Source organism: Cricetulus griseus (genome assembly GCF_003668045.3).
Source record: "Cricetulus griseus strain 17A/GY chromosome 1 unlocalized genomic scaffold, alternate assembly CriGri-PICRH-1.0 chr1_1, whole genome shotgun sequence".
Lineage (NCBI taxonomy): Eukaryota > Metazoa > Chordata > Mammalia > Rodentia > Cricetidae > Cricetulus > Cricetulus griseus.
In genome coordinates, this window is record NW_023276807.1 from 50,638,990 (window position 1) to 50,783,168 (window position 144,179).

The following is a 144,179-nucleotide window of genomic DNA, read 5'->3' on the forward strand; positions in this document are numbered from 1 at the left end:
ATGCCCTCCCTGAAGTAGCACTCACCACCCACAGTCCAGTCCCCTCTACCAGACTTTATTTTCCCCCAGACACTTTCACTAGCTGTGTATCTGATTATGTTTATCAGCTGCCCGCCCTCCCCACACACACACATCAACTACAGATCATGAACCCCTTCATAGTGGATGCTCTTTTTCACTACGGTGTCTCCACAATCCAGAACAGTGATTGACAGGCAGGTAACAAACTCATCAAATTCTTGTCAAATGGATAGTATCCATTCTGTTTCCTGTAGGATTCTTCCTTCTTTTTCTTCCTTGGCCTGGCAGAATTTAAAGGAGCAGGAGATCTGTGTATTCCAGCCTTGAGCACAGGAAGGCTATGGAGGAGGGAATGTAACTGGGGCAGATCCAGCAAAGAAACCACAAGAGAAACAGGTCAGCACAAGACACAAGCTGTCCCCCACCCCCATAGAGTGAAATTCAGAAAGACTGAAGGTCTTACCCAGGTGGCAGCAATACTAAGTGGCAGAGATGGAAGTACAAATTAAATCTCCCTAGCTGTGTCCTGGTGGCATTTCCTTCTAAACTACACTGGTGGGGGATAATGACTTGTTAAATTTTTTCCCAGCTTATTTTGTTCCATGGTGTTAATTGGTGAATCCATTTCAAGCCTAACCCTTTGATGTTTCCCCATGTTTTTCAATAACTCACATAAAGAGGAAGAAGGTGTGCTTATATAATTAGCATGGGACACAAATCAGAGAGGAGATAGTATAATGAATGACAGATCATGATCAAAAAGATACTGATGAGCCAGAGCAATGCGCCAAAGATGAGAAGAAACTTAGTGGGAATCCAAAGACTGTAACTAGAGTCACCCAGGAAAAAGGAAATAGAGTACAACAACAATGATGATGAAAACTACACAGATGCTCAGGAATACCATGGAAGGTCTATGAAAGCACCCAAGCTTGGGTCTCTGTCCTGGAATTCTGATTCAGTAGCTTCAGACTGCCTATGAATTGTCATGGATGTAACAAGGCACCTGCAAACATGGGTGGTAGACTACACTAATAGAACATACATTCTAAAATAAAGGTTACCATTCATTCCAATGTATGCTGAACAAACTAAATACTCATGCATACATTCATATTATGCCCATTAAGACTCAAGCACTGGGTTGTACAGTTAAAAGATAAGCATAGCTCTATACTCAACAGAGCTCATAGTCTCTTAGGAGAAGGCCATTCTGTGTAAGTAGTATTCCAGGCTTCATAAGTTTCTTTTACCTCAAATTCCTCTTCCTAGAATCCCCAGGAAGACATATAATTAATTGTCCAGAACTCACTCTGGTTCTTTAACACTTCCTGAAAGCAAAGCAGAAACATATCTTCAGTCCAAGAAGCCAGACTCTCTGACTGTGGAAGTTTGAAAGAGAATGGCTCCCAAAGGGAGTGGCACTATTAGAAGCTGTGGCCTTGTTTGAGTAGGTGTGGTAGTAGTATTGGAGGAAGTGCATCACTGTGGGGATTGGCTTTGAGGTCTCTTTTGCTCAAGCTTCCCTCAGTGTCACAGTCTACTTCCTGTTGCCTGCAAGATGTAGCACTCTTAGCTCCAGCACCACATCTGTCTGCATGCTGCCATGCTCCCCATCACGATGATAATGGGCTGAACCTCTGAAACTGTAAGCCACCCCAGTTAATGCTTTCTTTATAAAAGTTGTCATGGTCATGGTGTTTTTTTCCCAGCAATTGAAAACCCTAACTAAGACACTGACCAATGGATTTAGTATGAATTGTACAGGGAATTCCCTGCAGCTAGTCTTACATCTTTACAGTGCTGTGTGCTACTGATGAAATAAAATAGAAAATTACCATCTGGGGGTTCTACAGAGATGGCTCAGTTTGTAAGAGCACTTGAAGCACAAGCATGAGCACTTGACTTTGGATCCCAGCATCCACATAAAAGGCCAGGAATGGTTGTATGCATGCCTATAACCCCAACACTGTGGGGATGGAGACAGGAGGTTCACTGGGGCTTACTGGCTACCAGACATCTCTGCATCCAATGAGAGGCTTTTGTCTCAAATGAATAAAATGGAAAGTGACAGATAAGGACACCCAACAAACTCTTCTGGTCTTCCCTGCAGTACCTATGCCCCCCCCACGCACACACATGCACATATACTATACACAGATACACCACACACACATACACACACACACACACACACACACACACACACACACACACACACACACAAATAAAACAAAATGCCTAACTTTGCATGGAGTAGCTCATAGCAAATCTGCCAGCTTATGCTGCCAAAAGTTACCCCTCTTGTAATTCATACTCATATAGTCAGCCTGGCCAAGTCAGATTGGCTTCCTGAACCAGTACTAGCCCTTTTCTACCTCTAGACCTGAAGCTAGGGGCCATTTGATGTCATCCTTGCTTGTCCTTATAGTAATTCCCTCTCAGGGATACCACTCCCTTGTCTAAGTCAGCTCCATCTACTGGGCAGGTTCTTCTACTCTTGGCCTTCAGTAGTGGGGATCAGAGCTGCTGTCTACCCTCTAAAAGAACTGCTTCAATCTCAAAAGGAAAGAGCTGGCTCTGGAGAGTCGGTCTCTGTATCCAGCATCAACTGCTCAAGTTTGGTTCCTTTCCCAGACAAAAAGCCTGTTAAGGCAGAAGGCTGAAACTCATTCTGGGTGTCAAGTTTTTACAGGATCATGAACAAGCTAGAGTTTGTCCAAAACACACTGGATATGAAAAACAATGGTAGAAAGAAGTAAACAAGTTCAGCCTGGTCCTTCCTGGAGCTGTGATTTCCTCAATTTTACAGAAAAGTAAGTACTAATGTAGACTGAAGACGCAGCCTGCCTAGACTGGCTGAAGTGCAGATTTAGGTTGGGAAGCCAAGATGAAAGGGATAACCAAACCTATCAAAACCTAAGAATATCTGGGTTGGTTTTGGTAGATCCCACTGAAGTTTCTGCACAGAGCAGAAACCTGCTCGGAACTGACTATGGCCCCTAGCCTGCTGACTGAATGTATGGGGGTGGGCAGGGATTAAAGAGTGGGAAAGCTGTTCTGATGCTACTGGCATCATCCATGTATCAGACAGGAAGCTTCTGACCAACAGAGTGGTGTGGGGGAAAGAGAGGGAAGGGTAGATGAAAGAGAAATAACTGGGGTGGAGTTCAGAGGACTCAGCAATGAAATGGTCAGGAAACGAAACCAGAAACAGAGACATCTGACTGAAGTTTCTAGTTCACACCAAAGACGTGGGAGCAAGGGGTTATAGTCTGCCTCTGGGATGTGCCTCAACTTTTAAGTGCATGTTCCCTAACTGGTGGTGACTGTTTAACACTTGGGCCAGATAGCTAAGCTGAGAAAGCCTTGGACTGAAGAAGGGATCGTGGGGCCTACCTGGAAGAAGTAAGTCACTAGTGGAAGGCCTCTGAAGGTGTTACCCAGCTCCTAGTTCCTGTCAGGTTCCTTGCTTCCCGGCCCTTGATGATGTGAGCAGCCTTTGCCACATACTCGACTCTGCCAAGTCATCCCCACCACGATAGGCTGAAACCCTCTGAGACCATGAGCCAAAATAAACCCTTCCTCCCTTAAGTTGTTTCTGTTGAGTGTGCTGCTCAACATGATGCAGAAGGAACTCATGCACAAGGTAATGTCATTATCAGAAATTTTTTAATTGGGAAAGATATTTGTGTCAGAGGAAAGAGGGAAAAAAAGGACACTTGAGACAAATGCCTAAGGAACATTTGTTCCATTTGGACATTATGGGATGAGACAGAGGTCCAAATGGACAACCATCTGGAAATGTCTAGGAAACAAGGAAGGAGAGAGAAAGCTCTCCACTGGTGCAGTGACCTGTGCAGCATGGGTCCTGGAACCCTGGCTCAAGGCAGAGAGGGAATAAAGAAAAGACAGACCATGGACACACATATAATGAAGTTGAGATCGGGTGGGGTTTCCTAACTGCTGCTACTGGAAACCTCAATGTGTTTATTACATACAGCAAGGGGGCCGGGCTAGCTGGCCCCAGTAGGAAATCTCTATAGTCACAAGCTGTCAACATCCAGGAGAAGGAAGTGCAGTTGCACACTGATCAGTCGTTCATCCACACTCATACTCAGACTCCCAAGGAAAGCTTCACCATTCCTCTTGAGCTTGTTCCATCCACTTTGCCAATTTTCCATGGGCCAAATGGTCTTAGAGTCTCCAACAAGCTGTGCCCATGTGTCAAAATACATGTTCACTCAGGACTCTGCTACTCAACCCTCCCTCGGATTCCTACACTTTGGAAGGGGTGGGGACTAAAATAGAAAAGCAGTTGATCACTTGTGATTTAGGGTGAAACCACGTTGGTAAAGACGTGGAGACAGAAGATGAGCTACAAGGACTTGCTAAGGAGCTAGCCAATACAAGGACGCAGGAAAGGTGAGAGATTAGTAAAGTCCTTTAATTCTGATATCAGAACTCCCGTCAACTTGCTGTAAACAGAAAATGTTAAGGAAGTATGAAGTAAATACTTGGATCTCCTCCATCCTCCAGCCAAACACCATGGACATCTTGAGGTTACCTCTTGTCTTAGTTAGGGTTCTATTGCTATGAAGAGATGCCATGACCACGGCAACATTTAATTAGGGCTGGCTTACAGTTCAGAGGTTTAGTCCATTACCCTCATGGCAGGAAGCATGGTGATTTGCAAGCAGACATGATGCTAAAGAGGTAGCTACATCCAGACCCTAATACCAAAAGAAAAGAAAGCAACACTGGGCCTGGCTTCAGCGTCTGAAACTTCAAGCCCATCCCCCAATGACACACTTCCTCCAACAAGGCCACACCCACCAATAGTCCCACTCCCTTTGGACCTATAGGATCATTTTCCTTTAGACATTTTTCTACATATATATTAGAGATATTTGCTTTTGGTAGCTGCAAGTTTCCTTTTAATGGTCTCAAATAACTTTGGTTTGGAAAGTTTCTCAGTGCTACTTTTAATTTTTGGAGCAATAGTCCTATTTTTTGCCCAAACCAAAGTTCACATCAACTGCTAGACTTCTAGCATTCTTTGAAATCTTCACTGTTAAAAAGAACCATCTTTCCCGCTGATAAAAAGGACATGGGCAGGAAGCTAACTCCAGACTTTTGAGGGGGCAGAGAAGGATGATTTGCTGGCTTTGGTGAGACTTTTGTATAGAAGATGCCTGGATGTGTTTGAGGACAGAACCAAGAGAAAATCGACAGACAGCACTAAAAAGGTTTTAGACTTTGGAGGCCGTGTGGGGTTAAAGCAAGTGGTGCCCTGAGCCTCTGTGAAGCCACAGACAGCCCAGTGAGCACTCTACACAATCAGCTTATTACATAAGACCAAGCGTGGCTCTTCCTCCGCCTTCGCTTTTTGGAGACTTGATTTCCTGTCAGGAAACAAGGTGTCGCCAAGAGAGCTGTCTTCACAGAGCTGCCTTCAGGGCTAATGAGATCACGACTTCTGAGCTCCTCTGAGAAGCAGGCTACCTAGATTCGGGACAAATATTGCTCTAATCCTTTTTGAAGAAGAGCCACGTGGCTTCCTGGCTTCCTGTAGGATCATCAGTCCTGACTCCAGGGGCTCTGGACTGTTTCCGTCTCCTTCATTTTCCATCCCTCCCAAGGGCCTCCGTGTCTATTCCTGCATCTCCCATACCAGTCTTCGATTGGTCCCCTCAGGAGCAGTTACAATCCAAACTGACACGGAAATCTCCAAATGACACAGTCCTGGAGCTGGCACTTGAGCAATCATAGTGGGTGTGCCTCACAGATTCCTCGTGAGGGCTGCCTGAGGTTTTATTTGTTTTTGTCTGTCTAAGCATCATCATCATCATCTCCTCCAATAGATACACTTTTGGTATCTTTGTTCTTGAAAAGAACGCCCAAGCAGTGCATTACTAGAAGCAAACGAAAAGGCAGGAGTCTCCAGGGGCTACACATCAGCATCCCTTTGCATTTTAGAGCCTCGGGGAGCATCGTGCCAGGGACTCGGTGAAGCGTCATTCATTAAGCCATGTGTACTGGTGCACTGTCAGTTTCCCTGAGACAATGCTAGGGAAAAGTAAAGAAAGGATGGAGTTATTCTGCAGCCAGGAGTGCCCTCTAGTGTTCAGTTGGAGGCCTGCACGCCAGCTACAGCCCATGAGCCAAACGAACGCCATAGGAGGCTCTGTGATTACAGGAAGGAATGACTCTCTCTAGCAGATTGTGTTTTCCTGCTCGTTTCACACAGAGTGATCTGTTCCTTTGAAAGTATTTAGGGGGATAGTTTTCCTTAAAGGAAGATTCAGTCATCTTTACACTACCCAAAAGCAGCTAAGACCTGTGTTTAACCATGGAATAGACTTACCATTTTACATCATTAAAGTAATATCAATGATACTAAAGTTGTAGAAAACTTCTAGACATAATGTTGCAGTCCTGTGATTTGGAGGCTATGGTCCGAAGTGGAAGAGTTCAAGGCCAGCCTGGTTATATAGAAAGATCCCCATGGGGGATGGGGGACTGATAAACACACACTTTGTTGGCATCATTATAACTGAGAAGCAACATGATAATATAATTGGGTTATCATGAAGCAGCTTCAACTCTGGCTGTGTATTGTGTGGACATGTGTAAACACCAACCAGGCAGGAAGATGTAACAATGACAGTTGTGTTACGGGGGGGAATGATCAGGTTTGGGGGGAGGTTTTATATGCTGCTGTTGTTTTTGTCTCAAATTGCTTGTTAATACATATCTTTTTTAATATTTTATTTAAATTAGAAACAAGGTTGTTTTACATGCCAATCCCTGTTTACATGCCCTCCCTGATGACACATATCTAGATTGGAAAAAAGTTTTCATGTCTATAAGACCCTCCCAAAGTCAAGCTAAGCAATCAAGTGACTCAGTTTCTGACTTGAGGCCGAATGATCATTTCAACACTTTTATTTCTAATGCTAAGAGTTCTATTCATCAGGAATAAGACACAATAAGTGTACACTAAAGAAAACTTATCATTAGCACCATGGCTTATATGAATATTAGATGAATCATATGTGTCATAGAGTAGCTCAGGTCATGCTAGCAAGAACCTGTATCAGAAGCTCACATCACAATGGAACAAGAAGCAGAAGGCAAGACTGGAACAGGAGGACTTTCAAAGGCTTGACTCTAGTGACCTACTTCTAGCAGTTACAGCCCACCTCCTATCAGTTCTACGGTTCCTCAAAATAGTGCCACCAGCTAAGGGACAAACATTCAAATTGTGAGGGGGACACTGACTCAAAGCATAGCCACGCGTTTAAGGAAATGTTAGTAACATCCAGGGGATGATTTGCTACAGATAAGAATTCTAAGTAGATTGTAATCCCTTCCTGAAATTTTGGGTTAAGCCGCCAGAGTAGGCATAGGACATCGTGTACATGATCATGCAATCTAAAATTAATGTTGGAGCTATCTGAATGTCTCCAAATACATGGAGGTCATTGGATGTCTTAGAAACAGCCAGGCTATTCAAAGGCAGGACAAAGAAACATTTAAGTTTGTCCTTGCATCGGGCCATGCTATGGTTCAGGGACAAATAAATCAATCTTGCAAAGTAATATTAATGTTCTCAAGTGACTTCCTGGTTGAAATATGTGTGAAAATCAATTTAAGAGTAGAAAGACAAGGAAAATGGAGAAAAGTCACATGAACAAGAAGACTTCCTATGGATAAACATATTCTAAAACAGATAAAGCCCTGGGGAAATATTAATAGTTCAGCGTCTAAGAATATATATTCCATCAGCTAACAAAAGCACAGTAGTTGAGGCAGTCATCATACAGAGAGAGTTAAGTATCCAAGTCAGAGTTCCCTTTAACTTCACGGTATAAAATCAATGAATCAATGTGGGTTACTTAGGAGGGTGGAAAGGCTTTGTTTTCTTTTGCAGAAATAAATTCTGCAGTTTTCAGAGCCAGTCTCCCTTGTTTGAAGCTGATGCTCATACCTTCCAATCTAGACTCTTCATCCTCATTCCTTCCCCTGGTATCTAGGCCATGGAGAAGAGACTCACAGACAAGTCCACTCGAGTCCTATGCAAGGGCTCAGACCCTTGCAAATTGTTTTTACTGCTCTTCAATGACCTCTGAAAGTTTGCCTGTGTCCTAATTATGTGGGGTGCAGATAAATGGGGTGGACCTCTGGTTCCTTTTTCTTTTTCTTTTTTTTTAACAGAAAGAGAAATGGCACCCAGTCCACAGGAAGAAATAAATTAGCTAGACCTGTTGGAGGAAACTACAAAGATCAGTCTGAAATTAGCAGGAAGAAAGAAAGCTACAAAGCACAGCTGTGGGGGTGGAGATGTAGCCTAGTGGTAGAGCATATGCCTTCACACAGCTGAGGGAGTGGGCAGGCAGACCAGTGGTAGAGCATGTGCCTTCATGCTCAAGACCTTGGGTCTGACCCCAGCACCACAAAGATAAAAAAAAAAGCAGGTTTATAAAGCAGTTATTTGCATAACTGGAACCTCAAAAGTCAGCAAATGATCCAAAATATAATGAACTACATATGTTCACTGCTAATTGGCCTAACAGCCTTCCTACTTTCTTTTGGCAATGACTGATAAGAAAAATAAAAATGTATCCCATCATCCTTGTACCCACCCATCCCAAAAAAACAACTATAATGTTAGTCCTTCCAGAATAACTGGTTCTATCATGGAGAGTGGAAGGCCCAAGGAGCAGCTTTGGGAATTTATGTTTTTAACAAAGAGCAACCATGAAGAATTTGATTTGTGTTAAGGGGTTGAGTTGGACTTCTTTGTAGCGTTGACTTGTTGTTCCTCCTACTGGTCCATGGACAAACTGTTATAATACCATATCCTCTCCCTGGGGCACCCAGCAAATCAGATAGAAGTTACAAAGACTAGGAAATGGTGAAAGAACATTCTCCCAGGGTCCCTCAAAGTTGCCCTATAGTAGAAAAATATCTGCACAGGGTGCTGCTAAACTGCATGCTTGTTAAGAGTTATCCTGGAATAAACAACAAACAAACCAAAAATAAAAATAAAAAAGAGGTAAATAGTTACTTCTACAAATCCAGGTGAGTGACCCAAGCTCTCTTGAGTTATTCTTCAGGGATAAGAGCCCAGGTTCCTTCCATCTTGTTGCTCTCCCAAGCAGAACTGTGACTTTTGGCCCAAGGTGGCAATAACTGCCTTCCAGGTAGCAAGATGAAGAAAGGTTTCTAATGCACTGCCCAATATTTTCACCTATAATCCCTTTGGCCAGCCTTTAATGATAGGGATATACTCAACTGTGACATGAATTATGAAATACTGTGTTTACTCTAGACAGCCATAGCTGAGCTTGAAACCAGAATTGTATTGCCACAGAAGAAAACAAATACTTGAAGACACTAACAGCCAATCTCCTTCACCTTACCATGCCCCAGGTGGAGCGTGGAGGAGAAAGTTGGGAACAAATATATAGCTATATTTACTGCATCAGTGCCCATGCCTGCTGCCCCACATCTCCCATTGCTATCCACACATTTCATCCAACTAAATGTGACTCCTAGTACTCTATCTGCCATAAGCAGAGGGGACAATAATACTGTAATATCACATTCTTTCAGCAATAGCCTGGCAGTGGTGGTGCATGCCTTTAATCCCAGCACTCAGGACGCAGAGGCAGGCAGATCTCTGTAAGTTCGAGGTCAGCATGGTCTACAGAGCTAGTTCCAGGACAGCCTTCAAAGCCACAGAGAAACCCTGCCTTGAACCTCCCCTGCCCCCAAAAAAGAACCTGAGCACCTAGCAGCCCTTTGGCTAATTTCCCCCAAGAGCTGAAGTTGTCACTGCTTCCCCATTTTCCTGTCTTCCTCTCCTTTGGATTTGGTTGGGTCTACAGGACACCCCAAGCCAAATAGTCCCGGACATGAAAGGCAAGACAAGTCACACGGATTACATGTTAGGGACTCCAGTGACCTGCACCCATCACTTTCAGGCCCCCTTTCTCCATACTACTTCTTTAGCCTGGGTCCTTACAGACCTTTTGACTGGTGCAAAATACCTATGATGCAAACTTCGAGGGAGAAAGAGTCCTGTATACCTGATGCTTCTCAGACACAAAGAGATGTATACAAATGCATCTAGAGTAATCCAGCCTGACCTCACCACCTGCTACCATGTCTTCCCAAGACCAGCAGCCACTCAGCTCCTCCCAAATCTCTGAGCTATGTCAAACCTTGAACTTACCAATATAAGCGCTGGGTTTTTGCTTGCTTTGGCTTGGTTTTTTGTTTTGTTTTGTTTTGAGTGCTTTGTTTTGTTTTTGTTGTCTTTTAAACAAGGCCTTGCTGTGTAGTCCCAGGCTGGCTTTGAATTCCTGATCCTTCTTCCTCAGCTTCCTGAATGCTAGGGTTATAGGCCTGTACCACCACACCTAATACAGCTTGCTATGTAAACCTCAGAGATGGATGGCATGAATATATCCCAGATGCCACATAAAATAAGTGGATTATACATTGCCTTCCAGAAACTTACAATCAAATTACAGAGGCAAGAAGGTGGCACGTGGGCCACTAAGGAAATGAGAGTGGTGTGTGACAGTGAGGAATCCAATAATTCAGACTGGAAGTCAGAGTTCTTTAGCAGAGGCCACCAAAGAACATTAAAAACACAGATCCCTGGGCTTCACTCCCAGATAGATTTATTACTAGGTGTGGAATAGGCAGTGAGCTTTTAAGGAAGAATTCCTAGGTGATTTTTGATGGTAGGAGGCAAAAGACAAAACCCAAAGAAATAGCACAAGTTCTATGGTTTATTTAAAGCTTTCTCTGCAGGAAACTACAACCCAAAGTATAGAAGACTGTTTTCCACACCACCAGAGGTTCCATCACTAAAAACAAGGCTATCATAATGGTACAAACAAGTGCTTTGAATTCCCTACGTTGGTTTTTCATGTCCGAAAAGCAACTGAAATTGGAAGGACAACAGGCAATTTCATAGGTCACAAATGGAAGGGTTTGGTTGACATGAGAGATCACTGGAGGGCATTTAATTTCTTGTTCTCTTCATCAGTCTGGCTTAGCCAGGGGTTTGATCCAGAAACTTGTATTTTCCAGGTCAAACCTCCTGCCCTGACTCTGCCAGAAGTGCCAGTGAAAGCCGGCGATTGCTCTCAGAACACTGATGGCTCCCTATACACTCTTGCCAGTTTCACCTGCTAGGAAAGGGCAGGGTCAGATTCAGTAACAGAAGAGGGTGACATTTTCCAAACCTCTTCATTTTACAAGTAGAGAGGCAGAGACTCAAAACTACAGGCACAGAGCTCTGGCCTACTCTGGAAGTAAGATTGAAAAGGCCCCCCGGCACCACCACCATCACCACCCCGCCCCCAGCCAGAATCACAGTCACACCTAAAATGCCAGCAAGGCCGAATTTGGCTGGCATACAGAAACAGCAGCCCAGTGATGCTTGGGTGTGTCTGGGCAGTCAACCTTAGGCAGTGGCAGGACCAGGAGGTAGAATGGCCTTCAGAGTGCAGTACCAGAGGCGTGGGCCACAAGGAAGAAGGAGGCTCTTCCGCTGACTCACTGTTCTCTCCACTCTACCCCGCTCCACACCTACCATTTTCCTGGTTTGGGTACCAACCTTAGCAACTCGCTCCAACAGATAACAACAACTGCCCACTCGGCAAACCCAGTCAAGGAACAATACACATCTAGCATTTTCTATGCTGCCTTTTGCTGGAGCCAGGATTTCGGCAAGAGAGGAAAGGACACATCGGGGTGAGTTGCCTTCTGGCAACACGACCACCCATTAAGCCCATGTTTGTACTGGTTTCCTCAAGCGCCAGCCCCAGCCCCATGGCAAAGCACTTGGAAACAGGCGGCAAGCGCCGAAGCTGGCAGATGCTCCGTGCTCACAGCAGAGGGAACGCACTCTCCTTGCAGGTTTCTTGGCACCTTCTGGCCCTTCCTGAGCCAGCATCTCCCTGAAGCCTCTTTCCTGGACCTACATCCAGCCCCTTCTGTAGTATCATCTAGGGTCTGTCACTCATCCCACAAGGGCTCACGGGAAGCTTGTTCTAGGTCACTCAAGCTTCGGCCTACTTACTCCTCTCTGTCTTAGTCAGTGTTCTATATTTGTGAAGAGACACCATGACCATTACAACTCTTATAAAGGAAACCTTTAAATTGGGGCTTGCTTACAGTTTCAGAAGTTCAGTCCATTGTCATCACGGCAGACAGAACAGCTGCATGCAAGCTGACATGGTAGCTGAGAGTGCTACATCCATAGCTGAGGGCAGCAGGGAGAGAGAGAGCCACTAGGCCTGGCTTGGACTTTCTGAAGCTCACCCCCAGTGGCACACTTCCTCCAACAAGGCCACATCTCCTAACTCTTTGAAACAGAGTCACTCCCTGGTGACCAAACTTTCAAACCTATGAGCCCATGAGGGCCATTCTTGTTCAAATCATCACAATCTACAAGATCACAAGCCCTATAAAGTGAAGGCAGAGGCCTGGGCAGGAAAAGCCTACAAAGGAAATCATCATGGCTGGGCAGTGGGTTCCTCTGAGAAGCCAGTCTCCAGACGGAGCCCCTTTTTGTCCCTTCCAGGAGGCCAAAGTAATGTCTCTTCCCATAATTCTCCACACACTCACATCTGCAAGTTTGTTGTCCTGATTTGTTGGTTTGGTTTGGTTTGGTTTCTGAGTGTTTGTGCGGAAGTGCATACCCACTATATTAAATGTCAATCACTAGAACTCTCTATGTATAGAGTCACATGACTGACCTCAAGCCACCTAGATTCAAATTTGAGAAATGAAGCAGCCTCAGTGAGTAAAGATGCCAGCTACCAAGCCTGACCATCTGAGTTGATCCCTGGGGTTCACATGGTGAAAGAAGAAAACTAACTTTCCTGACAGGCATTTTCCCATATGCATAAGCGGGTCACTAAATGAATTAGTGTAATTTTAATTTTTCTAAATAAAGCAGACAACTATAGGTAATACCTGCGCATATGTTTCATGCGGTTCCATGAGACTGAAAATATAATGCCCCCCTTTATGTTTTAGTCAAACTAAATCCCATGAGACCTTCCTTTCTGTATTTGATAAAAAGGGAATATAAGAAACTTCTTTATCTGAGAAACAGCTGCTGTGCTTCTGCGTCCTGTTTCTCATTACACAATGGCTGTCTTTGGGACCACAGACCTGGCTATAGCCCATCAAAGGGAATGTGCCTTAGTATCCCCATTAAATAAATGGATACATGACTGGACTATTTGAGTACAGGTTTATGGTTCAGTGAAAGCAGAATGCCAAAGAATATGGGAGAAAGAAGATGTGTCCAAACATTTGAAGTGGCTTTGTTTAAAGCTGAGGAGAATGGAAACTTAATGTGCAAAAGAAGGAACCTACAAACGCAAGCCACACTCAAAAGGAAACTGTGGACGTGGGTTTTCACAGACAGCCTAGAGCCATCTGGTGGAGAGTGTTGAAAGCAGCCAAGAATAATGAGAATCTGTGAAAATCTGCTTGGCAAATCACATTGCAAAAGTGGTGACTGGGAGATACTGTTTATCTTTACTTATGAAGAAATTGAAATTCAACAAAATCAAATGACTTCCTTTAGATGAAAGAGTGAAGTGTAGTCAATATTAAATTGGTCACCTCCAGATATGATTTAAATCCAATATGAACCAAAATGTGGAGAACTGATTTTGAAGAGCCTTAGCTATAAGGCTATAATAGCAATAAGCTATTACTCTGTTCCTAAACTTTTACCTTTTGCCTTTTCTTGAACCCAGGAATATATAGATCAAGGCACATGTTTTGTTTTGTGATACGATTTCATGTAACTCAGTCTGACCTCAAAAATCACCATGTAGCTAAGAACCTTGAACTTCTAATCCTCCTGCCTCAGCCTCCAAAATTCTAGGACTAAGCACATGTACCACTATGCTAGTCTATACAATGCTGGAGATCAAAACCAGAGCCTAATGCATGCTAAGCAAGCACTCCGAGCTACAGACATAGCCCATGATCCCTGGGGCTTGGTTGGTGCCCCCAGAGACAAAGATGGGATTCCTACTATCTGTCACAGCCTTGTTGCCCAGCCTAAAGGCCATTCAGTGGAAATACTGTGACCACAATCTTTCTTGAGTTACTGCTGCATTGTTAACACCACCCCTTTATCATTGATAGTAACAATAAAATTTCAAATAATCTGCTCTTTAGTCAAAGAGTCAACAAGAGTGTTCTACCTCAAATGTATAAGAATTATACATATTTGCCTTGTTCTGGTCTAGTTTAGCAAGTGATGTCATTGGGCTTGAAATTTGTAGAATGGATTTGCTGAAGGCATGCTTTTATGCTGGTGTGAGTCTAAGCTAGCTCTTGACATAAGCAGAGTATGCAGGCTACTATACAGACAGAAGTATCTATTCCAGCAAAGGTACTCTTCTCCAAGCCCAATCTCAAAAGTTAGACATGCATGACCAAAGGGCAGGCAGACAGGGAAAAGTGAAAGCACACAGGATTATCAGAAGCAACTGATGACAGCCTGGTCTAGGCTGAAAAGGATCCTGCTTTAAAATGTTAAACAGCTTACAGAGCAGCCAATCCCTGCAGCTGTGAGGACAGGAAGGGCACTCAGCGGCACTGTGGATTTCTAGGGAACTACCTTTGCCAATGAATGCTCAGTCCTTAGGCTCCTTGAGAACAACCATTAAAATGTTTTCTCAAGGAGACAGCCTTCTATTGTCAAGCTATAAAACCAGTTCCACCATATACTACTAGTTACTTCTGTGTGGTTACCAGAAACAATGAGCGGACACCTATCCAGATTCCCTTGCAGCTAGTGAAATGTGTCTGATCCAGTCAGCACAAAACATTAGAAGAGAAGTACTTTCCTTTCTAGAGAGAAAAGCCCATTACAAATATCCTACAAGGGTTCCTTTCTTACTTCTTTCGCTGTCTCTGGGGATCTAGAATATGACAGAGCCACAGATTTCAATTTTAAAAAGCCTGAGCCCCTGGGTCAGCATATGGAACATCGATCCACCAGGACATCTCACGTCAGACTCTGACATGAGTGACAGGTATGTACATTGCTTGCACCTGTGTGTTAAGAAAGTAAGAATGATTTGCTGCAGCTGCTGTCACTCACTTTAAGGTGACCACAGCCCATGTAGCTCATTTACAAATTAAATGTTATATACAGAGTCTAATTGGAAGAAGCTAGATAATATGGTAAACCCTAGCTGCAAGGGAGCTGTTATGCTCACTGCCCCCAAAACAGGCTGTTTGACAACTAACTATATTACAAAATATGTAAATTATAAATTTGTCAGTGATGTAGACAAATGATGCTGTCATATCACATTGGTGAAACAAAAAAATCACTACATCCATTTTGGAGAATAAAGTCGGACAACAAATAATTAAAGATGTGCACTGAGACTCGATGCAGTTAAGTCTGTGTCTAAACTTCTTGGCAATGGGGTTTTTCACCCTAATGTCTAAATATCCAGAAGTGACTAACATCCGTTTCACACATAGCCCATTGATCAGAACTGGTCAAGCCAACCACCTGACTGCAGAACAATACTAGTCCCTCGTGTCCAGAAGGGGTGCAAAAATCAGATCTAGACGTCTTTAGCACACTTTTTCAAAGAATTTCAATGTTGAAGACTTTCTCATATGACAGACTCATTAGACCTTCTCAGAATGCAGAGACTTGTCATCAAAGGACTGTAAGACTTTTTAGTTAAGACGGAAGCCAGAGCTGTTGACAAGGAAATTTTTGTAGAGCTAAATTAGGAAAGGCAGCAAGTAAATTGTAGAAAGATCAAAGTGATTCATCCCTTTCACAGTGTTCAGACTCAGATGTCCATGGTGACATCCATCCACCTCTTATACCTAATAGAAAACCATTTCTCAACAACTCTTGATCAACAGTATTGTGGATTGCTGTTCACTGATTATGATCCATCACAGACAGACATCTTAATATCTGCATGTTGGAAAGTAGCCAACAGGTAAATAGTCATACATATGTAATCACCCAGACTGCCCAAATTCAGGCAAGCCTGCACTGTTGAATCCACACAATCTCCTGTACAACCGAAGTTACTACTGGGGCTGGAGGGATAGATAGCTCAGTGGTTAAGAACAGTTGCTCTTCAAGAGGACCTGAGTTCAGTTCCCAACACCATTTCATGTGACTCAAGTTCCATGGGACCTGATGCCCTCTTCTGGCCTCTGCAGGCACCTGCACAAATGTGGTACACATAAACTCATGCAGGCATACACATACACATAAATAAAAAAATAATTTTTAAAAGGGGCTAGTGCTTACACCTCAACTACAATGCAAATTAAGTACATCTTTCACATTATATATCCTCCCAGAGCATCTAGCTTAGTACCTGGCACCCATATAAGTGTTAAAAGTTTGTTAAAGGAACATGTCAGTGACTCCATCTAGATAACTATATGCACACTGTTGCTATCTGGCCTGCAAACGAAATATTCCATGATAAACGTGGAGCCATCAAGTCACTCCCAGAGATAGATGGTTGTATATGTACAAGGAATTCTTGTCAAAATGCCAAGGGGAGGTGGAGGAGGAGGATGGGAAGTGTCCCAGCTAGCATGGCTCTATACATCCTACTGCCAAAGGAAGTGAGGAGGCAGAAACATATCTCTGAGAGCCAACTCGGTGAATTCGGAAGCTGGGAGGTTTCACTCCATCTCTCTGCATAAATAATTGAGGCACAGCATCCATTCTATCCACGTTCCTGTTCTGTCACCTTTAATAAACGAGACAGAGGAGACCAGGAGTTCTGATTAGCTCCTCTGGCATAGAGAATGGAAGAAATTATTCTACCAAATAGTTATTAGGATTCAACCTACTTCCTCCTCTCTTAGAAATTAAGGGATAGACCCACGCAAAGATGGGATCAGAACCTTCTCAAATGAAGCATAATATACATCCCTGGGTATGAAGCAAAACCATCTTCATCTTTGGAGGAAGCCAGCCTTGAAAAACCTTTTCACTGAATGCTGAGAACGGGTCACAGCACAGTGAAAGGTATGCTAAATGGTGTCTAGCCTGGGGAAATGACATCCAGAAAACAGTATTTCCAGAACAAAACAGGCAGAAAGGACCCCGAGGTTAAATGAGTTCAATTCAGATGACCCTTCCTCAAAGTTTGAGGCTACTTTTCTTCCGCCTTCTTCTCACACCCACCCCATCCAGTGTGCTACTTTTAGGTCCTCCTTCTTCTGAATTTTAGAATGTATACCTATTCATTCTCCTTCAAAGAATAATCAACTGAAAGCAATTCATTATTATTATAGTGACCTCCTGTTGGTGTTTGGATCTGAACTGTCCCCCAGTGGCAGCAAGTTGGGGCTTTTCCGGAATGACTGCATCATAAAAGACACTGACTTCATCCAAGGATTAATCTATTGATGAGGTCATCTGTATTATGGGAATTTAGGAAAGAGGCCTTGTTGAAGGGAGGATGAGGCCATCTTTTGTCCCCCGCCCTTCCTCTCTGCTTCCTGACACCACAAGGCAAGCAACTACTTCACCCCCACAACCTAACCATGATTGAATGATTCACCTCAGGCCCCAAACCACAGAGCCATTATCATCTGAAACCATGAGCCAGGATGACCTTTCCTCCTTCAATGAAGCCAAGCCAGTAAAATACTTACATAGGTGAAACATACCCACCCATCGCCAAACAGAAGGCTAGAGCCTTGGTTGCCATCCCTTCCTTCATTCCCCTCAGGACATGTGGAACATTGCTAGTTCTTTTTAGCCCATCAACTAGGGCTCCAAGAGGTTAAATAAAGTATGAGAATTCATAAAGCCAAGGAGATAAGAAGCTAATAAAGACATTCAATTGTATGACAACTAAAACATTTTAGGTATACAAATCAATAAAAAAAAAGAAAAAGAACTAAGCTGCATTTCTGTTTTCACTATGCCAGGTACCCAGTTCATCCTCCTTAAGGGCCTGAGAAATTGCCTACTGCTGTTCACATGCATGTTTGGTTTCCTAAAATGAGTCTGTGTTTTTTGTGACATCCACTAAAAAGATGGGATAATGGTGCCCAATTTTTTTTTTCTTAATAACCTTGAGGGTAGTAGCAGAAAACACAACTGGTCAAAGCATACAACAATTGAGGTCAGGTGCTTAGGGGCTGGGGTTCTTATCGCTCTTCTAAAGGATCCATGTTCAATTCCCAGAACCCACATTAGGCATCTCACATCTGCCTGTAACTCCTTTCCAGAAGATCTGATGTCCCAGGCCTCCACTGGCACCTGCATGGCACGTGGTGCACATAAACTCTAACAGGCACACTCACACACACACACAAATAAAACAAATAAATATTTTTAAAGAAATTAGGGGGTTGCAAAATAGACCTCCTTACTTATGGTTTTTATTTTCCATAGTTTCAATTGCCCATGGTTAACTGTGATCTAAAAATGTTAAGTGGAATTTTCTAGAAATAAACAGTTTATAAATTTTAGGTAACTTTCATTACTGAAGCACATTGCTTTGTGGTATTATTTTTGCTAATAGATCCCAATGCCTAATATATAAACATCTATCACAGATATAGTGTATATAAACATCAATGCCAGAAGCAATTTTAGGCACTAACTAAACAAGATATTGGAGCATATCCCCTATAGGTGAGGGAAGACTGTTGTAGTCCCTCTGCTTTTAAAAATATTACAAGGTCTCTAAAGTAAACTGTTTAGGGCTTTACTTTGCATAGTTTAGTTGTTTGTTATTTGGGTATTTTGAGACAGTCTTGCTATATGAGTGAAACTCATTATTTAGATTCTATGCAGCCTGGAACTCACTGTATGGATTATGGCAATCCTCCCTCCTCTCTAGTGCTGGTTTTATAGATGTGTGTGCCACACCAGTTCATTAAAATGTTTAAAAAAGAAAGACATCGAGTTGAACCAAAAGGTTTAGAGACTATCTGATGGCGGGAGGTCCTTCTGTGTATATGTTTGTCTTATTGGTTAATAAATAAAGCACTGTTGCCAATAGGGAAGCAAGATAGGCGGGACTAGGAGAGAGGAGGATTCTGGGAAATGTAGGAAAGAGAGGAGTCACAATGTGATCCCAGGGAAGAGAGGATGCATGCCGCTGGCATCCTCGATAAGTCTTTATAAAATATATAGATTAATAGTTATGGTTGATACTTAAGACAGAGCTAGCAAATAAGAAATCCTAGTCATTGGCCAGCAACATTGTAATTAATACAAGACTCTGTGTGTTATTTGGGGACCCTAACGTGGCGGCGGAACTCAGGCGGCTGGGGGAAAGAGTTATCATTACAAGTACCTTCCTAAGTTTCACTGAAAGAAACCCCAGTAACAACAATGGCACACACACACACACACACACACACACACACACACACACACACACAGGTCTGAACACTTCTTTAAGTGTGTAGATCATCTAAGATGAACTTAACTTCCCCATTACTGCCATAAATCCTAATTTCTCGAGATTCAAAGTTTAACAGCATTCAGCCAATGTTGGCCCTTCTTTGTCAGGAGAAGATCCCAGCTGACCCCTTTGAGTGAGCTTATTAATCTCGGAAATAAACCTGTCACTGACTTTTGCAAAATGTCCACCTGCCTCTGACATGTTATCTATGTACCAGAGTGAGTAAGGAATTTACTATGTATGGAAAGTTTTGTCCTTCTGCCTCTTTGGGTAACTAACACTTGTGAATGATTTCTGGAGCTTTAAACTGAGCTGAGGACTCCTGTAGAATGACCCTCAGGAGTCACTTGTCCTGCCCTCTCTAGCCTGGGCATGAGCTATGACTGAAATTGCAGCAATTAGACCCTCACCTCCCAGGAGTATTTATCTAAAGTGGAACGGCTGCAGGACAGAATTAGCTGTTGGAACTTATCCAGTCTAGGAGCTGCATTGGTTTGTGAGCCTCCTCTTCAGTTTGATTAGCTTCTCTGATATCAATTTGCTCAAGTGCAGCTACAGGATATGACAAGCAAGGTGGTTTAAAACACAAGCGTAAAATAAAGTTAACTTTTTTCACAGTGCAGGAAGCTGGCAGTCCACGATCAGGAGGTCTCAGGGTTGATATTTCCTAAGAACCCTCCCCTTGACCTGCAGGTGGCTGGGCCACCTTCTCTTTGTGCCACCTGGAAGTCTCCGTGTGAGTGCTGAACTTTTGGTGTCACTTTCTCTTCTATGGGACACCAATGATTGCATTAGCACCCTGCCTGCATTTGACTTGAATCGTCTTGATACAGATACTATCTCAGGAACAGTTGTGTGTGCACCTGCAGTCCCAGACACTCAGGCAACTGAGGCCGGATGTTCCTGGAGCTCTGGAGTTCAAGGCCATCCTGAGCAATGTAGCAATGACCCAATTTTAAATGGCGGGGGGGGGGGGAAGGAGGGGGGGTGTACCAGTCAGTGGTACCACACACCTTTAATCCTAGCACTTAGGAGGCAGAGGCAGAAACAGATGTGTCTCTATGAGTTCTAGGCCAGCCTGTTCTACAGAGAGAGTTTCAGGATCTCCAAGGATACACACAGAAACCCTGTCTCAACAACAACAACAACATGTCTCTCCCAAGGCTGGAGAGATGGCTCAGCAGTTAAGAGCACTAGCTATTCTTCCAGAGGATCCAGATTCAATTCCCAGCACCCACATGGCAGCTCATGACTGTCTAACTCCAGTTCCAGGGCTTCTGACACCCTCACACAGACATACATGCAGGGAAAACACAAATGAATCATAAAATTAAAAACGAAAGAAAAAAGGAGAGTAGTACCATTTCCAGTACAATCATTTTCAAATTAGGACTCTAATATATCAATTTGGGTAAGACTTGAATTATAAAAGCTCTGAGGACATGACTTCATAGTAGAGAGCATCCCCCACCCCAGCATGTGGGAAACCCTGAGCTCAACCTCCAGCCCTGAAAAACTGAAAAATAAGATTATTCTCCTTCTAGAACAGCCTCCTCTTTCATGCAGTCCACAGCCTCCCGTTTTCTACCTGGCCAGTTCTCACTTCTGCTTCAGAAGCCTCTCCTGGAAAGCCTTCACTCATTCCAATGCCTTCCCTCTGTCTGAATCTCTCTCTGTGATGGTCTTTCAAAAGAAGTTGTTAGAATGACAGGTCTGTGTGGCACTGCAAAGTCACAGATGAGGTAGTAGGAGCTAGAAAAGCCTGTCCTTCCTTCCCAACACCACAGTGACTGCCTGTTGTTGCAGGTTACTCTACTCGTAAATCCCTTGCGGGAGGAGGTGAGAAGAACAACACCAAAGACTCAGCCACAGGAAGTCAGTGAGTACTGAGTGAGCAGCAGAGCATGCTGCAGGAAGTTAGACCTACCTTTATCCCCCTTTATAAGGTCCTATTGGCTCAGGCAGCTGACTCTGTTGCATGTCCTTTCCTCATTGGTGTCTCTAGGTCAGGTGTCTCTCTGTCAGCAGTCTGTGAGGCATTGAGGCACACATGCTCATCCAGGCTGGCCTGGGGAGGTAGAGTGTTGGGTAGGCTGGCCACAGTCTCTCCTACAGCCTGTCATCCTAAACCAAACTCATCCTAAACCCACATCCTCAGATTATTTTCCTAGGAACTTGTCCTGAGTTTTCCTGTGACATGATGAGGAACAGTATACGATCAGGACTTGGGGACACTCACTGTGTGTCCTGTGTCTCATTTTGATGTCCCCCTATGTGACTGTGCTAGAGCCCTGCTGTGCCACTAGTTTAACAGACCCTTTCAACCTCCTTCTCCCTCATCAACTCTACTGTATGGGTTAGAAAAGCTACCCATTCCTTTTCTTGGTTCTCAAAGTTCCTATGAGTGAAAGATTCCTATGGCAAATCTTCATTGGATCCAGAACAGCCAAAAAAAATATTTAAAATGAGGAAAGAAGTAGGATAGAGCACACTCCCCAGTCTCAACACTTTGTGCAAAGCCGCAATTATCAAAAGAGTGTAACATTGCATAAGACAAATGCTGATCAGGCTGGAGCGATGGCTCGGTTTTTAAGAATGCTTGCTATACAACCACAAGGACCTGAGTTCGAGTCCCAGAACCCACATACCAAGCCAGGCATATTCTTACTGTACCTATGCTTCACTGCTAGAGGGGTGGGGACAGATATGGGGTGGGGGCCGTCCCTGGGACTTGCTGGCTGCCAGTCTAGCCAAAAAACACAACCTGAAGATTTAGAGAGCCAGCCTAAAAGAAATAAAGCATAAAGGGTCTGGTCAGTGGTTCTCAATCTTCCTAATGCTTCGACCATTTCACACAGTACCCCATGTGGTGGTGACCCCCAACCATAAAATTATTTACATTGCTTCTTCATAACTGTAATCTTGCTGTTAGGAATTGTAAACATGTGATATGCAACCCCTGTGAAAGGGTCATTAGACCCCAAATGTGTCATGACCCAAGGTTTAGAACCATTGTGCTAGAGGAAGACATTCAATACCCTCCCCCTGCCCCCGTGTTCACCATACATACTAATATACACATACAAACACGTACACACACAGATCAGTGAAACATGATTTAGGGCTTCAATTGGCCTTGCCCAATACCAGAGTGTTACATAGTTACCCCTAAGCCCATTTGTTGATCTGGATCTCACCATCCTCTTTCCTTTATCTCCAGCATTACTTTTGTTTGTTGACCTCATTGAGGAAGAATTTGGAAGAGAGACATAACTGATTGCAATCAAAATCTCTGACAAGTTTGGAGACATCTCCCTCTCCTTGTTGTCCTCTGAGTCAAAAGTTAGGCACTCTGTCAATGGCAGAGCATTAACAGGAATGAAATTCTGCCCAGCTGAGAAATGAAGGAAACAAGGTTCAAAGCCTATATGAAGTGCTGCACAATGTAATTATGCCTTGACAGGTCCAAGCTCAAGCGTCTCCCATTACCAGTTGAAATGCCACTGATTTTCTATTTCGCCTGTATCATAAACCTGAGCAGGAGAGATTACCTAACTGACTATCTCAAAAGGAGAGAGAATTCAAAGAGTCCATTGGGATCTGAGGCTTACATGTGGGAGGGCTCACCTCCAGAGAACCACCACCGTTGTCATCAGTGAATCATACCTTCACACTCCAGGAGAAAGGGGCAGAAATTGAACTAAATTCCAACTGTGGTGTCACAAGGTTATGCATCAACCTCCCCCTCCCCACCCCTAGGCAGCAGCTGTGTTTGGCAGGGGAAACTTCCTCTAATTAGGTTTTGCTCCCTGCGGGCCGTCCAGCAAGCCCTTTCTTTTCTCCGTAGTTATTAATCAGCTATCCGGTATTAACAAGATCAAATCTGGAAGTATGCAAATCCTGTCTCTACCCTTCTTCCTAATCAATCACTAAGCAGGCCACCTTACTAGCTAGCTCCCTAATGAGGGTCTCGGTGACTAGCTAACAAGTTCTCCTGGTTCCTGTCCTTAATGATCACTTGAGAAATAGGATACTTCCGTTACAGAGGCACCAACCATTGGAAATGTTGAAACCTTAACTTTTCTGCGGCTTTCTGGTAAAATCTTATCTAAGTTAGGCAATGTTAAAAATGGGTAATTGAACGTCTATCATACTGAAGAAATGCCCAGCTAGTGTGGGCTTCACTTGAGAACAAATTCAAGAGTTGGAGGTTTTCTTTCTCTGGAGACTTAAGTCCCTATCAGTGTTTCTAGTGTGAATAATTCAGCCTTCTCTACACTTGGGGAAGGAAGGAGTCTAACAGGAAGGAAGGGCAGGGAGGAGAAAGGTGAAGGAGTGCTAAAATATGTGATTTTTTCTTTTTTTTAATTGAAAATACATTTTTTCATACAATATATTCTGGTCATAGTTTCCTCTCCCTCATCTCATCCTATATCCTCCCCATTCCCCACCCATCCATGTCTTCTTTCTCTCTTTTTAAAAAACAAACAGGCAAATAAAAAAATCTGAATAAAACAAACAAAAAAGAAAAAGCATTAAAAAAACCACACACAGAGAGAGAAGCACAAACAAATCCCACACACACAAACCCCATAGAAACACAAAATTTGACACCATAATATATAAGCATAAGGTCAGCAAGGTATAAAATGTCCAAGCAAAGCATTATGAGGTATCTCCAAAATATCTCCAAAGATGCCATTGAGTTTACTTCATGTTGTCCATCTACTGCTGGACAAGGGTCTGCCCTTAAGTTTGGTTTGTATACTGGGACTCCATTGGAGAAAACTAATTTTTCCAATATAAGAGGTTGTCAATTAGAGGTAGCTTCTGAACTAGGGATGGGGGCTCCCATCCAGGTTCTCTCTCTGTGCTGGGACCCCATCTGGCTTAGACATATACAGGCTCTGTGCATGCCACCACAGTCTCTGTGAATTCATGTGTGCATTAGTCCTGTTGTGTCTGGAAGACACTGTTTCCCTAGTATCACCCATCCCACTGGCTCTTACAATCTTTCCACCTCCTCTTCTGCAGGGTTCCCTGAGCCCTGAGGGTTCCCTGAGCGTTTGATGGAGACATCCCACTTAAGACTGAGTGCTCCAAGGTCTCTCACTCTCTACACATTGTCCAGTTGTGGGTCTCTATATTAGCTCCTATCTCCTGCAGGAGGAAGCTCTTAGACCTGATCTATGGGTATAGCAGAATGTCATGAGAAGCCATTTTCTTGGTACCTTCTTTTAGTCAAGCAATAGTACATGGTTTTCTCCTAGGTCCATGGCCTATCTGGTCTCAGGTTCTGGAACTGTTAAAGATACCCTTTTCTTCCCTGAGACCTCAATATGTTCATAAAACATGTTTCATATCTCTTGTGTATGTATGACATTAGTCTCAGCATCTAAAACCAGTTCTGGTGGCCCAAAATTTAAGGTCTGCTGCTTCTGCAGGGGACATAACAACACACAGTTAAAGCAAGTGATTTACTATTGTGGTTAGACAACACAATAAGCACTATTACCAATCTGTTTATTATGATGCTTTGGGAGTGCCTGGGTTCGAAAGAAGTGTCCCTCATCTCAGTGAGGATATCCTACTTACAGAGACTTTATGAAATGCTGTGGTTTTGAATAACCATAGAAGTAATTTCTCCCATTCATGTCATCATCTTGTCTACCTAAACAGAGTATGTAGTCAACTATTGTATAAAAAGGAAAGTGATATGTGATCAGTTGGCCATTCATTCATTCAGGATAGATTTGCCAAAGGCCTACCATAAGACAAGAACCATTTGAGTAGTGTGACTATAGAACAATACAGACAAAAATAAACAATTAAACACTCTGCCCTTATGCATCTTATATGCCAGTACAATGAAGTGGGAATAACAATAACAGAGTGAATTGTATACTGTTCATAGGTAATGTTATCAGAAAAAATGCAATAGGGTGAAAACTAGAATTTTTAATAGAATGTTTTATTCATTCCTTGACAATTTTATACATATAAACAATGCATCTTTATCATATGCCTTTCCTAACTACCCCCACCCACTCCTCCCAGGAATCTATACTATTTTTTAACCCTCCTCAGATACTCCCATATCACCCCACTTCCTCTAGGAACCTCGAACTCTCCCTGCCACATACCCCAGGCACTCCCAACACGTCCTCTGCCCCCCTTCATAGCTTGCTGACTGGTCATGTTGACTCGATCTCATGCTGGTAACCATAGCTGCAGTGAGATCACGATTACCATGGTCATGCCCGAAAGCAGCATTTCACACCTCTCCTCCCCATCCTCCTGCTCATACATCCTTTCTGCCCCTCTTCCCTGATGCCCCCTGAGCGTTGACAGTGATGTCCCATTTAGCATGGAATGCTTAGTGAGCTAGCTACCTGTTGGCCAAGCTGAGGAAAGGTGGGGCAGCCTTATGCTGCAGCACAGTATGGCGTACCCTAATTCATGCAAGTTGTCAGAGGACACCTCACTGAAGTGACCAATGATGGCTTAAATGTAAGCAGCAACAGCAGAAGAGTGCAGAAGGCCCCCAAATCCAGCTGATATTTGGAAAATAATCGGGTCCCAATGGCTGAAAATGTGACACCAGGGCGTAGGGAGCGGGCTCTGTCAATAAAGCGCTTATTTCACAGCATGAAGACCTGAGTCCAGATCCCCAGAACCCTGTAAAAGTCAAACACAATTACACTCACCTTTAATCCCAAGGCTGGGGAAGTAGAGACAGGAGGAGCCCTAGACTTGACTGCCAGCTCATCTAGCCAAATAGATAAGCCCCAGATACAGTAGGAGATCCTGCCTCAAAAACTAAAGTGGAAAGCAATTGAGGATAACACCCAGTGTCAACCTCTGGCCTCCAGAAACGGGCACATACCACAAACACACATGAACATACACACACATGAGCACACACACATACAAGGTTAAACCTATTAACATATCAAAGGGTGTTTATGTAAAAAGTACATAACTCAAGAAGAAATAACATTTTTCAAAACAGCCTGGGGAAAAAAATAATCTACCTAGTAGGTCTAAACTTCATAACCTGATCTGTATTTAAAGTTTAAGAGATAAATAAATAAATGTAGTTAAAGTGATTACATTGTCCTGCTGCAGGGAGGGCTCCTACAGTAATGGATCACTGCTGCCCTCTAGTGTCACAAGCAAACATGAGTTTAGAAACCAGAATGACAGTCATCTCTGATGGGCTCCCTATAACAAGACAATCTTGAGAAGATGCGAGAGATGGGACTTACATTGGGTTTGGAAGATCTAGCAGCTGAGGAAGCAAAGTTTCCACTAAGGAACACTGTCACTGTGTCCCGCTGTTGTCCTCTAGCCAGTTTGAGTTTTCCATGCTACTAAACAAATGGGTGAAGAAAGGGTTTGTGGCATTGGCCAGGGTAATTCATCCTAATTACTCTGGGGAAATACAGCTGCTTGTCCTTAGTCATAACAAAGACAATAGCATCTCCTTGGAGAGTCCTTCAGGTCTACGTATAACCAACCTAATATTTGCTCTTTTCTATTACAAGAGTCCTGGTGGTTTCTCTGCACCTGCCCATACCTTTTTAGCAAATAGTTCCTTAATTAAATCCTTAAACTTATTCTGCTTTTAGCTGGGTGTGATGGTAATGCCTTTAATCCCAGGACTCAAAGTCAGAGAAAGGCAGATCCATCAGTTCGAGGACAGCCTGGTCTACAGAGCAAATTTCAGGGCAGCCAGGACTACACAGAGAAACAAAATTATTCTGTCTTGAAAAACAAAATTATTCTGCTTTGACTGTGCCATCTATTTCTTGCTGCACCCCTATTTGATATTTCAGATACCAGAGGCACAGCCTTGTACAAAATAGAAAAACAAATCCTCCTCTCATATAACAATTGAATGAGAAGCACCAAAATTAAACAAGGAAAACGAGGGAGAGATAAGAACTATCTGGGAAGGTGACAGATGACAATGGTAGGAGACCTTACCCAATGTGATACTTTGACTGACACTACAGCCTGCAAATGTTAAAGAGCCTTCTCTAACTGTGGGCCCATGTGGAGTCAATAAGTAGACAAGGGTAGCAGTCTTTAAGAAATAAGTTGCCTTCAAAGTCCTACCAAGGATTATACCTGTTGTTTTTGGAGAGGGTGGTATGCAAGAGCTGTGTCCCTGTCTCAGGAAGCAACAGTCAGTGCTGTCACACATCGTATAGCATTGCATCACATTTCTCCCCTCCCTGACGTTTTAACCCATTCTGTCTGCAGACTTGCTCCTGTCCTAGTGTTACAACTTCAATCTCTAGAAGCGGAGGGCGGTCGGGATGGCGTTAGAGAACCAGCTTTGTTCACAGTGTATCCTCTGCAGTGGATTACTTAAATATGAAAGCTCGGCCTATAGTTTAGACTTGTCCCACTAGTTCTTATAACTTAAATTAACCCATTTATATTAATACTCCACACTACTGGACTCCTGGAAATTCTGCTTGGTAGAAGGTCCTCGAATTTTTGTCGGATTTATTTCTCACCCTCTAACATACAAAGGACCTTACCAATACACTTGGAGTATGTTGTGGAATAATCTTTTTGTACACTGTGAAGATGTGTCTTTGCCAAGGCACCTTCTGATTGGTTTAGTAAAGAGCTGAATGGCCAATAGCTAGGCAGGAAAAGGCTAGGCGGGATTTCTGGGCAGAGAAAGGAGTCAAGGTGTGGCGAGACTCCAGAGGACATGGAGAGGAAACAGGAGGTGCAAGATGGGAGAGGTTAAAAGCCATGAGGCAAAACGTAGATTAATATAATCTACGTGGGCTAATTTAAGTTATAAGAACTAGTGGGACAAGTCTAAACTATAGGCCGAGCTTTCATATTTAAGTCTCCGCGCCTTTTTTTTTTTTTTGTGAGGTGACGGCCCAAAGAAAAGTCCTTCTACAGGAGTGCACGCAAGTATTGTTCACCGGGTGCAATCAGCTTGATATCATCGGTGTTGTGAACTGGCTTGAAGTCAAGAGGAAAGTTGTCCACAAAGTGTGACTAACAGCATCATAACACAGGGCTATAACACAGGGCTAAGGCAAGAAAGTGAAGGTGTACTGCTGACCTTGCCAGCTGCAAGCTGCCTCTGGGGATCTGTTCTAAGGCTGCATGTCAGGCCCTTACCCTGTTAATTTATTAAAGCAATGAAACCACACTTGCAATTGGAGTCTCCATCTGAATAAACTTACAACTAATATTCTCACAGATCTGCTTTCTGCACAGGCCAAATGGTGAATTAAGTGAGGATGTGGGCTGAATCCCAACCCTGCATCCTTCAAGCCTTTGGAGGTGTCACTCATCTCTGCAATCCCTCCAGAAACGGGGTGTTGCTTTCAACTTAAGAATATATGGTCTTACATTTGTGGTGGCTTCAAGTCTGAGATAGACATGAGCAGGGTCATGCTTCTTCTGATGGTGCTGGGGAAGAATCTGCCCCAGGCCTATCTCTAAGCTCCTGGTAGCTTGCTGGTACCTTGGTTTGTGACAACCTAATTCCAATCTTTGCATGATTTTCTCTTTGCATGTATATGTGTGTCTATTTCACCCATTTTATGACATGAGTTGTAATGGATTAATTGCCAACTTGAGTGGAATGAAAACTATCTGGGTTAGTAAAACATACCTTGGTGGTGTCTGGGTTAAGTCCTTGATAGATTCAAAATATGATGGCATTATTGGGAGATGGTTAAAGATAAAAGGTGGGTGCCTATTAGAGAAAGGCCACTGAAGATGTATCCTTGAGGACTTTATCTTGCCCTGGCTTTCCTATATTGTTTTTCTGCCTCTTGGTCACCATATGAATTCTTTTGCTCTGCCATGCGCTCCCTGTCCTCTAATACCAAGAGGCAAAAATCTTCCCTTCTTGAGTTGTCAGGTACTGTCACAGAAATAGGAAGGCTAACAAACTAGTCACTAGTAGCTCATAACTCCATGCTGACTTAATTGCATTTACTATGACTCTTTCTAAGACCATGACTTGAGTTTTGCATTTTGTGTTCATCATCTTCATCACTCCAAGCCTGTCCCTTATACTCATCACTTCTAACATGCATATTGCCATCTTTCTTGTAATTGCAGTTCATTGCCCCCCTCCCATAATGCAGCATCCATATAATAGCCCCTGCTGAGATACCTGAGGCAGTTCTTGGACAGTTCTAGTGACTTCTACTTGGTTTTTCCTATCCTAAGAGCCCCCATTCCACAAGTCAGGGAACCTATGTGGTGATTCCTCCAGTTTCTCCATGTCTAATCAGGAATTACAGATGAGGAAAACACAGGATAGATGCCCTGTGATGGATGACGACTGAGATGGCTCAGAACCGAAACTTCATCAGTTACCTAACTTCAACAAGCTCCTACTCTGTGGTAAGCACATTACAATGGTGGTCAGGAATTCATGTCGGTTCAGAGTGGTATTCAGCAATCCTCTAACAATCTGGCTGTTTCTTTCCTAAGTGTTGACACTCACCTTAGTCAACAGCTATGGATCCCTCTGGAACACTAGGAGACAAACAGGATAAATGCTTAGCAGGATAGGAGGCTCCTTATTCAAGCAGATCATTGTGGTTTGCATATGCTGTATTAAAGAACTGTCCCAATCCAGCAGGGCTCAGAGGTGAGTGATTGGCTCATAAGGGCTCTGACCTCACCAGTAATTTAATCCCTGATGATTGGGGTAAGAAAACACTGCTGAGAGGAGGTAGGAAACAAGAGGTTGGGCTGCTGTAGAAGAGACTGAAATGTTCTCTTTAGTCCCTAGTTTCAGCCAAACTGTAAACACCATTTACTTTGCCAGTTCCTGTCTCCATTTTCTGGTAAAGCAGCAACAGACTAGAGATTTCGACAAAACCACCGTATCAAATTCCTAGTCAAGGAAACACAACTTCTGCACAGAGTCCATTCCTCTGGGTGGAAGGAAGAAAAAAACAGAAGGGAGCATACCTACTTGTGCTGCTTGTGTACAAAGAACAAGAACACCTGGTTTTCAAATTTATTGACATATTGATATAAGGCTGAAACAGACTGTTACAATGACATCTAATGGCTCAAGGCTCTACAGAGAACTGCATGCTTTTGCTACTGAAGACTGCTGCTGTGAAGCGACTGGATGGTTCCACCTGAAAACTCAAACTAGTGATTTCAAGCCTTTCTGTGAGCACAGTCACTTTCTACCCTCTCCTGTAAAAGGCCAGGACCACTACCTGATGCTCACAACCACAGGAGGGGTCTGAGATCTGTCAGTCAAGTGTCTGGAACATAAATCAGTGTGATTAGTGGTCCAGTGCTGGGCTTGAGTGTCTGAAGACTAGCAAACACCAAATGTTTTAATACCAAATAGAGGATTACTGTTTCTATGAGGGAATGAGCCTCGGCTCAAGCTGCCTGTGCTCAGTCTCTGGGAGAGGGATCCTACATTCTTAATGCTCCCTCTGGCATCACAGGCTTTAGAAACAAGCAGAGTAATTTCAGCATCCCACAGTAGCCATCACTTTGAACTGCACGTTACACTAACATACAAAATGTAAGTATTTTGTCACATATCAACTCTTGACCACAAACAACAGGACATGAAAAGCTATACAAGGACAAAGCATCACACAACTTTTGGATATTCCCATTATCCAGATGTTAAAGAGATGGTGATAACAAGTCAGAAACTTTGCATCCAATGTTTGCCTCCAACTTTCTATTTTACCGTCTTCTGGTGCCACCATATCCTAGGATGAGAAAAATAAAGTCTACATTAGTTTTTCAAAATATGTGAAAATTGCTTATAACATTGCACAAGTTCTACTTGTTCCTTGTTAGGAAACAAGAAAGAAGCTATGAAGGCAGGCTACAATGCATCATGAGGTAGAACAGGATGTTGTGAGACAAGGCACATCTCCCTAGTCATCAAGTCTCATAACCTCACACATACTTGCTATCAGCAAACCAAACAAGAGTGCCAATGTAAGCTAGCATGCAAGCAATATGCCAACATGCAAATAATAACCATAAATATGCAGGTCTAAGCTTTAAAAATGCAGAGAGGACAATGCACCATAAGCCATGTCCTGGTGACCTCTCACAACTCAAACTCAGGGATAAACAGAAGAAATGGAGGCATGAATTTTTAATGTTTTTAATGTGTGGCTTGAATACCACCCATCCATCACCCCACACACACCAGAACAAACAGGCTATCTATAGCTGATGGGGAATGTACTGTGTATGTTTATCTTATTGTTAAATAAAATGCTGTTTAGCCAATGAGACAGCAAGTTAGACGGGACTAGGAGTCAAAGAGGATTCTGGGAAATGTAGTAGAGAAGTGGTGATCCAGGCAGGAAGTGACATAGCAAGGAGACTCATATTTAAGCGAAGGAGAAACAGGAAGGGTCCCTTTTCCCCTTGCTCCTCCAGCAGCACAATGTGATCCACCAGCAAGGAAGGACGCCAATAAAGCGTCCAATAAGATGAGTCTTATAAAATATATAGATTTATGATAATTGAGACTGAGCTAACAGATGAGGAATCCTAATCATTGGCGAAGCAGCTTTGAACCTAATACAAGTTTCTGTGCATTCATTTGGGCCTAACTCGGGCAGGCGGCTGGCATAAAGCGCACATGTGGCAGTGGGGCTCAGCAGCTTTAGGCATTAAGATTTATCGTAACATATAGCTTACAACATCGCTGAGCTTATCTGTTAGTGAATGGAGTGTATGTACCTCTGTTGCTGAAATACAGCTGCCCCTCCTTATCTGTGGTTTCCACATCCATAGACTCAACCAAATAAAGTTTGAATAATTTTTTGAAAGATGCACCTGTAGTACACACATACATTCCGTTTTCCTTGTCATGCCCTAAACATCACAGTATAACAACCACATACATGATGTGTACACTGTCTGAGGACCATAGGTGGTTCAGAGATGATGTAGAACACCTAGGAGGGCATGTTGCACTAATGATATGCAAATACTATGTCATCATTATGTGGGGAACTAAGCATCCACAGGTTTTGTTATGCCTGGGGATCCTGGAAGCAATACCACCACCATCTCCATCTGCAGGAATGGCTGTATGTGAGAGTACACTTGCTGGGCCCTAGGGATGTCTACGTTCAAGTTTAGTAGGTGAAGTGACTATGTCATTTACATCCAAACCAGCATTAAGAATTCTACTCTTACATTTCTAAACAACTTCATGAATTATTCATTGCTGTGTCTTCCTTCTGAAGAAAGTCAAGCAATCCAGGGAGATCTGCAAATGCCTGTTTCCCACCACCTCCAGCAGCTAGTGGGTCTCTTTGTTTTTTTACATTCTATCTTTGCTTTCTAAGAAACATCCTCTTCACTCTTTAAAACAAATATTATAATCACACTGTTGACATTTTTTAAAGTCTAACTCAATATGTTTTTGTAATTCTCTTGAATTTGAAAGGCCAGAATTCTTTAAACATTGAAGGCTCTGGTTTAGAGATTAAAGGGTTCTGGAGTTAAACACTTATAGACACTAACATCCAGGAAGGCTTAATTTTCAAGCCACTTTTAGGAAATATTTAAAGAGGGAAGAAGGAATTTGAATTTGGTTTCAGTCTCAGTTAACTGTGTTGCTAAGATGTTTGGTGGGCACACTAAATGAAGTCATGACTGCTCACACACATGTGTGCACACTGAATAAAGCCATGATTCTCACACACAGGTGTGAGCACAAGAAATGAAGTCATGATGCTCACACACTGCTCTGAGCTCCTTCTGCAGAGTACTTCTCTGTACTCATCAGCACTTCTGTATTTACCTGATGCTGTTCTGGTTCTTGAGTCTGCATTCAAGCTGGAGGATGCAGAATAGCTCCCTGCACCTCCACCCAGTGGTGAGTAGGCACGACTATTCCAGGTGCCAGGGTAGGATGGAGGGTAAGATGGGTAGTACCATGAGTCTGAGAAGGGGGTCGCCGCCCTTAAAGACACAAAGGTGAGTTAGGCATCTTTACTTCCCTGTTCCTAAGTCATCAGAAAAATGTCATCTTTATCAAGTCTTTTTTTTTTTTTTTTTTTTTTTGGTTTTTCGAGACAGGGTTTCTCTGTGTAGCTTTGGAGCCTATCCTGGCACTCACTCTGGAGACCAGGCTGGCCTTGAACTCACAGAGATCCCCTGCCTCTGCCTCCAGAGTGCTGGGATTAAAGGCATGCACCACCAATGCCCAGCTTATCAAGTATTTTTTACCATGCACAAATTTTATGTCTACTTCTGCCACTTACAGCAACTGCTGTGGGAAAAGAAAGTGGCAGGAAGTAAATAAGCCTTCTTCCTGAATTCCCAACTAAGGTCTGAGCTCGGAGTTCTGTGAAACTCACAACATTCCAAGAGCAGACCAAGCTCTTGTCCAAGCCCCCTCTATCACTTTCCCAGCCAGACTGCCAACTGTCCCTTCCCACTGCTGTGCCCTCCTCTGTCTTCTTCGCATGTGCTCAGATGTCAGGCAGATAGTCTCTTTCCTGTCTCCTAGGATAGCATAGTAAAGAAGACAATAAAGGGAAATAATAGGAATAATTTTGACCAAAGCAAACCACAAGCCCTGTACCTTCCCCTCTATGCAAAAACAATATTTAATAGGGCAAGAGCACCATCATTTGTTTCCCTTACAAAACCAAATTCAAAGCATGCAATGCCTTGTAAGCGAATCAAAGGCACCCTGGAGGAACTAAGGGCAAACGTGCTGAGTGCAAAGCTTACCTATTGCTGCCGAACAAATATCCTAACAGTCCTCCAGCACCCAGGCCAGTCCAGAACCCTGGGCCTGAATTGTCACAGCCTTGTCCTGTGAAAGCACTCCCAAAGCCAGTGTTCTGTGGTCCTTAAAATAAAATATACATTATTAGATTAAAACAAAATATACATTATTTGACTAAGTGCCTTCATAGACACATGATGTTTCATTATTCCATGTGTACAGTACTACTTACTAGTAATGTTTGGCCCTCAACCTGTGAACAAGCTGGATTCAAAGGGAGTATTTATAAAATATTGGCTTATAACTCAGGAGCACATTCCCACAGGCAGAGAGAGACTGAGATGGAGAGCTTTAGGATTTGCAAGGATGATCTTCCTGCAGGATTATCTATCTCCCTTGCTCAAGTTCAGCTTCTAGATAACCCCCCCCCCCTTTCAGATTCCTCCTTTCTATGCTGTGAAGCTCTGTAAGAACTCAGGTGAGAACAGTGCCTGAATCTCTAATGGAAAAAGGCAGCTTGACATTTATCAATTATGACATCAGACCACAAGCATCATCTTCCACTTAGAGGAAACTGTAAACATGGAGATGCACCTAGGAAAGTATGCCAATTTTACATAGACCTACGGAACAATGAGCTTGCTTTCTGTCCCCTCCATGTAACCACTGCCACTTCAGTAAACCATCTGAGCACCTCAGACAGCTTGTGACAACTCCTGACAATCACTGTGTGTTATCTGAGATAAACAGTATTCAGACTTCCTATACTTTAATTCTATTCCATGACCATGAATACCCAAGGAAATCAGAAGAGGGCATGGGATACTCCTGAGACTAGATTTTTTTGTTTTGTTTTTTATAACAGTTGTAAGCTGCTACATAGGTACTGGGAATCGAACCCAAGTCTTTTGCAAGAGCAGTAAGTGCTCTTAACCACTGAGCCATCTCTCCAGCCCTCCATATCCTTTTATTATAAAATGGCTCTTTGAATCCTCTGCTCAATTGTAGATACTACACTTACTTATTTGAGGGACTATACAGCACCACAGCATACATGTACAGATGTAAGACAACAACCTGCACGTGCCAATTCTCTCCTTCCAGCACCTGGTCCCGAAGATCAAACACAAGTCACCAGGCTCGGCGGCAAGCACCTTACTCACTGAGCATCTAACCAAATCTCTCTGCCCAGTCTTAGTGATTTGTCTTTTCTCAGATTTATGGATGTCTTTGTAGTCTAGATACAAGTCTTTTGTCAGCAGTATGTATTACAAATTCTTGTCTTTTTGGTTGTGAGCCTCACTATTAGCAGGTCATCTCTCCAGCCCACGCTTTACGAATACCTTATCCAAATCTGTGGCCTGCCCTTTTTCTTAGCAGTGTTTTCTGATAAACAGGCATTCTTAATTTAAGTAAAGTTTAGTGTACTTATCTTTCCTTTTATATTAGAAGTTTTTGTGCTATTAGTCTTTATCTAGCCACATGTAGTGGTGCATGCCTACTATCACAGCACTTGGGGGGCAGAGGAAGGAGACTGCTATGAGTTTGAGGCCAGCCTGGTCTACAGAGCTAATAACAGGACAGACAGGGCTACATAGTGAGACTCTGTCTCAAGCACACACACAAAGAAAAACATACCTACATTCTATTTCATTCTAGTAAGTCTCGTGTGTGTGTGTGTGTGTGTGTGTGTGTGTGTGTGTGTGTGTGTGTGTGTAGTATGAAGTAGAAGTCAAAATAATGCTTATTAACAAATCTGAGTTTTCCACTTAAAATGATGATCTACAATTTACCAGGCAACTTTGGTAACAGTGACCATAACACACTATTAGAAGCAGAGCAGCAGTCAGTGACCTGGCTCAGCTGGGAAAGTGCTGTGCAACAGTGACAATTTCCAGTTCAACCCCAATAAAGGTGGAAGGGAATGACCGTCTATGGTTATCCTCTGACCTCCACATCCACACCATGACACCATGGTATAGACACACACACACACACACACACACACACACACACACACACACACACACACGCACATATACAATGATACACATTTTTAAATTTTTCTTTAGAAAAAAGAAGGGCTGGAAAAGTAGCTCAATTACTAAGAGCACCTGCTACTCTTCCAGAGGATCCAAGTTTGGTTTCTAGCATGTATACCAAATAGCTAAATAAAACCACTTGTACCTCCAGTCCCAGGGGACCTAACACCCACTTCTGGCCTCCACAAGCACCCACCCATGTACAAAGACACATTTTTTTTGTTTTTTTACCTTATTGCAAAGAGATTTTTTTTTAACCCAGTAAATAGACAAATATTTTGTTTCCAGATGCAATTAGTCTTTTCTTCAGAAACATGCACAAGACTCATCTGCTCACATGCAACCCACTTACTTACTGCCTTGATCAGGGAAACATACCTGTGAACTCAGACTTAAACCCAGGCTGAGGCGCTCCTGCAGCATAGCTAGACCTCTGATAGCGCTGGGAATATGGAGGGTACTCAGAATATGGTGGAAGAGAAGCCTGACCATCACTGAGGAACAGTTTATAAACCACATAGGCAACAGCAAGTAGTACCCCAATGGTAACCAGCCCGCTAATGCCACAGGAATCTGAGGAGTACAACTTGTGATAATAATCAGAGAAGCCCTGGTGTTTTGCAGACTCCTTCATTTTCTTCAGGCCTAGTTCTGTGTAATCCAAGTGATACTCCAGGCCGCAGGAACCCCTGAGGACATACTGGTCTTCTGAGGACTCATAGCCTTCACAGCTCACCACCGTTTTTCCAAATTGGTATGCAATATCCAAATCAGTCTTACATTCCCACTGTGAAATAGAGAAACAGGCTCTAAGAACCAAAAGATTCTTTACCTTCAATATGTATCACAGCTGTCAAAAAAAACTGCAAAATGGAGCAAAAGAATGATTCACTAAATCCAAGACAGTAAGTATGTATGGAGGAGACATACTTACTTACACAAGACAGTGGTTCTACTAGCAACCTACTTAAGCTGGATGGGGGTACATGAGCATTCACTTTGTGGTTTTTTCCTTATTCCCAGATATACATTACATATTCTTCTGTACAAGTTAGGTATTCCATATTTTATAAGCCTGAGGCAAATTTTCAAATAATCACCTGCTTGCCACCATTGTCAAAGGTATTTCCTCTACAGTTAGATTCTCCAGATAGTAAAATCAAAGAATCAGCATCAGGGAAGAGACCCTAACTGGTTATCCAATACAAGTTATCAGCTCTAAAGATATACATGCTTGCAAAACTGAGTAGACTCAGCACACTGTGTTTACATATTATGTACATTATATATTACCATACATATGATAATAATTAAGAGGAGGCCATGAATTTAAGGGGAGTGTGAGAGGAGTTAAAGAGAGGAAAGGGAAGGGGGAAATGATACAAATCCAGAAATATAAATTTTTAAATCAGCATCAGATATGTAAGATCTAACAGCTGCATACAGCGGATCACCTTTTGCAAAACAAAACTTTCCATACAGATTTTGTAACAATCATGTACTGACAGGGTCTAATCCTACATAATTTTCTTTAGCTTTTTAAAGATATACTTAGAAAACTACAAAAAGAATCCATATTAGCTTAAATTTTACGGTGGTGGGGGGGAAGAGGATGGGACAGAGACACCCACAGACAGAGAGGAAGCAGGTATTCTTAGCCAGACATGATGGCCCAGATTTATAATGTCATCGATGTGGAGTGCTGAGATAGAAGCCTCAAATCCAAGGCCAGTCTAGGCTGCACACCAAGTTCCAGATCTGCCAGGGAACACAGTAAGATCTCACCTCAAAATAAACAAACTGAGAATGGAGTGTAGCTCAGGAGCTGAGTGTGGACAACATCCAGGGTTTGAGCTCCAGCACCACCAAAAACTAAGCAAACAAGCAAGTTAGGTTTAAAGTCTTTAATTTTTGCTGAATAGATAAAATATTTCCCTCACAAATGTTAGAGATACAAACTAGGACAGGTTCTACCACCTTTCTGGCAGGTTTCGTTCAAATCATGTTTCTCTTTCAACTTCAGCTACATTGTTTTACTGTTTATAAAACTGCCTTGCTGAGGTGTGATTCACAGAAGATTCTCACAGCAGCATTTTTATTAAGTTCATACACTTGTACCACCTTTGCTATTACTAACAGCTTTAAAATCTAATGATCACCCCCAAGGAAACCTCAAACTATGGGCAGCCGCCCACTTCCCCTTCCCAGCATCCCACCCTAACTGAACTGCTTTTCCTCCCCCTGTAAGGAAATCAGACATATAGGTCTCTGTAACTGTCATCTTTGCTTTAGTGTAACACTTTCAAGGTTCATGCTTGCTACAGCATCAATCAGCACTTTGTTCCTTTTAATGGCTGAAAAACACTGCACCTTATGAATCAACTACACTGTATTATTTATTAATTTTAGCTTTGGGGATTTCCTGTTTTAGCTATCTGAATATTCCTGTAAATATTTGTATAGTTTTTGGGAAGAAACATGCCTTCATTTCTCTAAAGATATATTCCTAAGAGTGGAATGATTGGGGCATTTTTCTTTTTTCTATTATTATTATTATTATTATTATTATTATTATTATTATTATTACTTGCTTCTGCTTTGTTTCATTTGGGGGAGGGTTGAGGCAAGGAAGCTCTGGCTGTCCTGGAACTCATTATGTAGACCATGCTGGCCTTGACCTCAGAGCTGTGCCTACCTTTGCCTTCTGAGCACTGGGATTAAAGAGGTGCACCACCATACCCAGCTCTGGGGCATCTTTCTTTATGAGTTCTTTAAAGCCCAGATGTTGTTTGTTTATATAATATGCAATTTTTCTCTTTGTTGTTGTTGTTACTATACTAAGTATTAATTTTATCTAGAAAAAGATAACCGATTTTGCTGGCTTAAGTAAACAGAACAAACTGAATCTACAACAGTATATACCAGAGCAGTCTCTGAGTACTGAATTTCACTTTAAATCACTGCTAATAAACATGAGCCAACACATGAGAGGCTCCACTTCATGCCTTCCTTTCTAACACAGCACCTGTACCCCCTCTGAGTCTTCACCAGGCCCTCCACCAGACATAGCTCTTCCCCCACTTTGTTGGTATGTACACAATCCAAGTATTTATTTTTTCTCTCTCTCCGACTAGATAAGTGTCTTGCTATCCTAGTCACATGGCATATGACACATTTAATATATGCTTAAAGGGCTCTACACAAAATTAGCACCCACATCCCCACTATGTAATAGTAATTTAGAATAGATGTGAGATGTCTGCATTAGCCAGGAGATTCTAATTAAGTAATAAAGGGGGGCTAGGGGGGAAAGGGCCAGTATCACCAGCAAACACGAGCTTGGGCCAGGCATGGTGGCACATGCCTTTAATCCCAGCACTTAGGAGGGAGAAGCAGGGAGACTACTGTGAGTTTGAGGCCAGTCTGGTCTACAGAGCCAGTTCCAGGCCACCAGGCCTACACAGTGAGACCCTCTCTCAAAAACAAAATAAAAGAACTCTGAAATACATAGGCCATAAAGGTTTTATCAAGCAAGAATATTAGTTTTTCCAAAATAATGATGTCTCAATAAACAGCTTATTGTATTAAAGTTTGCTGTGTATGGATTTCCTCCGAGATAAAACCTCCACCTTGGAGGGAGGCTCATTAAGACGAGGGCTATTGTTGTAACTAGAGGTAACAACCCATCCTGCAGGGACACTCATTAAGCTCTGAACAGAAACAGCTAGGCCTCTCCTGGTGAAGTGTATATAAGCAGTGAGGACTGCTAAGAGTCACTCTCCCACCAGCCCAGCTGCCTGTAGGTTGTGTGGTGAACTCCAGACTTCCAGACTTCATGAGCTGTGACCCATGCTGGGGTGGCTTCTGATGATGTAGCTGTCTGTGAGTCATTTCTGCTCCTGTTAAGTAACCTGTCACCCAAAACCCTGTAGGAATAGTGTCACACAACAGAACTCCATGAAAACTGTTGTTGTAGTACAAGCTATTACCTGTACATCATAGCCATCCCAGCCTTTGTTCTGGCACTGTATCACTTTGGGAGTGTAGGCATCGCAACCAGCTGTGCCTCCAACACACTTCAACTGGGGAATAGGGTCCAGTCTCCGGGAGGTGGTGTAGCGGTCATGGTGAAGGGTTAGAGCTTTCACATCTCGAAGCAGTATTCTGTCTGAAATAAGAACACACATTAGCCCACAGAATGGGAAAAGATTTTCACCAACCCCATATCCGACAGAGGGCTGATCTCCAAAATTTACAAAGAACTCACAAAGCTAGTTTCCAGAACACCAAATAATCCAATTAAAAAATGGAGTACAGAACTAAATAGACAGTTCTCAATAGAGGAATCTAAAATGGCCGAAAGACACTTAAGAAAGTGTTCAACATCCTTAGCCATCAGGGAAATGCAAATCAAAACAACTCTGAGATACCATCTTACTCCTGTCAGAATGGCTAAAATCAAAAACACCAATGACAGCTTATGCTGGCGAGGATGTGGAGAACGGGGAACAATTCTCCACTACTGGTGACAGTGCCAACTTGTACAGCCAATTTGGAAATCAGTATGGTGATTCCTCAGGAAAATGGGAATCATTCTACCACAAGATCCAGCAATTCCACTCTTAGGCATATACCCAAAAGAAGCACATTCATACAACAAGGACATCTGTTCAACGATGTTCACAGCAGCATTATTTGTAATAGCCAGAACCTAGAAGCATCCTAGATGCCCCTCAACTGAAGAATGGATACAGAAAATGTGGTACATTTACACAATGGAGTACTACTCAGTGGAAAAAAACAATGGAATCTTAAAATTTGCAGACAAATGGATGGAACTAGAAGAAACCATTCTGACCAAGGTAACCCAGTCACAAAAAAACAAACATGATATGCACTCACTCATATATGGATTTTACACATAGAGCAAAGGATTACCAGCCTACAATCCACAACGCCAGAGAAGCTAGGAAACAAGGAGGACTCTAAGAGAGACATACATGGTCCCCGGGAGAAGAGGAAAGGGACAAGATCTTGTGAGCAAATTGGGAGCATGGGGGGAGGGGAGAGGGAGCTAGGAGAATGAGAAGGGGAGAAGAGGAGGGGTGAGGAGGACATAAGGGAGCAGGAAGGTTGTGTAGGGGGAAGAATAGAGGAGAGCAAAATAAGAGATACCATAAGAGAGGGAACCATTATAGGTTTAAAGAGAAATCAGGCATTAGGGAAATGTCCAGAGATCTAGAAGGATGACACCAACTAACAATCCAAGCAACATTATCTTCTCCTGATAATGAGATTGATGACTAACTTATATGCCATCCTATAGCCTTCATCCAGCAGCTGGTGGAAGCAGGAGTAGACACCCACAGCTAAACACTGAACTGAACTGGAATCCAGTTGTAGAGAGGGAGGAGTGATGAGCAAAGGGGTCCAGACGAGGCTGGTGAAACCCATAGAAACAACTGACCTGAACAAGGGAGAGCTCTTGGTCCCCAGACTGATAGCTGAGAAACCAGCATGGGACTGATCCAGACCCCATGAACATGGGTGTCAGTGAGGAGACCTCGGAAATCTATGGGACCTCTTGTAGATCAGTACTTAGCCCTAGCATAGGAATGGACTTTGGGAGCCCATTCCACATAGAGGGATACCACCTCACACTAGACACACGGGGGGGGGGGGGGGGGACCCTAGGCTCTATCCCAAAGGATATGCAAACTCTGAAGACCCCCCCATGAAAGGCCTCACCCTCCCTGGGGAGCAGAAATGGTATGGGATAGGTAGGATGTTAGTGGGGGACAGGGGAGGAGGGGAGGGAGAGGAAACTGGTATTGACATGTAAAACAAACTTGTTTCTAATTTAGATAAAAATATGGATGAAAAAAAAAGTTTATCCTGGTAGCAAGAAACAGCTGGAAAATGTGGAAAATGGAGTTTGGGATGTGGAATAATCCTGAGTACTAAATATTGTACCAAAAAAAAAAAAAAAAGAAAAAACACATCAAAGGGAGGAAGGACCTCAGTGTCTTTCTTGGCTTGTGAGGTAAGAAAGGACTCAAAGCCATCCTAACAGCATCCAGGCCTTTCACACAAAACTCAGATGACCCACATTTAAACCTCTCCTCATTTTAAGCTGGGTGTTGCTTCATCATAAATGCTACATAATTTTTGCTAACTCAGAAAAGTAGAATATAAAACTACTATATAACATTCATAGTTAAAAATGGCAAAAATACACAAAAAGGTCTCTAAAATACAGTCAATAACTAAATGTCTACCTGCTAGTAATGGGGATAGAATCTAACCTAGTTTTTTCCGTTATAATTAGACTGGAATCTCTTTCTTCTTCAGTTTTATTTTTTACATTCATTCACTGTGTGGGCAGTTGTGCACCTGTACAGAGCAACAAATGTGCATGTGCCTGGGCATGTGTGGGGGTCAGAGCACAACTCCAGTGAGTCATGTGCTCCTTCCACTACATAGGTTCTGGTATGGAACCCAAACCCATCACACTTGGCAGCACAATGCACTGAGCCATCCTGCCAGCCTCTTAGTATTACTACTAGGATGATGATGATGATAATGATGATGATGATGATGATTTTATACAGGATTGCATAAAACCATTTCCAAGCACTTAAATAATGTACTTTGGGCATGTCCCCCCATACCCAACCCCCTTTCCCACCTCTCCCCCATCCTGTTAATACCCTTGATTCCCCAGACCGTTACACTTCCACTTTCAGTGATCAGTACACATATACTATGTTTCTTTAGTGTCTAGGACCCTCAGAAAGTAAAAATCCATGCAGTAAGTCTGGATTATCTCCAGTTATATCCACTGTCCTGCAAAAGACATAGCTTTATGACTCCAAAAAAAATTGCACTGTGTATATAAACCTTTTTCCTTACCCATTCATCTGTTGCTAGACACCCAGGTCAGCTCCACAGCTTAGTTACTGTAAACTGATGTGCAGGCCCTCTTGTGTAGTGGGTTGATTTGGAGCATTGGGGGTAAATATCAAGAAGTAGTAGACCTGGAAAGTGGTGGTGCACTCAGGAGGCAGAGGCAGGAGAATCTCTATGAGTTCGAGGTCTGGTCTAACAGCCTGGTCTACAGATCAAGCTCCAGGACAGCCAAGGATACCCAGAGAAACCCTGTCTTGAAAAAACTCAAAAATGAAGCAGTAGAGTTGGATTTGTTTTAACAGTTGTTAGGTTTTTATTTTGCTTTGTTTTGAGGTGGTTCCATACTTCTCTCTTGTTCTTACAGTGTACCCTGTACTATGAAGCATGTGTAAAATAAGAACTTGTGTATCAAACCAAACAAATGGCAAAAACATTTTTCACAAAATGGAGATTACAAAGTGTTCAGCTTTACACAAATCTTGAGAAAAGGTAAAAGTTCCTACATGCTAATGTTCACACACATTCTTGTTGACATATGCACTTAATAGTGAGAAAGCATGCAGAGGGATAATCAATCAAATACAGACTTCAGATGAGTATCTCGAGGAGGGAGGAAAAACACTGGCTCTGTCAGAAATAACCTTTATGCTCCAATGTCAGTATGTGATGTGTGGCGTTCATCAAAGAGTAACAGAGCAACAGGGGTACTAGGAGCCTGTCCCATAGGTTGTGGCTGGCATCTGCTTTACCTCAGAACTCAGAGAGTTGGGAAGTTGCAGGCACTTGATCGGAAAAGGGCTCAATCTCAAACCCCATAATATTCATCAGAAAACAGATGTTTTGGAAGAGGGCTGTACCAGAAGACCACAAACCTGCCTCTCTGTAGTACTAGCCCATAGGAAAATGAATTTCTCATCATCGGGGACTTTAAACCACTGTCTTAGCCAAATCATCACACCAGCCATTTTCCCATTTCTCTGTGCAGGCATCCTTTTACGAAAAAAAATATAGTTTTAAAATGTTTTTCTTTCACTAATTTCTTTAATCTATTACAGAGTAAGGGTTATGTTGCCCATAGTTCCATTCGAATGTTACCTTTTCCTTCCCTCAACCCCATACAGGGTTTCTCTGTGTAGCTCTGGCTGTCCTGAAACTAGCTCTGTAGAGCTGGTTGGCCTCAAATTCAGAGATCCACCTGCCTCTGCCTCCCAAGTGCTGGGATTAAAGGCGTGCAGCAGCACCACCACCACCTGGCACACTTTTTCCTTTTAAAAGCCAATTCTACTTTCTCCAGCTCCTCCTTTTCTGTGATAACCACGATTACCAGACTGAAAAACACCCTCTGTATATAAATCACAAAACTCTCAAAACATAAAAATAAAGGCAGTGCATTCAACTTCTGAAATACTATTATTTGTTCTCATCTCTAATACAAATTATACTGTATTTTAAAAACAAATATTGGATCAAATCTTGAAAACTACAGAAATGAGAAATCATGATACCCAGTGAATATCAAAATTTGCTCACTGCTAAAGTGGTAACCAATGATTTCCCTACTTTAAAAAGTTATTAAAATTTAACATGCAGCTTGATTTCCCAACAGGAATATAGCCATACACAGCCCCAGCTGTTAAGGGAAAGCTGCACTTCACGCTTTATAATGCTAGCTAATAATTAAAACTGACAGAATTAGAAAAACTTTCACTTTCATTTTCTAGCCCTTAGGAGACAAATTCAGACAAGGAGTAATTAGTGGTAACTCTGGTACAGTGCCAAGATCATTACACGAATCGCTCTCCTATCCGAGTGAGGAAAGAGTAACTTCACAAGAAAGATAAGGCCCCTTAATGCAGAGATTAACCAAGATGTAGAAAACAAAATAAACAGCTCTCTCTGACACAACCCCCAAGACCATTTACTATCACTCCAATGCTTATCCTTGGCTAAAAAGGAGTTTGAGGCCAGCCTGGTCTACATAAGGCCTTGTCTCGAAAAATTAAAAGAAAAAGAAAAAAAAACCATATAGACCTTTTCTCAAGTAAACAAATAATTGAGCTTAATCCGATCCCAAAGGTGCAATTCAGAGGAAGTTTTGATCAGACGGCTTCAGCTAATTTCTGGAGTTCATATTTCAAGAATCCTTATTAACAAATGTTTGACTTAAACCTAATCAAAAGGTGCCATATTATTCTTCATGAATTTTCATTACATGGTGTTAATAAGGCCAGCTGCAAACACAATGCTTGAGCTAACAGCAGAAATAAGGGGAAACAATGGTCTTTAATAATGGAAGTAACATAACTATGGTGCAGCTAGAAGAAAATTCATCTGCAACCACACATAAACTTAATTCAATGTGGGATAAAGATCTAAAATCCAAACACTTCAGAAGTCCAGGCAGGAGCTAACCTGAGCTACATATGAAATAGTGTCTCCAAAAAAAGAAGAAAAATCTAAAATTTCCAAGAACTATATTAAAGTTTGCTATACTAAATCCAAATTACTACCTCATACATTAAAAACTAAAACAATGAAAATGTGCCACGATTTTAAAGGTTACACTATACGTAAGCTAACTAAGAGGAATAACATGAATTTACCATAGGATGCTTGAATGATGCAAAGAATACTGAACTAAATTGGGGGGGGGGGGGCAGTTTCAAGACAGGGTTTCTCTGTGGCTTTGCAGGCTGTCCTGGAAGTACTCTTGTAGACCAGGCTGGTCTCGAACTCAACAGAGATCCACCTGCCTCTGCTTCCCAAGTGCTGGGATTAAAGACGTGCGCTACCACCACCCAGCACCACTGAACTAAACTGACATCGACAACTTAATATGACTTTGGCCAAGGCAATAAATTTGTCTGTTCATAAGTTTCATCACCTGTCTTTAAATTTATTATAATCCTTAGGTATAACTTATTAAAATTGCCTGGCAGAATATTTGATGCACAGGAGGTGATGGAATATGAGAAACAGTAGCAAGACTATTTTAAGAACTATACACACAGGAGTATAATCACCATAGCCCCCAGAGCAGCATTCTCTAGAAAGCCTTCAGGTCTACCAAGAAAATGCTCACTTATACCCGCCCACTTGTTACACCAGGCAAAGCAAACACAGAATCCCCTGAGCTCCAGACTCATAATCCAAAATCTTTTCTCAGGTGTCAGGCTTAAGAGAAATGAAATCATGGCCCCTGAACTCAGTTCTCCCCACACTTCCCGGCATCTCAGAAAACTAACTGACTCTTGCACCATCCTAATCTTTTTTCTCTTTTTTAAGGACAAGGTTTCTGTGTATAGCCCTAGCTATCCTAGAACTTGCTCTGTAGACTAGGCTGACCTCAATCTTAGAAGTCCACCTGCCTCCGCCTCCCTGTACTGGGATTAAAGGTATGTGCCACCATCACCACTAATCCCTATCTTTATCTCCCCCACTGATACCCCATCAGAATACCCAACTTCAAAACAGTTGAGATAATCTTTGGAACCTACTAGAGACACATTTTCACTTCCATCCCACCCATTTTTCACGCTGTTTTCCAAAGGTTAACCCACATGAACTTTTGAAAATGTAAATCGTTATTATTTAACACCTCCCTCCTTTGGGTTTCCCAAAAATGTCACTTCACTTTCCCAAAATGTGACTTCTTCCCTGATCCATGTATTTTTTTAAGTCGCCACTTCTGCCCGCAAACCCCACCCTCATTGTTTTACCACTGTCCATAACTCATTTCACCACAGGACAAGCTATATACATGTTTACAGTCTACTCCTCCTCAACAGATGTAAATTCCTTGGGAAAAGACACTGTTCTTCAGCTATACTTTCTGCATTCAAGGGTACAAGTAGCTTGGAAGAAATATCAAGGAAAAAAACTGAAAAAATTTTAAGTAATCTTAGAATGGTGTCCTCCCGCTCCCCAGACATATTACTGAGTGGTCTATATTATCTAAAGACAAAGTAAACAAAAAGTAAATTGGGGAATTGCTTAATTGATATTCCAACCAGATACCTTCATAAGACAGTTCCTAAAAATTTCAAAGTGAAGTTGACAGCAATCAAGTTAATACTGCAAAATATTTTTGTGCTTTCTGTTCCAGAACGATAAGTTTTACAGCAAAAGTAGACTAAGAACAACCAGGAAGTGGTTCACCATTAATTTAAATGTGGTTGGGTTTTTTTTTTCTTCTAATTCCCCTGAGTCTACATCTATAAACTTCCCTGGGTTTTAAATGAATTCTAATCAGGTCTCTCATTTTCACACAACCTTCTAGGATTATTTAAGCAAGGTGTACAGGTATTTTATAACCACCGTGGCTTAACTCTGGACAACAAAGCATCCTTCTCAAATTAGAGGTTACTCGGTGTGAAAGGAGGACCAACTGCACTGACTGAATTCAGCACGCTTGAGGAAAAAATGTTACAAAAATAAACCTGTTGCTTACATTCAAAACCCAAGCATACTCTGCCGTTGCTTTGTTTTCCATGGCTGACAGCTTTCCTCTCCAAATCAAAAATGTCACTTTAATTAATGGATAGTTTATTTCTATATTTATATAGATATAGCGCCCCCTCCCTAATAGTCAATTCTCATATATCATCACCTAAAAGTTAAGAAAATGCACTAACTAGAAAAAACAGCGGGAATCCTGTTTACAAAACCAATACAATACAGAATTCCCAAGTTTGTGGTCCTGGCCCCTAAGCATGACTCAGAAACAGCAGGTGGCATGGTAACAATGAGCCATAGCAACAGGCAGCCATGACAACAGTGAGCGATGATGACATCGAATAGCAATGATAACAAGACGCGCAGGTGGGGGTCAAACATGTCATCAGGACTCAGGGATGCGGCCTAGGGTCCGAGAAAGCGGATAATCTTGGGAGTCCAGGGACCTGGAGAAGGGAACTTTTAAAAAAACAGGATCCTGCGCCCTGCCCACTCCTAGGGGTCCTCAAAGGAAAAAAAAAAAAAAAAAAAATCAAAGGAGCCAGGAAGGGTACAGAATAGCAAAGGAGCCAGGAGAGGACAGACGGGAGGAAACCGATCAAAAGGGCGGCGATGAAGGGGACGGACACCCATCCACAGGGCGGCACTCACCAGGGTCGTTCCAGCACAGGGCAGGGCCGGCCACCAGCAGGAATGACAGCAGGCGCAACAGCAGGCAGCGTGCGGCTCCCGGGCGGCCGACAGCGGCCACGGCCATGGCGCTGGGTGAAGACGGTGCTTGGCGGCCCGAGACCCGCTGCGGAAGTGCTCCCGCCGCTGCGCAGCGACACCGGGAACTCACCACCGAGAGCAAAGCTACTGACTGCAGCGCAACGCCGCGAGACAGCACTGCGACCTGCGCCACTCTGACGTCACTACCGCTGCGGCACGTAGGCGCCCGTGATTGGCGGCGTCCTGCCCCGCCTCCAGGGCTCCGCCTCTTTGAGGGCGGGACCGGACAGGGAGCTGTCGCGTGGGTGGAGTCTAGGTTCAGACTCCATCAGGAGTGTCGTGTCTGGCTGGCGACAATGTTCTGGAAGGTTCCTAGTGTGAAGCTACCACAGTTTAAAGGCTAAAAATTTTCTAGAAGGGAAATCAAGGAAGTAGTTTGGTAATACGTGTATCCAAACCTCTCCAAAGGACGTTATTTTGCGGGTTGAGTACCTAACACCGTCCTGCTTAGGACTGGTGTTCTAGTACTCTGTCCTAAATAGGAATCAGGTGACAGGTACCAAGGGAATGACGTGACTTCCGAGCTCGGAACCTTTGCACGGTTCCTAAAACATGAAAGCCTTTAGAATGTACAAGAAGCAAAAAGGAGGCAATAATGAATGAGTAGATAACCACCCATACAAAAACGTTTCTCTGCGCTTTGAATCCTGCGAGTCTATGAGTTTTTTGGATGTGTTCATTCGTTCAATAAATATAAATTGAATGCCTAATATAATAAAATATAAAATAAAACAGTCACTGTTTTAGCCTTGGGAAATAGCAAGGGCCTTGTATTCAAGAAACTTAGGATGACGTAGCACAGGACAAACGGAAAATAATAGGTAGTGGTAAATTTGTTATCAAAAATATAAGATAATAAGCACCAGGAGGCAAATTCAGGAAGAGCGGGGCTCAGGAAATGACTTTGAAGCTTGAGATGTGAACGATAAGAACTTGCCTAAAAGAGAAAAAAAAAAAAAAAAAACAGGAGCCTGACCTATCCTGGGGCACGGTGGATTAATCCCCATCCACCTACCCACCCCGCTCTGGCTATGTTTTGGGGAGCAGTCAATTATCCACTCAGCCTTTTTATGCTGAGCATCTAACACATATAGCAGTACCGACCAGGCGGGTACTGTAGTGTAGATACCGCGGAGAATTTGTAGATTGTAAATAGGAGGCATGAGATAGACAAGCAAAGCCAGTAAGGCAAAGTAAATTTCTGGGGATTTGAAAAACATGGGAAGCTTTGAATGGAACCCAGCAACTTTAAACTGCGCAAAGATAATAGGGAATTCGGTCCTTAATTCGTTGAATTTGAGCTGTGTTAATTATCCAAGCAGGAAGGGGAAGTAGACAAAAGATAGCCACTCCCAAAGTTCAAAGCCAATGTATCTGGCTGTTATGTTATTAATATGAAGATGGTATTTAATGCCACAGAAAGAGACAGGTAGTCATAAAATTTAGACAAGGCAAAGAAGGGAGGAAGACCCAAGTTATGGGAATGCTGCTGTTTCTAACTTCAGTAGAAGATCCTAGACAGGATCTGAAAAATAATAACTGGTAAAGAGAGAAAGGAAGGGGAGCATCGAAGCAACTCAATAGATAAAAGCCATGGCCACGAAGTCTTAAGATTGATCCCTCACACCCATATGGGCTGGTTGGCTTTTTTGTCAACTTGACACAAGCTAGAGTCATCTGGGAAGAGGGAACCTCATCTGATTGGCCTGGAGGCAAAACTATAGGAACATTTCCTTGATCAATAATTGATGTGGGGGCTGGAGAGATGGCTCAGAGGTTAAGAGCACTGAATGCTCTTCCAGAGGACCTGAGTCCAATTCCCAGCAACCACATAGTGGCTCATGACCATCTATAATGACATCTGGTGCCCTCTTCTGGTGTGCAGGCATATATGGAGGCAGAATGTTATATACATAATAAATAAATAAAATCTTTAAAAAAATAATTGATGTGGGAGGGCCCAGTTCACTGGATGGGGGCGGGGATACAACTGGAGCAGGTGGTTCTAGGTGGTATACGAAAGCAGGTTGAGCAAGCCATGGAGAGCAAGCCAGTAAGCAGTGTGCCTCCACAGTCTCTGCTTTGGTTCCTGCCTTCAGACTCCTGCCTTCAGTTTCTACCCCAACAGAGAGAGAGAGAGAGAGAGAGAGAGAGAGAGAGAGAGAGAGAGAGAGAGAATAAAAAGTATAAAGGAAGAAAACAAAAAAAGAGAAGTATTAGTATCAATATGATAGGTGGAAGAGAAAATGGTCAACAGCAACCACTATTGCTGGAAAATGCAAGCAAGAGTAAAAGTGACTTTGGGGTTTTGCAATGTAGAATCACCTAATTACTTTTACAAGAAAACTTCTGCTACTTGAGCCTCCATTATGTGCCATTTCTAGTTCTAGACTGTGATTTTAAAACATGAAAAGGTACCCTAATTTATATTCTAATGGGAAACTAGCCAAATAAATAATGGGTGCCCTAAAAAAGACAGCAGCTGATGTGATGGGCGTTGCCATAATAAAGAGAATTGTTAGATAAGATCCTCTCAGAAGCCAAGAGGAGCAGTGATCTAAAACATGAGGCTACTTGTGTGTGGGGGGGGTTATTTCCTCCTCTCTATTTTCACAGTGGAGAACATTTCTGTGGCCTGATGTGTTCTGGAATAATTTGTCTATGCAGCAAAGAGTTCTCAATTGGACATCACTCTGACATCCTAAAAGTCATTTCAATTCTGATACGTCTGCTGGGAGACAGATCTTATCAGTTCAGGGCTAAGTATATCCAGGTACCCCATACATCAGGTGCCAGTCTCAAATCCCATACAGTGACAGGCGATTCTCACTCACCAGGTGTAAATCAACCATTTCTCTGACACACATACACCCAATGAAGTTTATCTGGAACGTGCATCAGAATAAAATGAAGAAAAGCTATATGGAGGAGGGGACATGGGTAGGAAGAATAAATAAACCAACATTAATCAATTGACCAAAAGGACCTTGTGGCATTTAGGAGTTCACTATACTATTGTCAGTACTTCTCATATACAGCATTTAAATTTTCCCATAATAAGAGTTGTTTAAACAAGGACTAAAAATTTCTCTGTGCTTTGTCTGAGTTGGTCTGTAAGAATTAGAATGCCCAGTGATAAAAAAGGTAATAGATACATCTTTTAAAGAATACATGTGGGGCTGGAGAGATGGCTCAGAAGTTAAGAGCACTGACTGCTCTTCCAGAGGTCCTGAGTTCAATTCCCAGCAACCACATGGTGGCTCACAACCATCCGTTATGAGATCTGGTGCCTTCTTCTGGTGTGCAGATATACATGGAAGCAGAATGTTGCATACATAATAATTAAATAAAATTAAAAAAAGAATACATGTGAAAGCTTTCTTGCATGTATGATCGTACACCACATATGTGCCTGGTGTACTCGGAGGCCAAAAGATGGATCTCCTGCATCTAGAGTTACAAAATGGTTGGAAGCCACTGTGTGGGTGTCAGGGACTGGACCAAATCCTTTGCAAGAGCAGCAAGAGCTCTTAACCACTGAGACATCTTGTCCAGCCCCAGTCAAACATATCCTAAGGAATTAGATGCACAGCAGTTACCCAATAAAGAAGTCTCTCATCTTACCCATCTCTGAGGATTAATTTGGGAGGTTAGGAAGTCATAAAAGGTAACGAGTTTTCACTACTATGTGATACGCTTAAAGAACACTTAAACATGAAACATTAGTGAACATAAAGGATTTGTCTGGAAAACTGCAGATAGCTCCCTTTGGGGACAATGATTTTCAAGCCATAGTTTGAATGGCAATTGCTCAAGATGCATCTTAACATTTTAGGTTTCTGGGCTTTGTCCACAAAAGTTTCTAATTCAGATCATGTAGTAGAACCCGAAAGTTTAAAAAGCATCCTGAAAGTCAGGCGGTGGTGGCACATGCCTTTGGTCCCAGCACTCGGGAGGGAGATCTCTGTGAGTTCGAGGCCAGTCTGGTCTACAAGAGCTAGTTCTAGGACAGCCTCCAAAGCCACAGAGAATCCCTGTCTCAAAAAAAAAAAAAAAAAAAAAAAAGCATCCTGAAGAATTCTGTCATAGGCGATCTTTGAATGCAACATTTGAAAACACCATTTTTAAGGTCTCAAGTTTCCGGTCCCTAAGCAGTATCATGAAACCAAATGAGTCATTTGAGTGATGAGTGGTGACTTGGTTTGTTTTTTGTTTTATTTTTGTTTAGTCCATTGTTTTTTGTTCCTTAGACATTATCAGGAGACCCAAATAGACCTTTAAGTGATTATTGCAGTGTGTTTTGCTTTGTTTGCATTTTTGCTACAAAGACTGAATTCCCTGGGAAAGTTAAAGAGGGCAATGCCCTTTAATTCAGTGACTATGGGAGCAAATATATATAGAAGCCTCTGACCAGATAAGCAATCTGACTTTCCCTTTGATGTCATTAAAGACAGCTAATGCTCAGTACATTTGTATTCCAAATAAATTAGGGAATACCATTTAAGTGCAGGAGCTTCTGGAAGCTACCTCACAAAGCACTTTCCAAATGCATTTCCTCAGGACCAAGCTACAAGCCTTCAAGATGAACCTATTACTTTCCAATCACAGTCATCACCACTGACCAACAACATACACACAACCATTCCTGCTTTTGAAGATGGAATGCCAAGAACAAAAGGAGAGCAGGTGTAGTGGTGACAGTTGAAATGCGATCATTGACTTCTCCACAATTTTGTGTCTGGAGTACACAATGCCAGGAATATAGATGAGTACCTTTGGTCTTTCCAAAATGTGGAAATGTCAGAATTTATTGAATAATAATAAATCACAAAGTTTAGTGATCTCTTTTTTTTAAATAATTTAGTGTTTTATGTGTATTGGTGTTTTGACTGTATGCGTGTCTATGTGAGGGTGTCAGATCTCCTGGAACTGGAGTTACAGTTGTGAGCCACCATATAAGCTCTGGGAATTGAACATAGGTCCTCAGGAAGAGCAACCAGTGCTCTTAACCACTCAGCTATCTCTCCAACCAAAGTTTAGCGATTTCAGCGGCAGTAATTTGCCATAAAATCTGCCTACCTTGTTGTCTTGGGCTAAGTGAATTCAAGTTCTTTATCCCACTCTTAATTACTAATATTAACTCAAAAAAAAAAAAACTTCAGCATACAGCCATACACTTACATGTCTCTATACATATACATAGGTTACAGCATGAATACATGTTAGAGACTGAAGCAGAGCTCATAAGGTTTCAGGAGTGGACTAAGTTTGTAAAACTAAGACCTGGCACCAGACCAGTGCCAATGGAAGTCAGGTTTGAGAAAGAAGCTGCAGAAAATCAGCCTTGGTGTGAACAAGCCCACTGGATCCAGAGCAGTTAAATGGAGGATCAGGTCCAGATCCCAACCAATTACTAGACAGGCAGCCAGTGGAGTAGGCTGGGTCAACAGTGGGGAACAGTCAGGAAGTCCTTGGTCCTTGACATGCGCACCAGGTATCCTATGACAGTTGTTCTACAGCCAAGGCATCGCGGTGTTAAGTATACAACACTTTATGGGGTTCAGGCAAGAGTTACACTCTTTCCACAATCTTTTCTGTCCCATAAATTCCTGGACCTGGTTTCCCTGATATGACTTTAATATGCCCTGCCTCCTAGTTTCAATTCTCATTAATAAACTTACAGGGTGACTCCCTTTCACTCTGAGCAGGTACAAATTCTAGAAGTTCTTAGACAGGGACTACACAATCTGGAGCAATCCATTGGCTCCTCCTCTCTCCAACTTTCCAAGCTCCCTACTCCATTTGTAGGCAAAGTGCACCCCCCCACACACACACACACTCCACATACCCCCAAGACACACACAAACAAACCAACCTCTAGTGTCCATTAAGAGAAGGCTGCAGACCAAACCAAAGGATTACCCTTTCCTATTTCCTAAATATTCCTAGGATCAAGGTTTCCTCTGCCTTCTTAATTAGTTTCAAGGCTGAGACTGGCATAGCAGCCCTAAGGCAGATCTAAAGGGGACACTGTATTTCACTGGCCTAGAAGGCTCCAAAGAAGGGAAAACCCAATCGCTAGATCTGGGAGCCAAAGGGCATTTTAACGAAGGGCAATACACAGTGGGGAAGTGACTAGATGAAAGAAGTGTGGGCTTTCGGAGGGAAACTAATAAAGGCTATTTTTGTAACATTTCTGCAGACTCCAATCGGTGCTGCTTATAGAGACAGCTGCCTCTTCTCAGAAGTGAAAATATTTACAAATGGGAAAAATTGTGTTGCAAATATCTTTTTATGTCACACGGGGAAGTTCCTGTTACCTTTACAAGGAGAATCTTATGCTCTTATTTTGTACAGAAAAGAGCGCGGACAATTCATCCATGTTTTGTTTTTGGTTTGTTTTTTATATTTTGGAGTGGAGATTCTTCTTACTAGCGATTATCTTCGTTGCAATTTTATTCTTTTTTTTTTTTTTTTTTTTTTTGAGTACTCTCCCTTTTTAGTCCACAAACAACCCGACAGCAGAAACTACACCTGCTTTTGCTCATCCCAAAGCCTACTCCGGTTCCCCAGCATATATGTGGGAAACTTGCAAATATATAGCGGATTTCTGCGGGGCCCCATCCCTTTTGTCACCAAGGAGAGAGCGATCCTCACAGACTCCCAAGAAGATAATGCAACTCTACTATCCATGACTCGGCCCGCTGCACCCAAATAGGGAGGGGGGAAGGTCTCATCAGAGCCCCGATCTGTGTAGGAACCCAAGGAGAGATGCAGAGACCACCCATCTCCCGAGTCACAGACTGGCTGGTGGAGGGAGGAAGGCGCTCGCGGTGCAGAACCTGAAGTGCTCCGGCAAAGACATCGGCCGCGTCTTCACGAGCTCCCCACGCGCCCTTCCCAAGACCGCGGGGACTTCGGGCGGGAGCCATCCTCCCGGGTCGGATGGGAACCACAGACCAGCCCAGGACGTCGCAGCCGGCACCCGCAGCTCCGGAGGAAGGCGGGCCCCGGACCGGCCCCGCGCGCCCCCCACGCCCCCGCGCGAGCGCGAGCCGCCGGCGGAAGTGCTGCGTCGTGCACTTCCGGGTGTTGTCTGGCCGCCGTCGCGCGTCTTGGGTCTCCCGGCCACCGCCCGGGTCGTGGAGGCAGGAGCGACGTCACCGCCATGGCGGGCATCAAAGGTGGGCCTGGGGCGCGGGCCGCGGGGACGGGGACCGCGGGGATAAGGAGGGACGGCGTGGGGTCGACCCAGCCTCGGCTCCTCAAGCCGTCGCGCTCCGCCCCTGGACCAGAGCCGGGCAGCCGGGCCACTGAAGCGTTGTGAGCGAGTTTGCACCCAGAGACATTGAGGGCTGCCATCCGGAGGGATGCCCGTCCCCGCACATCAGTCAGTGTAGTTTCCCACCCGAGGCACGAGCGCAGTCCTCTCCCAAGCCTGGGCTCTGCATCCACTCTCGGGATCCCGGTGCACCATCTTTCCCTTGCCTCTAAATCGGATGCATCGGATTTTCGGGGTTTGTACAGTGCAGCAAAGCCCGGATGCTAACCCAAAGTGCTCCCGCTTCCTTTCCACCCACAGTTGCAGGTTGACACTTTTTTAAGTTGTGATTTTTTTTTTTTTTTTTAAGATAAGGTAACTAACACCTTGATAAAAGATTGCTTGTTTGTTGCATTCTTTGGAGAGACGGAATGTTGCTCGGTAGTTTTGCCCCTGGGGTAAGAAGGAAAGTTTTCGGTTTACTTATCAGCGGATCACTTTGGTTTCTTGACCTGCTTTGTAGAAGAGACAGCCAAGCAGGAAGTAAACAGTTGGATAGTTATGCCTCCCACCTCGCTGGAAAGGGCGACTTTGGTTGAGCTTTTTTCCAGGGTCACATTCTTTTCCGGCGTCTTGTTTATTCTCGGTGCCTGAAAAACGTTTCGTTTCCCATATAGAACCCTGTCATCTGAGTTACTAGGATACTTTCAGATCTCTTTTTGAACAATAATAGACCCTTTCAAATCCTAATGTGAACGGAAGTTACTGTGAAATGCTGCAGTTTTTAGGATGTTGCCTGTGCCTCTTCCTCATTTCTTCAATGTCATTAATGGGGGAGTCTTAACAAGAAAATAGATTTATGATTCTTCAAATGTGGGTAATGTTAATCTAGTGACAATGACTCCAACGGAATTTTACTTACTTCTTAAAGATTTCAGTGGGTTTTAAAGTTATGATTGTTCATCGAGATATTTCTTCCTGTTGATTTATATATTGCCTTTATATCAAGAAGTGTAGCTGTAGAAACCATTACATATTTCTTAATCGGATTGCCTGTTACTTTGTGGTAAATTATACTTTCTGCTAACTCCCAGACTGAGAAACTTGACCCCGTCACCTATGTCTTTGCAGTCACAGAGCCATCATCATCTTGTCTCTATAGAGAATTTTTGCTAGGTAATTGGGCTGTTCCATCCCTGGCCTGGAGGCTTTGGGAGTAGAAACCACACTCCTGTTTCATCTTTCAAATGTTGCATCACTCAATTACTGTGTGAATTCTTACCGTACTGGTGCGTCACTTAAGACGCCATTTATATAAAATAAGCCACCTAGTTGCCAATGTCATAAGTCTGAGGAAACATGACTGGTTTGGGGAGCACTCTTATCATCTTTTATCTGTAATGACTTAAGAGATGAGGTGTCGAGGACTGGAGAAATGGCTCAGAGGTTAAGAGCACTGGCAGCTCTTCCAGGGGTCCTGAGTTCAATTCCCAGCAACCACATGGTGGCTCACAGCCATCTATATAGTGAGATCTGGTTCCCTCTTCTGGCATGTAGGCATACATATAGACAGAACATTATATACATAATAAATAAATCTTTTTAAAAAAAGAGAGATGAGGTGTCACATGCAGTTGCCTTTGAGCATCTTCTAAATATTGAGTATATTTGAATGCATAGAAATATGACCCTAGGGTATCTCGATTCCCCCAAACAGTTCCATGGGGCTTGATTTTTCATATGTGAGTGTTCAAAAGGAATTGGATCTTGTATAAATAAATGTATCAGTAATTTTATGGGCTGGAGAGATGGCTCAGTGGTTAAGAGTGCTTACTGCTCTAACAGAAGAGCCAGTTCAGATCCCAGCACCCCCCACACACACACATACCCAATAGCTCACAAAAACCTGTAACTCCAGCTCAGTAGGCACCTCACTGACACACATATAAATACACACACCCATACTAAAATATTTTTAAATTATTTATTTTAATTTAGTTTAAAATATTTTCAATTAATTTTTATAGTATCCGTAGTAGAAGCTTGTGTTTTAAATGTGTTTCAGTGCTGGAACCTTATTTTTGGGTTTCTTGATTTTTTTTTTTAAATCTTTAAAGTTAACATTTGTTATTTGAAGGTTTTTGTTGTCGTTTTGGTTTTGTTTTGTTTTGTTTTGAGACATTATGTAGTCCAGGCTGACCTGGAACCCACAGTCAACACCTCAGCCTTCTTACTAGGGTCACGGGCATGTGCCACCACACTTGTTACACATGCAGGGGATCCAGGTTGGGTTCCCAGCGTCCTCATGACTGCTAATAACTGTAACTTCAACTGCAGGCATCCAACACTCTCTTCTGGTCTCTTCCTGCACCAAACACACACACACACACACACACACACACACACACATGTATACTTGAACTTTTGTTTGTTTATTTTGCTTTGGTTTTTCAAGACAGGGTTTCTCTGTGTAGCCCTGGCTGTCTTGGAACTAGCTGTATAGATGAGACTGGCCTTGAACTCAAAGATCTACCTGCCTCTGCCTCCAAGTGCTGAAATTAAAGGTGTGCATTACCACCACCAGCTAAAAAGTAAATTTTTAAAAAGAATTTAGATATGTGTTTTTTGTCACAGAGTAGCACTAACCTCAAACACATTAAGGTCTTGGCTTCCTCTTGCTCAGCTGAGGGCAAACACACTTTTTAAAGAAGAAAGACTTTTTTTTTTCCTGCCTGACTTACAGTGTTTGCCTCCTGTAGAGGGACAGTTGTTGACTGCAGACAAGTCTTTCATCTACTTCTAATTTATTTCAATGTGGGAAACAAAATATCAGACTTACAAAGTTTCACATCATAAGACACAAGTAACAGTGATTTCTGTGGGGGAAAAACATTTCTGGACTCTAACTTTGGTTCTGAGCACCCAAACTATTAGGAAATAGAACTAAGCATGAATGATACCTTTGCTTTTCCTTTCCTTACAGCATCTTGATGTGTAGGCCACACTGGCCCAGGACTAGTCATGTAGCACAGGGTCCCCTGAACACCTGCTCCTGCCTCACCCTGCTGAGTGCTAAATATGGATCGCCACACCTAACTTTAGATTTTGTTTTATTTGTTGTTTTTGGGTGGGGGCGTTGGTGTTGATGGTGGTCGTGATGTTGGTGGTGGTTTGTCAACTAACTGGTTAGTTGGTGTAGCCCAAGCTAGCCTGAAGCTTGCTATTTAGTCCATTGATCCACTTGAGTTCTGATGTTTGCTTCTTCCAGTAGAACAGGTGACTTCTGGGTAAATTCAATGTCTTCTGTACAGATGTACAGTGGTGAACTTAGCTGACTGTTGACTGCATTTCAGAGAGTAGAGGTGTTTTTCTTCAGAATGTCTTTTGTAATAGTATCTTCAGTGTTTAGGGACTTGGTTGCCTTTTCCATACAGACTTTCTCGTCTATAGAAAGAAGAACTGAGTTAGATAAGTTATTGACGTAACATGTTAGTGGTAAGTAGAGGCCAGAACACAGTGCTGTTGGGCCCCTCCTTCCCCTGTTCTGTGTTCCACGGGACTGCATTCATTCTGCAGTTGTTATTGAGTTTTAAAGTTGGAGCATGAGTGTCAGAAACATAAGAGGAACAATTGAGAAGGAAAGATGAATAGGAGTCCATTTGGATTGCAGCACTCACTGTACACCAGCTACTACACAAAATCCTGAGGATACAGAGATAAATAAAACAGAAATTCATCCTTAAAGGATTCCCATTTTTGCAAGAGACTATAAGTAATGCCCATGGACACATAATTAAGAAAGTGAAAATACATAGGTGAGTAGACTCAGCAGCCATAAAATTGATGCAGACTCATTGTTTGCTTGTTTGTTGATTTATTGATTTTTGAGGTAAGGTTTCAAGTAGCCCAGGCTGACCCTAAACTCTGACTCAGCATATAATTAAAGTTGGCCGTAAACTCCTGTTTCCACCTTCCAAGTGCCTGGGATTACCAGAGTGCACCACCACATCCGGTCATTGTTGATTATTTTATGGGTTAGCCAGATGCCTCATCAGCATGTATACACAGATAACATAGTCAATAAAATGTGATGATTTTAAAAGCCTGCCTGATTCTCCCTCTAGAATGTATATGCCATGAAAGTAAAAGCTTTGTTTGTTTTCCCCCTCATTGTTGTGCCTTCAGTGGCAGGGACAATGTGGCCCAAATTGAGTGCTCAGTGTATTTGTTGTATGAGTAAATAAGTGTTATTTATTCATGCAGCAGTCCTTGGATGTTGAATCCAGAACCTCGTTTACACCCGGCAAGCACTGTACCACTGAGCTAGTCCCTAGCCCCCTCCATAAATCAATAAGTAATAAACACAGTAGCAGAGTTGGCATAGCTGAGGCAGAGATGCTGGAGATGAGAGCTGAAGGGAAAGCAGTAGTAAACTACAAGAGACACAGAGTGGGGTGGGAACACGGGCTGTAGGGGCTAAAGGGAGCCAGTGAGGTCCTTGCTATATGCTTTATGTCAGTCACTTTCCTGAATGAATGAACACTCTGAGGTGGGATGCTAAAATGCCCAGAAGCATTGTAGGTGAAGTAACCGCTGGTTTCCAGAATAGGAAGTAGTGGTACAAGAAGCCAGGAGGACATTACTGCCTGTAGACAGGTCCACGAGGGACAAAAGGGAAACAGTGTTCTCCTGTAGTTACTGCATTCCCTGTAAACCTGGAGTGCTGTGTTTGCTGTTTAAAACACAAACATATCCTTGACTTTTCCCCACTGTCACTGGAAATATAAAATATAGTGATGTTAATAACTAAGTACACTGTGTTCACGGTGACCTGAATCACCTTCTATTCAGCATTGCAGCTGACACCAGTTGGCCAAGACAGTGTCAGCGGCCATCTTGTCGGTAGTATTAGGGAGTGTCTGACCCCTCGCCACTAATTTTTGTAGGTATGCTGTAGTTTTCTACTTGGTAAATTTTAGATTTTCACTTACCTTTTGGATTTTAACTTTTCTGTTAAGGTTAGACAGTACCAGTTTTTTAAAAGTTACTTCCTGGGCCTGTGAAATGATTTAACACTTAAGAAAGAATGCTTGCCCCTAAACCTGATGGCCCGAGTTCAGTCCTCAGAGCCCCAGAATGGTGGAAGGAGAGAACAGCTCCTTCAAGTCACCCTCTGACCTCCACAAGGACACACACTAAATAAATAAAGCTAAAAAAGAAATTAATAAGTCTTACCAAGTCATTTTCTTAGCCATTGGGGATGCAGAAATGCAGTCTATGTAGAAATTAAATAGATCACTTTTCTCTTGGTTGAAATCTAGGTTGTTGATTATATATAATAAAGTCATTTCTCACTTTAGTGTATAGCAGCCGTGTGTGGGGAGCTTGAGAGGTATATCTGACTACAGAGCACATCCTCTCCCTGTGGTAAGACTGTGGGACCACCTCCTCATCAGGCTGTCCTGTTACCCTACACATTTCCTAGGATTTGGAAACTCAGAACTATGCTTCTGTAACCTATTTAAAGACTAACAAAATTGGGGCTGGAGAGATGGCTCAGCAGTTAGGAGCACTGATTACTCTTCCAGGGGTCCTGAGTTCAATTCCCAGCACCCACATGGCCACTCACAACTGTCTGTAACTCCTGTTCCAGGGAATCCAACACCCTTAGAGATATGTGTGCAGACAAAACACATACAAATGTGTATAAAATGAAAATAAATATATTACTTGAAAAACTTGAAGTTAGGTATTTTTTTTTAAAGAGTAACAAAATTAATTGATTGCACTAATTAACTATAGGCAGGTTGTTACTATGAAGTCTATCTAGTAAATCTCTGGCATTTCCTTAAAAAAATAACAAGGTAGGCGTGGTGGCATATACCTTTAATCCCAACACTTGAGAGGCAGAGGCAGGTAAGTTTGAGGCCAGCCTGATCTACATAGCAAAGTCTGCCAGGACTACACAGTGAGACCCTGTCTAAAAATAATTAAAAAGAAAAATACACATCATCATAAATTACACATACCCTCGGACAGCTTTTCTTTCAGTTTCTTGCTTTTTGTCTATTTTAATGAGGTTTTTCCCTCCCTCCCCTCCTCCTTCCTTCCTTATTGTTTGTGATGCCTATGGAGGTCAGAGGACAACTTTATAAACTTGGTTTTCCCCTTTCACTTCTCGTGTGGCAAGTGTTTCACTCACATGTGGATTAAATAGAATGTTTGTGCTGGAGGAGGAGTGGGTGGAAGGACTTAACTCTATGTGCCTTAATAGTCCTGAGCAATGGAACTGGTCGTTGGGGTGTATACTATGTGTTAGCAGTAGGGCTAAACTGATGTACCGGCTAAGGATTCCTTGTTGGGAGTTTTTGGAAGCAAATGTGTTTCCGCTTGTGGATTACCTCTGATTTGGGAATATTTGGATGTATATAGTGGAGTATTTGGGGGACAAGGTGCTTGTTTGAGATAGGTATTCCTGACTGTCCAGGAACTCACTATGTAGACCAGAGTTCCACCTGCCCCTACCTCCCTAGAGACAGGATTAAAGACCTGAGTTAGCTGGCCTTCCTGGCATTCCAGAGTCAGAGCCTTTCAAAGGGTTGGGGAGGATGCTCATCCTCTACACTTTTGTTTTGAGGATGCTGTAGAAGCTCATTCTGAAACTATAATTTGGCAGTTTGAAGACAGTTCACATTTTGTTTTGGTTTTTGAGATCGGTTCTTACTCTGTAGTTCAAGTGGACCTTTTTAGCTTATAGTAATCCTCCTGCCTCAGTCCCGGGAGTGCTGAGATTACCATGTATGAGCCACTCCTCCCACTATGGGATGGTTCACTTTTAACAGTTCGAATTTAGAGGGGAGGGTGGAGTGTTTCACTTCTGGGATTCATGTAGCGCTCAGACTGGCGTAGGCATGAACAAAGGCAGCACTCATGTTTGTGGCTTAACTGACTGAGCTCTCTGGGGCTTCTGTTTGTTTTGCAGCTCTAATTAGCTTGTCATTTGGAGGAGCAATTGGCCTGATGTTTTTGATGCTTGGATGCGCGCTTCCAATATACAAGTACGTAATTTTTCCCCCTCTTTGAGTATTTAAAGGTAAAATTCTCCTGTTTTTAAAGTTTTTAACATCTTTGTTTTCTACAGGTAATGCAGGAAAATGTTTATTTACCAAACAATCCTTTTCTAAAAATCACCACTTGAAGTTTATTTGTAAAGATACTAGAATGCCAATGCAGAGAGATTTTTGGCTATGATCTGCTTCTGAAATGGCCTGGTGACAGCAACCCGTCCCTACTGCCCATCAATAATACTCCAACAAAATCTAAAACATCTTATTACAGAAAATACCATAGGCAACTTCTGAACACAACTGACTAAAGACATAATGTAGGTGATTTCTTTCCCTAGAACAGAAAGAACTTTCTATTGAGACATTGTCTCATTACTGGCCTCACTCAGAGTCTGTCTGCCCCAGCCTCCCACTTCACCATGCCCAGTTTAGAAAACTTTTAAAATTAGTAATATTTAAGTAACTTAGTTCTAAAGATACAAAGGAGAAGAAGTGAACCATACACATGGAGAGAGGATTGTGTCTCTCACAAGTACATGAAAACATACTAAGTCCCACTCAACACTACTTGAAATCTCCTGGTGAAGGTAAAGAAAGTGGGCAGACAGGCACTGCTAGGTGCCAGCGGGGACTGAGTCTGACAGGGGTTTAGGAAGTGAGTAGCTGCCATTTCTTGGAACTAGTTTGCCTGTGTCTTGTAGTTCATGGAACTGGCCCTCTTCTTCTTAGAAATCTTCATACAAATCCACTCGAAAATGTTTGCAAAGATATCTGTAGTTGGGTAAGAATATTGCTCTTCACAGTCGCCATGTCTGTAATAGCAGAAATGGAAACCTGGTGACATCCCAAATGCCCATCCAAAGCTAAATTATGGGATGAGAGAAATAGTGTAGTAGACAAAGCACTTGCGGCAGGAATATGAGGACCTGAGTTCAAATCCCCAGAACCCATGAAATAGCTGAGTGTGGTAGCACATGCTTATACTCCCAGTGTTCCTCTGATGAGATGCAAAGTGAAGACAGGAGACTCTCTAAGCTTTGCAGGCCAGGATAACCTGGTATAGACACCAGCAAACAACCTGTCTCAAACAGTGCAGTAGGTAAGAACTGACACCCAAGATTGTTCTCTGATATCCACACACACACACACACACACTTAAAATAGAAAGGCTGAAGAACACAGTTCAGTTAGCAAAGTGCCTGTTGTATAAGCATGAGGACTGCTTGCCAAACCCCAAACCCAGGTGCAAAAGCAGAGTATGGTGTTCCGTGTTTGTAAGCCCAGTGCTAGGAGGTAGAGACAGCCTAGCCTATTTGGTAAGCCCCAGATCAGTGAGAGACCCTGTGTCAAATAAAAGTGGACAGTGCCTGAGGAGGAACAATGTCCAAGATTGTTCCTTGACCTTCATACCAGTACCCATACACACACACACACACACACACACACACACTACACCTATACAAACATATATATACCAAAAAAACAAATTGAATTATTGTGGATTCTTGAATGACAATATTATTAAGGAATGAGGTAGGACTGTAATGCTGTTGTATAGAGTTCTACCTTGGTTACATTTGCATGAATTGTGGAAGGTCCACAAGAAGCTCCTTAGAAAGATTAAAAAAAGAAAAGAAAAAAAGAAGGGGATTAGATAGCTTCTGGTTTTAAACTTTTTTGTATTTCTATGTTGTTTGAATTTTTCTTAAATATATATTCCACTTAAAAAATGTTTTGCTCTCGTTTCCCACATATATGCTGGGGAACCGGAGTAGGCTTTGGGATGAGCAAATGCTGTTGGGTTGTTTGTGGACTGAAAAGGGAGAGTACTCAAAAAAAAAAAAAGTAAAATTGCAACGAAGATAATCGCTAGTAAGAATCTCCACTCCAAAATATAAAAAACAAACAAAAAACAAAAAATGTTTTGCTCTCTTAAGATGCTTAGGAAAAGACTAAGAAAGACATAAAGGGGCTGGAGAGATGGCTCAGTGCATAAGAGCACTGGCTGCTCTTCCGGAAGACCCAGGTTCAGTTCCCAACCCCCACATGGTGCCTGGCAGTCATCTGTAACTCCAGTTCCAGGGGCTGTAACAGCTTCTCCTGGCCTCGTTGGGTATTGCATGCACGTGACGAACATACATTCGTGCACAACACTCACATAAAAATAAATCTTTTTCAAAAAAAAGAAAATATGACAGATAGCTCTAGCAAATCTCCATTGTGTATGTATTTAAGCTTTTCAATTTTAAAGACCATTTGTTTCTTGTACATTTTTTAATATACTGTTAAAACATGACAAAGAGGTGGAAAGAGTTTGTCCCCTTCACACAGCTTCCCCCACTGCAGTTGTCAAAGCCAGAAAATGAAATCAGTACGACATGGTTAACAACAAACTAAAAACTATGTTTTCCAGTACTATTTTCAGTTAGTGTCCTATATTTTGGTTTCAATTAAGGGAGGCATGGGTATTTTAACATTATGATAAAAACAGGATGTCAAAGGCGTGGATCTTTAATTTTTAAAGTTTTGTGTAAATATTCTTATTTTCAGTATGCCTCCTTATTAAGCTAAAGGAATTTTTAAAATTTTGATCATTATTTCATAAATTATTTTGTCAGTAGACCTTATAAATATTGTGCCATAATTGAATACAGGGATAAATTGACTCTGAAATGCTCACATGAGCTTGTGGCTTTGTTTTCAGCTGCAGCTTGTTTGACACCTTGTAATTTTCCTTTGGTCTGTAAGCAGACACGTATTTAATATGTTGGAAAATGACATCGCTGACAAAAACTGCATTAACTTCTTTTTTTCTTTTCTAGCCAATACTGGCCCCTCTTTGTTCTGTTTTTTTATATCCTTTCACCCATCCCATACTGCATAGCAAGAAGATTAGTGGATGACACAGATGCCATGAGCAATGCCTGCAAGGAGCTCGCCATATTCCTCACAACAGGCATTGTTGTCTCCGCTTTTGGACTCCCTGTTGTATTTGCCAGAGCACATCTGGTGAGTTGCCAAAGTGTGTGAAATTTTTTTCTCAGACTGTTCATTTTTTCTTACAAGTTTCGTCACATAAAAGAGAGATGTGAGAGGTTAGGATGTAGCAGACAGATTGAAACCCCAGCTTTCTGTTTGTTCTTTGCTGTTGGGGTGAAACTGTCGGAGAGCAAGGCTTGGGTCTGCAGCAGAAAAGGCACGTTAACTCACCAGCGCTGAGCACCCAGGGGCCCGCCCTGTGAGACCTTGAGCAGTGGTTCTCAACCTTCCTAATGCTGTGACCCCCCAGCCATAGAATTATTTCATCCCCACTTCATAACTGTAATTTTTCTACTGTTATGAATCGTAAATATCTGGCATGCAGGATATCTGATATGAAACCCATTTGAAAGGGTTGTTCAACAACTTAGGAGTCCTGATCCACAGGTTGAGAACCACTGAGCTAAAGGCTAGACACACGAGAAGGTTGTTCTGTGCAGCTGGGAAGGGTGAAAGAGGAGAAAGAGCAATCACTCCGCAGCTCTGAAAGGGTGGAGACTAGCCACAGTTCAAGTGATGGAGGCAGTTACACCCTCCACCCCTTTCAGAGGAAGCGGAGTTTGTTTTCATCGCTGGTGCTTAGGGCTCAGTCTCCACTCTAGCAAGATTTCCACGTCAGGGGCGGGGTGCGTCCTAAGTGCACAGGGCCCTAGAGTGGACCCTCAGAACTGCAGATGGTGCCAAACAAAGCTCAGATGCTCATTATCAGAGCTAAGGTTGTTCCGGAATAATGATCAGCCCCTAACTCTCTACTTTTCGATTAATCAATGGCAAATAAAAACACTGTGTGAGAGTGTTGTACTGGGAAGGTCATTACAAGCCACATTGCTTATGATCGTGATTGGCCAATGCACAGAGCGTTGGTTTGCTCCGAGTGGCCTTTGCTTTGCACACCTGCTGACCGTTGCTTTCTTCCTGCCGCAGATTGAGTGGGGAGCATGTGCACTCGTCCTCACAGGAAACACAGTCATCTTCGCAACTATACTGGGCTTCTTCTTGGTCTTTGGGAGCAACGATGACTTCAGCTGGCAGCAGTGGTGAGAGGAGCTACCGAACTGTTGTCACATGGACTTCTGTCATCTGTTGGCCGTCCATGCACAGGAGATGGGGACCGTGATGCTGAATTGTGTAACGAGCTCCTGGGGGTCTCCCAGCCACTCCCTTCTCAGTCCCCTGTTTCCACGGGGACTTGCTGAGGATTAAAAGGATTTTTTCTCTTTTGGAAAAGCTTGACTGGTTTCCCACTTCTCTAGACTGCTTTCTGTGGTGTCCTGCTGAATCTAAAATACTCACATGTTTTCCCTGTTCAGTTGTTTTTAAATCAGTATGCAATGTTAAACATTTTTAAGATGTAATAACCATTTGCTTTGGTTTAGAAATTCAGAACTTCTGGCTGTATTATGGGCTAAAGTACATATTTTCTCTAAAAATCAGTTAATCTCCATTACAAAAAAATATATATGTATATGTAAGTTTTTTTCAGTCAGGATGACATCACTCCCAGGTGAGTGCAAACATTCAGATTGTTGACATACCTTATACACTATTTACTCAGTGCAAAGATAGCTGCATTTATACCTCAGGGGGGCCAAGTAATACTGCCCATGCCCTCCATAAGGGTTGCTGGTTTTACTAGTAGACAGGTGTTTTGTGAACTGAAAATTATTTTATGGAATTGCTACAAAAGAGTGCTTTTCTCTTCAATTGTTAGAATTTATGTTAAACTTTAAGGTACAAACAAGTCTGGGGATACAGTTTATATTTGTGTTTATTACCGTCAAAGCAAGTGAGTTGCTGTGTGGGAAGAAGCGAAGCTGAAATTCCCTGGTTTGAGTGCCACTTCTGTTTATAAGTGACAAGTCTGAGCTTTGTCAGCCTCCCATGGTTCGGAGGGGTGACGTGGACATGCATGGGACAGTTTGTTTGCATTGTAGATAATCAAAAACTTTCCCCTGCTTCCTCCTTTTAACTTATTTTGTACATTGTATATATTAAGTCAGAGAACTTTTCAAATATAGTTTAATAGCATTTAGAAATGTTTGACTACTAGGAAAAAACAATTGCTATGCCATACATTCAGAGTGCCCCTCCCCCTCAAGGCCTTGACTAGATTCACAAGTGACTTGGTAGTCTTGCAGGTAATCCAGGGTCAGAGATTTCTAGGACTCTGACTTTGATAGGAGCGGTCTCCTGGGGTTAGAGCGTGTGTATTTCAAAACCTCTTGAGACAGGCTTCCTAGTGCCTCCTAATTGAGGTGTGGTTTCATCATGACAGATCTGCTATTGTAAAGGTATTTGTTGTATGAATTAATTCAGAGTAGCCAAATGCAGCTGTATCACAGCTTCAAACTCAAACCCGACCAAAAACTTCCCCCAAATGGCCAGGCATGACCAAATCGTAGCGGTTATTCAAATCTCCGATTCTCAATCCTTAATTCAAGAGCTGATTATGAAAAATGTTCACATTGATCCAACAGTATTTTGTGAAGACATTTGTATGTTTCTTCAGTCTGCTTATATAAAAAGAAGTGTTCTGCCTTTAGCTGAAAATGAGTAACCATGACAACTGTCTTTTGTTGTTTTCTAGAGTTCTATTTCTCAACAACAACAACAACAAAATGGGAACATAGATGACATTTGTTCAGCTTTTTACTAAAGATGCCTAAAGCTGCAGTTTTTATTTTGTTTTGTGTGACCTGACCAATGTTTGATTACCTTTGGCTGTGAGGTGGGAAGCCGTGTGAAACCTGCAAATGTAGCTGTGCCGTTTGTGGGTTAGACTAAACATGGCTTACTGAGTGATGTTGATGGGGGGTGGGGGGTGTGCACATGGTCAGAACTCTGCCTTCGATCAGCGTGGAGCAGCGGTTCCTTCTCAGGTCCTTCCCCATTTTCTGTTCCTTCACGTGTGCAGTGCTGCGCACTTGGCTATAGACACCTTTTCTAACAGCTGCATATTCTTTCTGGGTACTGATTTTATGGGCAGCATTTTGTGTCTGACCATGACACTGACTTGACAGTCCCCATCTCTGGTTTCTAGGCTAGTCACTTAAGAGTTTTCATGAAGATGCACCACCATGGCATTGCCATTCCGCTGTGGAGAGAAAAAGGAAACTTTTGATGATGAAACAATAAAGATTTTAAATATCCATTCTAGCTTGTGGATGTTTTCATAATAAAAGTTCAGTCTCGGAACTTTTAATAATGTGACACATGCCCATAGCCTCAGCACCTGAGAAGCTGAGGCAGGAGGATCAACAGTCCAAGGCTACATGGGGCTACTTGGGACCCTGTCTAAAAAAAAAAAAATCAAAAATAGTAAAATCCTAGAAAGCAAGCACACTAGCAGATCAAACCTGCAACGGAAAGTGAAACCTTAGTAACAATGGTGCCACAAGGCCCTGTGACCTTGAGTGGTGATAAATGGGCTAGCACCCTGCCATATTTACATTGAGTACTTGGAGGCATGAATGCAGGTTACCCTTGACTGGTCTGTGCCTTAGACCCCAGGGCACTTTGTGTTGGCTACAGTCGGCCAGAAGATCAAATTCCTGTTTCTTCCATACAAGCTCCTGTTGTCCTCCGGTGAAGATAGGCACTCCTGTTAGAAGAACTATGGGCTGAGGATTCAGCTTACCCAACCAGGATAAACTAAGTAAATCCTATTGAAAAAGTAGCTAGCTCTGGCTTTATTTTAACCATTCCTCAAAAGTATTAAGGAGATTGTATGCTTGGGCTTTCTTGTAGTATTTTGCTTTTTCTTTGGTAATTAAGGACTATAGGGGAGGTTCAGTGAGTCAAGCTACTAACAACCTGAGTTTAGTTAGTCCCAGGGACCCACATGAAGCAAGGAGTGAACCAGCTCCTCCAAGTTGTCCTCTGACCTCCATACACGTACCATGACACACATTGGCCCACACTGACTCCCTCAAGCTGCCCTCTAGTCTCCAAATGTTCGAAGTTACAAGTGTAACCCCACATCCACCAATAATAAAGTTTTAAAATCTTTTTTTTCTGTTTTTAAATTACTATAACCTGTATTTGAGGAGAGATTGTTTCTGTCCCTTTACAATTGACCCTAGCACTCCTTAATTTAATCAGTTTCTAATTTGCTAGTGTGTATTAGGTTAGGAAGAGTAGAACACTGTTGGGGAAAATAGGCTAATCAAATGCTCCCAATGGATCATGTAACACTTGTGAACATCACAATGCAACACCATGGCCTGGGCATCTCTCACCTCCAGTACAAGTGAATTGCTTTGTAAACAGTCTCCTTGTTGCTGATGTAGTTTTTAACTGTGCAGAGAATCTCTGATGGTGAGCAATAAGAGCTAGCTGTGGAACACCAGCAGAAGCCTGTGATTAAGTAAGCTTCCTACACTTTAAGGCAGGAGCTGCCCTATGCTTGATCCTCAAGACCTGATTTCTCATTCAGTAAGTATCTCCTCACCATTTAGTTCATAATTACAAAGTGTTTAGGGTTGAAGGTTTGGGGGTTTTTTCAATTATGTTTATTTTAGTTTTTGAGTGTGTGCGTGCATGCATGCGTGTGTGTGCTTACATGTATCATGATGTCTGGAGAACAACTTGGTTTCCCTTCACCAGAAGGGGTCCTGGGGATTGAACTTGGATCATCAGGCTTAATATCAGGCACTCTCGCCATCTTGCTGGCCATAGAGTTTATAATTAATTGTCTCATATGTCCCAAGGATGAGGGGAAGTGTGTGTGCATGAGTATGGGTGTCTGCTGAGTGTGTGCATGAGTGTGGGTGACTGCTAAGGCCAGGAGAAGGTATAGGATTCCCTGGAGCTCGGGTCCTCAGTTGATAGTGAGCCAGCCACCTGATGTGGGAGCTGGGAATTGAACTGGGTCCTCTTCAAGAACAGTCTTCATCTTAGCCACTGAACCATCTGCCTAGACCTCTAAAGTAATTTTTTGCTTTGGTTTGTTTTTTTGTTTGTTGTCCTGGGATTCAAACCCATAGCCTTGAACTTGCTGAGCAACCACTCTGCCGCTAAGTCCCAAGCCCACTGAAATTTATCTTTACAAGAAAATGACTACCCTGTTTTGATTCCAGTTTCATGAAGATGATTTGGTAACTATCCTTGGGCTTAGAATCACACGTTATAGTTTTAAAAAGAAAGGAAGAAAGAGAGAGAGAGTCGGGTATTGTTTAACTGTTTAACAGGTATTGTTCTGTAAAATAATATTTAAAAAAAAAATGGTCTCCATGAGAGGTCGGGACCATAAGACATTTCTTTTTGAGTTAAAACTGTTTTCTTGTTTGTGTTCAGTTGCAGTACTGATGGGTGAGAGGTTCATTTTTAGTGTCAGTCCCATAGTTAACGCTGAGGAAGGAGATTTGTTTAGTTCAGAGCAGTAGAAACCATCAAATGGGATAAATTAGGAAAGAATAAGCCTGTGTACTCCCATGTACTTGTTATCTTAAGATTTACTTTTTACTTTATGTGTATGACTGTTTTGCTTGCATGTATCTGAGTATACCACAGTTATGCAGTGCTTGTGGGGGCCAGAAGAGAGGGCTGGATCCCCTGAAACCCGAGTTACAGATGGTTGTGAACCCCCTATGTGGGTGCTGGGAACCTGAGTCCTTTTCAAAAGCAATGAGTATTCTTTTTTAAAAAAATATATAATTTATTTTATTTCATGTGCCTTGGTGTTCTGCCTGTATATATGTCAGTGTGAGCCTGTCAGATCCTGGAGCTACAGACAGCTGTGAGCTGCCATGTGGGTGTTGGGAATCAAAACCCGGGTTGTCTGAAAGAGCAGTCAGTGCTCTGAACCATTGAGCCATCTCTCCAGCCCCAATGAGTATTCTTTTTGTTTGCTCATTTGTTACTTTTTTGAGACAGGGTCTCCATGTAGCCCTGGCCATTCTGGAAATCTCCACGTAGAATATGCCTCATGAGTGCTGGACTTGGCAGCTATGCCACCATGCCACGCTTGCAGTAAGTACTCTTAACCACAGAGCCATCTCTCCAGCCCACCATGCAATTGTTAATAGCATTGTTACTTAATAACTGAGCTGCAATGTGCTTGGCATTTAATACAGAAGCATGTTTCTCTTGGCAGATGGCCATTGCATAATGTCATGTAAATGTAGCTGCGGCATAAAAATAAGCATAGATTTGTGAACTGCCCATCCCCTCCAAATGGAACAGATGTTCTCCTGAGAGCTAGGTTTGCTTCAAAGATTTGAGGTCATTTTTAAAACTGTCCACAGTTAAAATGGCTTCCTGGGGTTAACTTAAGACAGGCAGACTGACTTTTGCCATGGTCTGAATTCATCTACAAGAAGCGGCTCTGAGAGGCTCAGTCAGTGGAGTGCTTGCTGCATGTACATGGACCAGGGTGGACACCCAACCCCCACATAGAAATCCAGGTGAGCCAGTGAGTGCCTGTAGTCCCAAGAGGCCAATCCCTGGCACACACTGGCCAGCCGCCAGCTTACTCAAAACTGAGTTCCAAGTTCATTGAGAGACTCCTGTCTCAAAAAATAAAAAAAAAATAAAAAAATGAGGTATAGGGCAATTGAGGAAGAAAGCAGCCGACATACCTGTGGCCTCTACATATGCCCTAACACCCACATGCCAACATACCCTCACAGACATGTACATGTAGCAGGTATACACGCAACGCATCTTTGAGATCTAGTTAACCAGTATAGCAATGCAAGCTGAGGACATTGGTCTCCCATCAGGAGAGGGATATGATATTGAGCCAAGCATCTTATTAGAACTGGCATTTATCACCAATATAAATGGAAGAGTAATTCTGTTCAAGTATGTTGCTCAGAACAGTAATTTCAAAGTAGTCTTATTAAAACTTTAAGCGTGGCATTGTAAATGTCTGTAGTGCCAGGGCTGAGAAGACTCACAGGGGAAGATTGCAGGTTTGAGGACAGCCTGAGCTACAGAGACCCTCAAGAAAACTAAGTAAGCAAATAAATACATAAATTGAAGCACATAGTCCCCCATGTACCTAAAATTTAGTGAGATAAGATGTCCCAAAATAGAGCCGGGCGTTGGTGGTGCACGCCTTTAATCCCAGCACTCGGGAGGCAGAGGCAGGCGGATCTATGTGAGTTCGAGACCAGTCTGGTCTACAAGAGCGAGTTCCAGGACAGCCTCCAAAGCCACAGAGAAACTCTGTCTCGAAAAAAAAAAAAAAAAAAAAAAAAAAAAAAAAAAAAAAGATGTCCCAAAATAGATCAAAGGATGCTAGCCCGGGTCTATGTACAGAGAGAAATATGGAGATTCCCAGAAGGGAGGATTTGAGAAGCAGTGGTGGTGATAGGGTGGTGTTTAATGCCAGGCTGCTGCCAGCAGGCATGCAGGACTATGGTGCGTGTGTGTTTCTTTTAGTATGTGCTAGAATGAATTATCACTAGTAAACTGGACTTGGAGGTGACACTTGTAATCCCAGGGCTCAGAAGATGGAAGCAGGCGGATGAAGATTTGAGTCTAGGCTGGGCTGCTTAGTGAGATGCTTTCTCAAAAACAGTCAAAACGTGTAAAGAAAAAGTGAGTTGACTTAAAACCGATTTAAAGAAAAGTCAGGCTGGAGTCAGTCAAGCACTTGCAGTGTGAGCATCAGGGCCTGAGTTCAATCACCTGCTCCCACATAAAAGCAAGGAACAGCAGCTCTGAGAAGCAGAGAGGGGCAAGTGGATCCCTGGGCTTGCTGGTCAGCCAATCTAGTTGAATCCCTGAGCTCAGGTTCAGTGAGGGACCATGTCTCAAAAAATAAGATGGAGAACAATTGAGGATGATACCCAATGCTCACACATACAGCTGTGAACACACGCACTCTAATACATGTTTTGTTTTTTAAAGAAAAAGAGTAATTGTGTGTCCAGGTATCCACAGACGTAGCATTGCTTCCTGGCTAAATTGGAGGCTCTGATGCTATGTATGGATATGTGTTAAACATCAGGAATGGTTTGTTAGGGTGAGCCAGGGGAAAGAAGGACAGTTGCCTTACAGCTCTCCAGAGACTGCGTTTGCCTCCCGAAGTCCGTCTATAATTTACATAGGCTTACATGACTTACATAGCTACCATGTGTTAGGTGGTGTCCTAGTTTGATTTCTGTTGCTGTGATAAAAATAAACACTTCCCAAAACAACTTGGGGAGGAAAGTGCTTATTTCACCTTACCTTAAATCCATCACTGAGACTGAGGTTAGAATTCAAGGCAGGAACAGGGAGGCAGGAGCTGAAGCTGAGACCATGAAGAAGTGCCACGTATGGGCTTGGTTTCCATGGCTTCTTCAGCCTGCTTTCTTCTACAGCTCAGGACCACAGACATGCCCACTCCATCAGTCTGGTGGAGACAACTCGGCAGTTGAGAGCCCCTTCCCAGATGACTCTGCTTTGAGTCAAGCTGACAGAACTAGTCAAAACAGGTTAATTTTTCATTTATTCTCCTCTGGGAATGATAGTGCCCTTTCTATTTTTTTTAATACAAATTTCCAAGTTTAGTCCTGCATGGATTAAACACATTAGTGATTGATTTAATTGTTACCAATAACGCATTGGTATCTCATTAGGGAAAGAAAGAAAAGCACTTCCCCTTGGAGTCAGTTAACTGAGATGGATATTATACTTCATGCTCTGTCTTCTGTCTTCTGTCAAGTTCATTAGTCCTGTGCCTGTCCTGTGTATCTGTCTGTCTTGTCTGTGTCTGTGTGTCTGTCCCTGACAAAGGGCTTTTCACATGGGGAACAAATGGGATGATTTGTAGAAATCTTTAGCAGAGTGTTACAAGGGATTAAGTCATTGGCTCCATGTGATCCCAATTGACCCAGGTATCACGTATGATCGATTATCAACCAATAAATGGATGCTTTCAGCCTTTATGGTAGATTTTAGGAGGTTTCTTTCAACTTCTGTATTTGCTATTGTGGTGGTTTGAATAAAAATGTTCCCTATAGGCCATAGGGAGTGGCACTCCTAGGAGGTGTGGCCTTGTTGGAGTAGGTGTGGCTTTATTGGAGGAAGTGTGTAACTGGGGGATGGACTTTGAGATTTCAGAAGCTCAAGCCAGGCCCGTTGTCATTTTCTATAGATGTTTACAAAGTGAAGTCAGAGATAGGTTGATAACCTGTAGTTTACTGGGGAAAAGTTCTCACGAAAGAGAGCCAATGACCAGGTTTGCAGCTGAGCAGGAAGGACCCCGAAATGCTTCCCAGTCATCCCATCCAGGAGAAAGAGAGCCGCATATGTGCCTCCCACCTTCTTAAACCCTGGTTATGTAACTCTGACCATGCCCAAATGGGCATGGTCAGTGGTACCTATGACCAGGCCCAAGTGGGCATGGTCAGCAGTACCTCTAATCAGGATCTCTCCCTACACCTCTCTCTTCCTGCTGCCTGAAGATTCAGATGTAGAACTCTCCAGCACCATGTCTGCCTGCATGCTGCCATGTTCTCCCCATGACAATAATGAACTAAACCTCTGATCCTATAAGCCAGCCCCAATTAAATGTTTCCTTTATAGGAGTTGCCATGATCATGGTGTCTCCTCTCAGCAATAGAACCCCTAACTAAGACAGCTGCTTTCAGCAAATGATACATTATCTGGGTCAAGGGCATGGAAGAGTATATAATTTAAGATTACAATTACTCATTAGCTTAGGTTGTAAAAGCTGGTTACCTGGGAAGTCCAAGGCAAATAAGGCCATTGTTCTCTTAAAGGCTGGCTAAGCCAACAGTCTGAGGACACACTAGGAGAGCCAACTTAAGTCTTCCATAACCTCAAGGTGTATTATTAACTCAGCTATGAGGTCCAGTCTCATAGGATATTAAGAGATATTTTCAGAATTTGGATGGCCACATAGACTAAAATTTTCAAGCTTATGGCTAGGGATGAATTTCATGGGCAGAATAATATGATGACATGCTTGAAGTTTGTCATTGTTGCTTTCTGGCTGATTTGAGTATTTGTTTGTTTGAGGCAGGTTCTCACTATGTGGAGCCCTCCAGCCTCAGACTTGGGAGTTTCTTGCATATGATTCCATTCTTGCATAGGAGTACTGGGATTCCAGTCCTATGCCACCTTGCCTGTCTTACAAGGGTTGAGTATTTCCTATAGGTACATGTAGTGGAGTCCTAGTCCTCACGGTGGCAGTGGTGACAGTCAGCAAAACCTTTAAGGGAATGGACCCCAGTGGGGTAATGTCCACCAAAGAGATGAAGATCGTTTTCAGGGGACACCTTAGTATTTTTCCCAAGAGGATTGCTAGGAAAAGCTAATGCTGGACCTGGCTGCTCTCTAGTTTGTTGTTTGAGATGTGAGCCATTGTCCCTGATCCTGCAGTGATGTGACAGTATCCATCATCAGGGCCTCAACAGAAGCCGAACTAATAGGACCAACCAGTCTTAGACGTTGAGCCTTTAAACCCAACACCTAAATAAACCTCCTTTTCTTCATAAGCTAGCCTGTCTCTAACATTTCATAATAGCAATGAAAAGTCGATTCATGCCAGATTGCTCTAATTCACATTCCAAAGTCAACTGGGCCCAATGGACATTGGGTATTTACGTCTCCATGTGTATAATATCTTCATGTGGTTCATAGTTGGAGGCTGTTTCGTTGTTGTTGTTGTTTTTAATGTGGTGATGAGGATTGAACCCAGGACCTCACACATGCTCTCCACACACACCTTACCTTTTATACACTGCTTTACCTAAACTTCACTTTCACATCTAGAAAATTAAGTCCATGTGCTTTTCTGGTTTGTGCCTCAGTAGCCAGAATAGCTTGTTAAAGTACATGTCTCAGTTGCTGTTCTATTGCTGTGAAGAGACACCATGACCATGGCAACTCTTATAAAGGAATATTTAATTGGGGCTGGCTTACAGTTCAGAGGTTCACTCCATTATCATCGTGGCGGGAAGCATGACAGCATGCAGACAGACACACTGCTAGAGAAGGAACTGAAAGTTCTACATCCTGATCCACAGGGCAGGTGTGGAGAGCCTCGGCCTGGCATGGGCTTTTGAAACCGCAAGCCCACCCCCAGTGACACACTTCCTCCAATCCTTTCAAATAGTGCCACTCACTAAACATTTCAATATGAACCTATGGGGGTCATCTTATTCAAACCACCACAGTAGGCAAGCACATTTCTGTGGCCAGCCATCAGGTTCACCCATCCAATACTTAAAAACTTTTATTATGAAAAAATTGAAATACATTAATCATCAATGCATCCTCTGGCAGTTTCTAAACTCGGTTTCATGGCTGGATGAGATGAAGAGGGGTGGGCCATGGATTTCAGTTGCATTTCTGTTTTCTCTTCACTAATAGAAAAAGCAAAACACAGTATACCCCGGGGAAGATACTGTTGTAAGAACAACATAGCCGGCTGAGAAAGGAAAGGCTCCTGCCCTCCACGGCCAGCATTATGTAGGCAATAATGAGCTGGGTATGGGCCCAAGTGAAGGCTCGATAGAGCAGCCGCAGTGGCCAGAAGCTGATAGATAAGTTGGCAAAAGTGTGAATCAGATAATCGGCTTCCACCATTACAGACCAGCACAGGAAGCCAAACACCTGCCCCGGGTGGAGCCCGTGCCACCAGGCGGAGAAGGCAAAAGTCTGCAGCACGGGCCAGCGCTGGCTGTTCCGGAAGATGAGCCGCCTGAGCCACCGAGCTGTGCTTCGGTTCCACTGCCTGGCGAACACGGAGATCCTGTGGGTAGTTTCCAGTGTCCACAAGTCCACGTCGGGGATGTATCCCTCCTCCCCAGACCTCTGGCCAGTCTCGGATCCAAAGCCCGCGGCATGGAGGAGAGCGTCGTCCAGGATCCAGTGGGAGTAGTAGGTGAGTTTGAAGAGCCCAGCTGTGGACCACATGATGTAGATGCACTCCAGCTGCTGGCAATCGTCCAGCCCGGCTCCTGCACTCACCACCCTCCTCAGCGCCACCTGGAGGCACTCCAGCCCAACAATCTGCAGACCCCTCCGGGTCAGAGCCCAGAGAGAGAGACAGGGATGCAAAGAGCTTGATCTTTCAACACAAGCCCGGAACCTCTGAAAGGAGCACAGAGGGCCTCCCAGGAGGGCAGGGAAAAAGAGCAAGTAGCTGGCAAAGGGCAGAGTCTCACTCGGGCACACAGACAATGAACTCCTGTTCCGGGTGCCGCCAGACGCTGCCTCCACTTTCCCCTCACGGATGTCCAGTGAGAGCGACGTAACTCTCTGTGTCAAGAGCATGAGGGAAGAAAGGGCGATGTAGAATCTGAAAGATTTAAATAAATGCATACATGAAGCCCCACCGGATTAATCGCTCGCTCCTGTCGCGTCCTGCCCATGGATTTCATAACAAGCCGTAATCCACAAAGACTCTAAGATTCTTTCAGAACCATACATTATTCCACGACAAAAACGTTAATCATTGGTTAGAAATGAAAAAATAATAATAATGAGGAATACTGTGGGAAAATATTGATGGTATTTTTTATGATATATATATATATATATTGAGACAGGGTTTCTCTTGCAGCTCTGGTGAGCTGGAACACACAGGGATACTCCCGACTGCCTTCCAAAGGCTGGGATTTAAAGCACTGTGCTACCATGTCTCGATGGCTATTGTATATACAATATATCTAATTTTTTATATGTACAGATGTGTTGCCTGCTTGTAAGCCTGTGTAATACATGCCTAAGGAGGCCAGAAGGGGACTTCAGATTCCCCTGAACTGGAGTTATGGATGGTTGTGAGCTATCATGTGGGTGTTGGGCATTGAACCTGGGTCTTTTGTAAGAGCAGCCAGTGCTCTTAACCACTGAGCTATCTATCCATCTCCTGGCTACAGTGTTTTAGAATGACTTATAAGGGCCAGAGAGATGGCTCATTGGTTAAGACACTTGGGTCTGAAATCCTGAGTTCAATTTCCAGAACCCACATTTTAAAAAAAAGAAGAAAACTGCCTCCAAAAGTTGCCTTCTGATCCAAACAGTGATGATGCACACCTTTAATCCCAGCCCTCAGGAGGCAAAGGCTGGTGCTCTGTGAGTTCAAGGCCTGCCTGGTCTACAGAGCAAGTTCCAGGAAAGCCAGAACTGTTACACAGAGAAACCTTGTCTCAAAAAAAAATATTGTAAATATTAGGGTCACAGCCAGTATGTGATACACACTTGTGATTACCACACTCAAGGGGTTGAGGCAGGAGAATAGTGAATGGAGGCTTGTCTGTACTATAGAGTAAGTTCTAGAACATTCCATATATAAAAAATAAAATCAAGAAGGAATTTAAGACTGGAGACATGGAGGAAATTTGATACAAAAGAAACAACAATTAGTAGTGGCAAGATTATAGGAAATTGAAGTTTTTAAATATAAGACAGGCCCTGGCTGTAATATGCTGGTGACAGGAGACGTACGCTAAAAATTGCATCAGGGTGAGTGGTGGCTCTCAAGCAGCTGAGGTTTGTTCTGTACCTATATCTGAACTCTCATCAAGACACCATCAGAGATTCTGCTAGTGAGATTGCTGGGGACAGCAGAGAAATGACAATGACACACTGTGGAATCAAGAAAACAGCACTGTCCCCAGCCATGACTATGTCTATCTTCGAATCTGACTTGAGGACATCAGATCCTCCTGCCTGACTTATCCTGAGAGCAGGGTTGCTTCCAGATACCAACTTTCCTTCTGTCATTGCAGGATGTGTCCCCCAAATTCGCATCCTGAAATTCCAACCCCTGGAGACCTAGAGTGGGAGTTAAAGAAGTGATTAAAGTGACATCATGTGAGCAGACACTCATCACACTCATCCAACATGACTAAAGAGTTCGGATACACACAGTCACATGTGTATTCGATCACACACTCACACACACACACACACACACACACACACACACACACACACACAGAGGATGATCATGTGACAACCCAGGAGAAGGTGGTCATCTATGCCAAGGTGAGAAGGCTCAGATGCAGCCACTGCCTCTACACCACCCTTGCACTTCCAGCCCGAGTTGTGGAGGAATACAGTCCTGTTGTGTGAATCACCCAGTCAGTGGGCTTTGCAACAGCAGCTCTGGCTGGCTAGCACATATTGTCACTTCACATCTGCCCCAGCCTTCCTCCCATCCGCTCAGAGCCTGTTCAACTTGCCCTTCTGGCCTCTGTCAGGTCCTGGCTTCCTACTGCAGTCCTGACTCATCATATTCCTTACAGTCATCCCACCCACTTACCATCTAACCTTTCCCAGAGACACGAGCCTTAAGTCAGTCTCTATCCCCCAACCTAACCTCCACCCATGTGTGTGTATCTGTGTATCTCTGTGTGTGTAATCTGTGTCTGTGTGTGTGTCTATGTGTATGTCTGTGTGTTTTTCTGTTTCTCTGTGTGTCTGTGGGTGTTGTATGCTCATGTGGAGGCCAAGAGAGAACATGGGATGGAGGCCCTGCTCTATCACTCTCTACCTTATTTCCGGAGTCTCTCACTGAACCTGGAGTGAGGCTGGCCGTCACTGAGCACCAGTGGACCTCCTGTCACCACCACCCCCCAACATACACAGAGCTGAGGTTGCAAGCACGCACACACACAATCATGCCTGGCTTTTTCCATAAGTTCTTGAGGTTTGAACTCAGGTCTTCAGATTTTCACAGCAAGCACTTTTGCCCACTGAGCCATCTCTTTAGCCCACAAGACTGAAGTCTTGGTGAACATTGTCTTATTTTTTTGTTTGTTGCTTTTGAGACAAGGCCTTATGCATCCTAGGCTGGTCTTCGATTTGCTATACAACTGAGGATGGCCTTGAACTCTTGATCCTCCTGCCTCTGCCTACTTGTGCTGGGGTCACAGGCAGGTGTCACCATGTCTGGTGCACCATAATATTTTTTAAAGGATTCCAGGTGCAGTGGGAGTGGCAAATCCAGTGAGCTAAGAGGAGATTAAAATCATACAGTGACCTTCCCGGTATAGTCATAGCCTGTATTCCCTGAGTGACACAGATCTATGCCAACTGACAGCCTTGGGGCACCAGGAACACTAGGAGCAGACAAAGATACTTACTCTCCTAATCTTGTCAACTCCCCTGGCTCATGACACATCTCTAGGCTGTAACTAGGTTTTTGTTCTTTGTTGCTTTCTAGATTGGGTGGATATCCTCCTTGGGAGTGGAAGGAGTGATGAAACAGCTGAGCCTGAATAAAGACAACACACAGAGGCAGCCAGGCCCTCTGTGATTCGGCTGTGCCAAAACTGCCAAGGCTGAGATGAGCAAACCGTCATCTCTGCCAGGCACAATGACAGTTACAGCAAGTGCCAGATACTGGGTATCCACACAGTAGCATGGAACGGCTCTGTGTAGTCACAGAACTGCATTTGCATCGATTATCTCTCACACTACAGCCCCTCAAGAAAGCTATTGACAGCTCTGTTATTCCTTTTCTAGGAAAAGAGATTGTGCCTAGGGAGAAGCTAAATAGTTTAAGAGCACGCTCCACGGGGTTAGAGTCAGCTCAGTACCAGCAAACGGGGGCCTTTACCGTACAGGTGCAGGCTCTTGTAGGTAGTATTCGGTGTAGTGGAGACCCAGGTGGCACAGGGTCTGCCAGCCCATCTGAAAGGAGAAGGTCAGCCTATGGACTTCCTGTGGACCACTCAAGGAGACCAGAGCCACAGCACAGAGAGCAGAGATGAAGATGAGCAAAGCATAGGGACCCATGGCAGCCAAGGCCAGGACACCTCCTCCAGCCAGGAGAAAGAGGTACCTGAAAGAAAAGAGACAACAAAGGTGACACTTAAGACAGTGTGGCGATGAATTCCATTCAAATTGTCCCAAGGAATCCAATACAACATGTAAAGTAGCTGTGTTGTTGCCACAGTGAATCATCCATTCTGAGGGAATGGATGATTCTGCCTCAGGAGACAAATCCTGCTTCCTCTCTTGGTGACCCTGGCGACTCTTGCATGCCTATCATACAAGTGGCTATAACCACTAAGAGCCTGTGTTAATTTTAATGGGAATGGCCCCATAGGCTCATGTTTGAATGCTTGGTCCACAGTTAGTGGAACTGTTTGGGAAGGGTTAGGAGGTGTGGCTTTGTTGGAGGAGGAGTAGATTTATTGGAGGAGATGTGTTTTGAGGTTTCGAAAGCCCATGCTGGGCCCAGTCTGTCTGTCTGTCTGTCTCCTCTCCTCTCCTCTCCTCTCCTCTCCTCTCCTCTCCTCTCCTCTCCTCTCCTCTTCTTCCCTTCCTCCTTCCTTCCTTCTCTCCCTCTCTCTGCCTGTAAGTTCTCAGAATGTAAGTTCTCAGCCCCGTGCCTGCCTGCCTGCCTGCCACCATGCTTCCTGCCATGATGACAATAAACTAACCCTCTTAGACTGTGAAAGCCCCCAATTCAATGCTTTCTTCTATAAGACTTGCCTTGGTCACTTCCAAGCAATAGAACAGTGACTAAGACAATCCAGACAGCTTGACAATGGGACTTCTCAAGATCTAACTGAGAAGCTGGGGGGCCGAGCCTCCAGCCTTTAATCCCAGCACTTCGGAGGCAGAGGCAGAGGCAGGTAGATCTCTGTGAATTCGAGGCCAGACTGGTCTACAAATCAAGTTCCAGGACAGACTCCAAAGCTACACAAAGAAACCCTGTCTCAAAAAAACAAAAAACAAAAAGCAAAACAAAACAAAACAAACAAACAAAAAACAAACAAACAAACAAAAAAACACCTGAGAAGCAGTGTGAACAAGTGTGGAATAACTAGCAAGTGCCCCATCCCCAAAGTAAAGACCCTTCTTTCCTCACAGAGTGTACATCACCCTGGGCATTTCGAAGAGCTGGAGAGAGGAGACACAATGCCTCTCTCAGACAAGTATTTAAACACATAAGCAGCAAATCTTTATGTCAAAACATACCTCCTCCAATAAGTTCATACCTACTCCAACAAAGCCACACCTCCTAAGCCTCCTTCATCCTCACTGCAGTATTTTATCTCTGAGGCGCTCATAGTTTATTTGTTAAGATTTATTTATTTATTGTGTATTCAGTGTTCTGCCTGCATGTATGTCTGAAGGCCAGAAGAGGGCACCAGATCCCATAACGGATGGTTGTGGTTGCTGGGAATTGAACTCAAGACCTCTGGAAAAGCAGCCAGTACTCTTAACCTCTGAGCCATCGCTCCAGACCCTGGGTTTTATGTTTGTTTTTAAGTTCATATAGTTTATTAATCTCCTTATGAAAAATCCACAGTTACTCCAGATCAGATCATTGCAGAATCTTCATTTCTTCTCTGCTACAGAAGACTGGTCGCTTCTCCATTTCTTCATTTCATTTCCACCTTCCTTCCGCCGCTGCCTTACAGTCTTCTTCATCTCATGCAATTCATGGCTTCCTTCCTCGTTGTGTAATTCAAGAAACCATAAATTATCTTGCTATTGCCAAAATGAGATCTGACCCAAATAAAAGTTGCCTTGCTGGGCATGGTGTCCCACGCCTGTAATCCCAGAATTCAAGGGACTAAAGCAGGAGAATCACAAACTCTAAAGCCAGCCTGGGTTTTATAGCAAATTCCAGACTAGCTTTGGGCTATATAGTGAGACCTTGTCTCAAAAAGACCGAAAGAAAAAAAAGAAGAAGAGGAGGAGGAGGAGGAGGAGGAGGAGGAGGAGGAGGAGGAGGAAGAAGAAGAAATACATCTGGCCAGTTTTTCCCGGTTTTCTTTCTTAGTATCACTGCCTTCCTAGTGTAAAGAATCATTGCCAATGAAGTAGACATATGGGCAACATGTCTTCCATGATGGTGAACAGTGTTCAGATAGCCAGGGAAGCAAAACACAGTTGTCTCCTTCAGCATTGTAAGGTGCCCACATCAAAGCAACAGTGTCTGCCCCGTCCGTGCTCAGGAGCCTCAAGGGGAAAGATGTCCAAGGGCTGGGAGAAGCCATATTATGTGGACTTGGTTCTCCTTTCTGTGTTCTACGGAAGGTTTTGATTTCACTTTTGACAAATTAATAAAGCCGTAGGAAGGCATCAGAATACCTGTAATGTGGGCTACACCAGGCACAGAGAGGTGAGTGAACAAGGCTTGCATTTCTTTGCTACTCAGATCCCAGAAACACTATCATCACAGGGTATGGGTACAGTGCCTCACACATGTTAGCCACATGTTCTTTTCTGGGACACCAACAGATGCTTCAGTGTGAGCAACTCCATTACATAAATAGTCCAGTCCAGACCATTCCTGGGCCCCTTTTTTTTTTTTTTTTTTTTTTGGAGCCTATGCTTGGGGTGACTCATCCCACGTCATCCTGACACTATGGCCTAAGCCTTCACTTGCTCTGTGTGGTGGTTTGAATGAGAATGACTCCCATGTGCACATATAAACACCAAATACCTATACATGTGTACAGTGTAGGATGTATAATTTACTGTGTACTTTTGATTTCATTTCTAGGGCTTCTGCTAGTGTTGAGCAGTACTGAGGAGGCTGAGATCATACAACCATGAGTTCAAGGCCAGCCTGAGGTATACAGTGAGACCCTCTCTAAGAACCAAACAAGTAAACAAATGTGAGGGGTAGGGATGTTGTAGACTGAGTTTCTTTCCTGCCTGGTCCCACAGCCCCTTAGTCCCAAACAAATACACAGAGGTTTATATTAATTATAAACTGTTTGGCTTAGGCTTCTTACTGACTAGCTCTCTCTTAATTACTAACCCATAACTATTAATCTGTATATCCCCACATGGCCTTAGGTATCAGAGAATGTCCAGGCGTCCTACTTTCCCAGTGGCTATATGACATCTCCCCTGAATTCTCCTGGTAGCCCAGCCTATACTTCCTGCCTGGCCACTGGCCAATCAGCATTTATTCATCAACCAAAAAGAGAAACATATATTCACAGCATACAGAAGGACATCCCCCATCAGGATGTAACTCTGGTAGAGCCCTTGATAGCATGTCCCAGGCTCTGGGTTCTATTCCTGACAGTGAAGTGCAAGGGACAGGAGACAGGCTTTTTGTTTTTGTTTTTGTTTTTTTACATTTCATAGGTAAGGGCAGGGTACCTCAGGAAGCTTATTCACATGCACAAGGACTCATTGAGAGAATTAAGACTTAACAGTCTTGGGGCTGGAGAAATGGCTCAGTGGTTAAGAGTGTTTATACTTTTGTAGTGGACCTGGGTTTGATTTCAAGCATCCATACCAGGTAGATCACAACCATCTGCAACTCCAGTTCCAGGGGATCTGATATCCTCTGATGACTTTCATAAACTCTTGCACATACATGGTGACACACACACACACACACACACACACACACACACACACACACACAATAATAATAATAATAATAAATTTAAAAAAAAAACCTCAACAGCAATCTTGGCTCTTGAGCAACTGTGGGGGTTAACACTTGCTTTTATGCTCGCTTCCCTTTAATGTTTTATGAGTCATTATATAGGAAAGCTTCTTAATAACTGCTCCCCCCAAGCCAGGTGGTGTTGGTGCACACCTTTAATCCCAGCATTAAGGAGGCAGAGGCAGGCAGATCTCTAAGTTTAAGACCACCTGTTCTACAGAGTGTGTTCCAGGACAGCCAGGGCCACACAGAGAATCCCTGTCTCAAAAACCAAAAAACAAAAACAAAGAAAATCTGTTTCTCTATCATCATCTCTCAGAAACAAGGGTAAGGTCCATCTACCAGTTGTGAACACAGGATAACATACCCTAATTTAGTCAAACTCTGTAATTGCAAATATTAAATACTGCTAGATTTTACTTAAGATGATACACTAGGTCTAAGAGGTTATGCTTAGCAATAGAGTGCATTTTCAGCATGTGCAAAGCCCTGGACATACCCTGAACACCACACACACACACACACACACACACACACACAGCTCCACTAAATAAAAATCTTTGTTTCCTAAATAAGAAGAATTAGGAAGTGGCTTTGAGCGATAGACTATTGATTTTCCAGAAGGATCTCCCACGAAGCCTTCTTCAAAACCGAGTGTGCTTTTAATATACTAGTGTCACAAAGAAAACGTATAACCAAGTTATAAGATCTTCAATTTTAGACCAAATTGAGGTATAATCCACCAAGATTTGTTTTAACTTATTTCTCAAAGACAAACAAACAAAACAACCAAAGGCAAATTTTAAACCTCATATTTTGTTATAGTATAGATGTAACACACAAGCAATATTTTCCATACAGTTTAATTTTGAGGCAGGCAAAACTAAGACTGCTGAAGATTAACCAGGATCTGTGGTCAGCACAGAGATATACTTTTCAGGATTTCCAAGACCATCTCAATATCTATCCATTGTCCATTTCACATGAACCTATCTATCCATTTTCCAATCAATGCAAAGGAAGTTAATTTCTGGATCAGTTTTACTCTAATACAGAGGTTCTCAACCTGTGGGTTGCCACCCCCTTGCAGGGGCCATATATCAGATACCCTGCATATCAGATATTTACATTACAATTCATAAAAGTAGCAAAATTATAGTTATGAAGTAGCAACTAAATAATTTTATGAATGGGGGGTCATCACAACATGAGGAATTTCATTAAAGGGTTGTACCATTAGGAAGCTTGAGAATCACTGCTAATCTATAGACAATCATTATCAAGCAGCCATAATCAGTGACAAGGATACTGAGCACAACACACGCAAAAAGTACAAGTTGAGAGTAGCTAGTATATGGTCTTCTCATGTACAGAACACTTTGTGCTTTCCACCCTGTTATTGTACCTCTAGATGGAAAAGCAAGATTTAGCCATCCAGCCTACCTGGCCCGGGTGGAAAAGGAATCCATGATGCAGAGATAATTAAACAGAAGTGCAAAGGGGAAAGCTGCCCCTTGATAAAGTGATATGGGATGGAGGAAGAAGAGCTGGAGCCAATCCATTATGAACCTGGAACACACTGCCTTCCTAGAGTTCTGCACTGGTGCCCTCCTGCAAGGGAAGTCACAGCCAGGCTCTCCCTGGCTTTTTTATGTCATGTAGAAAGGCCTGCAGAAGCCCTGGAGATAAGCAGTGTAAAGGTTGGCTTCCTGATAACGGGACCCAGCTATGGAAACCAAATCACATTGTGGTATTCTCTCACCTCACTGTGTTTACTGAAAAATGGCTCTCAGGGGTTGTACCTTGCAGGCAACATGGCATACTATTTGCCTTTCCAGCCATCAAACTTGACATATATTTTCTTCACTAAGTTAATGAAACACACACACACACACACACACACACACACACACACACACACACACACACAACCTACTGTTGTGGACAAAGAGGCCTGGACTAAGGGCAAAAGGAAGGCAGATCCACAAGACAAAAAACCAAAAAACAAGATTCCTCTTCTCAACAACCTCTCTTACAGTGCCCTTTCTTCTGTAGCAGCACCACCTCCATCATGTACCTACTTCTTGATTAGTTTGTTTTCTGACCTTCATCACCAAAATGAGAGCTCTATAAGGGGCAGGACACGGTTTTGATTATTGCACTATTTCTAGCGTGCAGAATAGGGATACAAACCTATTTTCTATTCATTAAGCATTTATTGAAGTAAGGTTTGGAGGACAACAAAGTGTGGGGAGGAAACATTTGAAGAGAGTCTTTTGTTTGCAGTATGGGTAAAGCTGAGAGGACGTCCTCAAAGCAAGACAAGAGTGAGAGGCCATCTGTCAGCTAGTGGAGACCTGTCTGCTAAGCCCAGGACATTGCAAGACAACACAACATCATGTAATAAAGCACCAGTCACCCTTCTGCTCCGATTACTTTTCCCCATAAGCACTCATTAGGCTGAATTTATTTCTTTTACTGTTGTGGCGGTTAGAAAGAAAATGGCCTCCAAAGGGAGTGGCACTATTAGGAGGTGTGGCCTTGTCTTGTTGGTCTACGGAGATGGTTTAGCAATTAAGAGCACTGGACCATTTTCCAAAGGGGCCAGGGTCTATTCTCTGCATCCACATGGTGGCTCACAACTGTCTATGACTCCATTTCTCAGGGGATCTGATGCCTTCCTTTGGCCTCTGAGGTCACCAGGCATGCATATGGTACACATACTCATATGCAAGCAAGGCACCTATATACATAATAAAAATGCTAATACAGCTCATCAACTGAAAAAATAATAAGTCAAACAACAACAACATCAGACATACAAATCCCAATATAATGACATACTATACAACCAGACAACAAAACTTCTCCCAAAGTTGTTAATCCTCTGGTTAGGGCATTTAATGAAAGCAAGTAAGCTGAAGCCCCAGCCAGAGAACCCAAACTAATGATTATAAACATGGTCAAAGGCACAAACAGCTGAATGAAATAAGGAGGGGATGCAGGATATGAAAGAGGAGACAGAAATGCTGAAGAAAAAAAACTCTGAAATGTAGAGATGAAAAAGATAGTAAGTCTGTGGTAGTTTGAATGGAAAATAACCCCTATAGTCTACAGTATTCGGACACTTGGTCCCCTGTTGGTGGCGCTGTTTGAGGAGGCTTAGGAGGTGTGGACTTAACGGAGGAAGACATCACTGAAAGTGGGTTTTGCCACTTTCAATTTGCTTTTTCTGTTCTGTGTTTGTAGTTCAAGATGTGAGCTCTCAACTTCCTGTTCCTGCCACCATGTCTGCTGACTGTTGCCATGCATCAATTCTGCCATCATGAACTCTTTATATATATTTTATGTGCATTGGTGTTTTGCCATGGGTGTTATAGTCCCCTAGAACTGGAATTACAGACAGTTGTGAGCTGCCATGTGGGTGCTGGGTATTGAACCTGGGTCCTCTAGAAGAGCAGTCAGTGCTCTTAACCACTGAGCCATCTCTCCAACCTCCATCATAAGCCAAAATAAAGTTTTTCTTCCTTAAGTTGCATTTTGTCATGATGTTTTATCTCAGCAAGAAAAAAGTAACAGAGTTAACATATTCAAAGTTAAAAAACAAAAACAAAAACAAAACTTTGAAATGCTAGAATCCTAGGCATGGTGCCACATGCCTTTAATCCCAGCACTCAGCAAGCAAAGGCAGGAAGATCTCAGTGAGTTCAATGCCAGTCAGCCTGGTCTACAGTACCAGTTCCAGGCCAACAAAGGCTGCATAGTGAGACCCTGTCTCAAAACAACAACAAAAACCAACAAGTAACGCTCAGCAATAGAACAGACCAAAGAGAGGACAGAATATTTGATCTTGAAGACAACGTCAGTAATTAGAACAATCCAATAGAGACAAAGGTTAAATAGTAATTTTTTTTTAAAGTATTAATGGAAATTCTAAGATCTACTCAACATTCTAAGTCGAAGTCTATAGGTTCCAGGTACACAAAGTGAAGAATATCATCCTAAATACATAAAAAAACATTTTTAAAAGAATTACAACAGGAAATGTCCTATGATTTTAGTGAGACAAAGGATGTAAGTGTTCCACATAGAGGAAGAGTTTAGGACAGTAGACCAGAAACAAACCTCCCTTGTCATATTGTAAAAAAGTGTATTGAAAATGGCAAAAGAGAAGCACTATGCCACATGAATAGGCAGGTCCATTACATAAACAGTGGTTTGTTCAACTGAGATGTTAAAAGCCGGAAGAGCTTGCAATGACGTATTTCAAATTCTGAAAGCTAAATAACTGCCATACCAGAATACTGCACCCACTAAAGCTACCTATTGTAACTAAAAGAAAAATTAAAAAACTTTCCATGACAAAAACAGACTAAAGGAACTCATGACCACTAAGCCAGCTCTACTGAAAATACCTGAAGGAATCTTTCAGACTGAAGACAGAAACAAATCCCTCCCAGAGACCACAAAAAAAAAAAAAAAAAAAAAAGAATCAACCATACTAGACAAAAAGGTTAAGCAAGACAGAGAAAATAAACACCACTATAAAAATCAACAGAAATGACAGGAGCCATACATAACTCTAAGCAAACAAGCATGACCTGTGATCCTCCCTGGACTGGGTTTATGGATGTGCTCCTTGTTCAGTTCCATATGACTCTGGGAATGAACTCAGGGCTTCAGTGCATGCTAGGCAAACACTGTACCAACTAAGCCAAGTCTCTGGCCCCCATTAGGGCATTTCTTGGTGTGATTAGAATCCATTACCTAATTATGTTTAGGAAACAGATTTTCCCAGATAACCTAGGTGGGCCTGATTCAAGCAGGTGAAGGTCTTCAGGACAGCACGGAAGTTTCCCGGAAGCGGCAGCTTGGACTTCCAAATGAAAAGTCCCGGCTTGATCTACAGGTTTTGATCTTGCACAGCAGGTCCCTAATAAACTAATTCCTTGTAAAACCCTCATGATTCATATTTCCCGCTGGTTGTTTCTCAGAATGAATGCCGATTGATCATCTGGGATTTAAAGGATTAGAACAGTAGTTCTTGACCTGTGGGCTGCCATCCCTTTGAGAGGTCGAATGACAGGGATCACTTAAGACCATCGGAAAACACGGACATTTACAATACAATTCATAACAGTAGCAAAATTACAGTTATGAAGTGACAATGAAAATGATTTTATGGTCACCACGACATAAGCAACTGCATTAAAGGGTCGCAGCATTAGGTAGGTATGAGAACCACTGGATTAGAAGATCCCAGGGGTGGGGGAATAGCAGTAGTTAGAGGTGGAGAGTCAGCTTGATTTCTTGAAAGTGCGAGAAAGAAGCTTGAGACGACCGTGTCTCAGAAAAAGCCACATACAGACACACACACACACACACACACACACAATACATGAATGGAACGCGAGGTTTAAAAACTGGATTTGATGTTCAAAAGAGGTTTTGGTAAGAAAAGCCGTGGCTGGGGTTTGGGGAGTAGACTAGAGATTAAAGGTAGAGCGAGCTAACGATAAGGGACAGGGCGGCTGGGGTTAGATCAGACTTGGCGGAGCAAACACTGCCAAGTGGAAGAACGATTTCCTGGAAGACAGGCCCGCAGGACTTGCAGGTGCCTTTCTTCTGTGGCCGCAGGGCAAACCAAGCCCACCCGGACAAAAGCAAGCCGTCCGCCGTGCGCAAGCGCGAGCCCGTCTCTCAGGCCCCGCCCCTGCCGGCCGAGCCAGGCTCTGCAATCCGATGTAGAGATCATCGCTCTAGCCAGGCAGCGGGGTCGATCTCGGCTCTTCCTGAGACCCGGCCCTGACGATGGCGGAGAAAACTCAAAAGAGGTTTGTGTGCTGCTCGGCCAGAGCCTGCTCTCTGTCTCTCTCTCTCCGAAGGGGCGGAACTTGTTTCTGGTCGCACTGTGGGGAGGAAGGGACTGAGATGGCTGTCTCCAGAATCCCACACCTGGCCCGGGGTGGGGGCGGGGAGGGTTTGGTCCTAGAACCCGGCCCCCCCAACCCCAGCACTCCAGTGCAGACTCCCCGGCGGGGCTACGGGGACTCGGGGCGCTGTGCGAGCGAGACGCCGCCAGCGGTGGCTGCTCCATCGGCCCTGCCTCTCGTCCGGAAGAGGGAGGCCTGGAAAGATGTCACTCGAGCAGGCACCCTCTGCCCAGCAACTGAGAACCCGGGGGTGGGGTGGGGAGGGTGGAGGGGAGCTATGGCCCCTTCTGTCACGGTCGTTCATAGATGGGGACTGTCGGTGGGAAGAGACTGTGTGGGTGACAGAAAAGCGTACAGAACCATTTGCAACAGCAGCAGCCGTGTTGAGCACCCTCTTGTGTCAGACTTTTTTGTACTTTTTAAAAGCTTCGCTTTCTTTTTTTGAGACAGGTTCGCAGTATGTAGCCCTGGCATTTTTGGAACTCTCTAAGTGGACCAGGCTGGCCTTGAACTCACAGGGATTCGTTTGCCTCTGTCTCCTTTGTGCTGGAATTAATGTGTTAAGCCACTAGATTTATTTTTATTTTTCAAGTTATGTGTTTGTGCATGTGTCAGTGTGTAGGTATGAGCATGTGAGTGCAAGTGTCCCTATGGCCAGAAGAGGGCGTGGGATCCCATTGGGAGTTACAGGAGGTTGTGAGATGTCTGCAGGGTGAGGTGTTACTCTAATGAGGCTTTCTCTATCTCGGCAGCCAACTCTCAAATCATGACATGAAGACTTATTATTCATTATGAAAGCTCTGCCCATAGCTTAGACTTGTTTCTAACTAGCTCTTATAACTTAAATTAACCCATATCTATTTAATTTACTTTTCTGCCTTGTGGCTTTATTTCCTTTACTTTGTAATGCTATTGTTGCTTGTTCCATGTCTCCTCCTTCTTCCCAGCCACCTCGCTGCCTCAAAAATTCTGCGTAGCTATTGGCCTTACAGCTTTTGTTTGTTTGTTTGTTTGTTTTTAAGACAGGATTTCTCAGTAGCTATGGAGCCAGTCCTGGAACTCTGTAGACCAAGGCTGACCTTTGCGTTCAGCTTTTTATTAAACCAATCCAAGTGACAAATCTTCACAATGTACAAAAAGATTGTTTCACGTTTCAGACTAAGGTTGTTTGACCAGAGCTTTCAACAGTGCTATATTTTACCACCAAAACCACTTAAATGAAAAGCATCTAATATATGACACTTAAAAGTGGTGAGCTGGGTGTGCATGCACCTTTAATCCCAGCACTCGGGAGGCAGAGGCAGGCGGATCTCTGTGAGTTTGAGGCCAGCCTGGTCTCCAGAGCGAGTACAAGGATAGGCTCTAAAGCTACACAGAGAAACCCTGTCTCGGAAAAAAAGAAGAAGAAGAAGAAGAAGAAGAAGAAGAAGAAGAAGAAGAAGAAGAAGAAGAAGAAGAAGAAGTCAGCCTTGGTCTACATAGGGAGTTTCCATGCAGCCAGGGCAATATAAAGAAACTCTGTCTCAAAAACAAAACAAAACAGCAACAACAAAAAACACCACCACCAAAAAACCCAAGCCAAATAATAAACAAATAATGGTAGGTTATCCACAGAGAGCAGTTCAGTTATCACAGGACAAGATCTAGAGAGACAGGGTGATTCTCGGCAACTTTAGCTAACAGCTGGAGTACTGATGACAGAACAGTGACACCCAGGAATGAACTTTGCTTCAAGAAATTTTTGGTTTGAATGACACTGTCCCCCTGTGGACTCGTGTGTTTGAATACTTGGTCCCCAGTTGGTGGTGCATTTGGGGAGATTTAGGAGGTGTGTGGTCTTGTAGGAGAAAGTGTGTCACTGGATATAGTTGGGTTTTTTCTTTTACTCTTTAGGGGCCTGCCACCCAGCTCCCAGATAAATATACAGAGACTTGTTCTTACTTATGAATGCCCGGCCTTAGCTTGGCTTGTTTCTAGTCAGCTCTTCTAATTTAAATTATCCCATTTCTCTTTAACTTCATTTTGCCTCTGGGCTTTTTACCTTTCTTTATTCTATATATCTTTCCTTCTTACTCCATGGCTGGCTGGCCCCTGGCTTCATCTTCCCTATATTTCTCCTCTTATGTGTCGTGTGTTTCCCCCCCCCGCCATTGGTCATTCAGCTCTTTATTGGACCAGTCTATACAGTTGGGAGCTGCCATGTGGATGCTGGGAATTGAACTTCCTCTGGAAGAGCAATCAGTGCTCTTAACCACTGAGCCATCTCTCCAGCCCCACCCCCACCCAGTGATGGACTCTTATCCCATCCCTCTAGAATCTAAGCCAAAATAAAATTTTTCTTCCACAAACTGCCCTGGCCAAGGTGTTTCATTTCTAAAACAGAAAAGTAATTAGTACACATTTATTTATTTATTGTTTATTGTAAGTATTTACATGTATGGAGCCATACACACACGCAATAGTGTGCATGTGGTTGGTGGTCAGAGGACTGCTTGTAGGGAGTTGGTTCTCTCCTCCTACTGTGTAGGACCCAGGGATTGAACTCAGTTGTCAGGCTTGGCTGTAAGTTCCTTAATCAGCTCCTTACCCCACTGAGCCAGCCATCTTGCTGGCCCCAACACACCTTCTACAACAATACATTTTAAAACTTAGTTTTATTAACTTGGATTCCAAGTATTGGTCATCAGGCTTGCATAGCAGTGCTTCACCAGTGGAGCCATCTCGCCAGCCTGCAATAATTTAAACCTTACTCAGGGTGAGTGTTACCTTTGTCTTCCTACAGTGTGAAGATTGCTCCTGGAGCCGTTGTGTGTGTAGAAAGTGAAATCAGAGGAGATGTAACCATAGGTAAGAAAACTGTAAATGTTGTTTCTCAAGACTTAATGCTGTGTTATTGATGTTAGTGCTTCACCTTTAAGTCCTGTCTTCTATGTTAGTTTCACTGGAGCTTGCGATTTTTTGTTTTGTTTTGTTTTTAAAGTTATTTACTTCTAGTAAGTGTTTAATACTTAACAAAACAATATGATGTTTGGAGGCTGTGTTTGAATTTCTGTGTGAGAGTTGCTAAGCACCCCAACTGACAACAGTAGGCACCCAGAATATCACTGCTATTTAGAGATACAAACTTTGGAATGGTGAGGTGTCTGAATCACCCCCAAGAAACACTTTGCAGAGGCTGGAGAGATGGCTCAGAGGTTAAGAGAACTGACTGTTCTTCCAGAGGTCCTGAGTTCAATTCCCAGCAACCACATGGTGGCTCACAACCATCCGTTATGAGACCTGGTGCCCTTTTCTGGTGTGCAGATATACATGGAAGCAGAATGTTGTATACATAATAAATAAAATCTTTAAAAAAAAAAGAAAGAAAGAAAGAAAGAAAGAAAGAAAGAAAGAAAGAAAGAAAGAAAGAAAGAAACTTTCCAGGCTGTGAGATGCAGCTGAAGGAGGAATGAGAGGGACAGAGAGGTGACTGGGAAGAGGGCAGCACTGGCTTGCACTCCTTCAGGCCACACCTATCCTTCAGACTCCACCCTCCACCAGTTTGGAAGCTGCAGCCAGTCCCCAATGGAGGATGCTAGGTGTACAGGGCTCTTAAGAGAAGCCATCCACTGTCTAGGTGTGTACCTGGTGTAGACAGAGTTTCTCTGTCCTGACAGTCATTTCCAGATAATCTCACAGAGACTTATTTGATTTGAAAAAGAGCTGTTGCTCACCTGCGATTTGCACTGCCGGCTCAGAGCCAGAGTAGTAAGCTGAACAGACAAAAGAACTTGCTTCTGTTCTGCATGTGAGGTGAAATCTCTGAAACTGTTTGCTGTTAGTAGCGTTGACTCTCAGTATAGCCTTGCCATCGCCAAGACCAAACCAGCCCAGCACATGGCCAGTAACTTAGTTCATCACTCAGTCCCCAATACTACCCAATTCTTTTTTGTGAAGTCCGTTTCCCAGACACTAGTCCCTTGCAGCACTCATCAGCCATAGCTGCCTGTCACCCACACTGTCACAATAGCATTTCTGTTCCCAAACAGCAATAGTTCCTTGGTTTGGTTTGGCTTTGGGTCTTGAGACAGGGTCTCACTGTGTAGTCCTGTCTGGCCTTGAACTCAACAGATGTCCACCTACCTCTGCTTCTGAGTTTAAAGACATGCCTCACCAGGCCCATCAATAGTTTCTTTAATGGGATAAAATGCCATATTTCTCTCATTATAAGTCAAAGAAAGCCTCCAGCCAGTTTATGTGTCTTGTCATATGGCACCAGTGAAGACCATGCCACTATTGTAGGACTTTGGAATGTGGCCTGTTCACTGATTCTCAGCTGGCAGAATTTGGTAGATGACTGTGTTTCTTTTCTGGGCTCTTCACTTTCTGACTTCAGCACAGACTTTCTGTGAGGAGAGAGTATGAGCTGGGACCCACTGAGATGCTCATCCATGTTTTTCCTCACCACCAGTCACAGTGTCTGTGACTCTCATCATGACTCAGGAAGAACTCAGTAGCTCACAAGGTGTCCTGTAATTAGAAGAAAAGTCAGACTAAAGAAATAATTTACTAATAAAGTAATGTGTGTAGTTAACTGTGGACAACTTCCCTTGTATTTCTACTATATGCGCACAGTGTTAGCTGAGGCCAGTGCCCCTGTAACTGGAGATGTCTGTCTGAGGTTGTGAGTAGTCCTGCGTGTACTGAGCCATCTCTCCAGTCCCCCAAAACAGGTTTTAAATGTCCTTTCAATCTGACATTTGGTCACTAGTTGATAGTATACAGTGAGAATATTAAATAGGTTAGGTGGTGTTTACAGATTTTTAGTGATAGATTATAGCATAAGAAGTTTTGAGACAGTCTCGCTATGTAGATCAGGCTGGCCTGAACTCGTAAAGAACCACCAGCCTCCATCTCCTAAGTTCTAGGATTAAAGGCATGTACTAACACCTGGCCCTAAGTGGTTGAAAAAAATCGTTTTATTAATCTTTTGAGAATGTTGCACAATGTGTTTTGGTCATGTTCATACCCACTCCCTCAGAAGTGATAAAAAAAATCTTTAAGGAAAAAAGCTAGAATGATTTGATGTTTATCAACAGTGAATTGTTTTGTGTATATTATATGTGTGTGTGTATTAATTACACACATATGGTGGCATCAGACATGTGCTAAGCATGCCCTGAGCATGCTTACATTTATTTCAGAAACAGTTCTGGTTATTTGGTTGTTTTGGGGGGTTTTGTTGTTGTTGGTTTTGGTTTTTTGTTTTTCGAGACAGGGTTTCTCTGTATAGCCTTGGCTGTCCTAGAACTTGCTTTGTAGACCAGGCTGGCCTTGAACTCAGAGATCCTCCTGCCTCTGCCTCCTGAGTGCTGGGATTAAAGACATGCTCACCACCGCCTAGCAAACAATTCTGTTTTTAAAGCAAAGAAAAGATGCAAGACAGTGATGTAGTTATAGTGTTGTGTCTCCCACAGTTTCATCTCATATTTATTACGGATGTTTCTTCTCTTTCCCCCACCCCAGATTCAGGCCTTATGTTGGTTTAGTTGTGTGTACAAATAAGGGTTTTCCAGGGTTTGTACTTAGATTGCCGTTTCTGTCATTGTTACATTATCTTCAGTCTTTTGACAGCTATTCATTTTTATTGAAATAGCACCTCTGATTCAAACACTCCTGGGAGACACAATTACCAAGTTAATCAGAGCAGAGTTATCTGGTTCCAGCTTTTCTGCCAGGTCTTAATTGTCCTTTTTAAGCCTTTTGTTTTATTTTTGCTCAGGTTACTGGCTTTAGTTACTGTATATCCTTTCTGTTGTGTGGAGTTGGCAGTTTGGGCACTTGATAAACTGCTTACCAGAGAGTTCAGGAGCAGTAAACACAACTGTGGTTTGGTTGATCCACTGTTGGGGTGCTCCATGCACAGGCTGTCCATCTTTTTACACCTTTACTAGTTTGGAGAGTACAGGTTTTTCTTTTGCCATGTTTCAAGTTATTAGAACCTTAAATCTGATCTGCAGTTTTCTAGAAATTCAGTTATTTGCTGTATCATTGAAATTGATTAAAAGTGTAAAGCAGGTGTGTGTGTGTGTGTGTGTGTGTGTGTGTGTGTGTGTGTGTGTGTGTGTTAGGGTTGAGCACACTGTCTGGAAATGAGCAGGTTCATAAGAGAGAGGGGAGGGAGGAAGAGAGGGAGGGTGGGTGGGTAGGTTTAGGGGTGGATCATGGAAGTCTAGTCCTTGTCAGGAGTGCTCTGGCTTACAGCTCTGGGGAAGCATACACCCAGCCCAGAGTGTGCTCAGAACTAAAGAGTCCTGCTAATTTCCATAGCATCAAGCCTGTTTTGCATTAGACTGCTAAAATTATTTTCTGTAAGTCCCCCTTTGGGAGCTGACTAGCATTTGAGGAAGGCCCCTAGTGTAGTTCTCGTCCCTGTGCCTATGAGGGTGAACTCCTGCTGTGGGCATTAGAGGGGCAGACTGGGCACAGTGGGAAACTGCCCCACTTAGCCTCTCTCCCCAGTGGCTCTCACTCAGACCCAAAGCTTCCCAGCTGGAGTCTTTTTCAGATCGCCAAGCAGTGGTCACGGGAGTTGTTTAATTTTCTAAAAAAAGAGCTTGGGTTTATTTAAAACTATTTATTGATATATGAAAATGCACCCAGAGATTGCTGCCCCTGGCAAAGGTGAAGAGCACCCTTTACCAAAAGAGGGAAAGGGAGACATGATGCAGGAATGTCTTCCTGGCCATGCTCCGGAAGCCCGGCCAGCCGTTTAGAAAAATAATTCATCCGCCAGTTAAGGCAGCTCCGACTCCAGACACATTTGTCCAAACAAGGAGATAAGCCAAAGAGGTTTTCAGCACACTCAGTAAGAAAATACACAAACTGCCCTGCCAGGAGTAGTGCCAAGAAGGTCCACACCGGAGTTAAATGGGGGGAAAAGGAACTTTGCATGGTAACAGGTTTGGGGGGCATTTTAACTTTAAGACCCTTATAAACATGGCTCTGAATCAGACCCGTTCTAGGTAAAAGTTTTCATTACACACAGGAAAACCCGGAGGAGACTACTGGAGCATGCTGCTGCTAAGGCTGTCAGGCCTGCCAGGTCTCCCCTCTGCAGCCTCCAGCGTGAAACTGCAGACAGCTGCGCCTCCTTACCGTCTCCACACCACACTCTTAGCTGTCACATTGCTTTGTGCTAGCTGCACTCTCGGACTGTTCAATTACTGCTGCCCCTGACGTTTGCTTTCATCTCTCAATTCAAAGCAGATTGGTTTACCTCGGGTTCTTTCAGCCCCTGTGCCACAACCTGCAGTTAGGCCACGATGCCAACAGGTGGCAGTAGTGTCAAAATCAAAGGCCTCACCTAAGCTGCCATGTATATTAGCTCCATGGGAAAGTCCCTGAGATTTATAACCAGGTGTCTTCCAGTTACCTATTAGTAACTAATGGTTAACAAATAATAATGGCAGTAATAAAACACCAGTTTAAACTGCTCAGATGCCAAGCAGTGGTGGTACATGCCTTTAATCTAGGCACTCAGGAGACAAAGGCAAGAGGATCTCGGAATTCAACGGTAGCCTGGTCTACATATGGTGTTTCAAGCCAGCAGTGTCTTTACTTGTTGGGCCACTGTGTCAGCTCTTGAATGTCACCTTAAGAACTGGGTGTCGGGTCCTGTGATGTCCCTTTCAAACACTGTTTCTTGCAGCCCCGTTTCCATTCAGTGAGGTGACTGTTAAGGATCTCGTCCTTTTATAGACGTGAAAGTGGACCCTTGAGAGAGGGCTGGCACACACATAGCCTGTGAGTGACAGAACCCAGAGACTAGACTTTCTAGACAAGAGTGGGTACTGTCTGGGACTCCAATTACAAAGAACCTAAAATAGACTGTGGCCCTATATTTTGAATATTTTGAAACAAAATAAAAATCCATATTGTGTCAGCTATAGCTCTCCATTGGCTCATACCACTGGAAGATGTAGAACTTGTTATTTCAGAGAATCCAGTATTTGTGATAGCATTGTTGAGCACCTGGAGATTATAACTGTCTAAGCGACCATTATTGGGAATGAGTTAGGGAAGTGATAGTGTATTAATGAAATGTGAGATGTTTTGTAGCCATTAAAAGTTGTTAGAATGCTTTCCTCCAAATTTTATTTATTTTTAAACTCCTTAGTGTTTTTGTATATACTGCTATTTCATACTTGACTATGCCTTGGGACTGTGTCCTGTTTTGGCCTCACCCTCATTATCAGTTCCCCCAGTTCTTCATCTCAGGAAAAAGAATGAACTGCACTGAGCTCCCTTCCAGACCTCTAGTCAAGTCAGTGCACTAAGTAGTACCAGTTTTCAAGACAAGCTCAAATAGGCAAAATAGCTTGTGTTCTGTCTCACACTCTGTGTGTGTTTGGGGGGGGGGGATTGGTGCTGGGGACCTACCCAGGTCCTTGTCATACTCCCCACCTACTCACCAACTGAGCTGCACTCCTGGCCCCCATATGCTAATGTGTTGTTGCCCTGTAACATACCGTATCGAGTCTTGCCTTTTATAATCCAACAGTGACTTTTTAACTAAAAATTAACAGTTTATACCACAGAATCCTGGGAAGTGTCACCTCTGCTCCCTTGACCCTTCTGTCCACCTTCCTTTCCAAGTGAGTTACTTCTTGTCAAACAGAAATCGCCTTGAGTAGTCCAGCAGTCAGTAGGCAGGGCGGAGTCCAGGCCAGCCAGGTATACAGAGTGGAACCTGCCTTAGGAGACAAAACAAAACTGAATAAGGAAAGGAAAACAGCTTCAATGCTGAGATAAGAGCAGGTGGGTGTGAGGCTGAAGGAAGATATGTTTTGTTATCAGTCATTTCATTATCACCAAAATACTAGGCCTGGAGGCAGATGAGAGAGAGAGAGAGAGAGAGAGAGAGAGAGAGAGAGAGAGAGAGAGAGAGAGAGAGAGAGAGAGAATGTGTACAAGTGCCCACTCACTTCCATGAAGTTCTCCAAGAGTGCCCTCCTCGTACCTTAGATTGAGACTGGAGGTGTCTCAGATCTCCCAACCTCATTCTGAGTGGCCCAGCATTCATCTTTAGCTCCTCTTGCCTGCATCCTCTTTATTTAGTACTTGAACTGTCCATGGCATGCCCTGCCTGCTTCCTGTGAGCATGCCTGTAGTCAGATAGCAACAATAGAGCAAGGCTGAGGACCTCGTGTTTCCAGACTTCTGTCCACCCATGGACAGAATGTTGGTGTTGAGACAGGGTTTCTCTGTGTACCCTTGACTATCCTGGAACTACCTTTGTAGACCAAGCTGGCCTAGAACTCAGAGATCCTCTTGCCTCTGGAGTTGCTGGGATTAAAGCTGTGAACCACCACTGCCTGGCTGTGGACAGGATTTTAATCACAAGGTAAAAGATAGAAGTTCTGTGTTACAAGCAGAGTGTCTGAAGGAAAGAAAAGATGGGAATTAGTTTTATCGTTTTATCACCATCTATGTGTCACACACTGTCTTCAGTGTCATCACATCTGACCCTTCCCACAGTCCTGCAGGACTGCTCTTGTCACCCGCACATCCTGTGGAGGTCACAGGAGGTTGAAGCTGGAGGCTGAACTGCCTGGCTCTGCTGCGCGTGCCCTTCCACTTACTTTGCCTCTAGGTTTGGCACTAACCGATGCTGATAACAACTGGAGATAGTTCTTGTAGGGCACCTAGCATGGTGCCTGGCACAGACTTGGAAAATGTTCCTCCCAGCAGCCTCACCCACCTCCTTCACCTCCTACCCTCCTGCTGGAAGCACAGCCTACCCTGATAATTTCTTCTCACCTGCTCCCTTTCACAGGCCCTAGGACAGTGATCCACCCTAAAGCACGAATTATTGCGGAGGCCGGGCCAATAATTATCGGTGAAGGTAACCTCATAGAGGAGCAGGCCCTCATCATAAATGCGTGAGTAAGATACCACGTGCTCCGAACTGAGCACCACAGGGAGTGTTTCCACACTGTCAACTGTCCAGAGCCTTTTACAGCTTAGCTCAAAAAAGTACACTCTTTCAGAGCTAGAGGAGGGTGTTTAAGGAAACCGGGGAGCGGGGGGGGGGGGGGGGGGGACCAGAAAAACACTGCCCAAGGTGAGAAAACCAGAGCTCCCAGCCCTGAGTCTGATGGTCCCCCAGTGTGACACTTTCTCATCCATCATCAAACCCTTAATGTTTTTTTCCTGAGCCATCTAGTAGTGTCTTCCTGCTGTGCCTGCCATGCCAACGATGTTTTTGGTTGGATTTCTTTTGATGTCCACCTGTGAATTTAACTGTTTTCCCATGTTCCACATGGGTAACACCCAGAATTTCATCCACAAAGTGTGGGATCCTTCTAGCAATTCATAAACTTTAAAGATAAAAATGTGATACTAGACAATGTGTAATCTCTGTGTACTGGGCTGCAGTACATAGTATATTTTCAAAAGTGTGTATAAATTTTTCTAGATAAAGTCCTAGCAAGAAATTCACACTTTTACCTAATTTGTAGCAACAATGTATGGAATTTGTGTGGGAAAATGTTTAGCTGTGATAAAAAAGGCTGATTTGTCTGACACACAGGACATGTGGGCGTTTCTTATGGTGTGAAACCATTTCTCTCTATCTCCGGTATTAATACTCTTTATTTGGCAGCTTGGGGGTGAGTCCACCCACAGCGGCCTGTTCTGCAGAGGCCAACTGTCAGAGATAAAGCTATGGTCCTCTTAGAGGAGAGGTTATCGTCCGCATAGTTCACTAAATACCCCCCTCACAAAATAATTGTTTCATGTGGGTATCTGTTTCCATTTCACAGTTTTAAATGGTTATAATGAATGGAAAATTTTCAAGTTAGGCATGATTCTGCTTTACAGGCTCAAAGTATAGTTAGCATTTCATTTATTTTTACGGTATCCTAAAGAAGGTCCTCTGAACTTAGAATTTAAGAAACAGGGGAAGACTAGAAATGACTCAGTAGTTAAGACCACTTACTGTTCTTGAGGAACACCTGAGTTCGATTCTCATCAGTCACATGGGGCAGCTCATACCCAGTAGTGGCTCTAGCTCCAGGGGATCTGAAACCCTCTTTATTTGGGGGTAGGGAGACTGCAACAGGTTCTCTCTGTAGCCCTGGCTGTCCTGGAACTCACAGAGATCCAACTCCCTCCCTCTGCCTTCCGAGAGGTGGAATGAAAGGCGTGGGTGGTACCCTCTTCAGAGCTTGTTTTTCTATCCGTGATTTCTTACATTTCTGTAGCTCTGTTCATCTCAGAACCTAGCCTTCCCCTCCCCAGCACAGAGAAGAACTCACCTGGCTCCGGTGCTGGACATAGCTGTGTGTTTAGGCTTGATGTAGGTAAAATGGAAACAGTTGATTCAAATTTCTGAAGTGGCATGGCAGCTGTTTACTGTGTCCCTGGCCTTTGATCCCTGGTCTATTCTTTTTACAGTCATCCGGATAATATCATTCCAGACAATGAAGATCCAGAACCCAAACCTATGATCATTGGCACCAATAATGTGTTTGAAGTTGGCTGTCGTATCCTTTGCAATAATCTGCCACAAATCATTCCCAGATGGTTCTGTTGCTCAGACCCCTCCCCGTGTAGAAACTGATACACCTTACCTATCACATATATTTAAAATATATATAGACTAGGCTATCAGGACTTTAAACAGGCCCATTTGCAGTATGTTAAGAAATCTTTTCTGGGACCTGGGGAGATGGCTCAGTGGTTAAGAGCACTGGCTGCTCTTTCAGAGGACCCAGGTTCAATTCCCAGCACCCACATGGTAGCTCACAACTGTCTGTAACTCCGGTTCTAGAGGATCTGACACCCTCACTATACATGCAGGAAAACACCAGTTCAAATAAAAAAATAAATCATTAAAAATTTTTAAAAAGAAATCTTTTCTAAGAAAGAGGAAAGAGACGAAGTGGGGGATGATTGAGTGATGGAGATAGATATATCTTTCTGGGATTGGGCTATGGGTATAGCACATGGAGCATGTGTTTCATCTCTATCACCACAGGAAACAAAGTCCCTCAGTAAGGTAAATACTGACCCTAATGTGGAGTGGCTCATGCACTCATGCAGGCACACCTTTAGCAATCTGAAAGTCATTTACTAGGACTGCCTGGTGACAGGTAACTATGGTGAGGACATTAGACACTTAGAAGCTAATTCTAGCTCCTGTCTGATGTCAGAGCCAGCAGGGTAGCTCAGCAGTCAAAAGTACTTGCCACCAAGCTTCTGAAAGGTTCAAACCTCCTGAGTTCAGTCTCCCAGTTGCACGTGGTGGAAGGAGAGAACTGACCTCTTCAGTTTGTCCCCTGAACTTAACACATACACCCAGCACACATGTATTCTCAGACACAAATATATACATATATGAAGTAAATGTAATAAAGTACTTAAAGGCTTATGGGTCATTTCTTTTTCTTTTTTTCTTTCTTTTTGGGTTTTTTGTTTGTTTGTTTGTTTGTTTTTGTTTTTCGAGAAGGGTTTTTCTGTGGCTTTGGAGGCTGTACTGGAACTTGCTCTTGTAGACCAGGCTGGTCTCGAGCTCACAGAGATCCGCCTGCCCCTGCCTCCCAAGTGCTGGGACTAAAGGTGTGCGCCACCACCGCCCAACTGGATCATTTCTTTATACTGGGAGATATTTGTGTTTGAGAAGTAAAGCTTTGCTATAGATTGGCCCTAAGCAAAGAATTCCAGCAAGGCTGAGTCTGTGCGGCCCTTCTCACACCTCTGTCCCCAGTACACTGTGAGGACATTCTGCATTCATGGGAAAAAGAATTGACTTAATTCAGGTTTACAGATTCCCAAGCCATGAAAATGGGAGATAATAATGTCATTGAATCAAAAGGTAAGTTGTGTCTAGAGTTTTATTGTCAATGTAATCGCCTCCTTTCTCTTTGCTGTGTCCAGGGAAACAACCTAAGTCCAAGCAAGGTGGCATGCTTGGATTGGACCAGAGTCATTGTCATTGCCTCAAAAGAACCTAACCTAGTTATGTGGTTATCTGAGAATGCAGCTAACTCCATTAAGTTAAAAAGCCAGCTGTGTACAGTTAAGTTGGGGCTGGATTAAAGCTCCATTGAAAGACTTGAGATAGACTTCCACTACATGTGTTGGCAGCACTATAGTCGATGTGCATTCTTGTAGAATGAGAGAGACAAATGGCAGCTTTGCCAAAAATTTCTTTATTTAATTTCAGGACTGCTTTACCCTAACCAATCAGAGACAAATGTCATCTACTTGTCAAAGTTATAGCCAGGCAGGGGATTATGTGAGGTCCACAACCCTGCTGGGAACCAGCTTGTCCTTCGGTTCAGAGACAACACTGTTGTAGAACATTGCTCTGTCTTTCTCAACCCTGACTGATGTGAAAGAGAATGCTGCTTCTCTGAAATAACAACAGTACACTTTCCGTTCATTTGTTCAATAGTTTTAGTTTTCATTATGGAGTGTTAGCATCACTGTTGGCCTTTCTTTATTTCTGAGTGTCAGGCTGTACTCAACACTGTATGTTCATTACCTATTGATCCTTAAAGGGAGCAGAGAAGGACAGTAGACTCCTTGCTCCGTGATCTTACTTGCCCAGTGCTACACAGCCTGTTGGCGGGGACGCTAATAAATCCACCCACACTCACACACGGCCTGTTTCTGTGCTGTCTGCCATCACTGTACCTAAGCATTGTCTTTCAGTTTCTTCTTAAGACCTGTTTATGTTTTTACACCTAAGCCATAGAGGGAAAGGGTAAACAATGAGAAATGTCAGTACTCACTGTCTTAACTTGTGATTCTGTCTTCATCGAAGCATACGTAGGCAGAAATGTAATCTTGACCAGTGGTTGCATCATCGGGGCTTGCTGCAATCTAAACACTTTTGAAGTTATCCCTGAGAACACAGTGATCTATGGTGGAGACTGCCTACGAAGGGTGCAGACCGAGCGGCCACAGGTACTAGAACCTCTCTTTAAAAGGAGTTAGTTCCTCTAGGGCCACTAACTTTCCCAGAGTTGCATATGATTGTCTCAATGGGCAGCAGATAATTAGGGGCTGTGGGTGTGACTCAGCAGAATGATTAGCATGCAAAGCCCTGGGTTCCATCCCCAAAGGCAAATGAGTAAAACATCAGAGAAACGTTCCCCAAATTTGGATTTATTTGCAGTTCAATCATGATTCTTTAGATTAAAATCAAATATATAAAAAGTGTGTGTGTGTGTGTGTGAGAGAGAGAGAGAGAGAGGGGAGGAGGGAGGAGAGGGAGAGAGAGAGAGGAGAGAGAGAGAGAGAAGAGGATCTGGAATTGTTATTCTGATGCACCATTGACCCTCACACCAAAATATAAATTCACTGATTCACTTCTAAAATACAAATCTTCAAGATGAGGAATGGTCCTACAAACGTGCAGACTGGAATTTTAAAGCTCATGTCTTGGCATGCTCAGTATACCTTCCTTGAGCTTCCTTTTCTTCCCCCAAAAGAAATATTTTCAAGACATTTGATACTTGACCTTTCTTCGCCATATTTTTAATAATAAATCAAAACCAGTTCTTTCTAGATTCTTCCACTTTTCCATTCTCAGAGTTTAATATAGCCCCTGGCAGTCTGGAACTTACAGCCAAGGATGACCTTGAACTTCTGTCCTTCTGATTCCAACTCCTAGGCTGGGATTACTGGTGTGCACCACTGTGCCTCATTTGTGTGGTGCTGAGAAGCAAACTCAGGGTTTCATGGATGCTAAGCAGCCACACACTACTGACTGAGCCACCTCCTTATCCCTATGGGGCTACTCTTCTTTTGTAGGCTTGGCATCATTATCAGCAGCAGCAGCTGGTGTTCCATAGGCTAAAGGAAAATTAAGTTTTTAAATTATCTTTGTGTAATAACAAAGGTGACTAAAAGGGAGAGAAATAAGCTAGAACTGGAGAGTGTTGATTAGAATGAAGTGAGCAAGAGCAGCAGAAGTCTAATGTCATAGATGTGCAGCTGTCTCCCAAGTGTCACCAATCGTAATGTGACCATCACACAGTGGTCTTTATTAAGACAGGTTACTCGTTCTCTGACAGTGTCTAAGGTGGAATCCCTGCTTTTCACAAGTCCCTCAAGTGAGTCCACAGTCAGGAGATGGACAGCACTGGGCCATGGAGAGACAAGCTCAGCTCAAAGCATCACAGAGCTTGTAGGAAGCACTCTTAATGTTTAGAAGCCAGACAGAAATCTGTAAACAGAAATTTGAAAATGTTTTCCTGTGTGTTTTTGTATGTAAAATTGTTTGGCTTTATGATGATGACATTACCACTACAGATTTAAGCCATCAAATGGGTCAAGAAAAATAAATCCATGAAAATCATGTTGAACTCCATCAACAGCTAACATTTCTACCTGTATTATTGACCTTGTGTTCTGCCATCTTCATCTTCTCGTCTTTTCAGCCCCAGACACTACAGCTGGATTTCTTGATGAAAATCTTGCCCAATTACCACCACCTAAAGAAGACCACAAAGGGAGGCTCTACCCCAGTTAAGAACTAAGAAGTTGTCAAAATGGTGACCATCTATGCTGACTTTTGAAAGGGCCCAGTGTTTTAACAATGTGTTCACTTTGTGTTGGAAGCTTTATGGAGAGAGGTGGGTAACGTGGTAACTGCCTTTATAATTTATATGGAGTGTATTGTTTTTTTGTCCTTGTTGTGGTAATTTATAGACTCAGTTTTTCTTTTCTGATACAAAATATTAGCCATGCATTTATTATGTAAAAGACTATCCATGATGACATGTCATGTTGTGTTTATATTCTAATGTAACCATAACTAAATAAAAGTTTGGCTACTTGCTTTAATCTTCCCAAATAGCTGCCTCAGTTTTTATTAGTAGTATTTATGATACATCAAAGCTGAGGTTCTTCCCCTTACCTCTTGTGTATTTATAGCTGTTTAAAAATGGTGGCACACTCGGGAGGTAGAGGCAGGTGGATCTTTGTGAGTTCTAGTCCAGCTTGGTCTACATAGTGAGTTCCAGGACAGGACTTCAAAGCTACATAGAAACACTGTCTCGAAAAAAAAGGAAAAAAAAAAAAAAAAGAAAGAAAGAAAGAAAAGAAAATGGAGGTGACGGTGACGGACTGGAGAATGGTTCAGTCGTGAGGAGCATTGGCTGCTCTTCCAGAGGAGCTGGGTTTGACTCCCACCACCCACATGGTAGGTCACACCTATCTGTAACTCCATGTGAGGGCTGGAAGATATTCCCTGTTAAAGTTGAGGCTCACAACGGAAGATGTGAGTAAGGTTTCAGTAGCAGCTGAGTGTAGACCTCACTGGTTTAAACGAGAATATATCTGTATGTTTCTTCTCTCAGTCAGTCTTCAGGTAGAGAAGCCTCAAGAACATCAGAAGGAATCATCTCTGATTCAAATGGCAAGCAAATGACCACTTAGATTAGTGTACTCCTGAGTTTCTGAGGACAGTAAAACTAAGATTGAGGGCTGGAGAGATGGCTAATGTATAAAAGCAACAGAAACTTGCCACCAAGCCTGGTGACCTGAGTTCCATCCCCAGAGCTCACCCAGTAGGAGAGAATGGTCTCCCACAAACTGCACACACATACACGGAAAATAAATGTAGGGAGATAAATATATGAAGTTATTTTGACATGATACTAATCACTAACTATTCAGTATGTATAATGTTGCTTATCTAATTATGTAAGGACTGTGGGGTGAACATAAGATATATGTTCAGCACACATTCTAGCCCTGAGCCACACCTACACCTGCAGCTCCTCATATCTTAATCATCCAATATAGTGGTACATACAACTAATGGAACACAAGTATTCAGCTTGTGAATGGCTTTAATACCAAGATACTAAGTTATAAGATTAATGCCAGGCAGTGGTGGCAGGCACCTTTAATCCCAGCACTCTGGAGACAGAATCAGGGAGATCTCTGTGAGTTTGAGGCCAGCTTGGTCTACAGAGAAAGTTCCAGGACAGCCAGAGACACAGAGAAATCATGTCTCAAAACAGAAAGAAAGAAAGAAAGAAGAAAGAAAAGATTAATACTAAGATATAGTGTCTTGATACTTAATTTTAATCTGACTAGAATCTAGAACGGAGTTTTACATTTCTGAAACTCGTGAAATTTTATTTTGGTACGAATATGCATGACTCGGGGCTGGAGAGATGGCTCAGAGGTTAAGAGCACTGACTGCTCTTCCAGAGGTTAATTCCCAGCAACCACATGGTGGCTCACAACCATCTGTAATGAGATCTGGCACCCTCTTCTGACCTGCAGGCATGCATGCAGGCAGAATATTGTACATATAATAAATAAAATGAGGCGTTAAAAAAAAATATCCATGACTCAGGGTGGATCACTTAACTGTAGTGGACTGAACAGAGCCGTGGGGACAAGAAAACATGGAGGCGATGCCCCACTTTTGATAACTGTCATTCCCTTTTCAACATCTGATGGTGAAATCAGAATTCTGTTGGTCATGGAAATTCAGAAATTACAGAGCTGAGCCAAGCTGAGCTGAGCTAGTAGTATGACCTGTAACCTCAGCTGTTCTGGAGGCTGAGTGGGACAATGGAACATTCAAGGTCTGCCTGGTCAATTTATCAAGACCTTGTTTCAAAGAGTAGAACCAGAGCTTGGAGGTAGACTACTCGCTTAACGTGTGAATTACAGGTTTCCATCCTCAGCACCTTTAAAATACTACCTAGGAAACACTACACTGGCTCTAAAATGCTCTTGGACAGGTTCTACCGTGCCTCATAATGGCTGCTGTGAAGCGCAGTTAGCAACGGCAAGAGCAGACGCTGCCTAAGGACTCGGCAATAAGAGCCGGAAGAGTCCAGTTTAATGACTTCACACATAGTGAAGGGCTAGGGTGTGACAATTCCTAGGATTCATGAGGCCCTGGGCTCTCTCAAGCTCTGAGGGAAGTGTGCTGAGAAGACCCTGGGCATTTCTCAAGCACTCTGTAGGTTATGAAGGAATAGTAACTCAACTGAGGGCAGAAAATGTAAACAGAAACAATCTACCAAAACAGATTTTAGAGAAACTGAATGTTACGGCAACTGTACTGTTATCCATGAAGGGAGGTCTTGAAGCTGGGAGCTCGAAGCCATTCTATAACTTAGAGTTCTCTCATTTCAGAGGATCAGCTGTGGCTTGAGAGAGGCAGAACATACCTCAGATGTAGCCACTTTTTTTTTTTTTTTTTTTTTTTAAGCATTAATTGAAGGCTTAGCTGAACCACCGTCTAGTTTCAGGCGAAGCTGTGAACTTCATTCCAGGTAAAGGAGGCGCTCTGGCCAGGAACAGCATTCAGTCTGCACATAAAATCTCTGAGGAAGCTCTCTGGCTTACACATTTATCTCATGTGCATTTAGTTTCTGTGGATTTGCCCTTGGGCCTTTAAGTTTCCCAGCCTCTGAATATCCTGGTTAAGTAGCGTTTGACTCTACAAGATGAAGAGCTAAAGCCCAGACATTATGCAGCTCTCTCCCCTCTGTAGCTAGGCTACCAGCCTTCCTGTGGCATGCCCCCCCCAAATGACCACACCATCCTAGACAGTAAGCTCCATGGTAGAATAAGCCGACTGATGTACCCTGTCTGTGGTAGCAACCAGTCAGGAAAGAAAGAAACTTTCCCTGGGTCTTGATGCAGTTGTCACTAGCTCTTGAGTCAGGGATGGATTTCACCAGGTGAAATGTCAAGTCTGGAAAATGTTTATACCACACATCATACGTATACTGCACCAGTTGCCTGTGCTGTATGGTAAATTGCCCTAAATCATTAGAATCAAACAGCGTGTATGTTGTTACTGCCTAGTTTCTGAGGAGCCGGATTCGGGATGGCTGGGCTGGGTTTGGTTTCTGTCAGCAGCCACAGCTCCAATCATCAGATGAGGAGGCTGTAGGAACTGCTCCGAGATGCTGGTCATGGTTGTCAGTGGGAAGCCTCAGTTCATTATCGATTAAGAGCACTCGAGCATCCTCATGACACAGTGGCTGACTTCCTTTAAAACTGTCTGATCTAGACTCTCCCTAAAAGTCTCCGCACTATAGGAAGATGAGTTTGGAAGACAGTTTCTTATTAATGTCATGGCCCATGACACGTCAAAGCCTTCCCTCTTAAAACCATCCCGAAGCTTTCGTAGGGTATTTTCTAATAGAAAGCATGCAATACCAACTGTCTTGATTCAGCTTACGTCTGATACTGTCTGGAATTGACCCAGAGTCTACAGACTGGAGACTGTCTCTATCTTGTTTGCTAGCTGCAAGTGGACAAAACTATCCGTACTGCTGCCCAGTAAAGTAGAAATATGGAGTTCCTATGATCACCCCTTTTTAATAATTATCTAAAAAGACCTATGGGACTCAGAGGTGTAGTGGCTAGTTTTATGTCAACTTAACACAAGCTAGAGTGATCTGAAAAGAGGGAACATCAATTGAGAAAATATCTCCATAAGATCCTGTTGCAGGGCATTTTATAAGAAGTGATCCATGGAGGGAGGATCCATCCCATGGTGGATGATGCCATCCCTGTGCTGATGGTCCTGGGTTCTTAAGAAGGCCTGAGCAAGCCAGTAAGCAGCACCCCTCCATGTCAGCTCCTGCCACCAGGTTCCTGCCCTGTTTGAGTTCCTGTCCTGATTTCAATGATGAACTACAATGTGGAAGCTTAAGCCAAATAATTTCTTCCTCCCCAAGTTGCTTTTAGGTCATGGCGTTTCATCATATCAATAGAAACCCTAACTAGAACAAGAGTTACACTCACTGTTGCAGACCCAGTGTAGAGGGTACAACTTGGGTATCAGAGTGGAAGAGGCGAGCAGGGTAAGAGGTAGAGACCAGATGGCATGGGGCTTCATTTCATTGGGGGCGCCATTCTCCCTGTATGGCAGTGTGTTGCCAAGTGGCAGTTCAGTGAATGTTACCTGAGGGGTTTTTACCCATTCTCCAGTTCTACCCTCCTTGGAGTTTGTGGGGGTGGGGCCAAAGCAATTATTCTCATCACCTGGGCTCAGCATACACGAGATGGTAAGTTCTAGAAGTTTGTGCAAATCAACACCAGGAACCAAGACAAAGGCCAAGTATTTTTGTCTTACTGTTTAGAAATGCCCCTAAATAGAACATAAATCTCATTAGGCATCAGTTTAACTTGTCTAGGCTTAATAGAAATTATTACTAACAAAAGCCTTGAAGGATAATATTCAGTGAGAGAACGCCGGAAATACTAAACTACTCTTAACACTAATAAACATATTTAGTCAACTCTGACTTTAAAAATTGTGTTTATTAAACTTGCATGGAGGAGCTAGAGAAATGATTCAGCAGATAAGAAAGTGAAATGTGACCTTCTAGAGGACCTGAAATTGGTCCCCAGGACCTGTGTCAGGCAGTTCACAGCCACCTCTCCGACTCAAGAAGGATCTGGTGCCTCTAGCCTCCAACAGGACCTGCACCCCTGTGGACAGTCCCTGACTCCTCCAAACACATAATTAAATATAATGAAAATAACCTGTGCCAGGTGTGGTGGCACACAACTTTAATCCCAGCACTAGGGGCTGGGGGGACAGCCAGAGGTAGGATAGCCTGGGGTCCAGGATAGCCAGAAAAACCCTATCTCAAAACAAAACAAACTACGTGTACGTGGAGCTTAACTACACACATGGCAGTTCATTTACTACATAGTGACTTATTCAGTTCTTCCAATCAGATGATACCACCTGTGTTTTGCAGATGTGGAAACCTGATGTGTTGCCTTTGGAAGTCTCAGACAGCCTTCTAAAAATCTTCCATTTAGTGAGCTCCCTAGATGCTACATAGGAAAAGGGGGTTGAATTGAACTTTTTTAGTCTATAAAGTTCTTCATCTGCATGAAAACAAAAAACAGGAATTTTTTTTAAAAAGGAAAGGCTGTTTGGTCTTTCTACTGAATTTGATAAGACTTAACCAAACAGGGGCCCTCATGCGTGAGGCTCCCTGCCAGTCTGCCCAGAACTCTAAGCGGGACCAGCATCACTGCTAGGACTGTGCACTTGTGTTTTGCTTCTTAGTTCTTGGTTTTTGCTAATTACAGTAATATGATATCATTTACAATGGTTTAGGAGGTGGTGAGCCCTTCTAATTTCACAGCCCACTCTCAGACACCACCTCTTCTCATTCTGAGGGGCTCCTTCTTAGTGTACAGTCCAAGCGTTAACGAACTGAAGGGCTCAGAGTTTGCTCTGAAAGCTTTATAGTCCCTACCTCAGTCTATTGTCTACCTTATCAAAAAGACGAAGCAGCCACCTCTTCCTGATGCTCAGAGATGATGGAGAGTCCTTGTGGAGACTTTTGTCACTTCAGACTTTATCAAACATAAACTAAGAGCAGCTTCTTTCTGGCTCCACAAAAGTGTTAATATATTCAAATGTTTTAGAGAGTTAGCAGAGATCAGCCACAAGAGGTAGCAGCCACACTGTCCTATGTATGGGGAAGTGTAGTCCCTCCGGAGACCCGACCGAGAACGGTTTGACCGAATTCTCACGGTGAACATCCCTTCCAGAGCTTTCTACATCTCTCAACTTTGTGTGATTTGAATGGTGCTGAGGTCCTGAAGTTAGGTTTTCTTCTTGTTTTCGTTTGTTTCTTGGTTGTTATTTATTCTCTTTTGATTTGTTTCAAGACAGGATTTCCCTGTGGGTGGCTTAAAAATTGTAATCCTCCTGCTCCCTACTTCTGGTGTGTAAGGATTACAGGTGTGCACCGATAGGCTTCGCTTAGATTTTTCCATTTGTGAAGTCAGCTGAGCTTTTGTTCACTCCCTGTGTGGCTTAGACCTTTGATCTGCTTTTGCTCCAAGGCCCTTTGCATTTTCTCTGACTGGTAACTTGCCTGCTCGACGGTGGGCTAATCCTATCCCTCCCTGGATCCATGCTGTCCAAAAGCTAATTATACTTGTTTCCAACCTTGTTTATGCAAGTTGTACTTTGAAATTACATAATTTAATTCAATATCACCCAAACCAAACAACTCTGAGTGTGAAAAGAGTTGTAATCTTTATGAAAACAAGTTGAATGTTTAGGAGTTGATAAAGACTTAATTAAAAAAAAAAAAAAACCTTAGAATTACATGTGGACAAAACAATCCTGACAGTTTGGGTAGAAGGAGGCAAACCAAATTCTACAGACTTTTCCTCACACTTTGCAAGTGTCTTCAGTCCTCACACCAGTGAACTCGAGCTTGATAATCTGTCCTAACAGGTGTCCCACACAGTCCCAGTTGGCAGCCTGCAGTCAGAGAAAAGGTTTATGTGTGATGCCAAAGGAATGATGGAGGAACTGAATGACTTACATTTTGATTTTACAGCAAAAATAAAATGTTGATGAGCTACATTATAATTTTATGAATCCCCACTTTAAAAGATGACGCCGGCCAAATTCAGATTCTGACTTCATAGGAAAGTAGAGTGCCATGAGCTGGCCAGCATGGAGCGCAGCTGTGAAGTGCCTGGCCCTGGGCTTGTCCTTCAGAAGAATATCCTCTGCTAGTTATGGAGGAACAAGTCTGTAACCCCATCACGTGGAAGCTGAGACAGGAAGATCCCAAGATTGAGGCCAGCCTGGGCTACGTAGTAAGGTGAGGATGGAAAGATAGAAACATACAGATGCTTCAAGACCTGGCTGAGCCTAACCTTAAAGCCCAAATATGTAAAAGTGATAACACATGTTCTCATTGTTTAAACTAGAATGAGAGGGGCTGCCTTTACTTGAAAAAGTTTTGGATTCTAACTGTTACAAAATAACAAAACTTATTATTTGCTGTCTGGTTCTGCTGCCCTAGTAAGTGCACCCTGTCCTGTACCTTCAGCTGCTGCAAGGTGGTGAGCCGAGGGTAGACCAGATGTGTATATGGAGGAAAGCAAGTTTTTTTAACAGGAAATGGTGAAGGCTTTCAGATTTGGCAATAAAGACATGGACAGGTAGATGGGGGGAAAGGTATAGAAATCGATATAACTCAGACATAAACTAGATACTAAATATGAACTTGGCTTCTGAGGAGATCCTATCCATATCAGTGCCAACTTGGTAAGGTGTCATAAAGTGTTAGTGTCCCAGCTTTGAACTCAAATATGAGCTCAGTTCATCACCTATACAAATCTATAGGAATTCTGAAAAGCAACATTTCCTGTTCCAGTCACGGTCACAGAGACAGGAAAGCCCATGGTGTATCCCTCCCATGTGAGCAACGTACAAATGAACTCAGTCTAAAGGAGATGGGCAGAGTGGAAGCTCTAAGGCTGGACCCCTCCACAAAACAACTGTGAAACTGATAAAAAAAAAAAAAAAAAAAGACCAGACTAAACCACAGGATGCTGCAACCAAGAGGAACACAGCACAAGCAGGCATGTGCCGTGTGAAAGGGAAGGCTGCTGATCTGTAAGGTAAGAGACTGTCGTACAGAAACTCACTCCTAGCTGTTTCTCAGCACAGCCCCCCCTACAGGAATAGTGGCCCACAGTCTCACAGTAAGCAGATGGAACTAGAACAGGGAAGTTGTATGTCATCCACAAGAGGTTAAGCCTATGAGTTTTGTTTAGCTGCAACAAAATGGACCAGCCTCTTTGGCCTCACTGGCTGTGTCTTTCTCTGGTGACAGCTGTAAGAAGATTTAAGGCCACAAAACATAGATTGTTTTTTCCACTTTGAAGCCAAACACTAAAGGAAGTATTTGTCAGGACAGTAGCTGGCGCATAGACAACAGAACAGGACTCTCGGTGATAACATGCAACAGGATTGTATACTTTGTTAAAATAGTAGTAATAATAATAGCTTGGAATGATTACTAAACAAGTAAGTGACAACAACCCTCAAAGAGCAAAAGTCAATAGTAAAGGGTGGAGTGGAGTAGGAGGTTAGGGAGTGGGGGAGGGGGGTGATAGGAGACCGACTTCAGTTACCATGTCCTAGCACTCAGTTTACTCAGGTCTTAACAGATAAATACACAGTCTTAAAGAAATGAGGACAAAAACTGCCAAGCAAGAATTCTAATCTGGGAGACTGGAGAGGACCTGAATTTGGTTCAGATAAGATAGCTCACTGTGGTAATTATTTTAAGGTGTGTTACTTTTGTTTATGCTGTGGAACTCTGTGAAGCTGTGATTCTTTGCCTGTCTAAAACTCCTGATGGTCTAATAAAGAGCTGAATGACCAATAGTGAGGAAGGAGCCAGGATAGGCGGGGCTGGCAGGCAGAGAGAATAAATAGAAGGAGAAATGAAGGAGAGGAAACCAGGAGTCATTCACCCAGTTATACAGCAAGACAGGAGGAATAAGAAGGAAAGAAAGGTAAACAGGAATAGAAAAGGAAAAAGCCCAGAGGCAAAAGATAGACAGGTTAATTCAGAGATAAGAAAACTTGGCTAGAAACAAGCCAAGTTAAGGCCGGGCATTCATAACTGAGAATAAGCCTCTGTGGGTGATTACTTGGGAGCTGGGTGGCGGGCCCCCCAAAAAAGCCAAGAGTAAAAAAGCAAAAGCATAAAACAGTTCACACATGGGGGTAACTCCATTCCCAGGATTCACACTACTAGCCTCTGAGGGCACAAATATCTGCAAGCAGACAAACACACTGGGTTTTTTATTTGGGGGGGGTTGGTTTTGCTTTTGTGTGTGTGTGGGGGGTCAAGACAGTGTTTCTCTGTGGCTTTGGAGCCTGTCCTGGAACTAATTCTTGTAGACCAAGCTGCCTCTGCTTCCCGAGTGCTGGGATTAAAGGTATGTGCCACCACCACCCAGCTTTTGTGGGGCTATTGGTGGTGGTTGTTACTTTAGTTTAGTTTGGTTTTGTATTAGGTAGCTCTGGTTGTCCTGGAACCCATATGTGCATCAGGCTGGCCTTGAACACACACACACACACACACACACACACACACACACAATAGAGTATCAACCAGAGAAAGAAACCAATTAATTAGTTAGAAAGGAAGATGTGCACAATCTAAATGGAAAATACAATGAGACAATGAGAGTAACAAGCATGTTTGAATGTACAATAAGACTCAAAACACTAATTATTAGCTTGGCAGTGGTGGCACATCCCTTTAATACCAGCATTTGGGAGTCAGAAGCAGATGGATCTTCATGAGTTTGAGGCCAGCCTGGTCTACAGAGCGAGTTCCAGGACAGCCAGGGCTACTCAGAGAAACCCTGTCTTGAAGATAGATAGATAGATAGATAGATAGATAGATAGATAGATAGATAGATAGATAGATAAGGAAGGCAGCAGGCAGGAAGGAAGGAAGGAAGGAAGGAAGAAAGGAAGGAAGAAAGGAAGAAAAGAAGGAAGGACTGTTTGGGACATTTGGCTGCTACCTGTCTAAGTCCAGCTTCTGACAAGGCCAGACAAACAGCTTCATTTCAGCCTGCTAGAATTTCAATGTGAATGACACTGTTTGTCAGCTTCCTGGTGCTGTGACAAAATGCCTGAGAACATGAACTTAAAAAGGAGAAAAGAGATCTGTTGGGGGGCCCCTGGCAGTGGCACCAGGACCTATCCCAGGGGCATGAACTGGCTTTTTGGAGCCCATTCCCTATGGTGGGACACCTTGCTCAGCCTTGATGGGGGTTGTGGGGGAGGCTTGTTCCTGCTTCAACTGGTGTGCCAGACTTTGTTGACTCCCCAAGGAAGGCCTTACCCCCTATGAGGAGTGGATGGGGGATAAGGAGGTGGGAGGTGTCGGGGGTGGGAGAAGGGGAGGGAGGGGGAACTGGGCCTGGTATGTAAAATGAAAAGTAAATTTTTAAAATAAAATTTAAAAATGGAAAAAAAAAAAAAAGGAGAAAAGAGGCCAGGCACACCTTTATTCTCGGTGCTTGGGAGACAGAAGCATGCGGATCTCTGTGAGTTCCAGGCCAGCCTGGTCTACAGAGTGAGTGCCAGGACAGGTTCCAAAGCTACACAGTGAAACCCTGTCTCAAAAAACCAAAAAGTAAGAAAAGAGCTACTTTGGATCATAGTTGCAGCCAATGGTTCCTTGGCCCTGTTACCTTCAGGTCTGTGGCAAAACAGTATGAAGTGCTTAGCTAAACGAACTGTTAACCTCATGGGAACCTGGAAGGAGACAGAATGATCCTAGGTTTTGAAAAGAAAAGTTGTGTGTTAAATGCCTCTTTACTCTTTCCTGGGGTTTTTCCCCCCAAGCCACTAGTGGCATTTTGTAATAGCAACTACTCAGGAAGTAGAGGAAGAATAGTCTTCAGGATGGGCCTGGGCTAATTACTCAGATTCATCTCTACAATATACCCCATGCCTATTGGAATGCGTATTTAACTAGAAAAAAGCATTAGTCCTATAATAGGTGTACAGTTATGAGGTGATCATGAAAAGTAGAAATAGGGAGAACATCACAGTTAACATCAGCCCCCTTCCTCAGTCCCATATTCCGACATTCAAAATCTTCAGGGGAGATGGCTCAGTGGGTAAAGTGCTTGCTGGGCAAACATCGGGACAGGGGTTCAGATTCTCCAGCACCCATGGAAATGCTAGGGGATGTGGTGGTTCACCTAGAATCCCGGCACTCTGGAGGAAGCCGGCTAGCTAGACCAGCAAGCTCTGGGTGCGAGTGAGAGACAATGCTTCCAGGGAGACACTATATCAATTAATATGGGCCACACTCACACATACACAATTTAGAAAAAGCTTCAGGGTTAGTCATAAAAATTGATAGATGTAGTAAAAGCTGCTTGAACTCATGTGAGGTGGCACTGTAATGGATATGGTCCTGCAAGTGATGTCACTGTGGGTAATTGAGCCCTTGGTAATCCTGTTACCAAACCTGGCCCCGTTCTGCCTGCTTCATAGTATGACAAATATGAAAACATGTATGGTGAAAGAAAATTTATCCATTAGGTGCCCTAGTGTGGAGGTTGTAGAACATGTCTTAAACCTATCTCCTCAAAGATGGGTTTTGAGGGGTATTTATGAGCTGTATCGAGGTTAAGAAGGTACTAGTGTTTTTTTGTTTTGTTTTGTTTTTTTAATATTTATTTATTTATTTATTTATTTATTTATTTATTATGTATACAGTCTTCTGCCTGCATGCCAGCAGAGGGCACCAGATCTCATTCAAGGTGGTTGTGAGCCACCATGTGGTTGCCGGGAATTGAACTTAAGACCTCTGGAAGAACAGTCAGTGCTCTTAACCACTGAGCCATCTCTCCAGCCCAGTACCAGTGTTTTGAGCATGTATGACCCCACTTTATCAGCTGCTACTATCATGACTGCAGAGTAATGCTGTTCTCTGTACTCCAGACATTGCTGAAATTTGAAGTCGCCTCACATCAAGCAACTAAAAGTGACAAGGGTGAGATCTGTAGGCTCGATGCAGGTTTTTAACCCTGTTCCACATGATTGCTTGTTTCTTTAATAAAGCCAAATATTCAGTACACACGTGGTAAGTTTTAGAAGTGCTTAACCATGAGGGTGGCAAGATCGTAAATGGCTGCCAGCATGCTGGATTCTTCTGATCTCAAGATGAGGGCTTTGCTTCTAAGGTCATGACCTACATCAGTCAGCCCTGCACCCAATCTTTCAGCGGAGCGGCAGATTCTTCGTAAGACTTCTTCCATCCACCTCTGCAAATGTCTCTAGTGTGAGATCAAAGTGATGCTCAGAAAAAGCTACTCAGAGAAATTTTTCTCAGCACAAAGCAGCAAAGGGAGGTGTTGGCTCATTGGTCCAGATGCTCTGATCTCTGGGATGAGGAGAGGATTAGAGCATCCTCTTTGATTTACCTTCTGACTCACATGGCACAGGACCTTGGAGGTCAAGACTGTGGCCTCCTTAGATCCTTAAATTATGAATCAGTAGTCAGACAAATGGAATCTGGATGTTTTAAGGTTGGGTACATGGCGATACAATGGTCCCAGATGTAACCAGACCTCGTGCAACATGCCCCAGCATCCTTGAAGTTAACACATCCCCTCTTGCCCTCCCTGTCCCCGTTATTCTCATGTAGCTGTTTCACTGGGTTTTCCTTGCAGCTTTCCTCAGCATGACACAGCAGCTTCCAGCTTCTGCTCAACTCTCGCCTTCACTTCCTACCTCAAATCCCACTGCTGCCCCTCCTGGGGTGCACCCTAAGTGTTGTGTTCCTTGGCTTGCTGTCCTGGGGGATTTTTACCTCTGCCTGTGGCTTCAAATGCTCCTACCTGGCTGTCTCCTGACATCCAGCTGTCTTCGGGTCTACCCAACAGTCAGCCTTGATGTCCTGCTTGTTGTTGTGTCTGAATGTCCTAGACATGCCCAAGCTGGGAGTGTCTGGAGAGTGAGTCCCAATCTTCACAGCAGACAGTGGTTATCATCAGTGTTATTTTTGGGGTTTTTTGTTTGTTTGTTTGTTTGTTTGTTTTTTGTTTTTTGAGACTCACAGAGATCTGCCTATCTCTCTGCCTCCCAAGTGCTGGGATTAAAGGCATGTGTCACCAATGCCCGGCCATCAGTGTTATTGTTGCAGACCTTAGGAAAACTTGGTAGGGCCAGGAGGGGTGGTGCATGCCTTTAATCCCAGCACTCAGGAGGAAGAGGCAGGTGGATCTCTGAGTTCAAGGCCAGCCTGGTTTACACAGAGAAACCCTATCTCAAAAAAAGCAAAACAAAAAAAGGAAGGAAGGAAGGGAGGGAGGGAGGGAGATTCAGCAGGACTCTACCTCAATACCTAGGCCTATTTTTTTCTTTTTTTATACCACCCATCACTCTTCCTTTTTGTCTCATGCCAAATCTTTAGACAACCGATTTTTTTTTTTAACTAGCCTAATATGATACTTGAAGCATTACTGTTTCTCAGGTATCCCAGAATCCTATATGACAGACAAACACTAACAAACTGCCCTTCACACTGCCTCTTCTCCTTTGGTACCCCTCCAGCTCACCCCTGCATCCAAAATCTCTCTTGAAGATGTCCCCTTTCTCCTCATAATTATCCCTGTGTCAGTCACTTCTTTTGTTGTTGCCACTGTGACAAGATACCCTGAAAATAACCTAAGGGAGGAAGGGCTTATTTTGGCTTGTGGTTTCAGTCCATAGGGAGCTAAACTCACTGCTTTGGGCCTGAGATGAATTCCTATGTTCCTGGCAGTAGGGACATTCGGCAGAAGCTGCTCAATTCACACTGGCCGAGAAGCAGAGAGAGTGTATGCCTGCAACTGTGGGCTCCCCTTCTTATCCTTGCCCTAAATGTTGCTACCCTGGTCTGGGCAGGATTTTCCTTGCCATACCCCTCTGGAAATGCCCTCACAGACACACCCAGAAGTGTGCTTTACTAGTTAATCTTTTCTCCAGACAACCAAGCAACTAAAATAATCATGCTATTCCCTGATCTCTATGTAATCATCCTCCTACAAAACGCCTTTAGTCTCAGTGCTGGAGGCAGAAGCAGGCGGGTCTCTTGAGTTGGAGGCCAGCCTGGTCTATAAGGTGAGTTCCAGGACAGTCAGGACTACACAGAGAAACCCTGTCTCGGAAACATCAGAAGATGTACCATGCCTAAATGCATCTTACCACATCAAGCTGTATGTTGGGAAAGCACATTCTGACGTGTGGTGCCCTGAGGCATTATGGGCAGTCTGCTCTCCTTCGCCAGCTTCCTCTTGGCTAGCTCTCCCACAATGCAAGAAACCCAAGACTGCCTGCACATCTAACTGCCCTTTCCCCAGCACACCCCCTTCAGAGCCCCACCATCTTTTTTCATCTCCTCAGTCTAGAAACCCTTGGCTTTGCCAACACCACTAACCCTTTAAAACTCAGTGCAGACACAGCTGCCAGTTCACCCAGAGCTTTCTCTTTCTCTACCTGTGCACTCCCTGGCAAGTGGACTTGACCCCCCAAGACCGCACTAGGTGACTGTTTTACTCAGTCCTCTACCAACTGCGCCCCCAAGTGTCTTATTGATCAAGTGGGTGAGCTGCATGCCTTTTGGTTTTCAGCTCATCAAAAAGAAAAGAAAAAAGTGTAGACAGCGCAGGAGTTTGCTTAACAGTTTCATTACACTTTAAGACCCTCTCTCACTACACCAGACACAACATAAGCCAGAATTTAATGCGATGGACATTTATTGAAACGATGTCTGGAAACTTAAAGTCAGCTTGTAGGAGGCAGCTCTTTCTGTGGAAGCCTACAACTGAGGTGACAGGAATCCCTCTGTGAGGCCTGGCAAGGAGGGATGAAGCAAGGGTGTAGGGAGTCACCCTAGCCCTGCCCAATAGTCCTGGGGCAGGTACCAGGTGGACCTGGGGACTCGCCCAGAGGGGCGTGGTGAAGGAAAGCCGGGGTGACGTAAGGGAGCTTCTTAAGGGGCTGCACATGGGGACGCGGGCCCCTCTCATTTGTTCTGGCCTCGCTGGCTGGGTTCTATAACCTAGCTCTGGCCTGTGTTTCACCCTGCTGTCTTCTGAAATAAAGAGACCATAATCCAATACAAGGGTAGGAAGGAGGAGGAAGGGATTTATTTCCATTAAAGAAGAAAATTAACTAATGCTATAAGCACCGCCAGGGCTAGTTATCACCAAAGTCCTCTTGCTGCCTGACTGTGCTTTTGGAGTGGGCCAGGAGGCTGGACAGAGTAAACCACAGGGAACAAGAGAAGCCCACAGAGCAGGACACCTGGAAGCAGAGTAATAAGTAGCAGTTGCTACTTATTAATGTAATTATCGATACTGGTGGTGGTGCATGCCTTTAATTCCGGCACTCGGGAGGCAGAGGCAGGCAGATCTCTGTAAGTTTGAGGTCAGCCTGGTCTACAACAGCTAGTTCCAGGACAGCCTTCAAAGCCACAGAGAGACCATCTTGAAAAAAAAATATTGACACTACTGAGGGTCTTTAGTGATGTGAAATGATGAAAAGATTCTTAATTAGAGCAAAATGATATTAAAATATTGGTGGGTTTGAGAATTCAGAGAGGTATTATAGGAGAAATCTCAGTATGTAAGTAGAGACTTTTTTTTCTTCAAGGCAGGGTCTCTCTGTGTATCCCTGGCTGTCCTGGAACTCGCTCTATAGACCAGACTGGCCTCAAACTCAGAGTCCTACCTGCCTCTGTCTCCCTAGTGCTGGGAGTGCTACAGAGAAACCCTGTCCTGGGGAGGGGGGTTGTTAGATGGGGCCTGGGAATCTATGTCAGTGCTACAGTATCTGCCTAGCAAGTTCAAGGCCCTGGGTTTGATCCCAAGCACTGTGAAAACAAAACAGAACACCTCTATTCAACCTACCAGCTAATAGAGCAGAAAACTAACCCTACCTTGGGACACAGGCCAGAGGTATTACTCTGGCAAAACAGGACAGGTTGGAGGAGGTGTCTGGGCTCAGCCTTCTGTGTGAGCAGGGAGACAGAAGATGCCTGCTCACTAGCAGGGAGGGTTAGCTCTCAGACCTACCCAGGCTCCCCGTGGCAATAAGATCCCCCCTGCATCGGCAACCAGCACAGAAAATCCATGCAACATCTATAGATGTATAAAAACTGTCAACTACACTTTGAAAATTGCTAAGAGTAGATTTAAGTATGCTCACCACACACACACACACCAAAAAACAAAAAACAAAAACAAAAAACCTCATTTGTTTTGGGTGCTAATCAGTTTGGCATTATTATTTCATAGATACATACAATTTCCACTTGCCAATTAAAATAAGATGAGGTCAAGCATTAGAGTCTTTTTTTTTTTTTTTTTTTTTTTTTTAAGCATTGGAGTCTTAACAAATGAGGTTAAGGCTCAAAGAGATCAGACCACTTGCCAAAGGCCACAAAGCTGGCAGGTGGCCAGATCACAGCATTTGCCAGTCTTTGCAGATGCCTTGTATTGCCTTCCCTGAGCTAACTGTTCTTCCTGGGAAAAACCACAATCCATCCTCCCTTTCCCTGATGGTCCTCTGGGTCTCTAGGAAGACACACGGTCCCTTTGAGCTCTCTGGGGGAGTGCAGAGCTTTCTTAGAGATAAGCAGACTAATGGTGATCTGAGATGGGGACACGCTGGCTCCCTGGCTCTGGTGCCAACTGCCCAGTTCCATGTGTGCACTTCGGTCTCGTGGCCTCCTGCATTCATTCCTTTGATGATCCAGATACTTGGGAGGCTTTCTTCAAGCTGCTTTCTGGTCCCAAATCCCTGAGTTACTATGAGAGAGAAAGGATGCAGATTCGAAATAGGAAAACATTACAACAAGACTTGCTGACCAGGGAGAACCATCACTTAATGATCCAGGGACCGCAGTGACTGAAGGAGGAGCTGTAGTGGAAGTTACTGTGACAGCTGGAAGACTTAGAGAAAACGTCACTGAACCCTTGAGTCAGAACTAAGTCAGTGGTAACTAAAAATCTGCTTTCTCCAGAAGTTACTCTGTTGTATGGACAAGAAAAAAAAAAAAAAAAAAAAAACCCAAAACATCTGAGATGACAGACACATTGACCAAGACTGCCCTTGTTTTGTAATACCCTTCTTAGACCAGTGCCTTGAGTTTTCATAGAACCTACAAACTTAGTTTCAATGAAACATCTTCCAAAGCAATTAGAGACACTTTACCCAGAGACTGAAACTGGAGACTTATTAGACCTAAAATAAGACCTGATTATAAATAGCCAGTTTAAAAAAAAAAATCAATAAACTCTCCTTAATCCCTGCCTCCAGTAGGGGAAAAAAAAAAAAAAGAGGCCCTCTGTGTCTTCCCTAAAAAAGTCAGTATTTACACAAAGGTTTGCGGTGCCAGATTGAGAATGCCAAGATGCCCTGGGCTCCTAGCAGCTGCCCGCACGCTCGGAGCCTTGCATGACTTATTTGGCGTTAGCTAATCTCAGCTCCAGGCTTGCTTACATTTTTTGGGTTACCCTTTTCGCCTGGAATGCATCTCCGTGTTCTCATTAGAGCTGTCTCCCCAGCCTGGGGCCTGTACTCTTTTGTTTCTGTTACTTACTGTACTGCCATTTGTAATCTTGACTGCTGGAGCACCAAGCCAGGCCCTGGTGTGTTCCCCATCAATTTGACACTTTCCCTTCCTGCACCAAGCCAGACGGAGGTTGAGCCTCCTCTTCCTCTCCCCTGTCCCGGCAGCTATGCCTTGTTGTAGCCTTTCTTGTAGTATTTACAATAATATTAAGATGATGGTGGTGGTGATGATCCTGAGCATAGACAGGACGGCAAAGCTTTCCGTCAGACCATGGTGTCCTAGAGACGCGGGTATGCTGGACTGTCGGCTGATATGGAAATGCCTTTGCCACCACTCGCCGGTAAAGCAAGGGCTCTACGTGCCCCTCTGTGGTGCTATTGAACCCCTATTCTCCAGTAATGACTCTCTTTTCAGAAAATGGCAATGTGCTTCCTCTTAAAATTCGTCACTTTTAAAAAATTGTTTTAACTATAAAATATTTTGTTCTGCATAGAAATCTATAGTAAAGTTATCAGAAAACACTCTGAATTCTCCAGAGACAATGTTTGATGGTTTAGTACTCATTTAAGAATTTACTTCACGCCGGGCGTTGGTGGCGCACGCCTTTAATCCCAGCACTCGGGAGGCAGAGGCAGGCGGATCTCTGTGAGTTCGAGGCCAGCCTGGTCTCCAGAGCAAGTGCCAGCATAGGCTCCAAAGCTACACAGAGAAACCCTGTCTCTAAAAAAAAAAAAAAAAAAAAAAAAAAAAAAAAAAAAAAAAACAGAATTTATTTCACTGAGTTTCATTCATTACAAGGGTAATACAATCTTTGATATGATAAGATGGAAAACTTCTCTAGGATAAATGGAGGCATACTCTACACAATATCAAACCAGCTTTAATCAATATCATCAAAGTCAGCCCCTACTTCTACATACTTCTAGACTGACCCAGGTGGCGGCACGTGCCTTTTAATTCTAGAACTCAGGAGGTAGAGGCAGGCAGATCTCTGAGTTCTGAGTTCAAGTCCAACCTGGTCTATGTGTGAGTTCCAGGACAGCCAGGGCTCCATAGCAAAACCTTGTCTTGAAAAATAAAAAAAACAACATCAAGATCACCAAAACCAAGCGAAGTCTGAGAAAACCCCTTAGAGGGTATGCTCACTAAGCAAGCTGCACAGTGCTAAATGCCAAATCCAAGACTGGAAAGCATTAGATGAGGTTCTGAAAATCCCCATAAAAAGCAGGGCAGAGTGCACATGCTTGTAACCCCAGCACTCAGGAAGCAGAGGCAGGAATGCAAATCCAACGCCAGCCTGGGCTACATGCTGAGACCCAGTCTCAAAGAAACAAAAAGGGCTTGAGAAACATTTGCCTAGTATGAATAAAGCCCTGGACTCCATGCCCATATACTATAAAAGTTCAACCGGCAAATAAAATTTCCAATCCCACTGTGTCAGTACTAATAGGCCAGTGCTGGTTCATTTGTTGTGCTAAACAGAATTTAGCACTCGAGCAAACGGAATACTGGGTTTGAGAGTTCTCTCAATTGTTACAGCTTTTCTGTAAATCAAATTTTAAAAGTGTATTTCTTAAAAACACGACATCAATGAGAGGGGGGAAAAATGTAGACAACCCAGAAGCTTGTAGAAGTGGAGGCGACAGGTCCTCTACTTCCTCTCCCTACTTCACAGGCCTTGTTTATAGGGACTATTTGAACTCATGCTGCAAACACAACTTTTCATCTTGGCTTTTTTGTGTTTCTATTTGTTTGTCTAATGTTACAACATATGACCTTTCTGGTGCTTTTAAAAATTCTTCTCAAAGGCCATTTTATAAGTTGAGTATTGTTCATTGCACTGTTTTCTTGCCAAAATAAACTGCGAGCCACGCCTGCATTTCTGAGAGGTTTGTTCTAATTATCTGCATTTTAGAATGCTTCCTTCTGCAAACAGCCACTCCGGATTTCTCCAGGCAACAGGGAAGTCGGCAGAATCTTCCATGGTGATCTCTGTGGTCACCACAAAACTCATTTCATCCCATGCAATTCAGGAGAATTTGAGTTTAAAAGGTTTCCTTCCCTTGTCTTTGTCCCTCATGATAAAGACATTTGTTGCCCAGTTGACCTAACCTAGATACTGACATCACTGATAGCTAAAACCAGGGATGTCTGAATGTTGATGTAGGTTGAGTTGTGTCCTCCTGGAGCCTCATTCCTGTGTACGGTCTGGTCCTTGGACTAACGTGACCTTCTTCCAAAACGCGGTCTCTGTGGATGTAATTTGGCAAGATAAAATCACACTTAATTAAGGCATACCTTAAGTCCAGTGACTGATATCCTTCATTTGCTGTTCTTCAGTGTCCCCCAAAGGCTTAGTCTTTGGCTTGGTTCTTTCAGGAAGTTTGTAGAAGGCCTTGTAGTCGCTGGGATCATGGCTTTAAAGGGAACAGTGGGACCTTGTCCCTTGAGTCCTAGCCATAAGGCAAATTATTTTGCCCACTATGTACCAAGCTGTGAAGCAGTTCCTCAACACAAACACAAAAACTATGGGACCAATCAGCCATGGATGGAATCTTTCAGGACCATGTCCCGAAACAACCTTCTCCCATTTATCATTTGTTTGTCCTGGGATGTTTTTTGTTTTTATTTTGCTTACCGTAACAGAGAGCTGACTCACCCCGTGTGAAGGTGCAGAGACATGCACAGAATCCAGTGTGGGGGTAGAGGCGGGAACTGGATCTGCAGGCTACAGGACACCAGAGATTGCCAGTCTCCCCCAGCACCAGGAAAGAGCAGGGAACAGAGTTCCCCCCCACACACACACTGAACCCTACAAATGAACCGACCTGCCAACATGTTTATTTTCCACATCCAGACTCCAGAACTGTGAGCTAGGCAGTTTCTGTTGTTTTAAACCACCCAGCTTGTGATGTTTTATTACAACAGCCGTGGGAAATTAAATGTGATGGCCTCGGATGACTCCTGTTCTAGCCGAGCTCTGGGAAGAGAAAAAAGGAAAAAAACGGAAAAGTTTTGGTTCTGCTGGCCAGGGTCGGTGACAGGGGATTCACAGTGACCGTGTGGGCGAAGTACTATGCAAAGAGCCAGGCCAACTACAGGTGTTTGATGTCAGTTCCCTGCTCAGCCATTTCTTCTGGTTGGACAGAGAGCCAAAATGATCACTTCCTTCCCTTTCATCCATGTCCATGCTATTTCTAGAAATTCTGAGTTGTCACTCACCGGGATATGCCTTTAATACACAAAATCTCTGGGTTGAGGAGACACCAATTTCAAAACATTGGCTGTGACAGGATGAATTACTTCATCACTTGATTCACTTGTAAGTCATTTGTAATTAATTTTCTCTGGAAGCACACTCATACCCACCTTTAACAATTACTGTTGTATGTTTTTTCATTGTTTTCTGAAGTGAGACTGTATTTCTTTTATGATAAACACATTGCTGTGAAATCTCCTCTAAAGGAGGGTCCTCCCACACACATAACCTGCCTGTGTGGATGGATTCCCTTAGAAGTGAGGAGTGAGGTTGATGAGAATTAAGACCTTAGAAAATAGCTTTCGGAGGGCTCGGTGGTGCACATACTTAATCCTAGGACTCAGGAAGTAGAGGTAGGAGGATCTCTGTGAGTTTGAGGTTACCCTGTTCTACATAGATGAGCCAGGGCTCCAGAGTGAGACTGTCGAAGAAAGAAAGAATGAAAGAAAGAAAGAAAGAAAGAAAGAAAGAAAGAAAGAAAGAAAGCCAAGTATAATGGTGCACACCTTTAATCCCAGCACGTAGGAGGCAGAGGCAGCTGGATCTATGTGACTTCAAGGCCAGCCTGGTCTACAGAGTGAGTTCCAGGACAGCCAGAGGTATATAATGAGACTCTGTCTCAGGGGGAGGGAAGGAAGGAAGGAAAGAAGGAAGGAAGGAAGGAAGGAAGGAAGGAAGGAAGGAAGAGAAAGAGGGAGGGAGGGAGGGAGGGAGGAGGGAGGGAGGGAGGGAGGAAGGAAGGGAAGAAGGAAGGAGAAGGAAATGAAGGAAGGAACAAGAAGGAAAATAAGGGAAGGGAAGGGAAGAAAGGGAGGGGAATAAAGACAAAGAGAAAAGAAAACAACCTTCCAGTGTATTGACCTGGGGGCCTCTCAGGTCCAAGGCACAGTTGTTTCTAAGGGGCTGTTTATAATGTACCAAAGGGTCTGAAGGTGGGTGTGTCAAGGAATATATTCCCTTTGTGGTACAGAGAATAGAGTCCTAAAGGAGTTTAATGATTTTTATTGCAACTCTCAAGTCTAGATAGCAAGAGGAAACATTTCTCAGACTTTCCTTGGACTTCAATAAATGTGAAGTAAAGTTGTGGACAGAAAGAAACATCCGTGGTCCACCATAAAAAGGCAGACCACATCTTCAGTGGCATCTTCAGTGTCTTCTGAAGATCTAAGTGGTGAGTTTGTGCATCAATTGTCTAATAGTACAACCTCAAGATGTACAGCCTCACATAGCAATATTCCTCACACAGCAGTATTCATAGGCGTCTGAGTTTCTCTGGGTAGGGAACTCATGAGTAGTGGGTTAGCAAGATGATTCTGACTTGCACCCTCTCAGGAGGCTGTGTGGGACATATCTACCATGTCTGGAGGATCTGCTCCCTCCCAAGACACTCACTCACATGACTGGCAGCTGATGCTGATAGGAATGCGTCTCCACAGGACTAGCTGGCTTCCTCCAAAACAACCGATCCAAGAACAAGCATGGTGGTTGATTTAATGTCATAATTTGTGGGTCTGCAGTATCCTATTGGTCATACAGTTAGGTTCTACTAAATATGGAAGGAAGATAAACACACACACACATACACACACACACACAGAGAGAGAGAGAGAGAGAGAGAGAGAGAGAGAGAGAGAGAGAGAGAGAGAGAGAGACCAAAAGCAGGAGGTGAGGATCCCTGGGTACCATTTGGATGCTGGCTGCTAATCTCTCCATAAGATGAAGGCATGATGTAGCTTTATCATCAGATCCTTGGCTGATTGCCAGACAACAAACTCTGGGGCTGGGAACATCTAAAACCCTAGTATCAAATTCAGAAAGTGAAGCATTCAAAATGTCTTGCTTCAGCCAGGCATGATGGCGCACACCTTTAATCCCAGCACTTGGGAGGCAGAGATAGGTGGATCTCTGTGAGTTTGAGGCCAGCCTGGTCTACAGAGCAAGTTCCAGGACAGCCTCCAAAACAATACAGAGAAACCCTGTCTCGGAAAAAAAAAAAAATGCTTTGCTTCACAGGTACCTAGAAAACTTGACCCAAGAGGTCAGAAAACCCTGACAAACCCAGCTCAGCACTTTCCCCTACTCCTTAGCCCTGTCTGATTTGTATACTGTGATATGCACAAATCATAGGCCCATCGGTGTAGTTTTGAATCAAGCTTTATCACAAGGAAATCCAAATCCCCATAAGAACTATAAGAAGTGCCCTCTTGGCCCTTCCCAGTTAACCTCCCATATACATATTCATTCACACACTGAAGCAGCCAGTGTCCTGCTAGCTCGCTATTGTAGACTTTAACATGTGCTAGGGATTTAAATAAATGGAATCATACAGTATTTGCCTACTATCATTTTTCTTTTTAAATCTAAGTACTGATTCATCCATGTTCTCATACATCAATAGCTTGCTTCTCTTTTTTTTTAAGTTTTATTTATTATGTATACAGTGTTCTGCTTGCATGGATGCTTAGATGCCAGAAGAGAGTACCAGATCTCATTATACATGGTTGTGCGCCACCATGTAGTTGCTGGGAATTGAACTTGGGGCCTCTGGAAGAGCAGCCAGTGCTCTTAACTTCTGAGCCATCTCTCTAACCCTCTTCACTTCTTTTTTAAAACATTTAATCCCAAAGAAGAATTTGAGGATAGTTCCATGAACACTAGTAGCTCTCTGATTAGATCTAGCAATTATTTACCTTCTGCTACAACTTAGGCTTCTATTCTTTTGGTATCTCTTTTAACTGAACCACTTGAAACTTGCAGATACCAAAAGACACTTCATCCCTAAATACTTTAGCATGGGCTCCTAAAAACAAGGATGTGGCATGACCACAATGTCATTATAATGTTCATAAGATATTTGACATCTATACAACTATACTGATAAGAAGCCCATGTCCATGCTCCCTAGCAACAGTCTCTACAAGAGGGCAGGTGCATATCCTAGGAATGTGATGGGGGTCTGAGAATGTAGGTTCAATTGCTCTGACCTTGACAGCTCCTCATCCTGGTCTCCTTCACACACACCCCTTTCTTTCCTCTCTGGGCATCATTGCTTCCCATATCTAGAAGCCTGGCATCATGGGTAGTTGACAGCAACACCTCTGCTTCCTTCTCCAGGTGCCAGAGGCAAAGAAACAGAAAACACCAGGTATTCAGTGTGCAAAGAGAGAGGAAGCCCCAATGGCTGGATGGGGTGAGCCATCTGTAAAATCCCACAAGGCTTTCACAAGCCCTCCATCACCAGGGGTGAACCCTGCTGAGTAGCTCAAGCTAGACTTGACCTATGTAGCCCAGCCTGTCTTCAAAGCTACCATCTTCCTGCCTCAACCTTCTGAGTACTAGGTTACATAGTTCAAGTCTAGCCTGAGCTACTTACTGAAACCCTGTCTCTAAATCAGTCAATAAAGTAAATAAATAACCAGGCCCCACTGCCCTAGTTAAAGTTCTGGTCATGGTGTTTCATCACCATGACCATAAAGCAAGTTGAGGAGGAAAGGGTTTATTTAGCTTATACTTCCACATTGCTGCTCACCATTGAAGGAAGTCGGGACAGGAACCTGAAGGCAGGAGTTGATGCAGAGGCCATAGAAAAGTGCTGCTTATTGACTTGCTTCACATGGCTTGCTCAGATGTTGTGGAATATTAGTTTAGGATGTGTTACATTGTTTATGCTATGGAGCATTTGTTTAATGGTGTAAAGATGTGTTGCACTCTTTTATGTTGCATTTGTTTAACTCTGTGAAGCTGTGTTACTTTGCCTGTCTAAAACACCTGATAAAGAGCTGAATGGCCAATAGCGAGGCAGGAGAAAGGATAGGCAGGGCTGCCAGGCAGAGACAATAAATAGGAGGAGAAAAAGAGAAGAGGGAAGAGTGAGAAAAAGGAAAAGGAGAGAAGGATGGCAGGTGCCAGCCACCCAGTCACACAGCCAGACACAGAATCAAAGATATATAGAAATAGAGAAAGGTAAAAGCCCAGAGGCAAAAGGTAGATGGGAGAATTTAAGAAAAACTGGCTAGAAATGAACCAAGATAAGGCTGAGCATTTATAAGAAAGAAGATAAGTCTCTTGGTGATTATTTGGGAGCTGGGTGGCAGTTTCCCAAGCAGCAAAGAGGAAGAGAGAGAGAGAGAGAGAGAGAGAGAGAGAGAGAGAGAGAGAGAGAGAGACCCAACTACACTCAGCCTGCTTTCTTACAGAACCCCAGGACCACCAGCCCAGGGATGGCAGCACCCATAATGGGCTGGATCCTTCCCTATCAATCACTAATGAAAATTCCTACAGGCTTACCTCTAACCAGATCTTATGGAGGCATCTTGATTGAGATACCGTCCTTTCTGATGACTTTAGCTTGTGTCAAGTTGACATAGACTATGCAGCACACACACATGCTTGTTCTACCTCTATGTACGTCTGTGCACCACATGTGTGCCCAGTGCCTGAAGAGGCAGGAAGAGGCTGTCTGACACCTTGAAATACTAGAGTTGCAAGTCACTATGTGGGTGCTGGGTATTGAACACAGGTTCTTTGAAAGAGCAGCTAGTGCTCTTAACCCCTGAGTCATCTCTCCAGCCTTTCTGAGAGTTATCAGGCTGGATTTCAGAAACATCCCCCCCCAAAAAAAAAACCCAAAAAATCTGAAAATGAAGAGCCCAGCCATTGCCCTTTGATGCCATCTCATCTGGGGAGGTTCTGACTCTGTGGCATGCTTTGAGAGGGGTTTTGGATAGAAGTTTTTGTTTACTTTTGGGGGGTTGGGTGTTTCGGTTTCTTTCTGTTTTGTTTTATTTTTATTTCTTTGCTTCCTCTATAATCAAACAGACTTAACAACGCATCATGGCTAACTCCGCTGACAGAAATGAGAAAACCCACGTGGAAATAGATAAGGGAATGACAAGAAGAAAGGAAGGATGGGAGAGGCATAGTACAGCTTATCACGATCAAAGGACAGAAGCACATCTGTAAAAAGCAAAAACCAGGCCCCAGCCTCAATCAGCCGCCTAGAGCGAAGCCAGACCCTGAGCCTCCCCTCACCCAACCTTCCAAGAGCTGCTGTGGTACTCCTCAGTGGCCAGCCAAGAGCGCTTCTGTTGTATTGTTTAAGGTTTTTTTTTAAGCTTTATTTATTGATCATGTACACAGTGTCCTTTCTGTGGTATTATTATTCCTCAGTTGTTGTTTCGTGAGGCCTAGAATTTTTAACAGCGGCTTTCTTGACCTCTTAAAGAGTGAAGACATTTTGTCTGAACAGTTTTGACTGATTCAAGCTGCAGAATTCCAAATGACCAGCAGGTGTCAACCAACTAACATGATTTCCGCCCCCCTATTTAAAAAAAAAAAAAAAAAAAAAATCAAAAACCCAAGTTCTATGGAACCTAGTTGGGAAAATAGATGTCCTCATTCACTAGCACTTCACAGGCTGTTCAGACTTGTCCTAATCCTCCTCCCTCCCCTCCCCTCCCTCTCCCTCCTCCCTCCCTCCCTCCCTCCCCTCCCTTCCTCCCTCCCTCCCTCCCTCTTTCCCTCCCTTCCTACCTCCCTTTCTTCTTTCCTTTGCTTCCTCATAAGGGCCTTCCTCATAAATCCCACTTAAGCACTCACTCTGCTTCCAAGACAACACTGTAGTACCACTCACTTTTTGGGGGGGGTGGTCAAAACAGGGTTTCTCTGTGAAACAATCCTGGCTGTCCTGGCACTCGCTCTAGAGACCAGGCTGGCCTTGAACTCACAGAGATCCATCTGCCTCTACCTCCCGAGTGCTGGGATTAAAGGCATGTGCCACCCAGCTACTACCACTCAACTTCTGACAGCCTTCCTTCCTTCTAATTCAGCACCCGTTATCAAAAGTTCATCAAACACTTGCTGTTTATAGTTTTGGGAGAGTGGAGATAGAAAGGGAAGCCGTAATTTCATCTCTGCCCTGGGGAACTGTCTGCTCCTTGGCCTAGAGAGGGCTAAGTCACTAGAGTTACATTGCTATGATCCCAACTGCTGGCTTAAGGAAGATACAGCTGATCTATTTCTCAAGCAAGAGGCCGGAGCTGAGTGGTCTAGGCTGCTGGCGCTGTTGAACTCCTCTGGGTCATTTAGGGACGTGGCTCTCTCCCATCTTGTTGCATCACAGTTCCTAGGATATTGTCCTTAGCTGCATGGTCAAAGCTAGGTCATGACCACTGCTATGTTCAATCCGGAAAAAGAGGAAGAGAAAAAGCAGACAGCAAAACTATTTCCTTTTAAGCAATAGCATAGATGTCACGCTTATCTCTTATATTCACATTCTAGGGCAGGGCCCTAGTCATATGTTTGGCCTTATCTAGCCACAAGGAAGTCTGGGAAATGTAGTCATTTGTTAGGTTGTGATATGCCTTAGGTATTAATATGGAACAGCTAGTAATCTTATCAGAAAGTACCCACCCAATCTCTCTCTCTCTCTCTCTCTCTCTCTCTCTCTCTCACACACACACACACACACACACACACACAACAAACTTCATATCTTCTGATATTGCTACCAATTGTAACTTCACTGTCAGTGTTTAGAAATCCCATTTCACAGGAACTGGGGGTGACTAGAATAACCTAAAGCATTTTACTGTACACATCACTTTACTAATGAGAGGTGCTCGCCTGCCTCTCAGGTGGCACGTATCACCATGACAATTAAGATGATTAATTCCCAGTAAAATGAAACTTGGATGGAGATTACTTTCTGCGCATGAGAATGTGACATTCGAGTTGACTCTTTGAAGCATGATTAGAAGCTAGTCAGGTGGAAAAAGAGGAAGAACATTCCAGAGAGCGAACAGTCTGTGCAGGGGCCTGTGCTCATGGAGGGTCAGGCGCATTCATTATGGAGAGCGAGCGAGTCTGGGTAGGGAGGCAGGCAGGAAATGGAAGAAAGTGAGGAGTCAGACTATGCCAGATCCACATTCCAAAACGAAGAATTAAGTTTTGCCTTGCTGGGTGGGTGCTTCGGACGCTTTCCCCTTGTTTGGTTGGTTTTCTCCCCCCTCTCTCTCTCTGTCTCTCTCTGTCTCTGTCTCTCTCTCTGTCTCTCTCTGTCTCTCTCCCTCCCTCCCTCCCTCCCTCTCTCTGTCTCTGTCTCTCTCTCTCTCTCTCTCTCTCTCTCTCTCTCTCTCTCTCTCTCTCTCTCTCTTTCTGTGCACATGCTTGTTCAGGTACACTCACCCATGCGTGTGCCCAGGGAGGTCAGAGATCACGTGTCTTCTTCTATTGTCCTTTACCTGATCTTTTGAGACAGTCTTTCTCTAAACCTGGAGTTTCCCTCACCAGTTTTGAGCTCTGAGGATCCATCCAGCTGTCTATGCCAGCAGTTCTCAGCCTGTGGGTCACAACCCCTATGGGGGCCGGATGTCAGATATGCTGCATATCAGATATTTACATTATGATTTATAACTAGCAAAATTACAGCTATGAAGTAGCAATGAAAATAATGCTCTGATTTGGGGAGTCCCCATAGCCTAAAAAATTACTGTATTAAAGGGCATTGGGAAGGTTGAGAACCACTTTGTCTCACATCACTGGGGTTAGAGGTACACACTTCTGGGCTCCACTCTTGTGTGGATATTGGGGATTCAAATTTGGGTCTGCATACTTGTGTGAGGATATGTTTACTTACTGAGCCTTCTCCCTAGGCTTCCCATAGTTCCATGTTTCCATTCTAAGAACCATTCTCTTATCTTAAGACCTTGGCACTTTAGGGATTACTTATGCGTCTGGCCTGCTGAATTGCTTCCAGCTGGTTGGCATCACTGGGGATGACCCGAGAAAGAATCATGAGATCATTGCCCTCCGGAATGTGACAGTGGGGGTCAGCCACCAGTCATTGCTTACCCGAACCACCACGAGCAGCATAAAAGCCAAATTGATCAGGGATGGCTTTTTAAGGACCAAAGGCCTAGGCAGGTGTGCAGAGAGACCGGGAATGAGTCATAGAGGCCTCCAGTTCCAGGATGCAGTTCCTTCCTGAGGCTGAGCTGTGTTTTCCACACCAGTGATCCTCCTTATCATTCTCTGTGGTTTCAGTTCCCATAGCCAATCATGACCTGAAAACAATGAAAATATTAAATGGAACATTCCAGAAGCAATTTACAATTTTTATTAAGATTTTTTTCATTTATATTTTACAGACTACATTTTCCCACCCCTCCTTTATTCTCTTCCCCCCTCACACCTACCCACTTCCCCATCCACTTCTCCACTTCCATTCAGAAAGGCACAGGCCTCCCACGGGCTTGAACCAAGCATGGCACATCAAGTTGAGGAAGGACCGAGCTCCTCCCCTTGCATACAGGGATGGGAAGATGGCTTAGAAGGTCACTGTGCCTGCTGTGAAAGCATGAGGGCCTGAGTTTGGGTCCCCAGCACCTATCTTTAAAAACAACAACAAAAACTAGTGGTAGGGCCAGAGAGATGGTTCAGCAGTTAAAGTACTGGCTATTGTTGCAGTTGGTCCCTGGCACCCATCCGGAGCTTACAACCAACTATAACTCCAGTTCCAGGGGATTGGACACCCTCAGGCACTCACATGGTATACATACATACATGTAGGCAAAACATTCATTACACATAAATTTTTTTAAAAAATGAATAAATCTTTTGAGAGAGAATGAATCTGGTGTGGTGGTACATGCCTGTAATTCCCACTGGTGGGGCAGACAGGCAAATCCCTGGGGTGGGCTGGCCAATCAGTTTAGCTGATTGACCTCATCAGGAAAAGTCCTGTCTTCCCCAGGGGAACATCAGGAAAGAGAAAACAGAAGTGGGTGGACTTTCTCTGGCTTTGGAGGCTGTCCTGGAACTAGCTCTTGTAGACTAGGCTGGTCTTGAACTCACAGAGATCCGCCTGCCTCTGCCTCCCAAGTGCTGGGATTAAAGGTGTGCACCACCACCGCCTGGCGGACTTTTTCTTTTAAAGAGCCAGGGTACATACACCTGCCATGCAAAGGTAGGTGAGAGGCAGGGCCAGGTTTGCCTGGATTACAACAGGGTGCATGACCTGAAATTCCCAAATAAACAACAACAACAACAACAAAAAACTATGTTTAAAAAAAGAGGTTAGAATCGTGAGGGGGAGGCAATTATTACATTGCCCGAGGGATAGATTCTACTCCTAGTTTCAGCTGTGTGTGTGTGTCTATCATCTTAAATCCCCGGCCTTCTGTTGCCTTGGCATTTACAGCAGTCACCTTGGGCTTGTCAAGGCTGAACCCTCCTCACTATCCTCATGTTCATACATTTATAACTAGTCAAGCTGCAATCCCAGTGCCAAACCTTCAGGCCTTACCTGCTGTATTCCCTCCCACCCCCTTAGAGGCTTTCAAAGAGTTAGTGATATGCCAATGACACACAATATGGTCTGTCTGTCTCAAAACAGAAATGTGACTTTAAAAAAAAAAAAAAAGCAGTAGCTGACCAAACATAGAGTTTATAGAATCAGCTTAGAGTGCTATAGTTAGTGTCCACCAAATGTCCGTGTGTTACAATCTTAGTGTCCACCAAATGTCCTTGTGTTAGAATCTTAGTGTCTACCAAATGTCCACGTGTTAGAATTGTAGTGTCCACCAAATGTCCAGCTGTTAGAATTGTAGTGTCCACCAAATGTCCAGCTGTTACAATTGTAGTGTCCAACAAATGTCCAGCTGTTAGATCTTAATTCCTCAGCAGTAGTGTTGAGAGGAGGGTACTAATGGGAGTGTCTGGACCATGACTTTGTAGATGGCTTTCTTGGGGAACGGTTCAGCTATGGGGAGAGTTCTGCCCACTCTCCTCTCTCTCATGTGTGCCCACTTGTCCCTCCAGCTTCTACAGGAAGCAGCAGCACAAGGCTCTGGCTGATAGGATTATGGACTTTCCATCTGCCAGAACCATGAAACTAAAGAAACCTCTTTCATCTATAAGAGACACAGAATTGAGTATTCTGTTACAGAAATAGAAAGCAGACTAGGACAGAAAGTAGATAGCAAAAAAGGGGGAGGGGTGTTTCGGTTGTTTTCTTGTTCCACCAGGTCCTGCACCTGATTCAGCCCCAAATAAATACACAGTCTTATATTAATTATTAAACTGTTTGCTGGTAGCTAGGGCTTCTTATTGGCTAGCTCTGTCTTAATTATTAACCCATTTCTATAAATCTATGTATTTCCACGTGATCTTGGTTTACTGGAAAATGCCTAGACCTGTTACTCCTATGGCAGCTAGATGTTGTCTCTTCTGGCGGGCTCCCTCTGCCTACCTTTCCCAGAATTCTCCTTGTCTCCTAGTCCCACCTATCTTCCTGCCTGTTTTATTCATCAACTAATAAGAGAAACATATATACAGAAGGACATCCCCCATCAGAGGGGTATAGTTGTAAGGATACCACAAAAATGTGGAATTATCTTTGGAACTCGGTATTGGTGAGAAGTTAGATTTTGGAGTGATCAGATTTAAAAGGCCTAGAATGTTCTAAATGGAGTGTTAGGGAGATGATCTGTGAGGGCTCATAAGACAAAAAGGCTAGGAAAAGTCTGGAATTTCTTAGAGATTATCTAAATTGTCACCACCATTGATGGAAGAAGTGGCCATGTTGACTTGCCTGAACTTGCTCAAGGAGTCATCCGCATCTGATGGGCTGCTTGGAACTGAAATGTCCAAGGCCTGGTGGGATGGCTGACGACTAGAAACTCTGTCAACAATGTGCTCCAAACATCTTTATATGACACCTGGATTCCAAGAGGGTCAGTTCCAACATGCAAGTGCTGATCAAGCCTCTGCTGTGTCACAGCTATGCCTCATTAGCCCAAGTCAAACAGCCAGGCCTGGAGGGCTCTGTGGGAGGAGAATACCCAGGGGCATGAATACCAGCCAGTATGAGTAGAATGATTTACTGGGAGCCAGGTGTAACAGTACACATTACCACTTGTATTGACACATAATTACTATGGCCACCCCTCTTTATGGTTGAGGAATCTAGGTCCAAGAGCTCAAGGAATTTGCCCAAGGTCCTCAGCAACAAAGTGGTGGAACATTCCAGTCTTCCTCTTCCCTGCCCCCTCCCACCAAATTCTGTTGTCTTTTTTTTTTCAATCCCCTCCTAAAAAGACCTGGTATAGGAAAAAGGATGCAACTATAGAGAAAATTCCAACCTATATTTTTTTAAAAGATTTATTGTATTTATGAACATCTGTGTATGTGCCTAAATGAGTTTATGTGTAGCATGTGCCGTCAGGTACCCACAGAGGCCAGTAGGGGGCACTAGAAATCCTGGAACTGGAATTACAGGGGTTAATTGCCCAGGGTAGCAGCTGGAAAGAGCCCAGGTCCTCAGAAAGTGCTCTTAACCACTAAACCATCACTCCAGCCCTCCATATTTTGATTTTGATGGGAAGCACAATAGACTTCACTTATTTTTTGTTGTTGCTGTTTACCTGTGCCAGAGAAGATGAGATAGGCAGGTCCCATCGGGCTGAGGAGCTGTTACTTGTTCCCCATTTATGACGAGTGCTTCTTGGTCTGGGTGTGTATTATCTTGCATATTGAATACAACACAGCAGGCTCTCAACAAATATTTGTTGAGTGAATGAATGAATTATGGTCAAGAAAGCCAATGATTTGCTGGACGGTGGTGGCACACGCCTTTAGTCCCAGCACTCAGGAGGCAGAGGCAGGCGGATCTCTGTGAGTTCGAGACTAGCCTGGTCTACAAGAGCTAGTTCCAGGACAGATGAAAAAAAGAAGGCCAACGATGAGCCCCAAGGAGAGTCAATAAATAGCTAGGGAGTGAAGCTTCAACAGGACACAGGACAGACATGAATCACGTTATCATTTGAAGAACAAAGGAGAATTCATAAAGGCAGATGTTTTGGCTACACGGATAAGTCAAACTTTGTGACCTTAATAATAAAAACTAAAACCAGTTGATTTATGCTTTTAAGTAGGTTGCAGGTTTTTAATTTAGAAATGTCTAATTAATTTCAATCTACCTTGTTTTTATTTGTTTGCTTTGTTAATTTTTCCCCATTTTTTTCTGCAGATTTTTTAAAATTTGAATTAGAAACAAGATTGTTTTGCATGACAATCCCAGTTCCCTCCCCTTCCCCTCCTCCCCTACCACTTCTCCCCAAACCCTATCTATCACATATCCTTTCTGCTCCCCCTGGATGGTGAGGCCTTCAATAGGGTGTCATCAGAGTCTATCGTATCCTTTGTTTTCCCCATTTTTTTTAATCAACAATGTCACTGCTCTGCAGAGAGGAGTCATACCCCACACCACTGTCTTTTAAATTCTAGCCAATTTTTCTTTTAGTAATGACTTCAAGAATTTAATTATTTTTTCCTACAACTAAAAATAACCTGTCCTTCCGAGTGGTGGTGGCACACGTCTTTAATCCCAGCACTCGGGAGGCAGAGGCAGGCGAATCTCTGAGTTCAATGCCAGCCTGGTCTACAAAACTACACAGAGAAACCCTGACTTGGGGGGGGGAAAAGTAACCTGACCCAAAGGAAGTTTGTTGAAAAACCACAGCAACTGGCAGGTTTTGTCTCTAGATAGTCACCTGTAGAAGAGTTAGACACAGGTGATGCCAAGTACAGTGAAGGGTGAGAGTGAAACAAAAATTTAAATTAACTAAAAATTTATGAAGAATTGCACAACCTGTGCATGGCATGTCTAGACATTTGAGAATGGTAGAGCTGAATACTGCTGACAAAATTCCCTACAAAATGAAAAATGAACCTTCAACAGAAAAGGGGCTGGTTAAGTCTTTCCAAAAATAACACATTTTAAGTGGTGACTTAATATCCATTAAAAGATAGAGAAAGGTGAGAAGTGTGTTTAGTTAGAACCATTAGCTTTTCTTGTTCTTTCAAAGTTACAGAAATCACAGGAAACATAAAGTTCTCAGCATGAGCACTAATTCATAAGTGAATGTTACAACACACTTCATTTTCCCAGTTTCCCAGAGCAAAGGCGGCAAAAGCTGCACCGAGTCTCCTGGGCACCAGAGCAGGCTGACGATGATGGGAGGCTCCAGGGCCAGCCTGGTTCTCTTGGATACCATCGCACGCTGGCGATGGTGGGAGGCTTCCGAAGCCAGTCTGGTTCTCCTGGGCACCAGAGCAGGCTGGCGATGGTGGGAGGCTCCGGAGTACCATCGCAGGCTGGTGATGACGACGGGAGGCTCCAGGAGCCAGCTTGGTTCCATCCAGCTTTGACTCGTCTTTTTACAGACTGCAGGAACTTTGTCCCGGGAGAAACTGTGGACAGATAGACCAGCCAGCTGATACAGGGGGAAAGACTGAGTTTCAGGAAGCTGGCACAAATTTCAGAATCGTTCCGGACTGTGTCTTAGTCCAGAAGAATGCGGTACAGTTCCTGGCAGGGGACTGTATCAGAAGGGCAGATCTGAGTGGTTGCTGCCGTGGGGTAGGTGTAGTCCAGAAGCAAAGCTTCTATGTGTCATTTCCACTGGGAAAATAAGGCAAGTGTCAATGACTCTGTTATAGGGAAATGCAAGCTAGGTCTAGAATCCACTGTGTGAGTGTGTGTGTGTGTGTGTGTGTGTGTGTGTGTGTGTGTATGCATGATTGTGTATGTGTGTGACTGTATATACATGTGTGACTGTATGTGTGCATATTTGACTCTGTGTGTGTGACTGAGTATATATGTATATGTGTGTGTGTGTGCATGTGTGTCTCTCTGTGTGTGTGAATGCATGACTGCGTGTGTATGTGTGTGACTGTATGTACATGTGTGACTCTCTGTGTGTGACTGAGTGTGTGTGTGTGTGTGTGTGTGTGTGTGTCTGTGTGTCTGTGTGTGTGTGCATGTGTGACTGTGTGTGTATGCATGAACATGCTCATACCACATGAATGCTTGTTGCCTTCAGAGGTCAGAAGAGGTCATCAGATCTTCTGGAACTGGAGTTAGAGACAGTTGAAAACTGCCATGTAAGTGCTGAGACTCAAACTCAGGTTCTCTGAAAGAGCAACAAGTGCTGTTAACTGCTGAACTGTATCTCCAGTTCCCTAGTTTAACACCTTTATCCTTTACAGCTGAATTAAACCCCATTTGCGTTGGGTGTATATGCCATGAGCACCTAGGTTGGTTTTATAATTCAGTTATGTATCATATATTAGTTGTAGTTTTAGTTTATTGAGGCACCCCTTGTACTGGTTTCCATATTGGCTATACTAATTAGCATGATTTCCATATTGGCTACACTAATAAGCCTTCTCACCCATGGTCTCATAGTACTTTCTGACTCTATCATGCAGCCCTCACACGAATATTATGTGAGAATTCACTATTTGTTATTTAGCTGCAGGATCCCCAAGGATTGAGGTTCCAGTGTTTTTGTCATTGTGGCATCTCTGTTGCCTAACACGGAGTACTCAGAAACACTTGTCAGATGAGTAAATGGAAAGATGGATAAGTCTTTGCTTCCCAAAGATCACAGCATGTAACGGAGGCTGGTCAGCAAACATTTGCAAACCAGTATTTGTAATTATTCATTAATTGCATTATTAATTCCACTAGTATTACTGACTCTGGGTTACATGCTGAGTTTCCCTTCTAGGTGAATTAAAGAGTCTGTGGGAGGGGAGAAGTTGAGCTGAGAAACAGCTAGTTCAATAGATCGCACTGCCTGTGAAGACAAGCTCACCTCAGTCAGGTGTCCATTGAATTGCATCACAAGGATGTCCAAGAATGCACAAGCAGCTTTATTCTGGGATGGGAAGTATTTGCAATGAGCATGGGTCCAATAATGAAGTAAGAGAGTCACGGGGAAGTGTCTCAGAGAGGTGGGCAGGGCCAGACCACAACGACAGTGACTCTTCCTACTCCACTCCTGGCATTGACGAACCTCATTGGCTTTTAACAGAAACCCCCACAGGGAAGGGGAGAAGAAATTCCATCTGAACTTCTTTGTGCTCTTTTACTTGGCCCCTCAGACTTTAAGGATATAGCCATCTTCCTAGTTCCTGGTCATAGAAGAAGGGCCCTAAGGACATGTGGTGGGAGAATTAAGCACTTGCTGACCACCTCAACTGTACATCTGGATTTCTGGCTCATGCAGATAGGTGCTTCTTCTCTTGGACATGCCCAACTAGGGCAAGAAGGAGGTGACAGATCTCTCTGTTGTCCCCACAGCAGGTGGTCTTCTTTCCAAGGAGGTCTATTCTGTCTGTCTCACCCAAGTGCATGTCTCAGGCCCTTATGTAAACAGACCCTGGGTGGTCTCACATCCTGTCCCTTTAGCCATGCCTGAACATGTCTGCATTCCCACAGATACCCTGGTTAGATACTCACCCTATCATGCTCAGGATCTGTGTAAACACAGCTATACCACATGCAGGGAATTATGTACATCCATTGAAGTGTTTGTATATATGGGTGACATTCCACATCACACCGAGCTAAAATTATAGGAACATGCTTTTGAGTCTATATGCGAGAGTTTCTCCTCAAGTTCATGTTGAAATGATTGGGTTGTGGGAAAAGAACACTGTTACTTTTCCACGTTGCTGTAAATGTGAAGAAAGAGCCCATTTGTGTGTTTATTACAGTTACTATAATTTTAGATTAATTGAGGGGTGAAGGAATTTTCCATTGAGGCTTTGACCTTCCACTTGAAAGTCTATTGTCTAACAATATTTCTATTCCTCTTTTTGTGTACTGCTTTCGTTGTTTATGTGTTTGCTTGTCATATTTCAACACAGATACTCAAACATTTGGTATTCAGGACACAGGTCAGGTGCTATGAAGTAACAGAGCGTGGAACAACAGGACCCACACCTCCTCTTCCACCAGAATCCACGTTGGCCCCTTCTAGCTCAGAGGCCCTGGCTCCAGTGCCACCAGGGCTCCGCAGAAAAAGAGCCACTCTTGAACCTGGCTCAAGATTCAGGTAGAGGGCTGCAGAGATGGCTCAGTGGTTAAGAGCACTGACTGTTCTTCCAAGAGGTCCTGAGTCCAATTCCAAGCAACCACATGATGGCTCACAACCACCTGGAATGAGATCTGAAGCCCTCTGCTGGCATGCAGGCAGAAGACATAATAAATAAATAAATAAATAAATAAATAAATAAATCTTTATTTTTAAAAAAAGATTCAGTAGAAGAAATGAAGGTGGCTCATAGAAGCTAGAGCTTTAGGCCTGTTTGATCCACATATGGGTACTGTGGCAGTACTTGGAAGGTAACCGCAGGAGACTGAGTTGCTTAAAGCCATTCTCAGCTACATAGTAAGTTCAAGGCCAGTCTCTTGGCCTGAGACCCTGGCTCAAAAAAAAGGGGGGCGGGGGTATTGGTAAAGTGCTTGCTCAGCATGTACAGGGTCTGGGTTCCAGCCCCAGTACTGTAAACAAACAAATAATTCATTATAAAAGAAACCATAAAAGAGCTGGGGAGACAGATCAGTCAGCAAAGTGTTTGTCATGCAAGCATCAAGAAACTGAGTTTTGCCGGGTGTTGGTGGCACACGCCTTTAATCCGAACAATCGGGAGGCAGAAGCAGGAGGATCTCTGTGAGTTCGAGGCCAGGCTGGTCTCCAGAGAGAGTGCCAGGATAGGCTCCAAAGCTACACAGAGAAACCCTGTCTCAAAAAACAGAAAAAGAACCTGAGTTTGATGCCCAGAATCCCTGTAAAAAAGCACACACATGTAATACTAGCACTGGGAAAACAGCCATCCCTGTGGCTCATTGGCCAGCCAGTCTTGCCTACTTGGCAAGTTCTAGGCTATTGAGAAACCAGGAGTTCAAAGTCATCCTCTGCCCCAGCTGGCTCCTGGCCCTTTGGGGCTCTTCTGTGAGACCCTGTCTCAAAATTAAAAACAAACCCAGGTGGATAAGCACCTGAGGAATGACACCTGGGATGAACCTATGACCTCCATGTGTAAGCATATACTTGTGTA

General features: G+C 43.5%; 4 protein-coding genes across 4 annotated transcripts; 2 read left to right on the forward strand and 2 right to left on the reverse strand.

Annotated features, from left to right (window-relative positions):
- Positions 1–30,523: 30,523 nt before the first annotated feature.
- Saraf (store-operated calcium entry associated regulatory factor) lies at positions 30,524–48,564 on the reverse strand. The gene is made up of 6 exons (XM_035452612.1): positions 48,324–48,564; positions 40,298–40,476; positions 36,687–37,095; positions 34,269–34,389; positions 33,331–33,491; positions 30,524–31,264 (listed from the first exon to the last, which is right to left on the reverse strand). Exons 1-6 carry the CDS (start codon positions 48,427–48,429, stop codon positions 31,239–31,241), a joined length of 1,002 nt encoding a protein of 333 aa, XP_035308503.1. The 5' UTR covers positions 48,430–48,564; the 3' UTR covers positions 30,524–31,238.
- Positions 48,565–55,472: 6,908 nt separating this feature from the next.
- Positions 55,473–68,961, forward strand: Leprotl1 (leptin receptor overlapping transcript like 1). The gene is made up of 4 exons (XM_027391258.2): positions 55,473–55,627; positions 62,687–62,762; positions 65,594–65,780; positions 66,735–68,961. Exons 1-4 carry the CDS (start codon positions 55,612–55,614, stop codon positions 66,849–66,851), a joined length of 396 nt encoding a protein of 131 aa, XP_027247059.1. The 5' UTR covers positions 55,473–55,611; the 3' UTR covers positions 66,852–68,961.
- Positions 68,962–77,054: 8,093 nt separating this feature from the next.
- Mboat4 (membrane bound O-acyltransferase domain containing 4) lies at positions 77,055–86,963 on the reverse strand. The gene is made up of 3 exons (XM_027391017.2): positions 86,596–86,963; positions 81,340–81,564; positions 77,055–78,072 (listed from the first exon to the last, which is right to left on the reverse strand). Exons 1-3 carry the CDS (start codon positions 86,712–86,714, stop codon positions 77,109–77,111), a joined length of 1,308 nt encoding a protein of 435 aa, XP_027246818.1. The 5' UTR covers positions 86,715–86,963; the 3' UTR covers positions 77,055–77,108.
- Positions 86,964–90,832: 3,869 nt separating this feature from the next.
- On the forward strand, positions 90,833–106,935 carry Dctn6 (dynactin subunit 6). Its single transcript, XM_027391260.2, has 7 exons — positions 90,833–90,986; positions 93,868–93,932; positions 100,903–101,008; positions 102,525–102,613; positions 103,897–103,944; positions 104,899–105,041; positions 106,520–106,935. The coding sequence occupies exons 1-7, from the start codon at positions 90,964–90,966 to the stop codon at positions 106,616–106,618; spliced, it is 573 nt and encodes a 190-aa protein (XP_027247061.1). The 5' UTR covers positions 90,833–90,963; the 3' UTR covers positions 106,619–106,935.
- Positions 106,936–144,179: the final 37,244 nt, after the last annotated feature.

Coding starts and splice junctions, on each gene's coding strand:
- Saraf (XM_035452612.1), bottom strand. CDS start 48,429: ATGGCCGTGGCCGCTGTCGGCCGCCCGGGAGCCGCACGCTGCCTGCTG. Junction 40,477..48,323: donor CCTGTGCTGGAACGACCCTG/GTGAGTGCCGCC, acceptor TTCTTATTTCAG/ACAGAATACTGCTTCGAGAT. Junction 37,096..40,297: donor GGGATGGCTATGATGTACAG/GTAATAGCTTGT, acceptor TCTATTTCACAG/TGGGAATGTAAGACTGATTT.
- Leprotl1 (XM_027391258.2), top strand. Junction 62,763..65,593: donor TGCGCGCTTCCAATATACAA/GTACGTAATTTT, acceptor TTTCTTTTCTAG/CCAATACTGGCCCCTCTTTG. Junction 65,781..66,734: donor TATTTGCCAGAGCACATCTG/GTGAGTTGCCAA, acceptor TTCCTGCCGCAG/ATTGAGTGGGGAGCATGTGC.
- Mboat4 (XM_027391017.2), bottom strand. CDS start 86,714: ATGGATTGGCTCCAGCTCTTCTTCCTCCATCCCATATCACTTTATCAA. Junction 81,565..86,595: donor TCCTTTTCCACCCGGGCCAG/GTAGGCTGGATG, acceptor CTTTTCTTTCAG/GTACCTCTTTCTCCTGGCTG. Junction 78,073..81,339: donor CAAGAGCCTGCACCTGTACG/GTAAAGGCCCCC, acceptor TAAATCTTTCAG/ATTCTACATCGCCCTTTCTT.
- Dctn6 (XM_027391260.2), top strand. CDS start 90,964: ATGGCGGAGAAAACTCAAAAGAG. Junction 103,945..104,898: donor TAATGTCATTGAATCAAAAG/GTAAGTTGTGTC, acceptor TCTTCATCGAAG/CATACGTAGGCAGAAATGTA. Junction 105,042..106,519: donor TGCAGACCGAGCGGCCACAG/GTACTAGAACCT, acceptor TCGTCTTTTCAG/CCCCAGACACTACAGCTGGA.